General features: G+C 47.7%; 1 protein-coding gene across 2 annotated transcripts; it reads left to right on the top strand.

The window, feature by feature from the left end:
- The first annotated feature begins 42,645 nt into the window (after positions 1-42,645).
- Positions 42,646-135,475, top strand: LOC126523643 (neprilysin-1-like). 2 transcript variants are annotated; one of them, XM_050172241.3, is made up of 6 exons: positions 42,646-43,068; positions 102,503-102,599; positions 102,741-102,869; positions 126,951-127,019; positions 128,772-128,834; positions 130,111-135,475. In XM_050172241.3, exons 3-6 carry the CDS (start codon positions 102,852-102,854, stop codon positions 132,247-132,249), a joined length of 2,289 nt encoding a protein of 762 aa, XP_050028198.1. In that variant the 5' UTR covers positions 42,646-43,068; positions 102,503-102,599; positions 102,741-102,851; the 3' UTR covers positions 132,250-135,475. The 2 variants fall into 2 exon arrangements, with proteins under 2 accessions (XP_050028198.1, XP_054922922.1); XM_055066947.2 differs by having other exon boundaries at positions 102,503-102,869.
- The last annotated feature ends 8,704 nt before the right edge of the window (positions 135,476-144,179 follow it).

Here is a 144,179-nt window from a genome sequence, read left to right as displayed (position 1 = left end):
TCGGCTTCGAGTTGCGGTTTCGAATCGGTTACGTCAGGGCGCCACTCAGCGCCAAACGCTGTAAGTACATCTGCTGCGTTTCCCCTCGCTGGAATAAAGTAATTCTTTGTCTGGTCCCCGACTCGAGCAGCCTGGTCCCTTTGTCCAATCCCCGACTCGAGCTTCTTTGCGGCGCTCCGCGCCCCGGCCGTTAGGCCTCATGCTATAGGTCCCGCATCTGGCCGCCCCGTCGAAGTTACTACAGTGCCCTCTATCCCCACTGCTCTTTGCGCTCTGCCTTGAGCCATTTCTGCGCTCGGCACTGAGAGACTCTTACGTGTGCGGTCTCCCACGGCCTGGTAGCGGGGATGTAAAAAGATGACATCACATTGTACCTTAGGTATGAAGATATCTTATCCAGTTGCCTTCTAATTTTCACTGAGTACGGAAACTGTGCTGCGCTAAATTTTTTGAAAAATGTCGTTATTTGTTCATTGGTTCACCACAGACACGCCCAAGTACCCTTTTCCGTCTTCAAAAGAGCGATTCTCTTCGTAATTTAGGCTTTTATTACATCTACGATGGCACATCAGACTGTGGGTCTCAATTCTTGAAGATGTAAGGCGAAATATTCAGGATGTTCAAGGGCATGATTTAGCCCTATGAGATAAAAAGGCACTTAGCGCAGCCTCTATTTTGCGGCCGAGTGTGGTACGTTTGTCGCATTGTACAGCCATCATTACGAGTTACTAGGTCCTTGCAGTCCCTTCTTGGTTCCTTTTTCTGGCCCGGCAGTACAGAATTTGTCTGCAGCACGGCGCTTGGGCAACCACGCTCTCGCGGTGGGTTCGCGTTCCCATCCGTGTCTGTCCGCTGCCGGCTGCTTGCTCTGCGATTTCTGGTCCGCCTGTTACAGCGTGGTCAGTGTCCTGCGCGTGAACTCGCCTGCTATTTCCTTGGCACGAAAATTCGTTACATGTTACCGGACGTGCACTTAAATCGCGTACCACAAGTGTTAAACGCACCTCCATTTTACTCTACGGCCGTGGCATATTATCGCCACATACAACAGGTGCATCCTGATGTAGACGTTCTCGAAAACCATGTTATATATCCAACGTCAGCCTGACTGCTTCCTATAGTTCCCCAGCGCGCCGCGCACTTTCCAATAATGCGTCGTGGGCTGCGATAATGCGATAACGGCGTCATTTCTACCTGGCCACTTACGTGACTTAATGTGGCGTCTAGGGTGGCAAGTGCTCTCAACGAGTGACAGGCTAGAGCGGTGGGGCATAGTCCCATCTTCACTGTGTCCCAATTGCCCCCTTCAAGAATCCAATAAACATGTGCTGCTGCAATGCATCATTGATAGGGTATTTTGGAGGGCTGTGAGTGCTGGTTTCCACGGCCTTGCAGTTAACCGCTTTATTACATCTAATCGCTGCTCACGTAGCTGCTTCGCGCGACTTTAATTGCTGTGGGGGCCTTTTGTCTGTGGCGTAACCGGTGCGAGGCAGTTGCCGCGGGACATCATTGCCGGGCTCTTTTTTCACTTCTGGAGTGGTTCTACTCTGAGCTATATACTGTCGCTTCTGTCAGAGGAATTAGTTGCGTAGAAGAGATAGTTAGAAATAATAATTCCTTCGACAGTGGTCATGCCGTTTCCTGTAGGTGGCTGATGGACGCGCAAGGCTTAATTTTCGACCAGCCTTGTTGTAGCCAGGTCATCAAAGGTATTCATTGAATGTGCATGGAAAGTAGATGCCCGCGATTTTTGTGTGTGAGTGCTCTCGCATACATGACCATTTTTGTATATACACATCTCATAGCGTCACTACAAAATTATGTAAGGTGTCTCTGCCACATAATCATTGTACAGAACCATTGTGTACACTGTATATACGGAACATCATTTTATAAGTGTGACAATTAGTTTATGTGTAACTGTGTGTTTCCGTGGGTCTATCTGGTTATATGTTAGTGAGCGAGGAGTCGGACACTATGTTTAAAATGTGCTGTGTATACAATGCTCCATACTTTGTATATGTTATCGCCCTGGTGGAATTGTGCCGTGATTGTGACTCAGTGTTCGTATCGTCTCTTGTTGAAATAAACTTTTTCTAAACATGATTTCGTTTTGATCTCGCAACTTGCCTTGGTGTTCTCGTTTTAGTGCCCGTATAACGACTCTGGCTTTTGGCTCAAGGTACCCGAAGGTCGCCGACAAGAGCTAAAAGCGTTTCATGCTTTAAAAAATTTGGAGGACGCTTAAGCTTCGCCTTTAAGAGGAAGCTTTAGCTCGGGTGCTCCTATCTAAATACATGTAAAAGCAGAATTCGTTTTTCTCGGCAACCACTGCACCAAATTTGACGAGGTTTGTTGCATTTAAAAGACAAACCTAAAATCTAGTGACTGTTTGTTTCGAATTTTTAAGTTAGGTCGTCAATTTTTTATTAAAAATTGGCAAAAATCGAAAATTTTCAAAAAACGAAACTATTAACTCCGTAACTCAGCAAGAAAACATAATATCGCAATTCTGTGAATTGTACCTGATAGCACATCTAAAGCGGACAAAATTGATATGTTACACATGAACCTCAAAAAATTGAGTAATGTGTAATTACAACTTTTGCAGAACCTTCGTAAGCAACGTAACAAATTCACGTAAGATGTAAACTAACATAACGAATTTGTCCGCTTTGAATGGTCTAATGGATGCCGTTTACAGAATCGCGATATCTGTTCTTGATGCAGAGCTATTAGCTTGTAAACTTCGTGCTTCTATTTTTTTCAAACGTCTGAATTTTTGAAAATCTTTTTAACAAAATTCAAGCCCTAAATCAAAATTCCGCTTCCAACAGTCACTAGAATTTAACTTTCTCTCTCAAATGCAACAAATTTCATTAAAATCGGTCCAGGGGTTATCTCAGAAAAACGTTTTTGCGTTTTTACATGTATTTGAATAGGCCGCGTCGGAGTTGTGCCCGAGCTAAAGCTTCCTCTTAAGAGTGGAACGCGACAGCATTCAAAGATCCCTCAGTGCTTCTCACGCTTACCTGCAACTGCAGCTTATGTAACCGTAATGTTTACCGGGAAGCGCTGGCGGCGAACGCTATGCACGAAGGCGAGCTTTGTGGTTTCTTTTTTCGATGGTGTGCAAGGAACCGAGGGGCCCGCGCTGCTCCCACTAAGGGAGACCTCAAACGGCAGCTCGAAAACGCTATCCCGTTAAAAGGGGTTTGTGTTTCAATTTCCCTGTAACATAATTATGTTTTCTCATGTATTCAAATTACAGTCCGACGCTATGATGTCTGTAGGTTGCGCGTAAGTCGTACTTTATGATTTTTCTAGGTATTTTACCTTGAAAAACTCAATTAGTTCAGCAATTTCCTTGTGCCACACGGAGGGCTTGCGTGGTTGGGTATGCGTGGTTCGAAATTTTTTTTTGCCGGAGCAACATCCGACGCCGGACGCGGGACACCTGACGCCGACGCCTGATTTGCTGCGACACGGGGTCCTTAATGCGATCGCGTTAAAATTCATTTGCCTTCCACTCTGTGAAGAATGATGACTAGCGAAGCTGTGGATTTGGGCGCTTGATGATGAACTGTACCTCCACCGCGGGTCTGCCCGGTTTTGCACTATGCCCGGGATCGGCCCACATATCGGGAGTGGTTAATGCCTCCTTCGCCTCCACCGCGGGTCGGCCCAGCATTTCACTATCTTCGGTATCGGCCCACATTTGGGGAGTGCTTAACGCCTGCTTCACCTCCGCTGCGGGTAGGCCCGACATTGCACTATCTTAGGGATCAGCCCACGTATGAAAAATTGTTGGTGTATGTCCATGGAGACGAGATACACCAGAACCTAGCCATAAGCAGCTTCGCTGTAAAAACTATTGCTCCTGTCAAGTGTATTTAGAGAGGAGCTCCTGAATCAGCCTTCTCCTGAAATGCATAATTTTGTGTTGGAGGCTTGCTTGCAAATATATTATTAAACGGAAGACTTCTTTTTTACAAATTTCGACTTGTGACAGTTTCCTCGGGCAAATGCGGACGATTTCTTCAAAATGACGACGGCTTTTGTGCACGCTCAAAGGCGGCGGGGCGGAGGGGGAGCCGACATGGTGGAGGCAGTTAAAGTCATTGTATATGATATTTACGATGAACAAAACGAGAAGGTGAAAACAGGAGCCAACGTTTCGACAACTGGGCTTGTCTTGGTCAAGGTGACATGTGCTCTTCTAGGCACTGTATATATAGGTACGGCTCTTCTAAACGGGCGAGAGGGTGAGGCGGGCGGGCGAGGCAATGATCGAGGATGTGTTAGCGGCGAGGGTGTAGAACTTAAAGGAAAGGTATGCTGTTGAAGCCGGTGGAGGAATGTGAGGTAGCACCGTGTGTCAGCCGGTGGATGTGCCACTTTAGGTTCCTCTTTCTGTGGCAGGGGCCTGGACGACGAGGGGGGGGGGGGGGATTATCTGCTCTGCTGGAGATCAGTGAACTATAGTCTCTGAAAGAGAATAAAAGTAACAGCAGAAAATGGTGCTCGTGGAAAGAAAAAAAGGAGTAAATACATAAATAAAGAACGAAAGGAATGAGTGAAAGTAGAGAGAGGTTGGAATGTTACTTGACAACCCAATAACGAAAAAAAAACGAAACTACGCAGCCCAATGAAAAACAACAAAGTGCTGTTGTCTATAGTTAGAAATTGAACATAGCGAATAGATTCTAAAGCTCCCTTTTAAACGTTTATGCCTATTGGTTGCAATGTCTTGAATGAGGTATGATTCTTTATATTTTCTTTGTCGCACAGAAGGGAAATTTGACTGTAGTATATAGAGTTTAAGTTCATCAATGTTATGACCTGGTTGGTTGAAAGGCCTGGCGAAGGCTTTGGGACAATTTTTAGCTGTGTCCGCGTGATGTACGTTTAACCTGACCTCCATTGATTGTTCTCTTTCCACGATGTATTGTTTCTTACCGAACGAAGATAAAAGCATGCAGAATTACATCGGAAATATTGCAAGTAAAGCTAGTTTTTAATTCTTGTGTATAGGTATTTACGGTGCTTCTAATCTTAACGTCACTTTGATGGTATTTGCAGGTTTTGCACCTGTGGCGTGAACATGCTTTTATTAGGGGGATAGATGTTGACTGACTTTTGAATGCACTAACATGTCTTTAAAGTTTCTGTTGTAGCGATAGGTAACCCTTGGTACATCCGTGAACGCTTTTCTCAGGCGCTGGTTACTTGACAATATTGGGTGGTGTTTTCATAAGATTTTGTTTATGCTTGGGAGGGCATTAGAATATTTTGTTGTACAGGCTGGTGGTCTCTCACATTCTGGTGTAGGTTCTCTCTTAGCTGATTTGGACTGGCTCCCTAATCTTGACGCGACGTCATAAGCCCAGCCGAAAGGAATTTGTGGATAGGTTCTTTCTGCTAGTGCTACTTTAAAGTCATTTAGGTGGGGGATATAATAATTGTTTTCACTGCAGATTCTTCTTATTCGTTTCGCCTGTCAGATTAACATTCCTCACTTGCAGTGTCGCGGATGATGACTGGTGTAGTCTAAATAATGCTGGCTATCCGTAGGCTTCCGGTAAAGTGTCGTTCTCAGTTTTCCATTTTTTATGTAAACCGCCGTGTTGAGGAAGTTATTTTAACTAGGAGAGTGGTGAACCGTAAACTTAATACTCTGGTGAAAGCGGTTGAAATCGATAATTAGGTCGGTTAAAGCGTTCGTGCCGTGTTCCCATACTATGAATATGTCGTCAATGTAACGCAGGTAGGTGTGAGGTTTTGAAAGAAATGATCCTATCAGGTTTGCTTCAAGCTGTCCCACGAAAATGTTGGCATATACGTGGGAGCGAATGGTGTCCCGTGCTTGTGCTGAAAGTGTGTAGGCAGAGAATGGAATCGAAATAATTGAGCGTGACAACTAACTCAAGAAGTGACAGGTAATCTTCAGGACCATGCGCTTGAGGAATGACTGCGAGGGACTTCGACACAGCTTCAATTCCTTCGCTCATGAGTACGTTAGTGTGAAGAGCATGCAGGGACATCTAAAGTTACTAGAATAGTGCGGTCGGAGAGGATTTGGTTGGAGTTAGTTCAGTGGATAATTCTGAGGAAGTTGTCGGATAACGTCGGCAGCGTCGCTTTCTAACGGCCGCAACTGCTTCCCGACGAGACGAACGGTCTCTCGCCAACTGTTTCAAGACCACCTTTTTCTTCTTCATTTGGGACAGTCCTTCGAGGAAGCATCATGGGACCCAAGACAATTGGTGCATTTCAGAACCGTGGCTGTACAAGAATCCGCAGCGTGGGTAGAGTACACTCTAGCGTGGGACTCGCTGCAGCGTGAGCAAACTCTTGTGTTCTCGCACACGGCGTTCACGCGTCCCAGCGTCATACAATTGCGGCATTGGAGTGGTCTTGGGATAACCGATCGCCCAGGGTGCCGAAAGTTGCCCACCTTGGCGTGCGAAGTGCGAGACTCGCCCTTGAAAATTATTTTCACACAGTGGGATGTGCCGACGAGACACATGAGTTATGGCGACGGCATCAACGGCTGGCTTCACTAGAATCGGCAAGTCAGTGCTTGAGGTGGAGACGTCGACGTCGTTGGTGACGCGAGTAGCGGTGTCACTGTCCGGAGTTACTGTCCAGACGAGCGGACCTTCATGCCTCCAAGATCTGCAAGTTTAGCCAACACATTTTTACGCGGGTTGACTCTAGCGTCCGTGACTTGCTTTCGCTCCAACGCTTCAAGGTGCACCGAGGCAGACTGTCTGTTGAGTCACCTCAGGCTGTCGGTAGCGAGTTCTGGTACAAACAGAATGGTACTAACTGCGGTATTCTGAGTTGGTCCTACCATTGGCGCCCTGGCGATGTGTCTTTGTTTCGCCTTGCGGCTGCGCACAAGCTCGAAGGCGTCATACTCACTGCTGAGCGAGTAGACACTGGTGTCGCCGCCGTCGGTGTCGTTCTGGGGGCCGGTCCGCTTCCTCGACGCAGCCGCCGCTGAAGTCGCCATCCCCAGCAGCGGCACAGGAACGTCAACTTGCCTCCGCGCCACGAACCATAGCGCTTGTCCAAATCAGAACAGCTGAGCTTGCGTTTATTGAATGTCCGCCCAAAATGACGCGGAAAGCTTTTTTTTTTTTTTTTTTATTGAAGTGAATGTTAGGAGAGGTTGGCGCCTTTATGTGGTGGCACCGGCTACTCCTTGTCACTTGGCAGACGAAACAAATTTGCGCAAAAAGGGAGATAGCGACACTAAATATAACACTCAGTAGAACACCGGATCAGTAAAAAATATACAGTCCAACAGTACATGAGTCGCAAAGTTCTGTGCATGAGTTCAGTCCACGTACGCATATATGAAGTCCGATGTTTTGAACAGCCAAAACACACAACAACACTTGTAATACACTCCAAGTGCAGGACAGAATTATACGTATTGCGTAAAAGTTGCGATCACCACATAAACCAACTATGCACCACGAACAACGTTTATGTAACTCATTTGGCGTATTCGGATCATCTAATACTTAATATTTTCCCAAAATGTTGGTCTCCTCTAAAAACTTTTTCAGAGCAAGAAGCGCTCTTTTTTGAAGGCTTGCAGTTGGCCATGGGCCAAGTATCTTTTTTAGAGCGAATGGTCTTCTGTCTAATATAAACAAATTAGCTTGCAGTTCCGCTCTTTGTGTATCGTATTTCGAGCACTCGAGAAGAAGATGATGCACATCTTCGTCTGGATGGCCACAAGAACACTGCGGACTAGAGACACGTTTTATTCTGTACAAGAAGTGTCTCGTAAATGCAGTACCAAGACGCAGCCGGTGTACCAAAGTTTCAAATTTTCTGTTGTCTCTTAGAGTTTCCGGCATTGATAAGTTTATATATGGGTCTATTGAGTATAACTCCGAGTTCTTAGTTTGCTGGTCAAACCACGTAGTTTTGCTGAGACGACAAGAAATCTGTCTCAGGATCAGACGGACTTCACTACGCAATAGGGGAAGATTGGTTGTCTCTGCGTTATTGTGCGCTCGATTCGCAGCTGCGTCCGCTGCAGTATTACCAGGAATATTGCAGTGCCCAGGAATCCACTGAAATGCAATTACGTGGTTCATTGCGCTTGCTTTTGTAAGTTCTTTGAGCGTCTCATACAATATCGAAGTGTTCAAAGAATTTTTCTTATTGCTCTGTAGTAATGTGAGAGCGGCTTGCGAATCGCTAAAGATAACCCATTTTTGCGAATGTTTTTCTAAAGTTATGAAACGCAAAGCACACAGGATTGCAAATAGTTCTGCCATGGTGGAAGATGTCTCCCGGGATAATTTAAATGTTTGCTCTAGCGCTAAATGTGGAATAACGAATGCTGAAGTCGAGGAATTTTTATGACACGAACCATCTGTATAAACGTGGATGTACTGGGGATATAATGAGTAAATTTGGTAGAGTGCCAGTTGCTGTGCGGCTACTATGAACATGTCTCTCTTAGATATAATCCCGTCAACCGATAACACTATTTTAGGGTATGCTAACATCCAGGGAGGGTAACTAACATCCACTTTGCATAATTCAAATCTTGGTAATAATGTTTTATGTTCTCGAACAACATCGTGAATTTTGCTTTTGTTTCTTTCGGTGAGCGCGAGGTTTAATGGATGCTTCTCGTGTTGGGTTAAGATGCGATAAATATGTCGGCTTATTCAGGCATTGTAGAGATGGTAATGCGATGCCTCCGCCGTTGCCGCGAATGCGCGAAGGCGAGCTTTCTGGTTCTTTTTTTAGAGCGATAGCTTTAAGGACCCTGTTACGAAAAAAATCCGGGGCGTCGATATTGTTCGTGCGTTGACCGTGCGTTGACCGTGCGTTGGACGTGAGGAAAAACTCCCAACGCAAGTAAAAAAAAATAATAACAGGTCAAAGAATGTTCCCATTGACGCCGAATTCCTCGGGGAGGTTCCTGTAACCAAAGGAAAGTAATTGAGCTGAAAAGAAAATTGTGGTTTTGGCGGAAATCGAACTTGTTTGTCGAAACGTTGGCTACTGCTTTCACCTTGTTCACGGTTTGCTCGTCGTCTTGTATTTCCATCTCCCGCGCGATAACAGCAGCGAGAGAGCGGCCTCTAGAAACTTCCGGTCGTGGGCCTCAAGAGTCCGTTGCGCCGGAACACAAAGCGTGTTTTTAAGTTCTTCCACTGGGCGGAAAGTCTATTTTTAAGTTTTTAGATAAAATGCATGCGCTTTACGCCTTAAGATTAACACCTAGAATTTCTAATGTAACGTACGGAAACGTTTACTGTTAAAATTGTCGTTACGTATAGAGGAAAAGTGCTGAAAATCTGTGGGCTTAGACTTTAAGGCACTCCTGCTACCCGATATAGAGGCTAATGATTTTCTTGCTCGCTAGATTTAGCGGGCTACGTCAGTAAGCAGCTCGCGCGCGGCGCCGTCGGGCGGAAGTGTGCCGCACCGCAAAAGAGCGAGGCGAAAAAAGATAAAAGTCGCAGCCCGTGACGTATGAGTCACGCGATCCTCGAGGTCCAGTATGGAGAGGGCTGGCTGGAGAGGTATGGAGAGGGCGCCTCGCTTGGCAGTGGAGCTCGCCTCCTGAAATTATGGGTTCGCGACACTGAAATATTTCTATCTCGGCTATTAACGAGCCTATTTGAATTTTCTTTTGCGGCAGAACGCTCCCTAGAGGACACGTAGCAACTTCCAGCGTATAATCAAAATTTGCTATTGGGCCTGGTGAGGGGCCCTTTAAAGCGAGAGCTTTAAGGGTCCCGTTACGCGGAAAATCCGGCGGCGCTGGCCGGGTTCGTGAGCTGGCCGTGCGTTGGACGTGAACGAAAACTCCCGATGGAATTAAAGAATTAATAACAAGTCAAACAACGTTCGCATTGACAGCGAATTTCTCAAGGAGGTTCTTGTAATCAAAGGAAAGCAATTGAGCTGAAAAGACAATTGGTTTAGGTGGAAATCGAACCCAGCACCTTCTGAATGTGAAACGCCCACGAAGGCTCTTTGATTCAAGAGTGTTATAGGGGATCGTATAGCGAATGCCTCGCGTTTTTTGACTTAGTAAAGTGTCTTAGAGAAATTTGCTGTTGCGTGCATGGTAATTATGAGACCGGTAATTAAAAATAGGCGAATTAGACTTAAGGTAATGCGATTGTTGGGATGCTTCATTGTACTTAAACAAATGAAAGTGTGTGTATGCGCGATGCATCGATAAGCAGGTTGTGTGCTGACTTGGTAAAGTCTCAGCAAAACGCACTGACGCGCGCATGGCACTTGTGAGTATGCTAATAAGAATTGGGCAATTAGATTGAAGTAAAGGCGTGTGGTGGTTCACCGAGCTTAAACGACTGGATACACGTGTATGTGTGATGTATCTATGAGAAGGTTGCGGTTTGAGTATCTGGTATCGTTAATGAGTGTGTATGGTAATCAGTAAGTTAATTACAGGTGCTGAGTGGAATGTTAATTGAAGTTCGATTGATGTGATTGGAAATATAGTGAAGCGTGTAAAATTTCTGAACATACATGAGTGTCGCAATAATTAGTGATTGATTTTCGATTGGTGATTAGTGATCGATAGCGATTAGTCCTTTGTGATAAAGAAATTGAGATGCGATGAAAAGCAGGTCGTTGTTTGCGCCGATAACATGAGAAGCACGTAGTGGTGAGAAACGAGAATATGAGGAGAAGTCAGGGACCCTTGAATGCTATGGCGTTCTACTCTTAATGGCGAAGCTGAAGCGTCTGCCAAGTTCTTTATGCTCTCATTCTCTCAATTTTTTCACTTTTTTCCCGTTGCTTCTTTTTAAAATTTTATGTTCAATGAAGACGTGTAAGCACTCATTCACTTCGCGACAAATGGCATGAGCGAATTTTGGAAGTCCACCTATATATAGTTCGTTACATTCTGCAAGTGAATTGCAAATGACATTACAAATGGCAAAATTTCATCTCTGGCAAGTGAGCGTACCATATTTTCTTGCTATGGTCCTGCTTGCCAGGTGGACAAGCCAGACTTCGCTCTCGAGGAGCTGCGCCACTCGCTCAGTCTCTCCAAGCGCCGCAATGCCCCAGGTGAAGACGGTATTACCTACCAAGCATTACGAATATTGATAAGGTTTTTCATGAACGCATACTAGACGAATATAATGAAGTGTGGCGAACCTTGATCCCCGATTATTGGAAAACATCCGTTGTTATACCGATTTTAAAGCCTGGGCGCTCTGCAAAACAAATCAAGTACCACCGTCCAATACCATTACCATCAAATATTATCAAGCCGATGGAACGAATGGTACTGTGTCGTCGAGATGTCAGGCTGCAGGAGCTGAAGTTCTTTGCTAATGTCATGAACGTCTTTGTCGCCGTCGCTCAGCCCTGAACATCATTACCGACCTTTAATCATCTCTTGAATTTGCTCGAGAAAACAAGAATTCCGCATATATTCTATTTTTGGACATACAGCAAGCTTTCGACTCGGTTAGAGATAAGGAAATTATTTTCGCACTTAGGATCACCGGTATTTCCCGTCGTCTTTGTATTCGTTCTCAATTTTCTACCGGGGCGCAGAATGAGAGTGCCCGTTGGAGGAGCCATAAGTGAATCTCGCTATGCGATGCGTGGTGTCCCGCAAGGCAGCGTTTTATCGCCTCTCTCTTTTCTTTAAGACTGCGTTTTAGCTGGGCTTCCGTTTGCGCCAGGAATGTGACTTGAAAAGAGGAGTAGCTGTCTATGCTGATGACATAGCTCTGTGGATCAGTCGCCATTGGGACCTGGGCCCACGCCTTCGTGCAAGCTTGCAAAGAGCGCTGAATACCACTGCAGAGCACTTGGATGAAGCAGGGTTGAAAATTTCACCTGCCAAGTGGGCTGCAATTGCATACCACCCCGGACGACGTGCTCGTCGAAGGATGAGCCGAGCACGTCGTACGCATTTTTTTTTTATTTCAGCCGTTCCGTACGTTGGCGAGACACCAATACGATGGGTACGACAACGCCATTACATGGGCGTAATTATTGATGATCGCTTCTCGTGGCGCCTATATGGTTAAATATGCAGGGCACAAATCACAGTCCCACCTCAACGTGTGGCCACCTTGACTACTAGGGGTGCCGGTTGCGACAAAGCGACCTGAATGTGCCGTCTAGTTTGATGGCCCAACTAGAACGTGACCATCGGTTTACCCTTCGAGGGATGCTTGGCTTACCTCGCGAGGCACAATCTTTTCCATTACTATACTGATGCCCACGAATTGCCTCTGAGAGTGCAAGCAGACCGCATAGCTCTACGTCACATCGAACGCCTGCACCTCGTATAGTATGGCCAAGCACTCCTTAGTGGGCTCTTTCAGCGCCCGCTCTCTCGCATAGGGAAAATGGCGGCATTGTTCAAGAACCATTGCTGCCAGTCATGAAGGTGCTACCTGAGTTACAACTCTGGAATATTCCGGTAAATGTCTATTCCCAGTTTATCTTGCAATTCCAGAAATGCACAAAAGAGTGCACTGCCTGTTCCGGTGATATTCCAATTGGCCCAGTCACACCTATTCGAAAGATTTGGAGATTATGTCAAGGTATTTACGGACGCACTTGTACATAGCAATGATCAAGGCGCCTCTGAAGCTTTCTTCTGCCCTTCGCCTGACATCCGACGGGGTTTCGCATACCCCATCCAGCCTCATCAACAACTGCGGAGCTGGCCGCGATTGATGCTGCTCCGAAGTACGTGCGAGAGAAGTTAGGGACACTAAAGGTCGTCCATTTCTGCGTAGCATCTTTGAGTGCGGCAACATAATTACATCTCATACAGTATTCCTCGTTGGCCAGTGGATGCCCTCGCACGTAGGTATAGCCGGTAACAAATAGGCCAATCGACTCACTTCGTCTTGTGCTCACAATAAATTTGAGGACTGTCCGGAAATCTTGTGGAGGTTTCCGTTGCTCGTCTGTTTATTCGAAGATACCTGTTCAATCAGCAGCCAGACCAGTGTGTTACTGCTTCCCTGTGCTGGTGGCCCACCCCGTGTTCGTGGTCGAGGCTCCCCTCGCTGGGCTAGAGATCTATTGATCAAGTTAAGGGTTGGCTGCGTGTTGGTGCCTGAACGTTTATACTGGAAAGGACGTGTAGACAGCCCGTCGTGGGCTTTTTGCGGTTCCTGCGATACGCTTGAGCACCTTATTATGGAGTGCCCTGCTTTACTTTTGCTGCGTACGTCGCCATTAAGGGACTATGGCCTATTTGGCTTGCAGTGTACGACCCTTGATCATTGTCTACATCCGCGTGGCTGTGTTTCTTGGCGCGACCAGGCTCATCGCACCTTACTTACTTTTCTTCAGGAAACTGGCTTGAGTTCCCGCTTGGGAAAGACTTTGCAAGGGACGAGATATATTTTTGCTAACTTTGTTCTTTGATCGCTGAGGCTCAGGAAAGAGCGCAGATGATACGACTTACGACGACCAAGACCGGCTGTCACATCTTGCGCGAGCTCGGCCACTTCCCGCCGAACACCCAGGATCCACCGGAGTTTACGGCGGTTCCCCGCGAGCTCCGCGACCTGATCCCGATCGCACCCATTTCGCGAAACGTACATCCGGAACACAATCGAGGCAGGCGCCTAGCCCGGGCGACCGCATTCCTCAAACGCATGGACAAGGAAGTGGACGACGTCGCTTTCGTGGACGCCGCCGCCTACCGATGCAACTGAGCCTTCGCCGCGGTAGCGGTCTCGTCCTCTCAGCGGGCCCTAAACGCCGCCACGGTACTCACACGTGACCCCGAGGTGGCGGAGCAAGTGGCCATATATCCCTGGCAATGCTCGACAACGAGCGAGAGAGAATATTCAGCGACTCGAGACCGGCCATCAAAGCGTTCGAGAGAGGAGTCGTCTCCGACCAGGCGTTACGCGTCCTCCGCGGCGCTGATTCGAGCACCCTCATCACCACACGGTCATCTGGTTTCCCGCCCACCCGGGTCGGATCCGGGGCGCCCAGCCCAACCTCAACGAGGCAGCCCACGACGCTGCGCGCGCGCTTACCGACCGCGCCGTCACCCCCGGGCAACCGCGTCTCGATGAGCTGGAGGCGAACAGGGAAGCCCCAGCAACGTACAACGAAATCACTAAACACTTTTACTTGGGAAGAAGTCTCTTCCCGCCCCCACACCCCAAACTAAACAGGCCGCAGGAGCTAACGCTACGCTTGTTAGAGACACATATCTATCCCCAACCCCGCCACGTTACGCATCATCTACCCAGACGTCTACCTCGACGATGCGTGCACCTCGTGTGGGGTCTCGGTGACCCTCACACACGTGCTCTCGGAGTGTAGAAATGCTTCGCCCGACTCTGCTTCGTACAAGTGGGAGACGACCCTACGAAGCCCGCTCCTACAAGACCAGTAATGGGCCGTCAAGCAGGCTCGCGCAGCGGCCGCCAGGCACTCCCTGTCGGTCCCTGCGTGGGAGACGCCCACTACGCGCTGATGTGCGTCCTGCAGGACCTTTATTAAAGTTTGTCCAATCCAACTTGTTCTTTTTTGTATTTTTACATCCTTCTCTATTTAGTGCAACGGGCGGGCTTTTTTTCTCATCCTGCGTGTATGTTCTGTTCTTACTTGCTCACTGTAAGCCTTGCTTTAATTTCGTCATTGTGGCCTGTCATCTTGCTGTTCCTTTCTTCTTTACTTTCCTTCTCCTTATCTTCAACTTCCTTTTCTGTCCTTTCCTTCCTAAAGAGTGAGCAGGCCGTGTGCCTCTCTCTGTAGCAGTTGCCAGCCCGCTCCTTCCCTATTTCCCTGTCTGTGTGTGTACGTGATTTTTAATATCAAATAATAATAATAATAATAATAATAATACACTACTACTACTACTACTACTACTACTACTACTACTACTACTACTAATAATAATAATAATAATCCCTGTATATACCAGGAATCTCTTCTTTAGAATATACACAAATGAGTAATATTTCCTGTAGCAGATAGCAGAATTGGGATCATTGAAGTAGATAGTGCAAAGAGGCGGGTATTAGTTACACAATAAATCAATATGCATGCTTGACCGATTAGCATAATATTGAATTACGTTTTAACTAATTACCTTAAGGCACATATTGAAATTTACGAATTGGAGCCGATGAGTTTGCAAGGCATATCTTGTAGCGAATAATGAGGTTGGCGTCAGTTTTGATACCGGCTTGCGGCAAAGCTGCACTGCTGTTCCGCTTACTTTTCAACGAAACGCCGTTGTATGCATTGAAGCTCAAGAATAACGGGAACGCTATAATGTATTTCTTCACACGCTGTGGGAATGAATATTTCGAAAGTCACGTCGCCATGTAAATTAGTTTCAAGTCGATAGGCTTTGCGAAAGCATCGGCTACAATCCGTAACTTGCAGTGTGCTTACTAACGTCTCACACCGCGCACACACACTCTCACGCACGCACAGAGAGGGAGGGAGAGAGAGAGGGTGAGGAAAAAAGAGAAAGAGAGCGAGATACTCGGCATTAAAAGAGCGTCGCTTGAATGTGCCAGATCAAGGTGAGGCGGCGGTTTTTCCCGGCGAAGACTGACCGCATCGCATGTCGAAATTTAAATCCGCCACACTAACGATTCGTATTCACACCGCAAGCCACATACTTATGACGCTCTTTTTTTTTTAATTTCGCCATTCTGTTTTCATTTCTGGCTGACGGTTATTCCTCGTCCTCACGCATTCGTCCCCCTCAATGCGACGACCTTGCGACAGCGACAGCGGCGATGCTTCACGGATGACGAGTTCGGATGAAGCGACGTCGTCGAGACCCGGAGCGCATAGCTGCGTGGCACGCAGCATGCGCCACGGGAAACAGGCACGAGCAGACCGCCGACCATGGCGGCCCGGTGATTGCACGCCGTTCGCGGAAACAAATAAAACATTATACGAGAAGGCAGACACATTTTCTTCTCCGCGGTTCCTCGGAGATGTGGCGCAATAACTTATTTCGAGAATGCGCCCCTTTTTGGAAGTACAGGCCGAGTCCTTCGGGAGCGAATGCACGGGCGCAATGTTGCCTTTCTCGACTCGGTGTAGGCAGGCCGGCACGTTCGAAAAAGCCATGGCTGCGTGGTAGCTCCCGCGCATGCTCGTACGTACGTGCCATAGGAAAATCTTCGGTTACGAGCGTCAGCTGCACAACGTATGTACTTGAGAGATAGCGGCATGTAAACGCTTCGGTCGGTTACGCTCTACGGATGGGACAAGACATGTTTTAAGCATGAAATGCTTTTGGCTCCCGTTGTCGGCGTCCTTCGAGAGACCTTGAGCCAAAATCCTGAGCCGCTATCCGAGCGCTCAAAACGAGAATGGAACGAGATCATCCGGACATCATTGCGAGAACGAAACGAGATCATCCGGGCAACTAGTCAAAACATTAAAAAATGCGGTCTTTGGCCCCCCGATCCTGCGTACAGGACCGGATTACATACGCTGGTTACTGCCCAAAGAAGTTAGAAAAAGATATTGCTTCCGAGTTCTTCCATATGTTTGCTCATAATATCACTCTAGCGGTAACTTGTAGTACTCTCTAGTTTTATTTATTTCCAACAGCGACGTTTAAAGGCCACATACAGGTCACTATATACACTTAATTGTCCCCTTTTGGCTCTGAGACAGGGTTGCCTGTGCTCCTTGCAACGCCAGTGGTCCGTGAGTTCGCGCCGCGAATGGCTGTTTGGCCGAGACGACACTTGCAATGAGGTTCTATCTGCGACAGGAAACTATTGCGTCCATATAGACCAGTGCGCAGTATGGCGTGGTGCGATGTGGGGCGGTGGAGTGTGCCGTTGCGAGCAGGCACTACACCTATTTTAAGATTGTTGCTAGTATCATCTCCAACCAATCTCCTCTGTGGGTAGCTATTTCATGCTCACATCTACTCTCGATTATGGGAGAGCCAGCATTTTTTTTTATTGCGTTATATGGCCACACTCCAGGTGAATTTTCACCGTTATGTTCCGTATATATGCTATACGTTTGCCTGAACAGCATATACGCGCAAGGTAGATGCTATATCATTTAGCCGACATAGTTGCTGAAACCAGGTATTATCTTCTTTACAGAGTTCTGCCTTGTAATTTTTGTTTAGAATAGCAGCATGGCAACAAAATTTACGGTACATTCCGTTCGCAGCGCATGCCTTTTATCCCTGCTCATCTCAGGCTGGTAAAAAGTGCAAGAACCATATCTGTGCTCGCGATCTGAAAGTGACCTAAGGCACCGCTCTCTAAGGGCAGCGCAGTGGCGCCTGTGCGAAGCTCTTGCGGACACCACACAACTTCTCAAAGTTTTTACGAGTGCCAGAAATTTTGGCCCAACTATATATGTCGCACCCGCGTATCCTTACAGTAGGAGTTCAAGCGCAAGGATAAGCCTTGCTATCGCTGTAAGTGCTTCGACCTGAGGGCGAAACTGCCAATTTTTCAAACTTCGTCGTTCTACTTTACCTGTAGGTAAAGGGACACTACAGATAAACAATAAATATGCTTAGGCTGATTAGTTATTCTCTCAGAAGTTAATCTTTGTTAATTGCGCTTTATAGATATAGTAATTGAAGAAAAACAAAGGCCAAAGGTCAATTAAAAAAATATTTGTGCCGGAACCTGAGCGCGTGTATGTCAGTGGCAGGTCACGGATTTCAAAGTAAACCAAGACCGCCTAAATGGAATTGCCGTTTAAACAGAACCACAGGCTGTCGATCCGTTGGTTTCGTACTTGAACGATGTAAAAAAAAAAAGTTTTTTTCTTTTGTGAATAGGAGCAGAAATGTTCGCAATGCCCTGTAAACGGAGTTAGAAATTCAACCTTTCAAGTATTTTTTTGTTTTTGTTTCAGGGAATCAGAATCCCACTTTCGTTTTCAGCACTTGTTTCCTGCGGCGAAAGTCTTGCTTGCTCAACGCGCCCCATCTGCTGTGCATGCAGCGTTTTCGTTTGCGTCTTAAACAGTGACAATTTCTTTGGCTGCTGTTACACATTTTTGTCGCTCAGAATCAAGCAGCTTCATGCAGGGCGAATTGTTGGTCCATGTTGGTCCCAACGAAGGTGGCAGTGAAACGAGCGAAGTGCTGGAAAATAACTGTTGCGAGGAAAGAAAGAAACCCTCTATTATTCGGCTATTGGAACACAGCCGACTTCTGTTCAAGTTAACGGTGGATGCATTTTTGGTGCATGTATACTTCTTTTAACGAATGCTTTTTCGAGAATGCATGTCCAGATTTGTAGGAATTCAGAAAGAACAAGATTGTGTACCTGCGTGGCTGTCAAGGGTGGAACCCTTGACCGCACTCAAAGAATTCTAATATAGTCAGCCCAGTAAGGCTGACACTTGGTGCTGAAAACTTACTAACCTACCTTGTTTTCTCAAATGCCTTTTGTTATTTGATATAGTAGTACAAAACAGGCAATAAATAAAACAAAATATATTTTAAAAAGGTGCATGTATACAAGGGTCGCTTCCAGGTGTTTAAGCTGAAGTGATCGTGATCGGACGTAGGTGTATACATAATCGCATAACCTGCGTAAGTCAATTCTGCTCTAATCGCTTCAGTGCAAATATTTCATTGAAGCACTATATTTGCTTTACATATCAGGAACAATCTGTGCTATCCCCTCTACCCGTGTTAGACACGCATTTTTGGCTTCTCATCTCATCTCATCTCATCTCGTCTCATCAAGCCCTCTATGTTTTACAAATGTATGTTTATTGTGTAATTTATTTTCATACAGCATGCGTTTATCTAAGGTGTTTTGTTTGTTTCTACGCGTGGTATGCTTAGAAGTGTTCCACGGCTCGCTTGCTGTCATACTCTAGGTATGTAACCGCAGCCTCGTCTAGCTACATACTGCAGCTTTTTTCTACGCTGTTTCAATTTCTCTCATGTAGAAATAAAAGCTGATTTAATTGATTGATTGATTGATTGATTGATTATTTATTGATTTATGCATAATGCATGTTGACACGTGGATGTCCCTCCTAACAGGACAGTACCGAGAACGCAGCTTTATCGAAATAAAATAAACGCAGGATCGACGACGATGGTTATGTGTGTGGAACAATTCTACTTCCCTAAAGGTTGTGACGGTGTTAACGCGGGCTAGTTCAAGTTTCAGGCGACAACACAAGCAACCATGTTGCCCACTACGTTGGATTCATTGGTGAACGTAATTAGCGGCACGGTGAACAGAACTGGTGCCAAAAGCGAAACTGCGAGGCGCGCGTTTGCGTTCACCTTCACCGCAAAACATCGAACTCGCTTGGCCGCCGCTTGTGCAAGTAGTGTCTTATCGCGGATGCGATTTTTGCCCGGCGATGCGGTTTTGCTTGGAAAGCTATGATAGAAATGAAAGCTCGTTCTTTGAGTAACTGCGTGAGTATACTCGCGTTATTTCTGTTTCTCCTTTTAACGGCCACGTATTGCGGGAAAGCCGTCAACGGAAGCCGCCAGCATTTCCAATGCCACCAGTCAAGTCAGTTCACTGGTTTTCTCGCTCCACCGGAAGACCAGTGGAAAGCTACGTTTCGAGTCGGGCTCGTTGGTGGGTGTTCATTGTTACACGGTAGCGCCCACTGATTTTGTATGATGCGCATATTCGGACTGGTCCTATACCTGTGCGGGAGGTGGGGGGGGGGGGGGTAAATGACGCAATGACTCGACGCAGTAAACGCGCTGTTTTCCGACCTGCACCGAATAAATGCTTGATGATTCTTTTTTGTCATTGAAGAATTGCGAATACCTAGTGGTACATATCCACTATCCACACCACCTAGTGGTACATAGTGACGCAAGTCGTTGTCAAACAGGTTCGCCGAAGAGCCCGGACACATACCCAGTGGCCAGTGACGTGGCCAGAAATTTCGTTCGGGGGGGGGGGGACCTCACGTTGCAGCTCGGCCTCCTCCTTATAGAATTTGTCGAGGGATCCAATACGTCAATAATAACTGCACTGCCATTGCCAAAGATGCTGCAAACGAATTTTTGAACGCTACGCACTGTCAAGACAAGTGAAATATGTATTCTTTAATAAAAGAATATATTCGGATGTACCAAAAATTGTGCAAGAAATAACTGATATCAATGCTTCCATGTTTTTTGTCCGGTTAATAAGTAAAGAAAATATCACACGAACTTTAGAACTATATCAGTTCGAAACCAGCAAAGCAGTGTATGCTGTTGATATAGAAAACGTAAAGGCCATGAAATGAACGAGTTGAGGACAAATATTTCAATAAACTTTCTCATTCAAGAACCTTGTTTACAGTTTTGTACATATGCAACGGCCAGGGAAAAATCTCAGTGACGCTGTCCTTCGTTCCAGTGGCGTAGCTGCGTGAATATATACTCACGTTATTTCTGCTTCTCCTTTTAACAGCCAAATGTTGCGGAAAGCCGGCAACGGAAGCCGTCAGCATCTTCGATGCCACCAGTCAAGTCAGTTCACTGGTTTTTTGGCCCCAATGGCATGACATGGTTTCTGGCGCCGCCGGTATTCTCACAGCGCCAGGAGCAACTGTCACTGGTCGTGTATTGTGAGTAATTGCACCGAAGTCATAGTAACAACTGGGAACACATATAAACAGCAGGAGTTCTTCAACATATACATAAGAAATGCAAAGATACAATGCAATATACAAATGCGAAGATTCAGCTTGATAAAGGGCAAAAAAGTGTAACTGAAACAAATTTCCCTGCATGTATGTACAAAACCTCGCAACAAGATATTTAAATGTACGTATAAGTCTCTAATAAATCTACGTATATAAGCAAAAGTCGCTGAATATAATGCGTCAAACAAGGCAAATAAACATGTTGGGCAATCGCAGATTCGCAGATCACAGAATCCTAAGGCCTGCCTCCACTCCCTCCACTCCCCGCGATGCATAGCGCGCGACGGAAGGCAGCGCGCTTCCTCGCCGATTTTCTCCCTTGCGCACAGGAGACTGAGACACCATCATCGGCTCAACCATTCCCTCTGCCCCCCCCCCCCCTCCCCCCACACCCACGATTTCACTCGCACATACAGCATGCGGCGCGCAGTGACGACGTTATCGGCCTTGGACGTTATGCTGAATATGAGGGCGATGGCGACGGCAGGAATGCGCCTCGAGTGTCCCTATAATTGCTATCGCAATAATGTAATAATATCCGGCAACTGGAGAGCCCTGTGGCCCATCATTTTCCTCAAGATAAGTAACAAAATCAAACTTTCACCATGCGACAATTGGCTGCGCCGCAACAATATCTTTTTTTCTTTTGTGGGGTGGGTAACCGAAATGAACAAAAAAAAAAAAGAAACGCAAAGGAAAGCATACTACTTTGGCCCCCTAATGTGGTTACTGAAGTAATATTGAAGAAAACGTGAGACGCTTGGTCCGCAAAGAACATTACGCATACCACTCGGTATCCTTCACCGGCGACACAAAAGACTATCCGGAGAGTTTGCGATAACATCGATGTGAAGCTGATGCGCTCAAGCGAACGCGTTGCAATCCGTCGAGTCCCCACAGTGATGGCGGCGAGCGACCATTGTTTCCTTTTCTCGTTTGGTTGCCAGAAAGCGTCCAAAACACTGCAAGGCCAAAATCCACTCGGCCAGAGAAAAACGAACGCGCACCCGAGTGCGCCGTGCGGTGGTCGGGGCCACGCGAGAAAAACGCATGCGTTGTGGCTGGATCTGGCAGCCCACGGGTAGCAAGAACAAGAAAATTGAAGAGGCTCAATTTGGTTTCGTGAATAGAAGTCAAGGTAGAAAAAATAAATAACAACATAGTTACCTTTGCTGGCTATAGTGTCTTGAGATGGATGTTTTGGCGCAGGTGAAAAAAAAAATGTTGATATTCTTTTCTGTGACATGACGGCACAAATAAACCACCACATCGGATCTCGCTGCGTGCTTTGTCAGCTTGTTTTATTTTTGTCAAGTGAACATGTTTGTAGTTATTATAAATGTTTAATTAGATTGATTTGAATTTACAGTCTATGTATATTGCTGTATGTGAATCGTTGTAGTCTTCCTGTAAGAATTTGTTTGTACTTCATAACTCACTATGTCGAAACTGTGCCTGCGTGAACGCAGGGTGTCTAGGGCCTAGTCAGGTGACCACGTGTGTCACCTTTAGCCCTCTTCACCTGGACAACTGTATACTGTCTAAATTTCAATAAAGTCAAAGCCAAAGTCTGCTAGTGTGTTGATTTGGCTTGTCTCGTTGTATGGTCCGATGTAAGACTTTAGAAAAGATAATGCACCTTTGGCGTCAAATGTTAATAAGAACATCAAACTCACAACCTTCCGGAATTGAAAATCTAAAGCACGACTTCGGAAATGTTAATGCACCTTTCGCATCAAAAGGTTATGAGAACTTTATACCCACGAAGTTTCGGAGCTGAAATCCCTGCGCTTCGTATATTCCACGGCCTACGCGAGATGCCGCGACCAGCCCGCTCACCATCAAAACGCCTTTGAAGCTTCGTGCTCGTACGGGGCTCCTTGCGTCATATGACTCCAGGTGCATGTGCGTTGCCGCGAAATCCGGCCTGAGTCTGCAGTGTTCGCGTTGAAATGTCTTTTGGGGCGCGAAAAAGACATTCTGTACAAAGTCCAGAATGATTTCCTGCGCCGAGGGTTGTTTTGGTGGGCTGTAGAACAAACGGGTAGAACAAACCTACGTTACCTACGTCCCGTCTGTAACGCGTTTTTGGTAGTTTACTATCGATTACAAACTCACCCAAGTTCCCAACGGGCGCTGCAAAGCTTTAAAAAAAAAGCGGATGCAAATGGAAGCTGCCTGAATTCGCGCCCTCTCCGCCCTCCCACTTCCCCGTCCCTTCGCACAACGTAAACGTGAGGACGCCTCTTGCGCCTCGTTGAGAAAGCAAAGGTCGCGGTGTGCAGCGAGGCGTCAAGTTGGGCTTCGCCGTAATGGAGCGATTATCATACGGTGTCGCCTAGCGGGTCTTTGACGATGCCGCGCCCACCCGATATAGAAGCTCGCTAGACGCTCTCTCGACCTCCTGAGCGCGCAGACAGAACGCGTCACGTATCACGCGCGCATCATGTTTTCAGGCGCTGGGGCATTTCGTTGAGACTATACTGAGAACGCGGTGCGTAATAATGGTGATCTCCTTCCCTTCATCCGTTCCCAACGATTATCTTTCGGCATGACCGTAAAATATCTACGAATCTTGCAGGCTAATTACATATAAGACAACTTCAATCAGTTGTGTTACACAACCATGGTCTCGAATCCGGCAACATTGATGCCTTCAAGTAACACGTGTTGGCTTATTGACCAGTTGCCTTCACCCCAAAAGATCACGTACTCGTGACGCCTGCGGCAGAAAGGGTGTTCCACATCCGCCGCCAAGGTTTGTGAGTGGTGACGCTGCCTAACACTCCAAGATTATCTATAGCAGAAAAAACATAAATACCCAAGAAAGTGGATGGAGAAACTGCGCCGCAGTGGTTCCGTTGGTTAGAGCATCACACGCGTAATGCGAAGACCTGAGGTCGTTCCCCACCTGCGCCAAGTTGCTTTTTCATCCACTTTCAATTCCATTAATTCATAATTTCTTTATTTGAATTAGTAGGTACAAGTAAAGTAATTTCCCTATGTTGTCCTTGCTGTCTTGGTATGTTGGCGTCTTAAGATATGAGTAATAAATATCGGGCCCCTTGGTTAACCTCCTTTCTCCTGGTTCATATGTATATATATATATATATATATATATATATATATATATATATATATATATATATATATATATATATATATATATATATATATATATATATATATAAAGGAGAAGAAAGGGGGTTAACCGAGGGATGAGGGGTTTGTTGGCTTCTTATGATATGACTATATATATATGCAGGGTGTCCCAGTTAACTTGGACCAAGATTTTAAAAATACCCAAGAGCTCTAGAGAAATCGTACCCACTGCATGGTAGCCGTAGTCGTATGTACTTACGGCCATCATTTTTTTCATCACGAAGCATCACTTAACTAATTGCTTTTAATTAGTGGACTTTCTAATTATTGCTGTAATCGCTAGCATATCAATTACAAGGTTGTAGGTCACCTTAAATAACCTCCGAATCAAGCATTTATTCCGTGCTGCAGTGGTCCTGGTTGTTTTTTCCAAGAAAAAGCAAAAGCCCGCGAAATTCGCGAAATACGAAATAGATGCGCACTCGCACGCAGCTGCTAAAGCGCCTAGACGCAACCATTGAAAGATATACGGCTGCATTCTCTTATCGCCGCATCGTACAAGCCTCCGCAACGCTTATTAATGCGTCAGCGGTGTGTTCTCTTGATGTCGCGACCATCACATAACGTGAAGGCCTGTATCGAGCTGCCGCCGCTAGTAAAGCCGTGCATCTGTGGCTATTCGCTTGGGAGCGCTTGAGTAGCGGCGTGCGAGCGCCTATCTATTTCGTATTTTGGGTGTTTCGGGCGCTTTTGCTTTTCCTCGGAAAAACCAACGAGGCAAAGCTGAGCACTAAACAAGGGTTTGATTCGGAGGTTATTTGAGGTGCCCAACAACTTTGTGATTGATATGTTTGCGATTCAAGGAATAATTAAAGAGTTCACTAATTAATAGTAATTAATTAGGTAATACTTCGCGATGAAAAATATACTCCCTGTAAGCCTTGGGAGATATGCAAAGGGGGAAGGCAGCTGGGGAGGATCAGGTAACAGCATATTTGTTGAAGGGTGGTGGGCAGATTGTTCTAGCAAAACTAACCACCCTGTATACGCAATGCCTCATGACCTCGAGCGTACCGGAATCCTGGAAGAACGCCAACATAATCCTAATGCATAAGAAAGGGGACGCCAAAGACTTGAAAAATTATAGACCGATCCGCTTACTGTCCGTTGCCTACAAAGTATTTACTAAGGTAATCGCAAATAGAATCAGGAACGCCTTAGACTTCTGTCAACCAAAGGACCAGGCAGGATTTCGTAAAGGGTACTCAACAATAGACCATATTCACACTATCAATCAGGTGATAGAGAAATGTGCGGAATATATACCCTTATATATAGCGTTCACTGATTACGAGAAATCGTTCGATTCAGTGGAAACCACAGCAGTCATGCAGGCATTACGGAATCAGGGTGTAGACGAGACGTATGTAAAAATACTGAATGATATCTATAGCAGCTTCACAGCCACCGTAGTCCTCCATAAAGAAAGCAACTAAATCCCAATAAAGAAGGGCGCCAGGAAGGGAGATACGATCTCTGCAATGCTGTTCATAGTGTGTTTACAGGAGGTATTAGAGACTTGGATTGGGAAGAATTGGGGATAATAGTTAACGGAGAATACCTTAGTAACTTGCAATTATGATGATGATGATGATGATGATGATGATGCCTTGTTCTGTAGCTTGATCCGGAATTCCTCTATTTTCCCTCTTACTGCTAACTCATTGGTCGGCTTCTTATGTACCAGTTTTTTTCCGTTCCCTCCTCAAGCCCAGGCTAATTCGTGATCTTACCATCCTATGGTCAGTGCAGGGCACCTTGCCGAGCACGTCCACGTCTTGTATGATGCCAGGGTTAGCGCAGAGTATGAAGTCTACTTCATTTCTAGTCTCGCCCTTCCGGCTCCTCCACGTCCACTTACGGTTATCCCGCTTGCGGAAGGAGGTATTAATTATCCGCAAATTATTCAATTATTCCGTTCTGCAAACTCTACTAATAACTCTCCCCTGCTATTCCTAGTGCTCCTGCCATATTCCCCCACTGCCTTGTCTCCAGCCTGCTTCTTGCCTACCCTGGCATTGAAGTCGCCCGTCAGTATAGTGTATTTTGTTTTGACTTTATTCATCGCCGATTCCACGTTTTCATAGAAGCTTTCGACTTACTGGTCATCATGAGTGGATGTGGGCGCGTAGACCTGTACGACCTTCAATTTGTACATCTTATTAAGTTTCACAACAAGACTTCCCAGCCTCTCATTAATGCCACAGAATTCCTGTATGTTACCAGCTCTATCCTTATAAATCAGGAATCCGACTCTTAGTTCTCGTCTCTCCCCTCAGCCCCGGTAGCACATGACGTGCCCGCTTTTTAGCACTGTATACGCTTCATTTGTCCTCCTAACCACACTGAGCCCTATTATATCCTATTTAATGCCCGCTAATTCCTCCAATAGCACTGCTAGACTCGCCTCACTTGATAACGTTCTAGCGTTAAACGTTGCCGGTGGGTCTATTTTTCGCCTCTTTGTAAACAGTTTTCTGCGTGCCACGTAGAAAAGGTGCCAGCCCCTAACTCGCGCTGTAGGCCTAGGTCTCGCGCGCAACGGGGTGTAGGCATGGCCTCCGGCTTAGCTGTTGAAGGCATGGAGATCACCTCGGAGGAAGATATCGGATGGATGACGGGTGTAGGCATGGCCTCCGGCTTAGCTGTTGAAGGCATGGAGATCCCCTCGGAGGAACATATCGGATGGATGACAGCCATCACTCGCCGAAGGATACGTGCATTAGCCGCTGGCGGGAAATACGTGGCTATTAAGGATACCAACCATGGCGGGAAAGATACTCGCCGTACGGCCACCTCGCAGAACGTGCTTAAGCGCGTCGCTACCGCCTCTAGGATCCCGATGCTACCGAGGGATCACATCAAGATAATTGTCCGCCCCCGTGGCGGCCTCGACGTTAAAAAGTTCAGTCTGGTACATCTCTCCAGAGCGCTGGCCATGGCGGCAGCCTTAGCGCCGGAAGACACGACGGAGGACACGTACGGTCCGAACGGTTGTCAAAACATTTTGGTGGTATCGACTCCGCGGGAAGAAAACGCGAGAGCTTACGCCAAGGTACGCAAGATCCATACGAGGGATGGACCCTTCGAAGTGGCGGCCTACACCGCAGCAGGAGAAGATACATGCAAGGGTGTTGTTCGCGGTATCGACCTGGACATTAGCGACGCGGAACTGAAAACCCTTTTCGTCAATCACCGAAATCCGGGCCTCGTCGAGGTACGTCGTATCAAGCAAACTACGACGGTGGTGGTACTTTTTGAAGGACAAAGAGTGTCAAACGCCGTTATTTGGGGTAATGTACTCATGCCCTGTAATCTCTACCGACGACAGATAGATGTGTGCTATGGCTGTGGTGAAATCGGACACAGATCCGACGTGTGTCTCAATCCAGCAAGTGTGAGAAAGTGTAGGGGCTGTGGAATCACTTCCCCACCTGAAGATCGTCATTGTGATCCCAAGTGCGCTATTTGCGGTGGCGCACACCCAACTGGGGACCGAAAATGCAGTAGAAGATTCCAGATCCCTTATATTGTGAGACAAAGGCGTCGAAGGCGCCAACGACAGCAAGCACGCTATACACAGGTGGCCGACGACATTGATGACAGCGACGATTCCCAGCGCAAAGGGGTCATGCAAGAAAATGACGCCAACTTGCGCTCTCGCACGAGAGGACGCTCCAGCTCACGAGGGCGCTCCGCTCCAGGGGGCGTTCTCGATCCAGAGGACAACCCAGCTCTGGAGAATCTTCTGGTGTCGACCCGCAACCCCGAGGACCTGGGGCAAGATCGAGGTCCCGTTCACAGTCGACCTGGGCCGATCGAGTCAAGAACGGAGGCCTTGGGAAACCAGGACAACCGACAAGGGCAAGGTCTAGGAGTACTAATGGTAGGGCACAGCCGGAACGTGAGTCAAATTCCCGAAGATTGGCACTAGAATCAGAAAACCGGAAATTAAGGCAAGAACTGTCTGAGCTCAGGGAGGCTTTCAAATCCTTTAAAGAAGGGTCCGAACCACCCCGCAGTCAGATGGAGACAACGGCTCCAAAACCCTTGGCCGGCAAACCTAAACGTAAAGCCCCCCACCCTGTTCCCATTAGCGAAACAGAGGAGGAAGATTTAGAAACCTCTGAGGCAGAGGAGATGGGAAAGAGTGAGGCACCTCCCAAACACAAAAAAGTCACAATAGCCGCAAGGTTAGCAACAATAGGCAGGACTCTGGCGAAAATCATGGAGCTCATCACTAATCTAGATGCTCGAGTGGGTCAACTAGAAAGGCCCAAAGTTAAGGCAAAGGCAAGCGCAGCGGCTGCATCGGCAGTCCACGGAGGCACAAACGGTAGCCCGAGCGCGGACTCTAGGGGTTCGGGTAGTCAACCAATGGCATCATAATGGCTTCAAATGACAACAATAACATTAAAATATGGCAGTGGAATTGTGCGAGTTTCCGAAGGCGCAAGGCTCCCCTGCAGCAGCTCATTAGATCGACCAAAGTTAAGCCGCACGTTATTCTCTTACAGGAAACACTAGCTAAGGAGGTTATCTCTCTACCGGGTTACAACTCCAAAACCTTGATCATATCAGGGGGTCAGGGAATAGCGACTTTGGTTCGAAAGGGTACCTCCTATGAAACTCACGAGCTTCCCAAGTACAAGGTTGGTCTAGAAGCACAAATGATCGAACTCATCCTGAAGAACAAAAAAGCAGCTAACGTATATATAGCTAACGTTTATAGCTCTACGCAAGATAAGAAAAGGGATTGTAAGACCCTCTTGAGCCGCATTTCCAGTAAGGCAGATACAGCTCCACTCGTAGTGGCTGGGGACTTCAACGCTCCCAACAAAGAATGGGGCTATGGTCATCAGAGCGTCAAGGGTACTAATTTAGCAACCACGGCCAGTGAGTTAAAATTTGCTCTTATTACAGATGCTAACCTCCCCACGAGAACTGGTGCCTCCTCTACCAGAGATACAACCCCGAATCTAACATTCCTTCGGGGAATTTAAGGCTCGTGGGACAATCTGCAGGAGAATTTAGGAAGTAATCGTTACATAATTGAGGTCATCTTACAGACGCAACCACCACCACTAAGGAAATATGAGTACGTCGACTGGGATCTCTTTCGTAAGTTGCGTAAGGAAACCAGCATAGATGGCGAAATTTATGAGGAGTTTTTAGATCAACTGAGAAGAAGAAGAAGACCACACAAGGCGGACGTGCTTCGTGTCGGCTCCGCTACTTTCCTATGTTTTTGGCGGATTACCGAACTTCTCGTGGAAATTCTTCTTGCCAGCGACAGGCGGAAGCTTCAGGACTCCTTCAACATCAAGTTCTGCCAGGTGGGCCCATATTCTGGCCGATACGCAGCGCCTTTTGTCCGCCACGCAAGCGGGGCAAGCTAAGCCTAGCATTTCCACGTACGTCACCATTGCCTGGCCGCCACGGCGGCGGGGCTTGCAAAGCCTAACTTGTCGCCGGAGCTCATTGGGGCTCCCAGTCGCCGACGGCAACGTGCCAGGCCTTTCCCGGCGTTAAATGGAAGTTGTCCAGGTAGAAGGAACAGAGATCAGGCCGGAAGATTTCGGCGAGGGAGCGGGGTGGTGCGATGTTAAGAGGAAGAAACAGGCCGATGGAGTGACCGAGTCGGCGGATAACCAGCAGGAGCACATGCAGCGACGGACGGTAGCCACGTCGAATACGGGAACCACCACAGCGCAGTACAAAAGGAAGTACGCCCGGCAAGTACATCAGATTGCCATGGCAAGCCGAATGCCAGAGTTACCGCCGGACGATTACAAAATCGTCGTACGCCCCCGAGGCGGCTTCAACGTACGCGATTACGGGACGGATCGCATTTACTGCTGCCTACGTAACGCGGCGGGTGTAGGCAGAGAAGCGGCCGGGGAAGATAGCATCTGCCTCAACGTTAAACAGAACGTTGTGGTGCTCAGCACGCCGTCTGAAGACAGAGCTAAACGTTACGGAGCTATTAGCAAGCTTTGCATCGGAGACCGAGAGTTCGAGGCGAACGCCTATCAAGCCGCCCCGGAGAACACTTCCAAGGGCCTGATCAGGAACATTACAAAGACCGAGAGCCCGGCCGACGTCATCGCTAATCTAGTGACGCAGCGCAACCCCGGTGTGCTGCACGCCAAGCGCATGGGCAACACAGACAACATAATCGTTTTGTTCGACGGATTCCACGTACCGAGATACGTATATTACGGACCTATGCTCGTCAGATGCTCCCTCTACAGGAAGCAAATTGACGTATGCTACGAGTGCGGCAGGATGGGACACCGCGCCGACGTGTGCCCCAACCCCAACGACAAGATTTGCCGTGGATGCGGACTCAACAATCCGTCGCCTGACCATCGATGCGACCCGCGTTGTCGACTATGCGGCAAGGGACACTTCACGGGAGACCGCAGCTGCAAGGCGCGATACAAGACCCCGTACATAGTCAAGCGCCGCCAACTAGAGCGAAAAAGACAAGAAGAGGAAGAAGCGGCCGCAGAGTACGGCAGCTGTTACAACAGCAGCACCGACTGTAATGGCAACGGATGCTACTACCTGAATTACCCAGAGATAGACCGCCATTTAGTCACCGACAACCGAAGAGGACGCTCGGCTAGCCGCGGCGGGAAGGGCGCCGTGGGAAAATCCCGATCCCGATCCCGCTCTCGCAACCGGCCACAGCGGCCGAGAAGCACGTCGATGGCGCGCGGTGGTGCCGGTCCGGGCATCGCAGCTGTCGGCCACATCAATCAACAAAGTCAGGAGCAGCAGCCGTGGCAGCGGCAACAAGGTCACAGGAACACTGGGCAACAGGTGAGCTGGGCGGCTGTCGCCGCTTCTCCCGGCGGCGGAGGCGCTCCGGTGGGACGCCCTGGCGGGCCCGCCGTCGGAGGCGGCGGTGGGAACGAGCTCGAGCGAGCGATAGAGCGAGTACTACGACAACGCCTAGAACCATTAGAATCGATGATTGCCGAGCTTAAACGCGAAAACGCGCTCCTTAGAGAGGAAAATTTCAAATTGAAAAGCGAGCCTCCACAATCGCAGCAACCACAGCAACGTAACACGACGATGCCGCCATCCTCGGTGCCTCGATCACCGACTCCATCTCGGCCTGAGCCGGCCGGGTTGGACACGGATGACGAGGGTAGCTCGATGGAGACGGCGGATGAACGGGTTAATCGTCCAGTTACCGCGAAAAGGATCGCACTAGATCCCGCAAGACCCGACACCAAACAGCCATGCGGCCGTTACGAGAAATTAGAGAAACGAGTAGACAGCATCGAGAAGAGCCTCGAGGAACGTTTTGCAAAACAGACGGCACATATGAACGAAATGTTTAATAACGCGGTGGCTAAGCTCTCTGAGCAAATAACACAAATGCTCGCCGCGCACTTGACGCGCATAGACGACATAGAAGCGAGGCTGCCGCCAGCTACGGGTAGACCAATAAGAACGATGAGCAAGCCGTACTCTAGACAACAACAACACAATCAGCCGCAGCAAAGCACGCTCACAGACGTAGAGACACAACCGCAGCAGCAACCAAGTCGCCTCGATGGCGACGGGTTAAATTAAACACAGGCATCATCATGGCTACACACGCAACGAACCACACTAACACTCGGAAACAACAACAATACACCATCTGGCAGTGGAACTGCCGGGGCTACAGGAGGAAGCGCGCTAATCTCCAGCAATTCATACGCAGCCGCGAGACGAAACCGGACATAATTCTTTTACAAGAGACAAACTATCCGGTCAAACTAGCTGGCTACAAAGCCATAGATGCGACCGCGACGGACAACAGGCAAAGAAGGAAACGGTCTACACCCCACGTGGCAGATGGCGCTGGGCCAGGGGTGGTGGTGTCGCGCCGGCCGTCGCCCCCGCCCCGCCCGTTGCCGGTCGCCGCCGTGCTCGTTCGGCGTAACGTCACTGTAGCGCAGCGCGAACTTCGCTCCGTAAAGATACCTCACGTATTCGTAGAAATAATTCCTAAGAGTGGCCGCGGACTCTTCGTCCTTAACGTGTACAGTAAACCCACGCTGCAGCACCGCTTCGGGGACCTGCTCCGGGGCGCGCGCGCGGCTTCCGGCGGCGAGCCTCTAGTTGTTGCGGGCGACTTTAATGCGCCCCACGGAGCCTGGGGCTACGCCCGAGAAACACCCAAAGGCAAACACCTTTGGGAAGACTCGCAAGACCAGGGGCTTGAACTGATCGCGAATCCCGCCGATCCTACACGCAGAGGGAACAGCGTGAGTGTCGACACGCTACCTGACCTCGCGTTCGTTTCGAATGTAACCACAGCGCACTGGCAAAACACGCAAGAAGATTTAGGAAGTGACCACATGCTGATCGAGATGACGATAGGCACGGGCCCGAGCGGTCGTGAGACTAACCCTGTAAGCAAAGGCCGTAAACTCAAACTTGTGAAGTGGGACACGTTCCGCAAGAAACGAGAAGAAGCGGGGCGAGGCGACGAGCCGATTACGGACATAGACAAGTGGACCGAGACGCTCAGAAGGGATGTAGACGCGGCAACGAGCGAAGTTCCGCCCGAGGCGAACCTTGAGATAATTGACAGCAGGCTGCTACACATGTGGGAAGCAAAGCGAGCAATTCTAAAGAGATGGAAATGTCAAAGACACAATAAGGCTTTGCGCAAACGCATAGCACAATTAGACAGAGAGATCGAAGAACACGCACTCCAGGTATCCAGGGCACAGTGGGAAGACACGTGCAACGGCCTCGAGAGGCAGATGGCCGGGGCGAGCGCTTGGCGCCTCTTTCGGCACCTATTAGATCCGGAGGAAACTAGGGCCGCTCAAGGCCACAAGACTCGTAGACTAGTAAGAGATTACAAAGGTGATAACTTCTTCGACGCAATACGTGATCGTTACTTTAAGAAGGCCGAAAGCATCCAACATGCTGAATACGACGGCGTCGCAAACGAGAAATTGGACGCGGAATTTAGCGAAGCAGAAATTCGGATAGCCCTGTTCGAACTAAACACCCGATCGGCGCCCGGCCCGGACCGGGTTACCAACAAGACTCTCCGTAACCTAGACGACGAGTCGATCTCCCGCCTCGCGACCTACGTCAACGAGTGCTGGCGAGGGGGCTCCCTTCCCGAAGCGTGGAAACGGGCCCGCGTTATCATGATTCCAAAACCCGGCAAGCAAGTTACCCTCGATAATCTAAGACCGATTTCGCTAACGTCTTGCGTTGGAAAAGTCATGGAACACGCAGTTCTCACCCGCGTGACCGACTTTCTCGAAGATCGTGACGCGTTCCCGCACACCATGCTAGGATTCCGCCGCAACCTCTCCTCACAGGACGTATTGCTTCAGCTTAAACACCAGATCGTAGACGACACTACCAGCTCCACTAAGGCAATCCTCGGCCTAGATATTAAAAAGGCCTTCGATAACGTTAAACACGAAGCAATCTTAAAAACAATTATAACGTTAGGACTTGGGCAAAGAACGTATAATTACGTTAGAGATTTCCTCGCGTGCAGGCGTGCATGCATCGTCGTTGGCGACGAGGAATCGCCGGAATTTGAGACGGGTCCGTCCGGCACGCCGCAAGGATCCGTCATATCCCCATTACTCTTTAATTTAGTTCTACTCGGTCTACCCGAGAAATTAACAGAAGTAGAAGGATTGCATCATAGTCTATACGCGGATGATATCACCCTCTGGGTTCCCGGGGGAGGATGTGATGGTCACGTCGAGCGAACGCTACAGGCAGGGGTAGATGCGGTCCAGAATTACTTGCGTGGAACGGGCCTCGAGTGCTCGGCTACCAAGTCCGAACTGTTAATCTACAAACCCACAAGGAGAGGTCGTAAAACCCTGAGCGACGAAGAACGGGAATACTCCAAAATACGTATTATATTGGCAGATGGTACTCCCGTACCGCACGTAGACAAAATTAGAATCCTGGGGTTACACCTGCAGGCAAATGGCCATAACGGAGAGACGGTGCGAAGACTTCGTCGTTCGGTAGATGACACGATCCGACTCTTGCGTCGCATCACGAATAGACGCAATGGTATGCGTGAAGACTGCGTGATCCGTCTCGTGCAGGCGTACGCGATAAGCCGCATAACGTATGTTGCCCCCTACCTTAAGTGGATAGGGTGCGAAAAAAACAAGGTCGAATGCATGATACGAAAGGTTTTTAAGAGGGCGGTCGGCGTTCCACTCAACGCGAGCACCGACAAGTTTCTGGAGCTCGGGCTTCACAACTCACTTGACGAGTTAATCGAGGCGCACGACATTGCGCAGTACGAACGATTATCTCATTCAAAGACAGGTCGATGCATCCTCGAGGCACTCGGCATCGCGTACCACACTCAGCATGGAGAAAAGATGGCGGTTCAGGCCTCGGTCCGCGACCGCCTGATCATCCCGCCGCTTCCCAAAAACATGCACCCGACGCACCACGCCGCGAGACGCAACAAACGAGCAAGAGACCTTCAGAAGAAGTTTGGCAACAGCAACGAGGCGGTGTACGTAGACGCTGCGCGATATGAAGGAGAGAAAAACGCACACGCGATCGCGGTTGTAGACCGCACGGGAAAGTGCCTCGCGAGCGCTACAGTGACCACGGGACACACGGAGGCGGCCGAAGAAGCCGCAATAGCCCTAGCACTGGCCACGGTGCCTAGTGCTGCGATCGTGATCAGCGACTCGCAGGCAGCAATCCGCGGCTTCGCGCGCGGTCGCGTCTCGCGGGAAGCGGTCCGCATACTCCAAATTTATGACGACGGCGACTCGTCATCGCCCTCGCAACCCCAAAATTCTACAGTCTTCCTCCTCTGGACCCCGGCACACACCGATGTCCCGCTCGCGGGCAACGAGGCGGCCCACGCCACGGCTCGAGGTCTCACACGCCGAGCCGCCGCAGATTATGTGGCCGCCGCCCCCGCCCCCGAGAGCGGGGCATCGGATCTGCCTGATCGGGACACTACAACAGAAATGCGGCAACAAGAATCACAATGGGCGTGGGGCGATCGCCTGACCACGTTCAGAGATCTCACCCAACACTACAGACTCCAAAGACGCACATTCCCGCCACCACACGACAGGTTAAATAGGAATGAGGCCGTAACATTACGCTTGCTCCAGACAGGCAGCTACCCTAGCCCCGCGGTCCTACATCACATCTACCCAGGTTTATATCCAACAGATGCCTGTAAAGCTTGCGGACAGCGAGCAACGCTGCGACATATGCTGTGGGAATGTGCCGGCAACCACGGTAATGGGACCACATCCGTTCGCGACGCGTCCGTAATCGCGGCCGTTACCACAGTACGGGAAGCCTCGAGCTCGCTTCTCCCCGACGCCGCCCCAGCTGCGGGGCCCGCCGGGGACCTTCTCCATCGGCGTCGCCACCGCTGGGAGGCGGCTCTGAAAAGTTCAGAGTTGGCAGACCAGCTCTGGGCCGTCCGGCAAGCCAAAGATGCCGCCCGAGTCCAAGGACTTGGAGCCGCCACCTGAGGCCACCACAACGAAACTGCCGGCCATTCATTAATAAAGTTTCTTCTCTCTCTTTAGATCAACTAAAGGCAACGATTAAGAAAGCTACTAAAGCAGTCTCAACAGAAATCGAAGTCCCACAAATGGACTCCAAGCTAGCTCACATGCTGGAAGCTAAAAATTCCCTTCTAACCAGATGGAAGAGTCACAGACTTAATAGAAGACTTAGAGCCAAGATCGCCCAAGTTAATCGTGATATCGAAACCTACGCGGCTCAACTTTCACGTCAACAATGGGATGAAGGTTACTCAGAAGCAGACGGCAGATTGCGCAGAGGAGGAAAACGGAATCTATTGAAGAGCCTACTTAATGACAAGCTCTCCAGAGGTACTACAAACCTCGCCATAAACAGACTCGTCAATAAGCAGGTAACTATAGGGCGGACAGCAAGAGAGGTCGCAAACGACCTCGCACACATGTACCTGCCACTTAAAAATGAATATGAAAACGAAGAAGAAATAAGCGAACCTTACTCCGGAATAGCGCAACCGGACTTTGACAGTGACTTCACTGCAGCTGAGATAAGGCATGTACTCTTTAATTTAAAGGGGAGATCTGCCCCGGGTCCGGAGGGCATCACAAATAAACTTTTGCGAAACCTGGACGATGATGCCATAGACATAATCACGGTCAAAATTAATAGTCACTGGAGATCCGGCATTGTCCCACCGAAATGGAGGGAGGCCAAGGTGACGTTTATACCGAAACCCGGCAAACCACTAACAAAGAGGAACCTCAGGCCCATATCACTTAAATCCTGTATTTACAAAGTAGCCGAACATGCTATTCATAATAGGACAATAGAACACATAGAAAACCAGGAGCTTTTCATGCACAATCTCATAGGCTTTCGGAAGGCATTATCCACACAGGACGCCTTGCTCATGATCAAACGGGCTATTATTGACGACCGTAGCAGGGACGTAAAGGGCCTCCTGGGTCTGGATCTTATCAAAGCATTTGATACGGTGGCACATAAACATATCCTACATGAAATCTCAATCTTGAACCTGGGAAGCAATTTTTACAATTATGTGAGGTCCTTTCTAGCTAATCGGACAGCTCAGGTCAAACTCGGTATAGTCACAGGCGGTCCATACACTTTAGGCAACAATGGCACACCACAAGGTTCAGTATTGTCCCCACTCCTCTTTAACATTGACATGCACAGGCTCTAGGAGGAATTGTCCAAAATCCCAAGCTTGGGGCACGTCATATACGCTGACGATATCACAGTGTGGATCCCCAGGGGGTCACTCGCAGCACTAGAGCAGACACTACAGGCAGCGGTAGACACCACAGAATTCTTCCTTAAGGGCACCGGACTCGGGCTATCACCTAGTAAATCTGAGCTGCTGCTCTTTAGACAGGGGAGACAAGGTGTTAGAAACCTTGCACCTTTAGAAACTCTGCCAATTAAAATCACAGACAACACAGGACGGGTCATACCCAGAGTAGAGACAATCAAAATTCTGGGTCTTCTCATTGACGCCAGGAGCTGTAATGCTACGGCCCTGAACCGTCTCACAGGTCAGGCCAACAGTACTTTAAAGCTCCTGGGCAGGGTCTCAAATTGAAATGCAGGCCTCAAGGAGGACAATCTCATCAGAGCATATCATGCATTTTTCATCAGTCATGTGACGTACATTGCATCATACCTGAACTGGGCGAAAGGAGAGAAGGGTAAGCTAAACGCACTTATACGCTCAGGACTCAAAAGGGCTCTGGGACTCCCGCACGGAACGAGTACCGAACTCCTCAAGTTAGGACTTCATAACACTACAGATGAGCTCATTGAGGCACATTCGATGTCACAAATTTCAAGACTCTCCAACACTAAGCCAGAGTGGAAAATTCTAGATGAAGTCGGAATACTGCCTCGAGGAGGAGACGTTTCTAAGTCCAAAATACCGAAGGAGGTCGAGACACAATTAGTTGTAGACCCCATACCTTGAAATATTCATCCTGTCCACAACAAGGGCAGAAGGGACGCCAGGGCCAAATGCATTCTGGGTAAACTGCACCAACAACAAAGCTCAGCTCTTTTTGTCGATGCAACTAGTTATGGATCGGGCAACCGCTACGCTATTGCCGTGGTCGATGAGAGCGGTAAATTAATAAGCGCGGCGTCACTAAGAACGAGCTCCATTCATGCCGCCGAAGAAGCAAGCATAGCACTTGCAATTACAATGAGGAGAGGCTCCACGATTTTCTCCGATTCCCGTACAGCTATTAGGAATTACTCAGCCGGCTTCGTCTCAATGAAAGCACACAAGTTACTTATACACAGTATTAATACTCATAATTAGGAGCAACTGGATAGCTCACACCTAGTCTGGTTTCCGGCTCATCAGGGCCACTCGGTCAGCCCCAATGGCTGACCGAGTGGCTCACGAGCAAGCTCACTCTGCTGTGCGAGATCTCACATGCCGCGCATCAGATCAGGAACTGCTCCAGGATGGCTGCGGCTCCTACAAAGACCCACTTACTACTTTTCACGAGATCACCTCATACTATAGGGACGGCAGGAGGTTTTTTCCTCCCCTCCATCAGAAGCTCAACCGAGCTCAGGCAGTCACATTAAGAATGATTCAAACTAAATCTTATCCCACACCTTATGTGCTTAACAAAATTGACCAGGATTTCCCAGCGGAATGTAAAAGTTGTGGACACACTCCGTGTCTATTTGATCATATGTTCTGGCTGTGCCCCAACCAAAGGGCTTCGGATCTCAACAATGAGGAGGACTGGAGTCGGCGCATTTCCAGCGAAGTCCTCCAAGATCAACTCGTGGCCGTCCGGAGAGCTCACGACATCGGGAAAGCCTCTGGCCTACCGGTGCCTACGTGGGCGGAGCCACCGACTTAGCCTGGGGGCTTGTGCCCTCGGGCCCTAGTTTCTCTGGACCAAAATAAAGTTTTTGTCATGCCATGCCAAACGTTGGCAGGTTCAGATTCCAATGGCGGCCTGTCCGGATCCAGAGATTCTTAGCACCCTCTGCTGCGTCACAGGTCTGACCGCTGCCGTGGTCAGTTGCTTCGTAGCTGCTAGCTGGGGACTGAGGGCCGGGGTTTGATTGTTGTCTTCATATAGGAGGCGGTTCATGCGCTCATAAGAACATACCACCAACTATAATCACGTAACCGCAGTATCTCCGCGCAACGGTTATATAAATCTGCGGTTGTGTAGCTGCTTCCTCCTCGCTCTTTATACTTTCACACTCCACTGTGGTATAGCAGCGGCGGAACTGAACATACGCATCGTGAAGCAACGCACTATGGGAGATGACGTAGTGGCGGTGGTCTAGAATAATTTCGAGCACCTGGGGTTACTTAACGTGGACCTAGATCTAACTACCCGACTGTTTTATACCGCCCCCCCCCCCCCCCCCCCTTGTAAAGGGCCTGCTCACAGTAAGCAGTCTTGTTTTGTATTGATACCTCTTAGAAGTATGTCCTCAAAGCCAAGAGAGAGAGAGAGAATGAGAGAGTGAGAGAGATAAAATAATCGGGAATGGTATTTCAACGCCGCACACGGGGTAAGAGGGACACAACGGTGGACGGGCTCCGGATAAACTTCGAGACCACCGGGGCTTGTTTAACGTGCACCTAAATCTATGCGCGTGAGCGTTTTCAAAGGCCGTCCCCTCCTGAACGCGACTGCCGTGACTGGGAATCGACCCCTTGGCCTCGTGTTCAGCAGAACGTCATAGCCGGCCACTGCGGTTGGCATTAGAAGCGAGAACACCGTTGCCCGGTGCTTTCTTTCTTTCTTTTTATCTTTTTTTTGGCCTGGTTGGGTTGTATTTAGGATGAACCTTTCCGGGCACCGTGTTAAGGGGGAAGTCTATGTCTCTGTGGTCTCGAAGGCTGCGAAGTTCTTTTCACGGTTCTGTGGGCGCATAGCAAAGTCCATGACAATGACTGAAGAACTGGGAATAAGCAGCAACATGGCTACAACCCCTACTACGGGTGGCTTGCTAAGCTGAACTTGCGGCACAGTCAGTGCCGTATGCTATCATTGAAGAAGACAAACAAGTGCGGCATGAAAGGCTGCCAGCGTGTCAACGAGGGCACGAACAGACATTGAAGAGGATGGGTTTCAGTGAAATGCAAGTTGGCGTCGTTTCTCTGTGAACTGCTCAATACAACGCGTGCCTTTTCGGGAGCACCGGTCGTTCGATCTAGATGGTGACATGCTAATACTTGAAAGCTGCTCATTCCTGTAAGAACTGACTTCAGAACTAAATATAGCTTCTGTGAACCAAGTGAAGCAACGATTTTCCGTCGACTGCAAACCAAACTTGCAGTTGCCGTCGATCGCCATATACGATGAACTCAGCGATGCCCAGAACGGACGCAGTGTGCTTCCGGTCTGCTTGCCGAACCGTGCACCTGTCTTCCTCATTGGAATTTAGCCTTTTTTTTCGGTGAGAGCACTTGAAAGCTTGACTCCGCAATGCATGCAATACTCCGCTACCCATTCAAGGCTACGTCTGGGCGCCAAATAAAATAAACGATGTCGCACCTCCGCTATACATAGTATGCACGTGACGTCACATCCGCTGCTTCCGCTACCTTCCGCCATGTTGGGGTACCTTATCAACAGGCGCGCGCATAGGCCTATAGGTTCCCCAAGATGGCGCTGCCGTAAACCGGAAGTCACGGAGTATCATTGAATGACGTACGTGTATACTATGTATAGGTTTCCTCTCTTCGTTTCTCGTCGCGCATGCATTTGCCTTGAAAGTATTCACGCGATGGCGTTAAGGGCCCCGTGTCGCAGAGAAAACCTGAGTTGGCGTTCCGTGAGCGAAAGTTACCACATGTATTCTATATATGGTACCAAAGTTCTATTATTAAAGTTTCTCATACCTTGTCGAACATTCTTTACAAAGTGATTCCACGGAATTTTGAGAATGACAGCCCACAAAGAATTGTCGTGAAACAAAATACTGACAGCGCATGCCTTTTATGTTAAATCTTAGACTGAAATTTTAAAAGTGCAAAACAATAACAGAAGGTTGGCGCACGCAGGAGGCCGCGTTTCTACCAGAAAGCTCAACTTCCTGCATAGCGTTCGCCGCCAGCGTTTCCCGGCAAACGACAAATTTCCCGGCAAATTTCCTTTCCCTTTGCCCTCTGGTAGTTTCAACGCTAGTTAAGGAGGGAAGGTGTTGAAGGTCCGAAGCCGGTGCCCTTCGATGATTCGAGTGCACGGTGGCAGCGCGAAGGAAGAGCCGTTGTCCGATGAAGTGACACTTTATTCGAACGCCTAGGCGTCTGTCCGAGTCCAAGCCCGAAGCTTCGCCGTTTTTACAGGCATTCTCAGAAGGCGCACGCGGATGCCAAACATCAAACCGGCTGGGCAGCGTCGCGTCCCCCAATTTCCGTGACCGAGACGGTCGACGGGACATTTGGGAAGCGCATGAGCATTAGCGGTGGCGGTAACTTCTGACCCTTTCGGTAACTTCTGGTGGCGGTAACTTCTGAAAAACAACGATCTGATTACGAAGCACGCAGTAGCGGGAGACTCCAGATGAATTCGGACCACCACAATCTGACCATCTTTACCGCGCGCCTAAATATAAGTACAAGGTCGTTCTTTTTTTTATAGGCAAAATCCATAAATCTCTCTGTTTCAAGGTCGCGTTGTGAGGTACAGAAAACATCACGTGACGCAAGGAAGGCCAGAAGCGAACCAAAGCATGTCCTGCCGTGTATAAGAGAAGATTAATGATTGGCAAAGTTAATTCATGAATAATCCGTGACTGGATTAAGGCTGGTTAAGGTGGGATAAGGTCGATTAAGGTGGTTTAGGGTGATTAAAGGTAGATTAAGAAGGATTAAGGTGGATTAAGGCAAATTACAGTAGGATTTACTTGGCTTTTGCCTTCGCGTCTCTTAGGTGATAGCTAAGGGCACATGGCATTTTTTTTCTAACTTTAGTTGCCATCTAAACGCGGGCGCCGCGGCTGGGGTAGAACTCTATCTCGAGACCAGCAGGTCTCCATATATGCTGACGACATCGCCCTTTGGTCTTGCGCTCCTCCTGGAGAAGCGATTCGAGTGAGATACTTCCTTCAGGGGCCTCTTGGCGCCATTGATGTTCGCCTGGACACTCTCGGATCGCGGCTCTCCGCAGAGAAGCCCTTTGCCATGTTGTGTGACACAATCAAGCGCCCCTCACCGGCCACATTCAAGCTTGCTGGTAGGAATCTGCCCCAACTACACTGGAAAAACTTTGTGCGATGCCTTGGACTCGCCATATACAGTGGCGCCACTTTCCGGACCACAGCGAATAAATCATTCAGCGCGCATCCCCACTTCCTTTGCGGAAGCTCACGGCTCGTGGCAGCAGCGAGTCGCCATACACTCTTAGACAAATGTACACACTTCGGCGCTCACTCTTAAAACGGGCGCAAGCTTTGGGGTGCATATTTGCCACGCAAGAATAATCGCCATCTGCCTTGCTTGCGTAATTCCTTTCTTGAAAACCGCTGCGCTCGCTACTTTTCCGCCGAGAAAGCTCTGTCACGCTGATAACGCGAATGTCGTTCGTGATTTGGAAGTACCGGGCTCGCAGCGTTGAAGAAAGGAAATGCGGACAAGGCAGATGACGATTATCGTTGTGTGGCAAGATAATCACTCTTAAAAAGATTTCCTCCCTTTGGGGCGTATCTTGTCCCACAACAATAATCGTCATCTGCCTTGTTTGCGCTTCCTTTCTTTAACGCTGCCAGCACGGTACTTCCAAGTCACGAACGGCATGCGCGTTATCAGCATGACAGAGCATTCTCGGCAGGAAAGTAGCGAGCGCAGCGTTTTCAAGACAGGAAACGCAAGCAAGGCAGATGGCGATTATCGTTCTGGGACAAATATACATCCTAAAGCGTGCAACCGTTTTAAGAGTGAGCCCCGAAGGGGGTACATTTGTTTAAGAGTGCAGTGCGCCGGGTCCTCTCGGCTGCAGCTCAGCTGAGACAAGCCGTCGCGCAACACGCTCGCCACGTGACATCGCAATCCGTCGCCACGCTTATCATTCACTCGCTCACTCGAATCTGTGCGTAGCTCCGGCGCAACCATGTTTAACGGGGGCAAGTGGGAGCGCGCACGCGCCATTGCACATCTCCGGCTCGACAGACTCGGCTTTCCGCTTTTATTTATTCTTTTCGCGCTTTTTTCGCGCAGCAGCAGCAGCAGCAGTGCAACAGGCGCGCGCACATGCGTTCGCTGTGCCGGAAGCAGCTTTCGCGCATGGCGCAGGAAGCGCGCTCTGCGCTACGCAGGTGCGAGCGGCGAAGACCGACGACGCACGCCGTTTCGCCCGTCCCTGCCGCAGCAGCAGCATGCGCGAAATGGGCGTCAGCTGTCATGCAGAACAGAACAGTGATGTCACCAGCAGCGGCGGCGGCGGTGGGGGAAACACAGCTTCGTCGCCTGCCCTCGCCGAAGTCGCGCCGCAGGCTAGCATGCGCTCTTCGACGGCGCGACCACCGGCGACGAGACCACAGGCCGAGGACTAGCACAGGCGCCGTCTCTTCTGGAGACCGGCGCAGACCGCTTGCCCCGCGTCGGAACACTTGTGCGTCCTGGCGGCCCGCAGGTGGACGTAAGAGACCCGGGGTCGACGCACCACGGGTTCAGCAGGCCAGGTGCGCGATGCGGTCGCCGCAGACGTGAGTGTCCTCTCTCTCTCTTTCGCGGGGACCCGAGTTGCTGGTCAGCCTTGTGTCACGTTGTCTCCTTTATGTATAGTCCGCATGTTTAGGCTGTATACGCTTCATGGGGTCCGATGAAACTGTTGTGGATGTGCAGGAGCCTGGGCTGAGTGTCTGACCAGTCGTCCTTTCAGTCTAGTGGAAAGTTCCACGGATCGTCTTGACGAAGTATAGGCTTCTCGCCCTTTGGTTGCGAAAGGGTGCGTGGGTCACTGCTTATACGCGAGCGTCGAGTCCACGCCACGCTACGCACATGCCATGGACACAGGTCAGACAAATACTCACTCGCGAGCACCCCTTCCCCTCTCTCCTGAGACATTCTCGCTCCACACTCTTTTCGCAAGCGTGAGCTAGAGCGAGAGTGAGTGAGGAACGGCGTGAGTAGATGTGAGTGTAAAAGAGAGTGATCATGAGCATGAGTGAATCCCAGTTGACGTGAGCACGAACGAAAGTCACCGTTGGCGATTTTAAGTCGACGTCAGTGTATGAATGCCAGTTACTGTCGGAGAGTGTGAGCACGTATGTGAGTGTTGGTCAGTATGAATGGGTGTGAGCGCGAACGTCAGGGAGTACCGACGAGTGCGAGTACACGTTATTGTGGGTGAGTAAAGAGCCTGCGAAAATACTGGTGAGTGAAGACGAGTGAGTATCCGCCTACTGTGCCGACCTATAGTCATAGGTGCCTCGACTGCACAGCGTAGTTTTGTGTTGTGCTGTGGACCTTCTGTTTTTAATTCACGTATAGGAGCGTGTCAGAGGCACAGTTCAAGTACGGCGCTGTTTCTTCACTGGCATTTTAAGCAAACATGAAACCCACAGAACTTTTTAATAGCTTAACATCACGACGGAATCCTTCTGGTAGGTTTGGAAGAGGTTCTATTTGCTGTCAGCATCAGCATGCTGGGCTTTCGCGTATACCAGTTTTTTTGTGATATTATGTTTCAAGGATGTATTTTAAGAAAGTCGCTCGGCATTCGCGATCGAAATTTGTTACCTTATGGCGCTGCCAAAAATGACGTAGCAGTTAGGTAACACCGTCGGTATAGACAACGTTTGGTTGCCCGCCTGGTGCCACCGCAGCAAGAACGCCTGTTTGGAGACATGTGGGCGTTGTCTTCCACCAACAAGCATCGATGACTGGCATACGCTCGAATTCTTTGAAGGCACGTTTTGTTGTCGCAATACATTTCCGCTGTATGAATGAACCTGTACGCCGAGCAAATCGTATAAACATGCTCGGTCAACCATATAACAAGAGAACGGCATACCTATTGTGTTTCGGCATTATTGAGCCGTGATATTCCAGCGTACTATTCAATTATTGTCCTTCTTACGTTTAATTCTTCGGTTGTCCGAGCTGCGTTCCGTCTGTGATATTACAAGGAGCCCTTCCTGTTCGTCTAGTTGGTGAAAGACAACTATTATAAGAGGGACGCAAATTAACGTAGAGTAGAGCGAAGGAAATATTACCGGCCCTTCTCTCCGATTCTTCGTTTTCAGTATTCTGTTTTGTTTTTTTTAGCAAGAAACCGACTTTCGCGACTTGTAGATTCTCGAAGTTGTAGCGCTCACTGTCTATAGGAGCTTTTGTCCAAGGTTTTCTTGCACATGTCCGTGGTGCCGAACCTATTGCGGATCCTCTGTAGAACTCATGGTGCTCGAGAGGCCCAGAAGCTTGGAGACGCCGTGCACTGTCGCTAGCTTCGGAGCATTGTCCCAGCTGCAAGAGACACGTAGCAAGGCCCTTGCGAAAGGCCTAGCAACTCAAGCAGTTGCTCTGGAACTTTTGTCAGTTTGTACAAACGTCCACACAGCAGCCTAGATTGCTCGAACTCTCAAACTTCGAGGCTCCAAATTGTACAAGCGGCCTGTATTTACCGTCGGCCTCTGGTTTAGAGGTAGCATTGTACGGGACATCCGCGGCTACAATTCAGCATAGACACGGGCTACGTTTCTGTTTAGATTCTTTGCTCGCTTGTTGCTGTGGGCTGCATTTGACTGTCGCGAACAGTCGTAGGGCGCACGGACGGTGGCGCAATTGCGGCGGTACGCCTCAGTTATGTTGCCTAAGAGGCTTAGGGACGATCATACAGAATCGCGCGTGTCCCTCGGCGGACCACTACTGGCGTAGCCCTTCTCGCAGAACGGGTCAACGATGTAACGTGTATGCTCCTCCGTTTCGAAGCCGCTATTCCATAAAACATGCTCCCGACGGCGAATGCGGCCGACTGCATGAGCAATATAGATACTCCATGCAAAACTGCGCCATGCTTATCCAGGCCACGCATGTCCAGTAGCTACCTCCGTACCGTGGGCCAACGGTGGACGTCGCTTACCAGTTCGGAGCGCAACGTTCGAGTGATCCACTCAGCTGTGCGGGACGTCCGTACTCCTCGCACCGGCACGAGAGACTATGGTGGTAAGGGTGAAGCCACTTGGCGTCGCTTGAGCAGCTCCTTTCTCGGCGCTGGGACGGAGTCCTTGAGCGATCCGCCACGACGGCGCGGCCGAAAGTTCGCTTCCTTGAGCTCGCACGCGACTGAAGCGTGCAAATCGGCTGAGGCACACTGAAGAAAGGCGTCGCGCGGCTTCTAACGGAGTGCTCGGGGAGCCCTCGTACACGCTGCTTCAAATGCAGACTGCGAAGGGGTTCCGGCTGGGTGCCTCCGTATTTGGCCCGCCTCGGCGAGGAGCCCATCTGAGCGTAGCAGACCGCTCACCACATGCGGCTCTACGGCCGAAGGTATCGTGCCTGCGTGCCTCCGGTGTCATTGAGGAGTTTTTGGGCTTCTCGACGCTACTCATTGTGAGGGCAGCGGGAGCTGTGAAATTTGAGACGTTGCGTATGAGCAGGCCGAAAGTGTGTCGCCGCTTTTGCGAAGAGGATGGCATGATAAGAGACTGACGTGCCACAGTTGCCCTGTGTCTCTTGGTCACGCATGCAATCGACGCGCCGCGTCTCAATTGAATCAGCTCATATTGGGCGTGACCTTCAATAGCAGATAATGTGCACCTCTTCACTAGTGCTAATAAAACAATACAGTAATCGTTCCTCCACAAGCTGAGCATGTATTAAACGCTTTTCTCTGCTTTCGTTGTTCGCTGTAAGCTTCTTCAGCACTTCTCCCTCGGATGTTGCCGGAGCTTATATTTACGTGCATTACTGCGACGTTTCACTAACACAACAGTTGAATGTCCGGGCCTTGAATTTTCTACAGCGAGAAAGTCATACATTAAAAAAATCCTCATTGTCCCACGAGGATTTGAACTCCGGATCAGCGGATTGCCAGCCGAAGATTCTGCCTTTCAGCCACATTGCCTTATTTCTCTTTCATGGTATTATCGCGCCTCTTCGGCGTGTGCGATTGTGTAAGTGTGATTGGGCGCGCCATTCTAAATATACACATACCTAGTTAACGTGGTACTGTGTCTGGCCCGTTGGTGGAAATAACTTGCTTATGAGGAGCGGTTACTTTTACAAGCTACTCTCAGCCACTTCGCCGGTGCCGCAGTAGAGATTACCGTATCTGGAGAGTGCGCTTGTGCCAGCAGCTGCCATGACTGTCTGACGTCCGTTCGACTTCTGTAGAGGTCCACTCGATAAAGCTGGCGTCAACGCGTCCTTCGTGTTCTATAGCATATCGGCTTCCTAGTTGCGGGGGCCGTCCAGAATTTTCTTCTACATGAAATGACAGCGATCGCTGCATGTCTGCTTCATATTAGTCTTCTAGCACTGGGCTTCTCATGTTTTCTCGACGGTGCTGACGTCGCCTATTTGTTTCGTGGATAGAGTGAGGCATATACCATAGAGAAAGACATCCAACAAGAGTGGACACTCCCATAGAGCCCAGCGGCCGAACTGACTATAGCGCACCAAGCCGCCGGCATTAATGTGTGAACCCAACTTCCGATTTCGGCGCGCGCGTTTTTAATGCTAGCTGGCAGGCGTTACGCCGGACACGCTGATCGGCCGGCATTTTTTTTTTTTTTTGCTTCTGCCTTTCAGTCGCGCGCGGTCTTAGTGCGGAATCGTTTATTTAATTAAAATGATTGCGAACAATCTTTACATGCCTCCATCCAATCTTTGCCGCGTGAAATTTCGTAACGTTGACGCAAAACGCCTTGTAAATGAAGAAATGTCTATTTCGCTCTATATACGTTCTCTTTCCGGGCTTTTTGTGCGTTCATCCAATGCTGTGACACAAGGTAAGCAGTAGTAGTTCCCGTACGAAGCTCTATACCGGACGGAATCAGCGGAAAAAAGTAAATTACAAGCATGTGTAATTTTGGTGTTTAGACATTATAGGAATACTGCGTGTAGAAGCGAAACGTGCGGAAGTGGTGAATGGGCGCGCCATTGCAAACAAAGGAAATTCGCTTTTACATGCACGGCGTAGAAAATACCCGACCCATGCTGAACAATACCAAGATATATGAAGAAAAACATCTGATTACGGAGCATTACCCCATTCCCGGGCATTATTTGCTGCACTTTAAGAACACAAATACACGTGCGACCGCGCATTTGCAAAACAACTTAACCTGAGCCGACGTGATGGTACGTTACGTAGAGACAGGCGGCCACAACAAAGGCTCCTAGCCAGACCATGCTCCACGCTCGCAAAATGCCTTCTACTCTCACTCAAGATAAATGCGTGGGTGTGAAGCCCGTTTTCAGTCGTTGGAAGACAGAATTTTCGAGCTACGAATGCCTTGTTTTTGAGCTTCGTGGTCTTTTCTTTTGCACGCGCTGCCGGAGCAAGCAACACACTCCCGTGTTATTACTTTTGACAATCGTTTGTAGCGTTTTCGACAAGCGTGAGTACTGAAAGAAGGTATCTGTTGCTGCGGCGCCATAAAAAAGCTTCGCAGACTTCTCCCACTAAGATTCAGTACACGCGAAACTAACTGCGTCACATGGCCGAGATGATTTTTGCTAACTGCGTCCCAACGCCAGGCGTGGCAAGCGTGCCTCAAAAGTATTCTGAAGATGTAACGAAATTAATTACAATACTGCAGGGGTTCAGAGAAAGCGTCACAAGCTTGTCCCAGCAAGATTCAGTGCACGCGGCACTAACTGCGTCACGCAGCCGAGCTGCTTTTCGCTAACTGCGTCACAAAGCCCAAGAATTCGCCCGAAAACTACCGAAATAAGTTACGATAATGTTGAGGCCCATAGAAAGCGTCGCAAACATTTACCAGTACGAGCCATTAACTCATATTAACTGCGCCAGGACGGGCTTCTTCCGAACTGTGTCGCAAGACACAATTCCGTGCGTTAGCCTACATTGTTTGAAATGCGTAGGAGACTGTCAAACAAAATTTCTTCCTTTGCCGTAGGCCAATAGTAGTCCAATAGTGCAGTGGTGCCATGTGGAAGTGCAAAAAGAACGCAAGAATACATCGGGAACCCCCCCCCCCCCCCCCAACAAACTACGCTACATAAAAAAAAAAAAGAAATAGACCGGACGGCGAAAGGGCGAACGTCGCATGCGCAGCCGGCCTCGCTCGCTTCGGTGGCATGTCTGATGCATGACGCATGCATCTGGCGCGTCTGGCATGCCGTTAGCTTGTTGCTAGGTGACGCAAGAAAAATAGGTCGCAAGGTATAGGTTCATTTATACGATAAACTATTTAGTTTTAAGGGGAAAGAATCAAAATATAACATAAAACAATGTCTGTTAACTTCATCTCACATTCTTTTTTTCCGATGCTCGTGTCAACTAACGGACGTCATAAAGACTATTACGTTTAGCTGATGCACAAAGCTATTTACAATATACTTACATGGAAACCAACAGTGGCCAAAATGGCGACCCTATATTAATCGGGAACACGTCGTCTTCCTCCTCTTCAGTACAGCCACACTGTGGCTGTACTAAGGGGGGCGTTTAGCCTCTCTAGAGCGTTATAGTCTCTCTACGTGAACGATGTCACTTGCTGCTGACGACGATGAGGGGTCGGCGGGGATGGTTTCATATGTGGCATCGGTTACTTGTCGCACCACACGGTATGGACCAGTGTAGCGCGACAGCAGCTTTTCGGAAAGGCCCGCACGTCGAATGGGTGACCAGAGAAGCACCAGAGAACGCGGAGAAAAGTGCACGTCGCGATGGTGGCAATCACAGAGGCGTCTCTGATGCTCCTGTGAGGCCTCGAGACGGGTGCGGGCGAGCTGGCGTGCCTGGTCGGCGTGTGCGATCGCGTCGCGGGCGTATTCAGTGGCTGAACGTGTGGCCGAGGGCAGCAAAGTGTCCAAGGCCAACGTGGGTTCTCGGCCATATAGGAGATAGAATGGTGAATAGTCGGCGGTGTCGTGACGCGATGAATTATACGCGAAGGTCATATATCGTAAATGAAGGTACCAGTCGTGGTGATCGGCCACAACCTACTTCAAAAGCGTGTCGGTGATGCTCCGATTGAGGCGCTCCGTGAGGCCGTTGGTCTGTCGGGGGTGCTGTGGGGGGTGCTGAAGACGTGCTGAATTCGTGCTTTGCCGAGCGGGAGCGGAAGATGTCTTCGATGACTGCCGAGAGAATGCTACGGCCACGGTCAGTTAACAATTGGCGCGGAGCACCGTGCACTAAAATGATTTCGTAGAGAAGAAAGTCAGCGACGTCAATAGCGCAACTTGTTGGGAGGGCTTTTGTGATGGCGTACTGCGCAGCGTAATCGGTAGCGTCGGCTACCCTTATTTTGGGAGCACGAGAGACGAAACGGCCCAAGAAAGCCAAGACTAACTAGGAAAAAAGGTTCGGACGGGACATCGATTGGCTGCAGACATCCATCTGGGAGTGCGGAGGGCTTCTTCCGGCGCCGACGGGCTCACAAGCGGCAACGTAACGCCGCACGGAGCGGGCGAGACCCAGCCAAAGAAGCAACGGCGTACACGGTCGTATGTGCGTGAGATGCCCAAGTGTCCAGCCAAGGGAGCATCATGAAGTTGGCGGAGGACAGTCGAACGCAGGTGGGATGGGATGACGAGCAGAAAGTCGGGACCGTGAGGATCAAAATTACGGTGGTTTAATGTCCGCTCCTTGAGGAGAAACATCCGGAGAGAGGCATCCCCAGGCGTGAACTCCAGCCGGTCGATGAGGGCTCGTAAAGAAGGATCGCGGCGTTGCTCACTGCCGATTTGAAGCAACTGCGACACAGAGAAAACGAAGCGATGGGATCCGCATCTCCCGGTTCTTCCACGAGGTAGTGGGACTAATAATCGCCGTCCTGGTGCAAGCGTCCCATCTTATATTTGATCGAGAAGGTATACTCTTGCAGGCGTAAAGCTCACCGAGCGAGTCGTCCAGTGGGGTCCGTGAGCGAGGATAGCCAGCAGATAGCTTGGAGATCAGTGATGACACAGAATGGACGTCCATACAAGTATATGGACTAAAGTTCACAACTGCCCACACAAGAGCGAGGCACTCGCGCTCTGAGACTGAATAATTGCGCTCGGCAGGTGATAGAAGTCTGCTGGCGTAGGCTCTAACGCGATCATGTCCATGCTGGCGTTGCTCTAACACTGATCCTATGCCGTGACCACTGGCATCAGTTCGAACTTCTGGTGAGGCATACGGGTCAAAGTGGGCCAGGATTGGAGGTGGGGTAAGGAGAGTAGTGAGATGAGGAAAATATCCGGCATGATCAGGATGCCAAGAAAATGGGACGTCTTTCTTCTAGAGGTTGATAAGGTGACGTGCAATGGTCGCTTAATCCTGTACAAAGCATCAGAAATAGGATCACAGCCCTACGAAACTACGAACGTCCTTTGTAGACTTCGGGACAGGGCTGTTCGCAACGGCACGAATTTTGCCTGGAGAAAACGATAACGTAGTCCAGATAGCACAAGCAGGTAGACCACTTGGACCTCCGAAGCACAGAGTCTCTCATTCGTTCGAAGGCGGCCGGCGCGTTGCAGACAACGAAATGCATCACTTTGAACTGATAAAGACCATCAGGGATAACAAATGGTCTTTTTCGGTCCATGTCTTCGACGGTAATCTGCCGGTAGGTCGATAGAAGCAGGTCGATAGAATGCAGGTCGATAGAAGAAAATTAGGCGGCATCGTACTGGAAGTACAGAGCGTCATCAATACGTGTGAAAGGGTAAACGTCCTTTTTAGGGATCTTGTTCAGGTGGCGATAATCTGCACAAAAGCGCCATGTTCCTTTCTTCTTTTTGACAAGGACGACGGGTGAAACCCACGGAATACAGGAAGACTCGATAATGCCCTTCGTTCCGACGCGGAAACGAGATATGAACTTCGGTGAATAGAGCTCGCACCGCCAGTATTTATGCGATGGAACACGACAGACATTTGGGCCTAAGGGTTGATTGTCAAAGTAAAACAAAAATTTCGCAATAGCCTTCAAGAAGGCGGCAGAGGGCTTCAGCGTGAGCAGGCGGAAGGTCAGAGGAAACCATCTCACTGTCGACGCCACTGCCGTGGGAAGACGTCGAGGTGTAGGCTGAGCTGCAACAGTCTTGGACTGTAACGGGCTCGACCTGATCATCCTGCAGAGCGGTAATGACATGCAACGGGATCCCTTTTGGGAGTACCTGCGCTGTTAGCGAGAAATTGTCAAGGGGAAGACAGGTGCGGTTGCCAGTAATTCTCAGCAGAGTGTGCGGAATGGTAACGCCATGTGTAAGTATAACGGTCGGAATTGGTACGACCATATAATTGCCGTCAGGTACAGCTGGTGTGACACACGTCAACTTGTGTCACAGATTTAGGTGGGAGGCGAATAAAACCGATGCAGCTGAAACTTATTTGAGGCGGGTCCACAGCGTCGGCAAGAAGGGGCAAGTCAAGGAGAAGTGAGCCGGCCGAACAGTCAATGAGAGTAGAATGAGTGCATGGTGAGAAAATGCAGACTGAGAATAAGTTGGTGAGGGCAATGCCCGATGACCGTGAAGAGAACGACGGTGTTACTCGCAGCGACAGTGATTCGGGTAGAGCACATGCCAACAATAGCGACAGTCCCTCCGTCGGCGACTTGTATGGCTCGGTTTGAGGCAGGCGTAAGAACTTTCTTCAGCCGACGGCGAAGAGCAGCACTTATAGTAATGTGCCGCGGTGTCAATCAACGTGCACACAGGAACACTGTCAACAAGAATGTCCAAACGATTCTGGTTCGTGGGTATGGTCAAGCGAGGATATTGTGCCAATGTCGCCAATGCAGCTCCACCTCCTCTTTGAAGCGCATACATACACACATACATACGTACGTACATACATACATACATACATACATACATACATACATACATACATACATACATACATACATACATACATACATACATACATACATACATACATACGTCACATAAAGGAGTACGACTCACATTAATTTTTTCTCAAATGGATAATGCTTGCGCGCCTTTGGGAATGTTTGCTCAAACAGTGCAAGACTTACTGCGCACTGTATACTTCTCCAACTATCGCATCAGCGCTTGGCATTACGGTCGAAGCCGCATTCTTTTTTTTTTTTTTTTTGCCAGGCAGCCAAAACAAGGCCAAGGGCTTTAAGCTTTCGCTCTGAGAACGAATACATTTCGAGCGCTTCAAAAGAGCACCGTGTTTACAGCGCCTATTTCGAGTAATTCTTCCCCCACCTTCTATCCCGTTGCCCTCTTCCTTTTAATGAGGGATAAATAAAGTTTTTCATTCGTTCATTTATTCCAGCGGCGAACATGAATGGTTCCCCGGTGCGGCACATTGACCCTTTTCTGCGTCACGTGCCGGGCTAGCACGGGAGCCCCAGCGACAGTTGACAAATGCCTTCAGTGCGGCGGCGAGACCGCTGCCAGTCAAGACATGACTGAGTGCACGTGCTTCGGCCGATGCTTCTTTCCCTCACGCGCACGGGTGGAGCAGCCTTCGGCATTTCGCTCTCGAACAACTTTCTCAAGCTGACCGCTCTGTATGCAGTGATGTAAATAGACTTGGTTTTGTACTACGTCGTGGTGCTTAGACTTTGTGGACTCTAAATTCGCTCTTTCTTTGCTCGTCTTTTACTTATCTTCTTCCTACGGATCTTCAACTTTTCTATTACCTCCTTCCTAAACAGTACGCAGGCGTTGTGCCTCTCTGGGTGGCAGTTGTCCGCCTTCATCGCTATTTCCCTCTCTGGCCATTGTTGATGTGTGCTTTCATATAAAAATAGTAAGTGTACTATGCCCCCTCATTTGCCTGGGCCCACTCCGCTGATCAACCTAACTGGTCGAGCGCTCCTGGCCGCTGGTACTGAGGAGACCGTTGTAACACCGTGTGCTGCCGTCTCACGCGCTAGTTTTCAGATGAAAAACTTACTTTTTTACTTCTTTGCTGTGGTCGTTAGGCATCCTGTCATCGATTATAATTTCAGAAAATACAGCCCTGCTTAGGTTTCTTTGCGACGAGTGAACGAGATTTTCTGGCAACGATAATGACAATACTTAGCCATCGGAAATGATCGAACTAAGGTTGGACTAGCCGACGCCAATTTAATAGAGCTCGACTACGACATACAGTTTAGTTGTAGCGTGTTAAGCAACTACAGCTGCTTGGATATAAACATTTCTGGTTGTCAGCTTAATTTTCGCAATTTCTGGGCAGCTGTCGAGCTGAAACCAAATAAAGAGGAGCGACTCGAGGACTCGTAAAAGCTATGTAATGTACGTAATCTCCGCAAATGTAATATTGTTAATGATGTGCTCTGTTATATGCTATGACGTATGCTGGAACCCGCGCGTAAGCAAGGAAACAGAAGCCTTTTATTGCGCTTTTCGAAGGCAACCTGCAACAAATTCCATGCCGCGTAAGACGCATAGTTTCACGTGGTGTAGATAGAGCAACATTTGTGCGAAATTTTACGCAATGAAGTACGAATGGATATTCCGAGAAAAGCTCGCAAGAAATAGACGTCCTTGATACCAAAACTTAAAAAAGGAAAGCGCTGTCACAACTGCTCTCCAGAAATGACGACTCACCCAGAAGTTAGAGTGCCCCCGCGGCTTTTCGGCATGACCTCAAAGATTTGGCGGCATCCACGGCTGCCCGTGGCGCCCTCGAAAAAAGGAAGGTGATTTCGGCGGTGACGTGCTTGTATTTATGTCATATCTGCCAACCATTAGGTGCATCTATCGTCTATAATTAGGTGCATTAGGTATCATTAGGTGCATCTATCTCGCCATCTATCATTCCCGATGATGGCGGGAAAGTGCGCACGTGGTAGTTGTGGTTATGCAAATTGTCTATGCACTACACTCGTTTATAGCCAATCTAGCCGAAGCGAAATTTTGTTGCAGTTGTCCTTCAATAAAACTCTTGCTCGCGTTCATGTTGGCAGCACAAATTGTGAGCAACGCACGCAGGAAAAAAAAATGGAATCGTGTAGTGAATTCTCTGTGACGTTGATATGTCATTTATTCAGACATTGGTCCCTATGGACGCTTTCGCCCTCGCTTGCGCACAATGTTCGCGCCTGCGCGGAAATAGGTTAGAGTTGGTTAGACATGTACGCTGTCAAAAAATATTTGGCAGACTCAAGTTCCCGGTTACGTAGAGATTCTATGATGTAGTGTTTATGTCATAATAAGGAAAACGCAACGTTTATGATATCGACATTGAAAGCAAACTAAAACCCTGTAGGCCGTACGTAGTGGCACACACACACACACACACAATCGCGTATACCTATTGGCAGCAGTGCACGTACCCAATCGTCCCTGTGGCGTAATTTTAGGCTGCACTGTCCCCGGGATCGGCCCACCCGAACGGCCGAAACACTCCACCCACCCGCCCGCCTGCGAAAAAGGTGGCTGCACTCGGCGAATAATGCTTACAACTGTGCGCAATCTCGTTGGATAGCTTCGCGGTGTAAATCTGGGGACGTGCCGGGCCGTGTGTGATGCGTGCTTGTGTGTGCACGGCGACAATGGTACACGGCGTTGACGACTACGGCATGACGTCGCTTCTCGGCTTCTCTAATTTTTTTTGTTCTCCTCTGTTCCAACGGTGCTTTTATTTCGCCGCTATACAAATGCTCACGTCCCATACGAGTCTCGCACGCTCCTCATCGCGTCACTCCTCGTGAACTCTGGCGGCACCTCGAGGCAAGATACCTCAACCGCGAATACCTGGGTAACTAGGCAAACACGGATATCGCTTTTATCGTAGACCTATCAACGAGGTTTTCACAGGAGCTAGTTGTTAAAGCATCATTTTGACTTACTGCACTACTTTCATGGGGCACAACCATGAAATGAGGGGGGTTCAACTGTCAACTGTTTGTTTGCTTGTTGGCGTCAGATATATCGAGTTTACTTTTTGTTGTTGTTGTGAATAATGTTTCTTTAATCGCCTGTGGGAGATGGCACAATTCACATACCTCGTTTTGGATTACTCGGATAGCGGACACTACTTCTATTAGAAATGGAACTGCTTAACTGAAAAAAATTGTGGGGCCGCAGCATTCCTACGCGCACGGATTACCAGCGAAGCTGTTTAGGCTGCATACAAGTTCTCGGCTTTTGCACGGTCCCGGTGTCAATGGTTGTGTTTCTGCTGTAGAGGCCCCTCCGCTCGTTCCTCCGGCGTGCGCCACCACACTACGCCGACACGAGCGCCGCCACGGTCACCGCACCACCCCTGCATCTGCCGCAACCGCTGCTGCAGCCGGGCCGGCACCCCCGACGCGCGTGACGTCATAATCACAGAGAGAGAGTGAGAAGTGGTTCTTGTGGGGAAGAGAAAAGGCTGGCGCTATTTTCTGCAACCCATGCGGGAGCACGACTCAGCGCCAGCAGGGTGGAGGATATGGGGTTAAAAGAGAAAGAGGGTAGGAGGGAGAAAGGTAGAGGGTCGTAGAGATGGAAGCGAAGTAGTGGCCGATCAGGAAGCCCGAGGTGGTGGCATGGCCGTTAGGCCATCCGTCTTTGTAGAAATGTCCTATGGTTTCGCCGAGAGCCCCGACGAGTCGAGGTACTCGCATGCCACATGCAAAAGCGCCATCGCCACACTCTTTCCCGCTCTCCCCCTATCTGTCTTTTTTCCTCTCCGCGCGTCATGTCCCCGATACGCACGTAAGTCGCCCAGGTTATCCCCCCCGACCCCTTGGAACGCATGTGGGTGATGCATAAGGGGGGTAGAGGTAAACAGCTTCGCTGTAAAAGAGCAAGATTTTGGTATTAAGATTTCAACTAATCGCTTTCGGACACACTGCATTTTACGATTTGCAGTCTGTGAACTGGCAAGGCATATCCCATTAGAATGAATTCCAAGGCCGGCAGTTGTTTCGATGTGTCTGTTCTCAAAATGTTTGATGAATCGCATTGCTCGTGCGGATAATTTTTTTTTCCTGCGCGCTTTAAATAACGCGCATTGTTCCAAATTTGCGTGGTCTGCAAACTCGCCGGCATCGATCAATTGCAACATGCCGTTTCAAGTGATCTATTGCGATCAACCCATCATTTATTGTAATTTATCATGTAACTAAAGCCCGCCTTCTCAAGTAATATTAAGGCACAGTTTTGCTATCTGGAGAAAATGTTCAAAAAATTTTAGAGAAAGAAATAGAAATTGCTATAAGACAAGGTCGGAATACAAATAGTGTGATGCGGTGCCGTCTCATGCAAGACTCCATTCACTTCACGTAAATCATACTTAGGATAAACGATCCGTTTTGTCGGTAGCGGAATAAGAATAGGAACCTGCAACGCGAATGCCCGAGGCTCCGAAGAATTTAGTTGCGGACAACACATTCCGCAACGCTAACTTTGACTTGTTGTCCTTCAAGGAAGGCGAGAAAGATCTCATGCAAAGTAGTAGCAGCCAAGGGCACCTCAAAGTGACATCTTTATTGCGAAGGAAACAACAGTTTGTGAACATATCAAGAAGCGAAGAAAGCTACGGTTATTACAGTGGTACTGAGACCACCAATTCACCGCGGTTTCCTCTGAGCTTTTTTTGGTTCCTGATTACCGCATACCGTAAAGTATAAATTTGCAGACATGACAAAGTAGTAACGCTACACATGACCTGATGTGTCGCGTTGCCTCTTCGCCTTGCCTTTAAATCGACACTGTGCGCTAAGGTAACCATTAGTTAGTGTTTTTTTTTCTTTGCGAAGTTACGTTTTTTTCTTCGCTTACAAGCCGACGCGTCCACGCGGATAACAAGCACTTGACGGTCGCGCAGTTGTGTCCTCGTCAATTTTATTTACGCGTTCTCCTTGTGAACGTCCACGCGGTAAAGCAAAACGATGGCAACCGCCACCGTGTTGGTTTACCGCCACAAAAGGCACAATGAGGGACCGTCGCAAACTGCTTCCTCCCAGTCCCTTCGCGTTTATTTGTTGTTGTTGTTATTGACGTGAGTCACGAGAATTGATGGGGGAGACAACGTGTTTGGCTTCGGTGGTTTACAGGTGCGACGGGCGAGACGTTAAAGGACGGTTAAAGCGAACAAGGAGCGGGGAAGAACGTTTTGTCACGGTGCCCATCACGGACGCAGGACGCTAGTTGCTTCCTTCATGTACAATGGACAATTGTGAGCGCCGAGAGCAGGTTGAACCACAAAGCGGGTGGGCTTCTTACCGACAGGAACACCGTATGGACTCGCCCTGTAAGGGCCGCACCCCCAACTTGGTAGCCCAAAATTTGGAACAAAGAAGGCTTCCACCGGAGAACTAGTAATCGCGTTCGATGCCCCAATGCCGCGCGCGCGCATCGGCGAATTTTCGCGCGCTGCGTGCTTCCGTCTGCCGCTGCCTGATGGCGAGAGCCCGGGTGTGCACAGAATCCGGCGGGCGACACCACTTTGACCAAAAGGTTCGGTCCCGTGTAAGTGCCACAACTCGTCAAACTTATGGAAAAAAGAAAGTGCCACCCCTACACAAGTATATACAATATGTAGGCAGGAAGAAAAGTAAAAAAAAAAAAAAAAGCTGTTGCTTGAGCGAGTTGGTGATACAGATGCGGGGATGCGATAGACGACTCTTAGTGGGGACGCAGTATGTTCTAGAAGAAAGACACTTCGCTGAAGGGGACATGCGTCCAGCTTCTGTAAAAAAGAAACGGGCGAAAAATAAAAATAAAGATGGGCAACCACCAGTTTGACGCTCGTGGTCTCCACTTAGCGCCTTGTTTACTTCGCTGTTGCCTTTTCTTTTGCTTGTGGCGTGTGCCGCACTGTTCTCGGCGTCCGCCGCACTTCTGGCCATTGTCCTGCTTGACGGCAGCGCTTTCTCGTCGCTTGCTCTCGCGTGTGCAGGGAAAGGTCAGGTCGGGTTCATCGACTCTCCCAAATGACCGATGCATCTTCTCGAAGGGAACGCGACGACATCTGCGCCGATGTTTCGGCGGCTACACTGCGAAGGGCGGAGAACGAAAAGAAAAGAAGACGTCTTCTCTTCTTGTTTGCTTTTGGTTGGAACGCTCTCGCATCGCATCGATTATCTACAGGCTTCTAGGGAAGTAGAACCACCTGCGCTGTCCGGATGACAGTGGAACTTCTAAGGAAAGCAGTAGCTAAACTTGTCGGGCGAGTTAACGCTTTGGTGTCGTTGTAGATCGTGCCGTCATAGAGGGGCTCGTACCTTTTTGAGTGTCCGTTGTGTTCTGTGCCGTGCCTTATTGACGCATTTAGCCATAAGTTTAGTTTCGGAGGTGGGGTTACCAAAAATGTATGTGTGTGTGGGCAAGGACAGGGAGAGAGAGAAGTATGTTTATTATGCACTCCTTCCTCATTTGCGCATTACTGCCGTCACCCGTATGTCTTTCTTCTATCAACATCGTGGGCTGTGAAGTAGCGATGGCTATGAGTCTCTCTCTCTCTCTTTGTATATATATATATATATATATATATATATATATATATATATATATATATATATATATATATATATATATATATATATATATATATATAATTTGAGCGCCGAAATCCAGCGATTCTATTTGCTTTCTACGCAGATCTCTCTTTGTTGGCTGCAAAATATCGCCAATCTATCGCGGTTATAATAGCCTAGTCATTTCAGTCCATTTGTGCTACGAGCTCAAGTTTATAGCAGAAGGGTTGAAATGTATTCAGAACAACGTGTCTAAGCTGAAAAACTGCTCGGCGTGTTTTCTTTCAGCGTTTACACATATTCGAGGTTTAAGTCATAAAAGAAGTAGCATCGGCTCCGGCTTCGCGCTGTTATCTTTTATTTCTTTTTTGCTTTCTTCCTTGGAATTAGATGCGCCATACGCAACGCAGGAGAAAGTCACCTGATCATCATCATCATCATCATCATCATCATTATCATAATCAGAAAGTCACCTACTGTAGAAGCTTCTTCTTCTCTAGCGTTGTTTCATGCTTACGGATGAAGGACTATTCGCAGCACAAAAAATAAAAAAATAAAACTTGGGCCAGACGTGTCTCGTTAAATACTTACCCACCTGGTCTGCTGGGCGCATGAGGGGCCGCACGGCCGTTCGCGCTGGCTACTTGGTCGCTGCTTTAGCATGTCGCGTTTTTTGTTACGACAATTCTAACACTGGTCATTTGCCCTTTCACACGTGCCGAGTGAACACACGTGTACGTCTTCGCTACAAACAAACGAACGAACAAGCGAAGTAACAAATAAATAAATAAATAAATAAATAAACGATACATCAAGAGAACTCAGATGAGTTAATGGCTGAATGTGGACGAGAAAGTGAGAGCACTGTCGTCGCACAAGCTGGAGGCATAAAAAAAAAAAGAAAGAGTAATGCTCGCGCACTTCTTTTTTTTTTGTTCAAATCTTGCCGATCATAACTATAGCTCTTTGGAAAGCGACCATGCCCCTCCTTTTGTCGCCGCGAGTGTCCACTGAAATCTACCGAAAAATTATGGTGAAGTCACGTGCCCTTTTCGGAGACCATACGACTAGATGTCGGCTTCCCTTCCCGTCTACGAGAGAGGATAAGAGGCACAACTCGCTGCATGACTGCCCCTGTGGAAGTCTGTCCGGAAAACGTACTTATTTCCATGGACTTGGCACCCAGTGGGTGCTCTCCGATGCTGGTGCTTTTGGGAGCTGCCCGCTTCTTAAGATACCGGACCTTCAGCACTGTCATTAACGCCTTCTAAGCGCCGCAACACTCGCTGGTTGCTGCCAGGGCTTGCAGAGGCCCCTTGGCATTCGAAGGGGTTTGTTTGTCCACGCAAAGTATTTATTTACGGCCGCTATACCGGCCGCCCGCCCCGGAGCCCGTCTCTTAACTAACAGAGTTACTATAACCCACCAGTCTCGATCAAGATAGCTCATTTCTGCAGAGTGAATTCTTGCCGCGGGGAAAGTAGAGTAAGAAAGGAGGACAAGGGGAGAGGTCAGGTTGAAGACAAATGCGAAAAGGCGAAGTATTTAGAGGAACAGCAAAGGGCGACTGCCTGTTTCCCCTGGTCGAGTCAGTCCGCGGAGGGCCGTTTACGTGGAGCGGACCAAAATTGTGCGTTGCCTTCGAAGCAACAAGGCACTCAGCGTCGGCTCAATCGCCAGGATTCATTGTCGCCGCGGACGCGACTAAGCCGCGCACGGCTAAGCGCGAGAGAGTCGGACACCTCATGTGTTCGGGTCCGCGGTGTCTCAGCACACCAAAGGCCTGCTGACGCATACGCTCTCTCACGCATAACAGATGCACTTTACAGAACTTCGACATCTGTTTCTGGTGCAGAGCTACGGATTTGCAGAAATTTGATTCAAAATTATTTGCAAGGTATTCGTACCATTCTAATTTGCTGGGCAACTTAAGAACACAACGCTTGCCCGCCGGACGGGCAGGTGGTGTAACGCAACTTAAGAGTAACTGGTATCGATACAAATATTTTTGCAATATTCAAACCGTACAATAATGCTTCAAAGTTCTGCGAAACTCCTTCCCAGCAGAAATACAAAATAAAAATAATAATGAAAAAAAACCTACATGTGATTACAACATACACATAATAGGCCATGGCGTTAAACATATTATATACAATATTCATAATAACGCACAATTGCTCGTACAATAGAAAAAATGCGAGTAATGTAGCAGCGTAAGTAAGATAAATCTTTAAAGAGAGCCGTCATGAAGCAATTTGTCATTCCATTCATGACTTTCCTTTTTGTATTGGTAGTATGCAAATTCTTTCCCAGTTGATCAAAAATTTCTGGGATGTAATATTTTCGCGTTCTTCTGCCATAATTAGTGTACGTCAGCTTTCCGCTTCATCTTTTTTAGAACTTACCGGTTTTTCGGAAATATTTGTAGAAGCGTCCAAACCATAAGTCGAAATTCAGCTTAATAGTCACTGGAGTTTAACTTTATCTCTTAAATACAACAAAATTCATTTAAATCGGTCCAGCAGTTGTCTCAAAAAAAGCATTTGTGAGTTTTGCGCGCATCGGAATAGGGAAGTTAGAGTTGGCCCCGACCTAACACTTCCTTCCTCTTTATCCTCTTCTGTATTGCAGTGTGTAAGAAAGGCCTAGTAGCACAACGGAGCCTCTACATTCAGAGGGACAAGCGATCGCATGCCTACAGCACTCTCTTGCGCCCCTCCCCCCTCTTCAACTGGCCTTGCCTCCTCTCTCGTCTCTTTTTTTTCTTTTCTTTTTTTTACGTCGTCGCTTGTTTAGCAGTGGTTTTAGGCGTGTCGAAGCTTGTATACCGCATCAAACGCGCCCCTTCCCCTCTCGGCCCCGCGCCTCAGCGTGAGTTAACCATCGCCCTTGGAGTGCGCTGTTTGGGTGATATGCTCGACTGTGATATGGACGAGTTGACGGAGCGACGCTGCTTGCATTTGTGTCAAATCGATAATATATATTCGTCATATTGTCACCGGCATAGCGAAGCTGCAGTCACTGACCGAAGGCGAGTGGACGTTGTCGTCGCAAACCATGCAGTAAGATGTACATTTTTCTTTTTATAGTCGCTCATTCTTGAAATACCAGATTCTGATGCTAAACATTTCGCATGTCTGCTGGTTTTTGATAGGATATATTAGATGCAGTGCAATTCGTGTGAAGAATAGAACATGAAAATAGAGTGCCAGAACCCTTTCCACAGTACGCTGCTTTAACTGTGCATTTTAGTGCAACAGCCTATTTATCGAGTCTAGCGAGACCTATGCCCTCGGCGTATGTACGGTGGCTTACGTTGCTTTATTACATGTAACGCTCTGTAACGCTTTCGTGACAGTTTTCGATTGGAGTCGGAGCTATTCCTGTACATATGTGTTGCTTCACTAATTATTGCGTTGTCTTTCTCGGAAGCAACAGAACGTCGGTGCACTTGCCCGCTTGCTGCTTGATTAAATAGTGACGTGCTGTGCCATGTGTTGGGCGGGGGGTAGGGGCAGGGATTTTAGCAGTTTGTTTTTGTTGCTCCAGTTAGCAGTATTTGCGCTGTCCGTGTACTCCGTTTTGGTGCACTAAATTTGTTTTTTTTTTCTCGCTGTCACGTGATGCACCTGCGTGACGTACATATGTTGTGCAGAAGAATATAAGACTGTGGACCCATTGGTATACGACAGATAGACTAAACACAGTCACATACCTATGGAACCATACCAACTACGCCAGCTTTCAACCTTGCTGAAGTCAGTGGAGTTGAATGATTCACAATTTGGCATGTAAGGTAGCACGCTGCGTCATATCGTGTCTGCCTGCAGAGTGTAAATGGCTCACGCATATGCGGTAAAAAAAAGAAATTGTGTTGCACGTGGTGAATAACGGCTCCTTTCTTGGCTAACCGCTATTTAGGGCACATTAAATGCGCAAGTCAGTGGATAAATTTTGGTTGAATTAGTTTTTTCGCCACGCATGTTGTAGTTGGTAACTGAGTACACGAGGCTGCTATATGACAGCCCTACAGCGTAAAACTATTCCAATGGGTTTTTATGCCAACGTACTGACGTCAAATTTACGTAACCGCTAACGCAAGCACCATGCGGTGATCCGCCGCGTTGTTTGAACAGGCCAATGAAATGCTCTCCTCGCTTTTACGCGCTCACTTGTTTGCTTTCAAAGCGAATAACATTACCTGCCTTGACAGACTTTGTCCCGTTGCTCCTTGCTTGGCTATTGATGGCTGATAGAAAATTGCGGCGGCGTGCAACGGAAGTACGAAAATGGCGCTAAAACGGATCCTCAGCGAAGAACAGTTGGCAGAGCGATGTCGTATACCTGCCGAAATGTCTCGATGACGTTATGCTGTCACGCAAAAATGTTTGTTATACGCGAATAAATCCATATTTCCCGGTACATTCGAGTAGCTAGTGCCAGAGCGATCGGAGGACAGCCAACCTCTATCCTTTTCCGAAGGCGGGAGCCTCCGGCTATTCTGAAGAAAAAGAAAAAGAAAAGCTGTTTTGTTGGGCATATTAATGCATCTTTCATGCGTATACATGTCACTTTGACGTGGTGAGCTTTCGAGGGCTTGTGAGATCGCGTGACAGACAGAAGAAATGGGTGCAGCTCGAAATCTTTTGACCAATAGCTGAGATAATGGCACGAAAGGCGTAGAATCGAAATTTTTTATTCTTTTGTTCAGTTTAATCATGCATAATCAGTGGTTTATTAGATGAGGATGGTATCGCGCTTTTTTCTGACGTCACTAACAGACAAGTGAAGTGGGCGTGGCCACAGAATATTTTCACCAACGGTGGAGTGCTGATTGTAGAAATGGAATATAAAAGTTTGCAATCGCTTTACGTTAATGCGCCTTGCATTATAAACGGAAATAGTGAGAGAGCGCCAAAAGCGTCGTTCACTTCTTCGAGCATGCGATTATACGGACGTGATATTCGTTCAAGTTTCGGTATGACTCATCTGTAGTCGGAAATACAACTATTCGTGTTCACGCGGGTTTCTCTGGACACAATACATACACAAGAAGAGCTCATATAGAGCAGCATTTGCTCGCACGACTTACAATGCGCGCGACACGTGACCACGCTTCGCTCAGGTTTCGCTTATATCTGTGCTTATTTCGTCGCGCGTTTTCTCCCAAGCGCAGCGCAGCGTCCTGGCACCAAGATTAGATGGGAGCAGCTTCACGCTCGAAACTTATCTCAAGTGGTATACATATCCTGCATTTCACTTCACCGGGAAACACCTGAACAATTAGTCACTGTGGCCCTGAAGGCCTCGCCTTCATCAACACAGGAGGCAGCTTAGAACAGAACTTTACAAAATAACTGCCAGGGGATTTTTTTTCGTTCTCGTATTTATTTTTTTTTTTTAATGAAAGCGCTGTACCGACTGCGTTCCACTGGAACGCAAGGTCATTGAGCGCGCGTGCTCCCGTTCTGTGTGATTCTCTCTGTCACCTGTCACTGTGGCGGTTTCTGTTTTGGAATGTTACACGCTCTGAACAACGGGAGCAGCATCTGTCTAGACAGGGCCACGTCATCAGCGTCGTACTAGGCTACGCGCACCCGCCGTATTAGCGAGAGCACGCCATGTCCTATAGCTGCAGCTCTTGGCGGCGTTACTCTACGTACTTCCATTGCCTGAAATCTTGCATGGATATATATATATATATATATATATATATATATATATACTATACAGGGTGAGCCAATTACCTATCATGCACCAGGATTTAAAAATGTGCAAAATGCCACGTATCTGGGCCTAACCAAGGTGATGTTGTTTGCCGTCGCTTTGAGATACCCAAATAATTTTTTTCGCTCCGCCTAATTAGATAATTAGCCTTAATTAATTATAAGACATCTCAAATATGTAAAATTAAATGAAAAGTGTCATTGAGAAAATTGCAGAGTGACGTGAGAAACTCCCGATGCCGCTTTCTGTTGCTCAATACGTGCTACATAAAAGTGTTTTTCCGAGCGTGAAACGAGCCCACGAATACACGTAAAATCGCCGCGCTACTGGCTGCTCGAGGCACTTTGCGTGTATTCGCGGGCTTCTTTGTGAAAAGTGGCGGCCAGCCGGTCACAGGGACCATTCTTCAGGCAACAGGTGTGACTTCGGAAGAGTGTGTAAACGACATCCTGTGCCCAAACACCTATAAGAATATTGTAATCATCAGCGCACCCCAAAGGAAAAGTGCGGACGAGTTCATCAGGATACAGCAAATACAAGTCATGAACAAGACTTTTACCTTCGAAGCATACGAAACGGCCTCCGACCACACGGCGAAATTTGTGATCAGGGGGACCCCCTCACTGAAGGACCAAGGGACATTGACAGGAACGTGGTGAACCACAGAAATCCACAGCGGCCGCGTCGGCTGAAAATGAAGGTTTAAAGTCCTGCCTTAGCGGCGGTTCCGGTTAAATGGGGAGGTTTTCCCGCTATGCGTGTCTGTCTGGTCGACAGCACTTGGAAGCCCTGTATTAAGTAGTGGCTGCCTTCGAAGGCGTCCAACATGGTAGGCTATACTGCTCGGTGCCGCAGTGCCGGACGTCCGCAACGGAGCCCGGTGTTAGCCTTCGCACGTACCCGCAGGACAGGAAGCTGCGTGAAGCTTGGATCGCGAATCTTAGAACCGGCAAGCATCCATCGGCTAGCGCTTGGGCGTGCAGCAAGCACTTCCGCGGGGAAGATCTCTGATAAGGTGTCGGGAGTGCGATGGTCGGTGAAAGCGCGCGCACTGAGACGCTCGCTCGCTCGCCCGCCCACGCCGCCCGGTTAATGTCATGAAAGTCTGGTCTATGAACTTGATGATGCTAGATACTGGCATTCACTGGAACGGAAAGGGAATGGTAGAAAACACATTAAATAAAGGCCTAGCATATGCTCATGTTTGTGTTAGCACCAAAGGATCAATGTACTTGATCAAGGAAAGAAATACAGCAGCGGGAAATTGCTCGCCAAGAAGACCGATAAACGAACAGTGCGATTCAACTTACGAAATAATGATATTGAAATGTCCAAGAATTTACAAGGGAAAAAAATATTGAGTCATCCCGACGCCATACCAAAAGTCGCCGTGGGCATCGAAGCGCCTAGTTATAACTAAATTTTTGAACAGCTCTCATAGCGTCCACGCAACAATGGTTGCTTTCGTACTGCCAAATGCTCATATTCTGCGGCCTAAAGCTCACGGCGGGGCGCGAAAACGCGCTCGCAAAGAAAGCGAAACATTGTGCGCGGACAGGCATGGCAGACGCGCAGTCGGTCGTTGCGAACCCGTGCGATCGGTCCATCGAGGCTTCCTTCTGTTATGCCCGATTTGGTTATACAGACAGCCCACTCTAAGAACATATTTCACATAGTTTTCTCTCAACGTTTACCTACCTTTTACTCAAGAAGCCGGTTCGGGGTACTCCATCGCGGTGACCGCGCGCAGTGGGAATGTGCCTATTCTACCCATATACGTAGTGGAGTGTACCTACTGTACCTATTCGGTAAAGATATGGTGTCTGTAAAGCATTCTGTGCTGTCTGTCTGCCCAAGATTATTGTTTTGAAAGTAAAATAAATTGTATGTAGAATCTCCTCCTGAATCTCCTGAATGCCGCGCAAGCATATCGTAGTAACGGCGTGGTGTTGAGTAGTTTTGGGCTGGTGTGTTTGATGTCATAACGAGAACGAGCGTGAAAGAGTCGTGGAACAGAGAAGCGCTGTTTCGACATCGAACTGTCAAGTGTGACCTGCACATGCTCACGCTTGTTGCACAGAGCCCGCATGTGGAGGAGGACGTGGGGTGAAACGACGAGGGAGATTATGAAGGAAATTTGTACAGCCTCCCCTGGAACGTCATGCATCGGGCGGCGTCGGCACGGCGTCGTTCCTCTTGTCTGTTGCGCCCGGCAGCGTGTTGAATTTCCCCCCTCTGCGCAGCGTCATTCATTTGGTTCTGGAGTAATCTGTATATTCACGCTGATTCTCTGCATTCCTACGTTTGCGTTCTTCTTCACTAAGCGGCTGCGGTCGTCTTGGCGCCATTACGGCAAATGCGACAGCGCTGCGGCGACACGAACTGCTGCGGAAGGCGGCCCAACGCGCACTGTTGAGGCAAGCAGGCTACTGCAGGTAGCGGCGCCAGTTGCGCCGATGACGTTCCGATCTCAAGCCACGGCTGGGGAGGTATTCTGTAAGAGTCCACCTAGTGGACTGTCCATTTTGGCCGTTCCGGATTGGCCAGGGCCGCTCGTCTCCTCCTCGCTCGTACAGCTGCATCCAATCAGCAGCGGCTGAAATGGACAGTTCACTAGGTTGACTCTTACAGAATACCTCCCCAGGTGCCCGGCAGTTCCGGTGCGTGCCTGATTGCACACGCCACGTGTTCACAGAGACGCGCTCACGCCACTACGCGCGCGATCGTCGTCGTCTTCTTCCCCAGCTGGCTGCCTCAATCTTGAAAGCGATCGTCTTAGGTGCAGGAGGGACGGGCGAACAGTTTTCTCGTTGGGTAACCGTGGAAATGCTCACGCATTTAAAACTCCCTTCGTCTTGGGAGTACTTACAGAGACGTCCAGGAGGGCTCCCGCGTGGGTTTTTTTTTTTTTTTTTTTCATTGAGCGCCGCGAGCAAAATATATAAGGAGCTCGTCGCGTTATTATTCCTCATACTACGCAAGCGAGGCGCATCCGACAGATGGCCACTCCCTAAGTCCTCGCCGCCAATGGGATATCGAATCGGATAACGAATAGACAAACGCAGACGCACATATTTTAAGCAGGAATATTCATTCCGGTATGATTAGGAACACGCTTGTACTGAATAGAAGGTGGACTATGACGGACACTTAGCATCGTTTTAAACGCAAGATCAGTACAACTGTCACGGAAATAACTGCATGATTGAATAGCCGCTTGGATACCTCTGGAGCCTGGTGGCAAATAAGCTTTTCGACATGCTGACAGGCTCCTGTATGGCCAACTTTCCAAGAACGCAAAATAAATAATTATTGAAAAAAATTTAGAAGTTACGGAAAAGAGGGGGAAAAAACTCATAAGGTATTTGTTTGCCCTAAACACTATAAAGGGCCAGTTACAATGAAAACATCACTGGTTGTAACATAAGAGATAGAAATGCTGCATGATCAGACTGCGAGAAGGACTAACTAGCAGGCCAGAAGCAAAAATAGCCGGTTGTCACGTATTAGACAAAAATAAGGAGAACCGAGGGGCCCAGTTTTGCACAAGGGCATCGTTTTTTGTAACAACGCTCGCACATATTTCTTATTCAGAATCATATACACAAGTCAAAGGCGGAAATTACATGCTGGTTTACAGTACTGCAGGTTCCGTAGTCGGCGTGGTGTCAGTGCCGACATGGTAGCGGTGGCAGAGCGTGGTACGCGCAATGCGAAGACGTGGGTTCGTGTTCCTCCTGCGGCTAGTTGTCTTTTCACCCATTTTCATTTCCATTAATATATAGTTTGTTTAATTCAGCTCTAGAGCATCGCATGCGTGAAGCCCAAACCCCATGAGAGCGGTTTTATGCGCGACGGCTCTGAGCGACGAAACGGGCGCGAACAGATCACTCGGTTCTGGAAATCTAGAATTCGACGCTAGTGCTAAGAGCGACTAGCCAATAGCGACTAGCCCTCTGATATATATATATATATATAGATATATATACTCGGTTTTGGAAATCTAGAATTCGACGCTAGTGCTAGTCGCTATTGGCTAGTCGCTCTTAGCACTAGCGTCGAATTCTAGATTTCCAGAACCGAGTGATCTGTTCGCGCACGTTTCGTCGCGACGGCTCTGAGTGACGAAACGGGCGCGAACAGAGATATATATATATATATATATATATATATATATATATATATATATATATATATAATAGGGCCTCGACAGTGTCGTCGACCGGCGGAAGCGCGTGCGCCCATTAGCAGCTCAGGGGTTGCTGTCGCAGTGCATTGAAAAGCACTGCACCGCAGTATACCGCAGTAGCAGGTGTCCCCCCCCCCCCCCCCTCCGAGGGCCTCCAGAGACGAACCCGACTCTTGCCATCGATCACGCGTACGGTGGCGTGGTGAGGTTCGGCATGTTCTGTCGTGTTGGCCGTACGTGCTCGAAAGGTTCGTCTCTGCCGACTCTTATACACAAAGCGCCATTGTCGCGGGTGCTGAAAGCGAGTTGTCGGCGAAGGCGGACAGAGCGCTTCAGAAAAATAAAAAATAAGATATAAATAAAAAGGGTTGAGTGGGTGGAGGGACCGTCTTCGTGGCGGACTGAGGAAACGAAAACCGAGTGAACAGAAAGCACAATTATAGACACTCGGCTTGTCGTGTGGACCATCGCGCGTGGTTCGCACTTCCCCCCGGCCTACGTTGGTGACGTGTCGGAGGAAAGGTCACGGTGGGTTCAATGATTTCCCCAGCTGACCCCCAACTGACCTTTTGGAAGCGGCACCGTAAATCGACCAGGTTGAGTCGCTACGAGGGTTGTTTCGGTTGCGCTGCAATGCTGCTGGTTTCGGTAACGAGCTCATCAGCTTTTACTGGATGGTTTCTTTTGTTTACCCGCAACGTCTCCCTAACCCCCGCAACCTAGTTGAGTAACAGGAACTACGCACGAGGATATAGAGCTCTGCTTGTTTACGTGTTGTTTGTTCAGCTCCTTGTTCGCGTGGCGCCCATACTGGGTCGTCGACCTTCGGTGCCAACGAGTAGCCGAGACTGCTCACAAGGCGCGTGCTCTGGCAATGGAGACTCGTCATAGATGACGGCTTGTCAGACCATCGGTCACACTTAATATCCGCAATTAATTATCTTCAAAACGCGCGCTTAGGCCATGTTTATATAGGCATTCACTCATGTTACTAGTATTTGTCGCTCCCTGCATAAATGATGGCGTGCGTAACGCTTACAAACCAGCCTTCAGTGAGCGTCTACTTTCACGTAATGCCTGCTAGTGATTGTTTTTCACGCGCTTTTTGTTCTGTCGCGGCTGAGCTCCACGTTGTTCACGCTTGTTTATTGCTTTATGAATTCGGGTAATGAGCTTGTCGGCATGAAAATCTTATTATGCGGAAATACTTCGCAAAGAAAAAGAAACTCACTTTCTTATACCTTCTTGGCACTCGCCGAGTGGTGCCGCCAGTGCATGAGGTGCGTAAAAATTGAAAGAATCAAATAGAATGTCGTTGTACCAAGAAGCCTGACTAAGCACCTGTTTCAAATAGAATTTTTATCCGCTTATAAAACGGTAATAGGAATTCCGCTATTGCTTTCTCTTGTCCGCAAGCTGACGCTGTGGGCACGGAGACCCTGTCTGTAACGTGCACATACGTATACACGCAAACGAGCACAGGCATCGATTTTAATTAGGAAAAAAAAACCTTATTAGATGACCATCGCTGTCTGTGTTTGCAATGATCAGAATACTTCACCGAACCTCGTCCTCTCCCGTCCCCGGCCGCGTTTGTTCTCTTTCGTGCGCGCCATTTTGCAATTGAGTAGGCTACCGGTTATCTACTGTGCTACACGATAGGGGTAGTTCAGCAGATTTCATAGTAAACATCAAGAAAGCTTCACTTATCAGACAGGGGCCGAATTCACAATTCGCTTTTCGTTCGTAAGTGCTCTTTTTCATTGGCTGATCGCCTCCGCTAATAATATGTCCTACATCACTATTGGCTGGCACGAACGCTTTTAGCGTAAAAACGTTTTGTGAATACGGGGCCAGAACACCACATTATAGCGTCGGGTCCGTAGATTGCTTTCTCATACAATCGATTTTGTTCATACTTCTGGAAGTAAATGCTCTGTCAACTCGCTGAAGGTTAAATAAAAACGCTAAACACTTCCGGTATTCTGCCAATATGAACCTATGGGGGCCGAGATATGAAGAACAACACAGAAACTTGAGGAGAAATTAGGATGTGAGCAACGAAAGCTGGATCACAAAATTAAAGAGAAATTATGGGTTTTACGTGCCAAAACCACTGTCTGATTATGAAGCACGCCGTAGTAGAAGACTCCGGAAATTTTGACCATCTGGGGTTCTTTAACGTGCACCTAAATCTAAGTACACGGGCGTTTTCACATTTCTCCCCCATCGAAAGGCGGCCACCGTGGCCGGGATTCGATCCCGCGGCCTCGTGCTCAGCAGCCCAACACCACAGCCACTGAGCAACCACGGCGGGTGGATCACAAAATTATGAGCGTAGGATTAAATTATGAGCAGCGATTGTCGGCTGCTAGAGTGTGCTCGTTGTCGTTGCTAGAAATGTACTAGTGAGCTGAGTGCTCGTTGTCATGCTCGAGATGTACTAGTGAGCTGCGTGCTCGTTGTCGTGCTAGAAATGTACTAGTGAGCTGCGTGCTCGTTGTCGTGCTAGAAACGTACTAGTGAGCTGGGTGCTCGTTGTCGTTGCTCGAAATGTACTCGTGAGCTGTGTGCTCGTAAGCTGTTTGCTGTATGTTAGTCTTGCGGACTCCATATGGGAGTCACGCTAGACTCTCGATGTATGTCTTGTTTTAAATGTTAATATGAAATTAAATCCTGCTCGCCTAGTCCTGTCGCCTCAAGGTCCTCCCAACGACTACGACCGCTCCAATCCCAATAACTGAATGGCAGCGGTGAGATCAGCCTACGGCTCTTAATCGGCCTACGGCTCCTAGATCGGCCTACGGCTTCTAGATCGGCCTACGACTCGGGAGCCAGCAACGGCAGCTGACGGACGTTGGCACATGGTGACCGACCGGCATCCTGATCAAGTTGCAGGCGACTTGGGATTGACCACCTCTTGCAACTGACTGGGTACGGCGGGGAAGGACTGGTGATATGGTGCTGCTTCAGTGGGTAAGCGTTTGGTTTTGGCTGTAAGATTTACCAGGCTTCAATTTCTCTGTGTTTTTGGATTTGATTCGCTGGGGATCTTTTACTTTTATTTTGATTTGCCTGGGTATCGCAGCAAGTATTGTGTGACAGCAGAGCCAAAGCTTAATGTAGCGACCATGGTCCTAATGTGTTTGACGGGAGCTGACCTGTTGTGGTTGTGTGAAGAGCTCGAGGTTGACGTAGAGAAGGACTTGACGTAATCAGAAATTCATAAGGCCATTCAGCAAAGTGGCAGTGATTTGAAATTAATCGAACATCTAGGTAAACGAATTCGAAACAAAAGAGAGGAACAGGAATCAATTTGGCAAGAGCGCGACCGAAAACGCCAAGAGCGTGAGCAAAAACGGCAACAGGTGGAAAAAGAAATTGCAGCAGTGAAGGAACAGATACAAAATTTACAGCAGTGAAACGCACGAAGTCAACAGCGGCTTCAGAAATCTGTAGGCTGGACGCAGCGAAAGTGGGAAATAGATAGCAGATTTCAGTCGAAAGCCGACAAAAGTAGTAGTACCTGTGAGAGTAGCAGCACGTTCACAGGTGAACTCAAAGTGCTAGCAGCTAACGATGCCTTAGTGGCAACAGAGGACGTTAAAGGCCAGAGTGAGAGCGACGAGGTGCTGTGCCAACAGAGGACTGTAGAGACAGCTAGGCCAGCTGCGAACAAATTGGCAAAGTTACCGCGCGTGTGCGTCGCATCTCATGGTAGCGAGGTCGTTAGCGAGGTACAGAATACTACGGACTTGACAGACGCGAGCACCCATGTCGAGTCAGATCTCCGTGCCGAAGAGAAGTGCCAGCTGGGCGATGCAGTTGAGAGTAGTTCTCGGGATGGCGAGCTCCGTAGCTCACGAGAGAACAACTGCATTGTTCAGGGATCGGTGCGGCTGTCCGCCAGTCTAGTTAGCCAAGAAAGGGGTGATGTAGTTATTAATCACTCAGACTGTGCGGGTAAGAGACCGATCCGGGCCGACAAAATGTGTAACGGCCAGCACGAGGCGCCAGAAGACGGCATGAAAGGAAATGCAAAGAGAAAGCGCCGTAAAAAGAAGCGCGGTAAAGACCGAAAGACGGTGACTAATGTAGCGCCGCCAAAGACGGCGAGATACCCAAAAGGGCAGGGCGCGAGGGAAAAGGTGCGGTCGTCGACGATGTTGACGCACCCAACACGTTCGAGCCACCGGTCAAAAGGAGACCGAGAAGCATGTTCTGCACGGACGTGGACAAAGGGCACGGGGCAGTTAAATTCCTCGTCGTTCCGTCGTTCTTTTCAAAGCTCAGCGTGTAGGGCGAGGGAGCGCAAGGTGGCAAGACGAGACCAGGTGGGGAGTCGCGACGCGGTCAATCTAGTTCGTGAGGAAAAAGGGGCGCCAGGACGCAAATTGGCAGGAGACTGTAACGTCTAGGGTACAGTGAACTAGAAGTATTGGGTAGTGGAAAGAGCGGAGGGCTGGGCGCACAGGCAGCGTGAAGCCAAGAGCGAAGACTCCCGCTAGGGGCGCTGGTGTGCTCTTCCCGAGGAGACCGTGCCGGTTGGAGCTCGCGTTGCCCACGTGCGCTTTACCGTGTCATTCTTAGTGCTACGAGCCAGCGTGCTTTTCGCATTTTTGCTAGTGAAGCTACTGAGAGTGCCGAGCGTGACTGTTGCTCAATTCGATGCAGCCCTGTTGTTGCTTTTTGGATAATGGAAGAGAAGAAGAAAAAAAGCGATACGCATTGTTATGCGCCCGGATGCAAGAGCGGCAGGGTATCCTGGTTTTCGGAAGGTAAATGGGCGCACGTTCTCTCTTTTTGGAGTGCCTAAAGACAATGGGCGAGGAATCTTCACCGCAAAGATAAGCCACTCTCCGAGACTTCAAGTGTGTGTGAGAGGCACTTTGAAGCGCATTTTATTTTGCGCGACAATGCTCATTTCATCAACGGTAAGGAAGTACAGATTCCTCGAGGTAAACCGGCGCTGACCGACGACGCGGTGCCCACGCTCCTGCCCGATTGGCCATCCTACCTCTCAAAGGAAATGCGTCAGAGAAGACCAGAGAGAAAACGCGTTGCTGTGTGCCGAGCTGCACGTACGAAGAAGGTGCGTTTGTCTCATTGCGACGTTCATGATTCATCATCCCTAGATCATGGTGCGGATGGCAACGACAGCCTGGATGTGACAGTGCCTCAGCATGATCTTCAAACGCTCGTAAACAGTGTGACCGTACCAAAGAGGTGGACACGACTTGATGCGGTAGACTTCGATGGAGTCGTTTTCCACGATAAGTGTGAGAAAAAATCCATTTGCTGTTTTTCACAAAAGAGTGCTGATGTTTACGACTGACTGCGCAAACACAGTTACCGCCAAGCCGTGCGGTAATTTCCAAGCCAAGCCGTGCGGCCAGAATCTGCTTCTGGGAAAAACTTCTTTCGTTTTTGACGTACCTAACTGACATGGGAGCTGCATGCAGGTGGTCGAGGTGGATTCCTGTCCGCATCTACTGCTGTTGGCCTGAGAGTGACAGTTGCAAGTGTTCTGTTGTTGCTGACCTACCTGACAAAGAATTTTAGCTACAAATACTTAATGACCTCAAAGCTGAGTCAGGACCCAGTTGAAAATCACTTCGGTATAGCACGACAGTCAAGCGGTTGCAATACCCATCCAACATGCCAACAGTTTCTCATTACTGTGTCTTGCCTCAGTTTTTATGGGCTTGCCAGATCTGTTGCTAATGGGAATGCTGAGCCTGGTGTTCTTACATCCCTACTTGAGCCAGACATGATGGAAGGCCCAAAACCTGGCAAAAGGGACCTAATCCAAAGCTTTCTTGATGATGATGACATTCCCACTGCAGAGCATCAAAAGCAGAGTCCTGTACCAGACCATGTCTCATGTGCTCAAGCGAAAAGTGACGACCGGCTCATTTTTTACATTTGTGGTTATGTTGCCAGGAAGTTTCTGTTGAAATTGGAGTGTGATGAATGCCACAAATTGCTTCTCACAAAGGAGGATGTTCATCGTCTTGCTGCCGCTCAGTACACCAGGCTGCGAGACAGTGGTGGCCTACTGTACCCAACCGGATGGCTTTTCAGGTTTATTCAAAGATCAGAAAATCTTTTCACAGCCACATTCAGCACACAGGAGCTGCATCACGGGAGTGTTATGGATGTTATTGCTCTTAATTGTTAAGAGAAACCGCCAAGACCGGATAGGGTGCGCCAGCCATTCAGAATCATTGACGGTGAAGGTTGTAGCTTTGTATTTTACCACACGGCTGCACTTTTTTGTGAAGTCCTTAAACCGTTCCAGAGGTAAGAGTCGGGAGACCTCAAGATATCTGAAGTTGAGCCGCTATACATAAGTATGTGAAATGGTATTGTGTACTCCCTACCGTGGAACTCTTCTGTTGCAGTATGTTTCTTGAAAATGCCTCCCCCTACCCACCGATACTGCGACTGAAATAAACCGTCTTCAGGAGGCTCATGCTTCTGAAATGCGCATGTTCATCGCTTGCTTAAATCATCATGATAAAATGCAGCAGTATGCATGCATTCAGCACAAATAGATTTTCTATGTTATGAACGGGACTTGTTACTGCTGCAGCTGGGTAAAAAAAAAGAAGTTAAATTTTAATTCTAGAAGTGCACTCTGCCGCTGCAGGGGGAGAGGGGGGCATGAAGTGCGTGTATCGCGATAACAGGCATTGCAGGTACGTGCCGTGCCCTACCATCCCATGCTACAGATCTTGTGGTTGCTTACATAAAACCATATTTACATATTTGGCTTGAGGAAAAATGAACGCAGCATTCTGAAACTCTGTGCCGCCGCACTCGCTTGCTGCTTTCTGCCGCATACTCCTTCAGCCGGTGCTCGGGATGTGAGCGCGCGCGCCATCTGGTGAGCTTCTACGCAACATGCCTCGCGCCCGGGCCGCCGCTTCTTCCACTACCCAACATTTTCTAGTGCACTGTAGTCTAGGGGGAGCTGACAGTGAGTCAGCCCTTTTGTTGTTCCTCGGTAGCCAGAGTAGCTTGCGGACCGCGACCGCCTCGGGTGCCGCTCAAAAGCATGAGTCAGATGTAACCGTTTTAAACGTTTGAAAAGAGAGGCCAGGAGAGCTTCCGTAGAAGGAAAACATGTTGTTATGCTTTATTTTTGAACATTTGCAAATTTTGGCGATTTGAGACTAGGATTTCTTTCAGTATGTAAAAGTATGAGCTTAGTTTTGTTTGAGAAGCTCGGAGGTTTGAAAGATGCGTTTTATGTAAACCCGTAGTCTCGCGAGTTAGTTAATGAGTAGATTGGCTTTCTTTCTTTGTGTGTGCGTGAGTAACCTGAAGGTCAAGGTTATCGGTGAGAGGCCTATGGAAGCGCGCGTGTGTTTTAGTTAACCTTCTTTTTTTTATAAGCTTTTTTTTATTTTCTAAGGTTAACCGCGTGTGTTTTCAGTAAGTGTGTGATTTGCACTAAGTTCGTAGGTCCATTAGCGCATGTCCTGTGTGGACGGAGTGAAGCAGATCGTTTATGACTGGGTTGCTCGTGTGTGTTTAGGGCAGCCGTATTCTGACTTTAGTGAGCGTTCGTGGAACGAGTTAGTAGCAGACGCATTTTTTTAAGGGTTCTGCGGTGTGCGTAAGTTACGCAGGTTTGGTTGTTTGTTTAAGGAACGTGTCCTGTGTGGATTAAAGGAACAAATGTGAGTAAGCGTCGCAAGTGCGCTTTTTGAATAGAGACCACAAAGCTAGCGCGATTGTAATTACGTACCTGTGGAGTTGGCCAGACGGTTCAATGGCAGCAGTACATGAGATAAGTACGCCACTGTGATAGGATATGAACAGGCTGTTCGCGAAGTTAGGCTGCTTAAGTTATGTTCGGGTATTGGTGGTTAAGAGCCTTCAGTTGATTCTGCGCAAACCTTTACTCTTGTGCAACACGACAGTCAGATCTGGTTAAACTCAGGGGGAACGTGAACGCTCGCTTTGGCGGCACGAAATTTTGGGGCAAAATTTGGGGTTTACCAGTTGAGTGACTTGCATTGAAATTTTGATAGGAAGCCTGGTGGGTTAACAGCTGATTCCGGGCGTTTGCACGCTGAGTGGTATTGTGTTGCCGGGTCGACTCTTCTGTGCCAGTTGTTGTGAGTTGGTTGAAGGCATTCCAAGTACGCAGGAGTTGCAGAGAGCAAAGCCATCGTCTTGCTCGCCAGCCATTCTCTTCCTGCCCAGCGGTTGCCAGCACTGGCCAGGCGAGATTTTCCGGGCCATGGAGGAGCTGTTAGGAATGGCCGTACGGGGTGACAACGTGCCAGCTATTTCAGCCCGCTGCACGTGTTCCCAACCAACCAGACGGGGCGCACTTCAGAGAACTGCGAATAACCGGCAACCACGTGGCGCGGGGTCAGCTCAGGAATGTGCTACCCGCCTACGCCACCCTTGACGGAGCAGAGTTCTACGAAGCCCTCTGACATCGGCTCCGGACCTTTACACCTGTGTGTGTGTGCAGCACGAGTATGTGAGCCCGCCTCCTCCAAAAGGGCGGGTTATCTTCGGTGACGTCGAACGGTGACGTCGAACGATGACTGGACGAACGTTTCCGTTCGCTTGGAATCAAGGGGGGGACGAGAGCTTATAAGCAGTGATTGTCGGCTGCTAGAGCGTGCTCGTCGTTGTGCTCGTTGTCGTGCTCGTCGTAGTGAGCTGTGTGCTCGTTGCCGTGCTCGAAATGTACTAGTGAGCTGTGTGCTCGTAAGGTGTTTGCTGTATGCGTCGTCTCGCGTGCACCACTTGGGAGTCACGCTAGACTGTCGATGTATGTCTTGTTTTAAATGTAAATCCTGTAACTAAATCCTGTTCACCGAGTTCCTCTCTACGACCGTCAACTCCTTCAAATGGTGGCAGCGGCGAGATCGTCCGACGACTCCTACATCTGTTTGACAGCGGTGGGATCGTCCGACAATCCTAATAACGTGCAAATGTCGCAGGAGCCTTGCATAGGCCAAAGGGCATGACCTTCAACTGATATAAGCCATCCGGCGGTATGAAGGCCGTCTTTTCGCGATCTATTTCGTCAACTGAAGGCTGCCGGTAGCCGGATCGAAAATCGATGGACGAGAAGTATTTTACTCCATCCAAGCAGTCCAAGGCGTCATCGATGCGTGGTAGTGGGCCGACGTCTTTTCGCGTGATCTTGTTTAAGGGGCGATAATCGACGCAAAAACGCCAGGTACCATCTTTATGTTTCACAAGGACGACAGGCGAAGCCCAATGGCTGGCTGATGGCTCGATGACCCTTTGCGGAGCATTTTGTCGACTTCTAATTGGATGACTTGACGTTCAGCATGCGATACACGATAGGGACGAGGACGAATAGGATTCGTATCTCCAGTGTTTATACGATGGTGAACAACAGATGTTTCCTGTCGCCGAAATCAAAGATGTCACTCTACGATTGAAGCAGGAGTCCGTGGCCTGTGCAGAGATGAGGTCAGGTGCAATCATTTTCGCGAAGTCATTCGTTAAGGAACCAGAGCTGTCAGCTGCAATTGGCGCTAATGAGCCACTCTCGACATTCAGGCTCTCAATGTCAAATTCGGAGCCACTAGAAATGCTGGCCAAGAACATGCCTACCGGAAGCATTTGAGGGCACAGGTTGAAATTCAGAAGCGGTAGAACGACGTCGTTATTAGTAACCGTGACCAACGTATGCGGAAGAGCAACGTTCCGGTTCAAAAGCACGTCGATGATGGGGCGAAGCACATATTCACAGTCAGGAACATGTGGCTGAGCGGTGAAAGTGACGTAAGTAACTGCCTCGGGTGACATACGCACATCGTGAAGCGAGCACAAGTGCGGTGAGTCGGTACTCGGAGCATCGGCGAGTTGAGGCAGTTCTAACTGAAGAACGCCGGTTGCGCAGTCGATGAGAGCAGAATGAGTGGATAAAAAGTCCAATCCAAGGAGGGCATTTGTCGATCACAGCAAAGAGAACAGAAGTAGGGCAGCCGGCTATACTTTCGAGCGCAGTACACATTCCAAGTACAACCAGCACGCCGCCGTCGGCCACACGAAGCACTCAGGCAGCTGCTTGGGTGAGGATTTTCTTTAAATGTCTGTAGGCTAGCACTCATCACAGATACGTGGGCTCCAGTATCGACGAGTGCTTGGACAGGTACGTCGTCTGTTTTAGTGTTTATTAAGCTTCTCCTTGTGGGCACAGACAGAGGATTTGCTGCGGTAGTAGGCAATGCAGCACCTCCTCCGAGGGCTCCATTTCTTAGTTTTCCGAAAGGGTGCTGCCAAACGCCACAGGGGACGAAAGGCGACGTGGCTGCGGCGAACGGGAAGATGGGCGACGAGTTTGAGGTGTACCACGTGTTCCGAGCAGAGTTGTCGGCGCAGTTAAACTCGGCGGTGGGCGAAATGTTGCGGGTAACATATTGCGGGTAAGAATATGTGAACATAGATAGGGAAGAACTCGACCATAAATTAAATGGAATAGTGTGCAATGCGTACTAGTCAGGTTTTCTGTTAACAGGATGGAACAAAAGAAAGTCCCATTCTTTTTCTCATTTCGCTCTCCATATAGATCAAAGTTTTTCGTTCAACGCATGCTCTGGGCCAATTTGGAGGGAATACGAAAAGAAAGCTTCGCTGTATACTACAAATGAGGTGGAAATTTATCACGAAATTTCAGTGGGTTTCTAGATGCAGTGACATTTCGGGCAACACAGTCGCTGACAATTTAGTCCACGCGGCGCACACTGGAATTTAGGCACGTCTGTAATGTACACTTTCACGAAGTGATGCACGCGACAGTGTACACGCCAAATGGCCGCTCGAATATCGAGAGACGCGTGGTTTCGAAAACATGCAGTGCTCGAAAGTGTGTTACATTTCCAGTTGATCCAAAAGTGTAATTCATTATTCGCATGTAAAGGTCAGTCGTTCTAGATATCGGAACAGCAATACATAAACTACAACCACCGTGTTCGGCGTTTTATTCGCAGAATATGGTCGAGGCGAAGGCGCGATGTGCTGTTGCTCGGAAGCACAAGATATTGTTACGAGCCACTTCCTTGGGCTAACGAATAAAACGACGACGGCCGGTTCGTTGCGCGTGCCCAGCCGTCTTGGTCAGCCCTGTAAATAGTATCCGTTTGTAAATCGTGCTTCGCTTTCATCTGTTGGACGCCCCGTCACAATATTGTAACGCGCGTTTTGGTGAAGGTACGTTAATTTATGGTTGACGTTGGGCGAACCTGTGCCCGACAAAGTGCCAAGCGATAGCCTCACTCCAACGTTCGCAGTCTTTTCTCAAGAGTTGCGCACCCGTCCTTCGTTTTCCCCCCCGTATACCGCGCGCTGATGACACGTTGCCGCGATCCGCACGCGCCTTATGTGAGCTCCTTGTCACCCGCTTGACTGCCGCTTATCTTTGTCGCACGTGACCACGAACAACTGGACGGGTGCAGGAGGGCGCGTGCGATTTGGAGGCCCCTTGTGTCAACAATGCGCACATTTTCCTGCACTAATCGTGCTGCACACAGGAAATTAGAAATGAATTAAGTCATAAATTCTGTACTCTCGGAAGAGGTCGCGCTCACTGAGAAAAAGAAAAAAAGGAAAACGAGACAGATGAATGGGCTATATCCACCAATAGAACTGGAAACGTGCGCGATTAGCGCTTTTAAAAGATTTACGGAAGCCTCAAAGACTGCCAACTGCTGCAGCGATGTATTACGTGTTTCGGATTTTCGTAAAATACAATTCGTGCATTATATTTTGCGAAAACACTTGTGTGCAGAAGTTTAAGCGTTGTGCGATATCTGCCTCAGATATTGTTCCTTTCTTTGTTACAGTTTACGGTGTAACAGCGCTTCATGAACTAGACGTGAACTGCAAGTGACTGCGTTTATTTGTTCCACTTTTTACGAGCTGGCGTCACTTTTGTTCAAATTGGATGTGTTGGGCATATTGTGCCCTAACTGGAACTTGCCGTGAGCGATGCGTTAGCTCGTTTTGACGTTCTACATTTTATTTCGATATTCTCTGTTGAATGTTTGAGCCAGCCCATCTTTGACGTGCACTCTTTGGGTAAGCGAGCTGAGGGGCCGCCATGACCCACGACGCCAACCTCTCCTTTACGCACACGCTTAATAACGCAACGTTCTCAGGTGTTTAGCACTCCATCTGCGTTACGAAAATACGCAACGTATAGAAAGCCGCCACCCTCAGTTGCTCAGTGGCTATATGGTGTTGGGCTGCTGAGAACGAGGTCGCGGGATCGAATCCCGGCCACGGCGGCCGCATTTCGATGGGGGGGGGGGGGGGGAATGCGAAAACTCTCGTGTACTTAAGTTTAGGTGCACGTTAAAGAACCCCAGGTAGTCCAAATTTCCGGACTCCTCCACTACGGCGTGCCTCAAAATCAGAAAGTGGTTCTGGCACGTAATATCCCATAATTTAATTTTTATAGAAAGCCGCAGCAACTCACCTTATAACGTAATAGTAAGCAGGTTATACGGGGTTGGCCTTTAATTCACTTATGGAATTTATTAAGTGTCTGCTTCTTTTTACTTCGAACAACTTTCTTAAATCCCATAAAATTTATTCCAATCATGTCCCTGCGGAGGAATTATCTGCCCAGGTGGACATAACTTGTAGAAGAATTCATAGCAATCGATTCAGTAATTAACTAATTACGTAACTGAACCTCCCGATTAAAAATTTTACGGCACGTATGTCCATTTTGTAAAGTTTAAGAGAATCGCTGTAGGTCCAGTTGCGGCTGTTTTGCACATGCGAACAGCCGCGCGTGCCAAAATCACTGGAGTAAAAAAAAATCGTTCAATCTGCCTGATTACACATGCAGCACTGCGAGGCATTGCTCTCAGTTCAATTCATGTGTGACGTATGCGTGCTCCAAAATCAAGGTGTCGCCACAGTTCCCTCTTCCCTACGAGGTTATTGCGATTGGCGCGTTGTCCAGCTGCCGATTGGACGCATACAGTCACTTCAGCTGTTTCAGCTCAATTGAGGACAAAGCCATTCGTTGCAAAACGCACGAACAACTTTTATTGCAACTAGTGCGGAGTGAAACACGTAATATGAACACTGAACGAAACGTTCACGATAGGAAGTAATGTAAACAGAACTATGGAAGTACCAATGTCACTTCAGTCAGGGGCAAACTGTGAACCTACGGAATAGTTCGACGGGGAGCGGTGGAGACGAGGCGGCGGAACAAGGGGCGTTAGCCTGAACACATTGTCCAAGTAGTTCACCGATGAGCCAGTGACCGGAGCGTAGCAGCTCCGGCTTGGAGAGGGGACGCGGGAGGCTCGGCGGCACTCGCAGGTGGTAGTGGCGTTCTGACCAGGCAGCGGGGGGAAAACTCGGGCCCGTAGACCGACTGCTCGCACTCTGCCTGCGGGCGCAGAAGTTCGCCCCGGTCTCGGGCAGCAGTCCGTGCTCGAGAAAAGCAGCGACGCCTGGAGACGAGTTGGCAGGATGCCCCGGTCGGGTGGTTCCTTGGAGGCCCCGCTCCGGAACCCGACGGCCCGTCTTCAGCTCCAGGTCCGGCGGCCGATCTTCACCCTTGCGTCGCTTCCTCGAACTGTGCTCCTCTTCTGCCGGCGCGCGTCGCTTTTCTGGCGCGCTGGCCGATTTGTCTTTGCCTGATTGGCCTATGGGAACTCCGTGGACTCTCCCGATCGGGTTACTTTGATTTTGTTCTATATTAAAATTGCGCCGCACGTTCCCGTTCTGGACGCTCCTCGATGTCGCCGTCTTCCGTTCAGCACGGTATTCGCTTCCGCACGTGAACTCTTTGTCGTTCTCCTCTTTTCTCCTCCTACCACGGCGCTGTATTCACGCGCTTAACATATCACACCCTTTATGTATAATGTCTCTTTGATGGGACCCTTTGAGGTATTATATAAATTCTGATAACGTTTTTGTTACCATGCGAGTGTCCCGATTGACAGCCCCTAGGCAAGGAGTGATTTGCACAGTTATGTGCGTCATTAACAAATTTACTCTAATTAACCTTTCTTATTATTGATTTTGGCTGTCTAAACCCAATAAGCAGTTTTGGAACCCTTCCTAGAAACTTCTAGCTGAATGAAGACATTTTTTGTTAAATGAAGGTGCTCTTGTAAAAGTTTTTGTGATCGGATCTTTTGTTTTATTACGTATCATTTAAGAAGACTTGCACCCACGCGCATTTATTTGAGGATGGTCCCTAGCGCTGTGCCCATTTCAGCGTGGGCCATACTCTTGCGCGATTGAGATAACTTGGTCGTAGTGGGAGCGTAACTTAGAAGACGACCTGGCCGAGCAGGTCATGCTAGAAACGGGCTCTTCTTGAAACAGCCCAAAAGGCGCAGTGACTCACGCATGGGGACCACACTCCAAACCCGCCGTTGTCAAAAGGTCAGAAAAGAAAAGAGCAGAAGAAAGTTGGGAGGGAGGGGGCATCACGAGTTGTGAGCACTGAAACCTGTTTGTCGAAACCCTCACTAACATGCTGTTGACGTGGGGCCCGGAAGCTCGAGCAACCTATTCAAGGTGCCAAGGCACCGCCGTTCGACTGTTTCTACCCCACGCTTTCCAACCAATGACAGTGAACCACCCACTCTTTCGCTGCTAAAGGTATACGTGTGGGCGGTCCCGTTCACCGCGCAGGAGGCAGGCGGCCGGGGAAACTGCATAAAGGTTCCCCATGCGCGGTCGCGATCGGGAGTCCTCGAATGATTTACGGGCCGGACGGTATACACTCCGCCAATTTTTCCCTAGCTTCCCTTTCGGTTTTATTTTGAGTGCACCGATGGTGCATCTAAGCGCTCCTAAGATTGTGCGATACCAGCTGGTGCGAGTAGAGCATAATATTTGGAACGCATTTCTCGGTTCTCTGGGGAGGAAAATTTTCTCGTACCGTCACTAAGGACAACTTCGCCGCAAAGCGGTGGCCTTTCGGACATTTGTTCTGCCTAAGTCATCACCGTTGGCCGCGAGGCTCCAGTCGTTCTGCGAGGTGAAGGACCGTCGATCTCGATTACCATGCGGTAAGATCATTTTCCCGTGTTTTCTTTATAGGAGTTTATATTAGTGAAAACTGTGCTTTAATATTCTTGCCGCCTCGTGGGCTGACGTGACCCGTGCCAAGTAATTATTTCGGGCCGGACACCTGCCGCAATTTTCTACCACTTCGCGTTGATTGCACGCTAGCTACGCAGGTTGCTTCGCGTAGAGCCTGTCCTTAATGCTTCAAGGAAGATTTGCATATCCGATACAATTTAAACGCAGCTGCTTTTTGGGTCGCAATGTGGTTCTGATGATACAAACAGGCCGTTGTTCCGCGTAACTCACAGACATGACAGGGACCACGACAGTGACGGCAGACCTTGCCAGCGTAATCAAAAAAAGAATTTCGGAGAACAGCCTTCTTGAATTACCGGACCACTGATGTGTACGCTTGCGAGCAGAAGTATGCTTGTATACACCGTGGGCTGGCACAACTGAAAACCGGTGAGCGCCAGAACTTACTATAGCTCTGGGGGAACTACGCGTGCCTCACATTTTCTTTAATCTAATATTCCCAGGGATTGGGAAACAGCGCGAATCGTGCCAGTATTCAATACAGGGGATAAATCTTTGTTATGAAATTATTGTCGCATATCTCTTACTTTCTGTTGCAAAATTCTTGAGCATGTCATAGCCAACTATATCGCTGACTTTCTAAACAATACGAATGCGTTAATCCCCTTTACAACATGGTGTCAGAAAAGGTTTTTCCACTTTTACTCTATTGGTCTCAGTCGTGCACACTTTCGCATCTATTCTTGATAAATCCGGGCAAATTGTTGTTACGTTTTTTCTTTACTTCAAGAATGCTTTCGATTTAGTTACTCACGCTGAACTTATTTTCAAACATAAAAATACAAGCCTTCCAAATTTTATTGTAAATTGGGTGTCGGCGTACTCACCTAATCGTACACATCTAGTAAATATATACGGTTACTGTTCTTTCAAACTTCCGGTTCCATCAGGTGTTCCTGAGGGAAGTGTTCTAGGAGCCTTGCTTTGCTGTAGAAACCTGTCGAAATAAGGCTATTCGCTGACTGATTATGGTATGTTTAAGGAAACTGCTATAGCGTAGATGATCAGCTGCTTCTAAATACTTGCCTTAGTAATGTTTATCAATCGTGCAACCAATGGGGTACGAAACTAAACTCTGACAAAAGAGTGTACATGAATGTAACCGGAAACAAACAATTTCTCTTTTCCATATGCGCTATCATCTCACCTACTGAAAGAACTCGGCGAATATGTATACCCTGGCGTAAAAATAACGAATAATCTCAGTTGGATTAAATACGTATCTTACATATGCGCATCTGCCTTCCGCAGGTTATGCCTCCTCAGATATGAATTCCGGCAAGGTCCTCCATCCTCCAAGTTGTTGGCCTATAATTCAATCATTAGAACTACCCTCGAATACGCGTGCACTATTTGGGACCCACACACTATACGAAAAACATTGATGCTCTAGAAATGATTCAACGTAAATCGATTCGGTTTTTCGTTTCTAAATACAGCATGCCAGACTACCCAACTTTTCTGATGCAACAAAATAAAATTCAGAAACTTAAGCTACATCGCGACATTCTGAGATTGAAGTTTCTTTTTTTCACTTGAAAAGCAACGATCTCACATTAGACCATGCTCCGTGCACCCGGCCTGTGACATCACGACTCACTCGAAATCGTCATGCTGAATCTATGACACCGTTTACAGCACGTAGTAGCCCATTTTCCACAAACGATTACGACTGGAACGCTTTGCCGCTATGTATGCTTCAGAACGGTGACTCATTCGACGCATTAACGTCATAATGGATATGTGCCTTCTACAGCATTACCCCATGTGTCGCTTCGTGTAGTGGGCTTTTCTTTAGGCAAATGTAGTTCTTTTGAATATTTACATTGTTTACGCGAGTTGAAAAAAGTGCTATTAAAGCTATTTGTATAATTTAGAGCGTATTATATATAAATTTTGGCCACTTTAGATGTCCCACTGCGCGAAGTTCAGTGTCCTCATGCTTCAAGTTGTCAAATAATCTGCCCTAGCGCTGCCATCTGCTAGCCTCCTGGTTAGCTCAGATGTTAGAGCGACCACCTCGGAAAGGTGTTTGTCCCGTTTTCAAATCGCGGACCAGGACGAATTTTTCTACGAAGAGTTGTTTCTGAGAAACCCGAAGGGTTTTCCTTTGTAGCTTCGTGCTACACACGAATGGATAGTCATCATTTAATGAATACTCTTCTTTAAACTTGCACCTTAATACAAAACAAAAACTAATAGATCAATTAGCGTATTTTTTGCCATATGGTTATAGTAGTTAAGGCTGAGTGTCTTCGCAAGCGACCGCGGTAGAAAGGAAATAGTCAAATTTGGTGAATTGTATACTGAGGAAGGCATGCAATTTCACGATTCCGATTAATTTATTGAGGAGTACTAAGTTCAGACTCCATATGAAATATGCGACATGGGGATTTGTCAGCATCCGGTAACGAACAAGTCTTTTGTAACGGCGATATGGCAAGCTGGCCTGAACCAAGCTCATTCAAATGCAAAAATTTCTCGGGAAAAGACCCCGAATACGCATGAGGATTGAGGAAATGTTGTTTGAAGGGGCCCTACAGAAAGTACAGACTGCGCTTTCTGCAGATTAAATGCGAAACTCTACAAATCCGACTGGGGCTGCTTCACTCATACTGTTCGCATATTAAGGCGTTATAAGGAATGAAAGTGTGACAGCCGACGATTTACAAGGTTATATGCACACTGTCCAACTAAATAAAAGCTTGCACAGATGCGCCAGTCAATTAGAATCGCTTATTTACCAGACGTCAAGCGGTATCGCGCGCTTGCAGCAACAATTTTCTCCGTACAGACCGGTCGGTCTGTTCCTGGTTTCATGATGAAACCTGAACGTCGAGACATATTTTATAGGGCATCCTGGTGTAGTCCTCAATCAAAGATAATATTTTAGCTTGAAACAACTAACTATTAATTTTTAATTAGCCTAGCATATGCAATGGTCGATCAAAGTCATTAAGCTGTGAGTCAATTGCAGCTTGTTCGGATATCTTTGAGAGGTGAAGAGCAGGTGCACTAGGTTGTTGTGGGTGGAGATTCTTTGTAATTCTTTGGTCGTCACCGACTACAGGTGCTCGAAGCTTTTTTTTTTAAATGCAAACTTCAATGGTAGTGCTACTAGCGATCGCTTTCTCTTGCAGTTGCACATTGAAGCTTCGCAACCTATTTTCAGCCGAATGGGCTCCGTTGCTTCTAATGCCAGATACGAAGTCAGGAACTGAAACAAACCGCGCATTTACAGCGCTGTATACCATCTTCGCGTCACCCTGCCCGCTTCGGTGGCTCAGGGTTTATAGTGTTGTGTTGCTGAGCATTTGGTGAGAGGGTTCGATTGTCACATTCAGACGTGGGCGCAACGCGAAAACGCCCGTGCACTACGCTTTGGGCGCATGGTCTAAAGAACCCAAGGTGTTCTAAATTAATGCGAAGTCCTCCACTACGGCGTTCCCTATAACCCACTGAGCAGTTTCGGGACGTTAAACCCCACAATTTAATTTTAGTGCCGCCCCCTACGTGCGTAAGAAAAAAAACGACGTGAAAGTGAAACAAAGGCGGTCGTGCCACTTTCCATTTTCGAAGCGCTCCCACTGACGTGATTGCCATAACACCGCATGACCGCGAGGGGCTTGAATTCGTGCGCGTGTTTCGAAGATTCATTTAGTTAAGGAATATTGGTTCCATATCGAGCAGGCATTTCTTCTGAAAACTTTCCCACGCGTGAAACGTTGAGAAATATCCGACGTGTGCAGCAGATGCGCACGTCCGCGAAGTGCGCAGCTCATCGAGAAACGCCGCGAAAGGGGCGCGCTGAAAAACAAGCGCGACCGTTGAGCCTGCGTGAAATGCCGAGCCAGCGTTCGGGCGGGCACTCGTTGAGCGCGATCCCGTTTCCCGACAGCCTGTTGATCATTCGCGGAAACGGCGCGTGCTGTAGTGCAACGTGTCCCAGAGTATATCATGCGTACCGGAACACCTTATTGGGCCGAATCACTTGAGCCACTACTGGGTTGCTCTGCATTGACAACGTGAGTTTTCTTTTTTTTTTCTTGTAGAGTTATTGCGCATGCGCCGCCTACCTTACGTTGAGGTTACACGCAAATGCATACTGTCTTTCCAGCTTGGGTACTCTTCCAGTCACTCAATTCGTTATAGCCGGGTAGCTTTGATGGCTATAGCTGTTATGTTCTCTCGTAATGAAATATTTTGTCATCTGCCACATACAGGTATACGTAAACACAATGAGGAGCCATTCGGCCTCTTTTAGCACTATATTCTCGTACCATAGCTCTCGCGAGATATAGCTGGAAGGGCGTTATGTGTTATTTCCCTGTTTGGTGCACCCCAGCCCCAAAGAAGTGACATCGTATGTGTTTGACATTTATTATATACGTTTAATCTCGCGCTTAAGCTTGGCAACGCCTCATCCACCATTTATTTCTTCTCAATTTCGTTCCATGTCTATCGGCATCTTTTTTTTCCCCCGAGTAATTCGTTCTCGTGGTGCCTTAGCCTAAACAGATGCGAAATTAGGAAGCGCAACCTTCTGACTTTTCCACCCGATCCTCCATCTAAATTCATACCTATGTTCATTAACTTCCTGTCTGCTTAATACACAGGAAAAAAAAAAAAGTCGTTTGCTCGATGTGATGGTTCATGGTACAACGTTGGCGATATTACTGTACGTTAAATTATATTTAGCTGGAGGATCGGCTGGAAGGGTGTGCTTCCTGATAATTAATTTGATATCTCTTAGTTATCCAGCTGCGACTGGAGGGAAAAAAAATGCGGTCTAGTAGCGCGCGTCGTAGTGCGATTTCCAGAGGACCCATTTCACATGATTGCTATTTCAACAATGGGGCTAGTGCAACGCCCAGGGTTGCTTGCTGCCAGGTCTTGCGGCACACGCCGCATAATTTTTGAAATACGTTGAAAAGGACCCGTCAATTGCTCCGTACGCACAAGACTTAATCGTAACACATGTGACCGTAAAGGTGTACCGCGCTAAACCTGAGGCATTTACGTATATTGGAATTAGCACGTGCGCGACAAACCACAAAATAGGGGCGACATCCGAAGGCTATGTTTTTTCGCCAGGGACACCTCGTAGTATGTACAGCTCGCTTACGAATAACCTAAATCCACGCAAAAGTACGTACTATCAGCAGCCGAAGCCGAAGGAAGGAACAAAGTCGCTTGACGTACTACCAACGTAGCGTGTCAACAAACGCATACAAATCCCAGAACCGAATCTGAACTATGAGTATTTTAGCCGCTTTATTCGCGTGTCGGTATGGTACGTGCCACCTGCGGAATCCGCGGCTCCAGTCAATTAGTCGCAGTTTTCTGGATTTCTTGAACGGCGGACACTTCCCACCAGCTTCCATAGCCAAAACGAACCGCGAAAAAGTTCTAGGCGGAATTTCGATGTACCTTGAGTTATATCAGAAACCTCCGAGCGTCCTGCTTCGAGCCACTTTAAGCTCGTTGGAAGAATGACGCAGCGGAGTCAGCAGCACCTCGCAAGTGCACATCCCACGAACAGGAGCCATGCTCCGGGGCAGCGGAGACACTTGTACCTTTGTACCCGTTGGTTTCCGGCAGGTACAAGCGGGTACCAGCCTCCTCCCGAAGCCAAGGCTGATGCCCTAACCACTACGCCACGATGTCGGTTTTCGATGTATCTTCTCCCTTCCTATTTTCTTTCTTTTTAACGCTTTCTATATATAGGCATGGTGAAGTTTGTGTCAGCAGACCTGACCGCCGGAGTGTCCACCGAAGAGTCATCACGCCATATGAAGACAGATTAAAGAAAGAAAAATGACTGATGGTGATAGTTAGTGAATGATAACGTTATAATAGAGATTGGTAGAGGTTAATAATGAGAGTAAATGATTAATAATGACTTGTAATGACTACGAAATCACCAATATGTCTAACGAGAAGAAAGGGGGTTAACCGAGGGGCCCGATTTTTATTAATCATATCGCGAGAAGCCAAGAAACAAAGACCCTAAGGGAAACACAGGGGAAATTACTTGTACTTACGAAATGAATTAAAGAAATGATGAATCAATGGCAATGAAAGTTGACGAAAAAACAACTTGCTGCAAGTGGGGAACGATCCCACGTCTTCGCATTACGCGTGCGATGTTCTAACCAATTGAGCTACCGCCGGCGCGGTTTCCCCATCCACTTTCTTGGGTATTTATGTTTCACTACTATAGAACTAACCTTGGGAGTGTTAGCCACCGCCGCCACTCACAAACCGTGGCAGTGGATGTGGAACATCCTTTCTGCCGCAGGCGTCACGAGTGACGTGAACGTGAATGGTGGTTTGTGAAGTTTTGTGGAGTGAAGGTTTGTGAGTGATGGCGTTGGCTAACACTCCCCGATACCTGCGGAGCGGCAACGCGGTTATCACGCGATAATAGAGAGCTTTAGTTTAGGGGACGCAACCGGATTACGTACGCAAGCCGCTGCGCACGCGCAGTACCGTTGCCCCTAGTTCTTGCGCATGCAAGCCGCTTGCGTCCCCTAAACTAAAGCTCTCTAATCACCTGCTCGCTCGCGAAGGGTGGCGGGGAGAGAGTTCGCCGCTCCCGCTGTTCTTCGCGCTCGGCCGCGACGCCGCAGCCATGACACCCCGCTCCCTCCTTTCCCTTTCTTGGAACCGGGAGGGGCTGAGGAGTTCGCGACTGACCGCATCTCAATTCAGCCGCAGAGACCGCCGCGTGCCGTCACCCTGCAGCACTCGGACTTCGTGAGCGACCGGCTGCTCCAGAACCCGAGCGCGGATCCACTCTGCGTGAGCTGAACCCTTATCAGCCTCCTTTGTGGTTTCCAGCATTGTGCGGTTTTCTTTCGCCTCAGAAGTGCGCAACGCTCCGCCGCTGTGGTATTGTTTTGTATTTGTGTTTGCTGTTGTTGTTCTGTTGGCACTTATTTATTTTATTTATTTCACGCACTTTGAAGACCCGAAGGTGTTACAGAAAGGAGTAGAGTCGAAAACAAAAGTAATGCAGTAAAAATATAAACAACAGTATTAAAAAATATTAACAAAATGCATACTGAACAGCGGTCTTGAAGTTGGTAGAGTCGGTGATGAGTGCGAATGATGCGGGAAGGCGATTCCAGTCCGTGCTTGTCCTAGGGGTGAAGAGTCACTGTACGGCACAATGGCACCCCGACATTAAGGCTATGGTCAGTGCGGGCCGAAATATAAGACGGAGGGGCATGAAGGGTTTCTTTTAAAAGGGGGTCAATAACCACCTTAAGTCAAGGCTCGCCCTGTCCCCCTGGCCTGAACCCACCGTGGTCGCAACTCACTGCGAACCGCAGGTTAGGGGTCACAGCTGTGACTGTTAGGGCTGCTGCGAAAGTGCTAGCGAGCGACTGCCGCTCCGCCGGCGCTGTGCGACCCAGAAAAGGGTCAGGTGCGCATGCGCGAATTTGAGTCATACCGCTATAAGGTTAGTTATAGTACGTGGATGGGGAAACCGCGCCGCGGTAGCTCGATTGGTTAGAGCATGGCACGCGTAATGCGAAGACGTGGGATCGTTCCCCTCCTGCGGCAAGTTGTTTTTTCGTCCACTTCCATTGACATTAATTCATCATTTCTTTAATTCAACTACAACTACAAGTAATTTCCCCTGTGTTTTCCTTGGTGTCTTTGTTTGTTGGCTTCTGATGATACAGTATCTCTAACGACGGCTTGTAATGACCACAATTGATTACAAATGACTAAAAATGCTTACTAGTGGGCATTAATGACTAATAATGACTGAAATAACTTGTAATTACTAGTAATGACTATGAAATGACCAATATGTCTAACGACAATTTGGAACGGCTAAAATTGATTAGAGATGACTAAATATGCTTAGTAATGAGCAGTAATGGATGAAATGACTTGTAAAGACTGCTAATGACAACGAAATGACCAATATGTCTAACGACGAATTGCAATGACTACAATTGATTAGAAATCACTAAAGATAATTACTAATGACCAGTAATGACTAATAATGACTGAAATGACTTGTAATGACTACTAATGACTATGATATGACCAAAATGTCTAACGACGGCTTGTAATGACCACAATTGATTACGAATGGCTAACTATGTTTAGTAGTGAGCAGTAATGACTAAAAGAAAGAAGAGAAAGAGAAGAGGCAAAGAGAAAAAGGCGAATAATAAGAGGAGGAAGAGTAGGCTTTCGCCGTTCACCTCTTAAGAGAGATCTTAAGAGATCCTGCAATTTTGTTTATGTTGGCGTCTAAAAATGGCACCTATTGCCGCGGTCGGTGCGACCGATCGGTTGGTCGCACTCGTAGAGGGTGGGAGGGGGGGGGGGGGGGTGGACGTCCGCGACCGCGATTTCCGTCCCGTGCGACGGAAATCGCGCACCGGTGTGAGGAAAATCGCCCCATGTGAGACAGGCTTAAGGCGCAAGTGAGTGCAAATTACTCGAAAGAAGAAAGGCTGACAGTTATCAAAAAAAAAAATAACTAGTAGATCACGTAATGTAACCCTACTTTAAACATCGTATAAGTCTCGTAAAGTTGCACATTTCCACATTGTGCGATAACATCTCATCACAAGCGGTTATGTATATTAGGCATGCTGCAACATGACAACTGGTGCCACCGTTACGTTTTGTTGGCATAGCTGTAAATTTTACTCTGATCAATCTAATACCCCTGTCGCACGGGCACTCGAAAGTCTTTTGAGAAGAAATGACTTCTCCCGAAAAATAGTTCCGCTCGCAGCGGCATTCGTCGACCTCTTTTGCGGCTGAAAAGGGGTAGCCTCGACACCAGTGGACCAGGGTTATTATGCCAGTGAAACCAGAGGATGGCAGATCACAGCGCGAATGCGAATTCATGGACAAGCTCCTGCTCGGCGCCTTCAACATCACGGTATATCTTTTTAGCGAATAAACATTGAAGTGTGATGTCCTCCACCTAGGTTTAATCCCTCGCAACGCACTGAGAAAATACGCACGCAGATTCCCGGATGGCGGTTATTTTCGGGAGAAGACAGAAGCAGAGTCGATGTGCACGTATCGAGTGTCGTTCGGAAACGCACTTTGCGTCAGTCCACGTCCTCAAACGAGTGAAAGACGTGCAGCTACGTCCGCGTAAAGCAACGCGCCAAGGAAAGCACGCCAATGAGGCCCGTAGACAAAGCGGGCACCTTCGGCGCCATTTAACGCGGAAGCAGCGACGATGACTTCACTGCGCCGAGGCACAGCGCTCGCTCGAATTCCTGCGCTTATCGCGGATTGTCGCCGCTCAACGCCAGCAGTTCAAACGCTCCTTCGCGCATCCTCCCCGCGCAGCGCGCCGCCTTCGACGACGACGGGCGTGTCGGCGTCGCGTCAACGAGCGGCGTATCGAGTGTCGCCCGCCCGCGCACATTCCACACATCGCGCCGGCATGCCGCCGCTGCTTATCGGCGGACCGCGTTCTGAGAGGGGCGCACTTGTGGGAACTGGGCTATCGATATATGCCGGGCCACTCGGGCTTGCGAGCGCCCTGTTGCGATTTTTAGGTATACACACGCATCACCAATGTGAGACGAAACAGTGTGTGCGGCAAATCAGTTTTGTGGAGGCCCGTGCGATTGAGGGATGTTCGCGCAAAAATTGTCGTGCACGCTATATATATACTGTAGCGCGAAGCTAAGAAGGAAACCCTTGTGGGTTTCTTCGGAAAGCTTCGCAGTTGAAGGAAAGCTCGTCTTGGTCCGGGGATCGAACCGGAGACCGAATCGCCTTTCCGTGGCTGTCGCTCTAGGCACGTATCCAGGGGGGCGGGGGGTGGTATAAACAAAGAAGGTTTAACTAACAAAGCAACAGCGATGCGCGTGATCGTTGAATAGATGGCGACAACTGAACTCATCTCGAGTTAATCGCGCGGGCACCAAATCAATGAGAAAACTCGCCTTCACAGATGCCGATAACTATCGCCATCCAAAAGGAGTGAAAAAATTGACAACCATTCCACTCTGTGAAGATGGAACGGCAGCGAGAGCAGACAACAGTCAAGGCTCTCAGACGAAAAGCAAAGTACTTCACCTCCACTGCGGGTCGGCCCGACGGTATGCTCGTCGAACGAGTTGCGGCCGGAGAAAACGCCACTTGCGTTAAGTATAAACCCCATGCACGCGATTTCTTGCGCGACAGCGACAACGAACGCGATGGAGATGGCTGTCGCGTTCGCTCGTCGCCCAGAAGTCAAACTCCAAGCGAGCGATCGCTTCGCACGACGGCTCTCTAGTGTTGCCGGTATTAGGGGATCGAGTTAGCGCCAAGCCTGGCGTGGCACTTGCTATAATTATTTAAGTTGATTTGTTTGGCTGTACAAAGCAACATAAAATATTTCTGAAGGGTCTTGCAGTAAGTTTCTTTTCGTTTACATATCAAAATTCGCTAGTTCGCTCGTTCCGTTTGTATACTGAGAAGCGCGCACCTGAGCAAACCGGTAGTACGTCACTAATGTACATCCCGTTCCGGCTGCCTACTATTGGCTAGTCGTTCATAGCACTTCCGGGCGACGAGCGAAGAATTCTAGATTTGCAGAACCGAGTGATCGCGCGACAAGACCGAGCGATCTGTTCGCGCGACGGCCCGATCCATCGCTCGAAGCCGTCTCTCGTCGCTGTCGCGCACAATATCGCGCTCATGGGGTTTAGCCTTTAAACTTGTCCTATTGCTTCATTTTTTTTTCTCGAGTGACGGCTCGCCACGACGCGGGCAGATACGCGGAAGCATATACCCGCGATATGGGTTAGGTAAGGTGGAAAATAAAATAATGCGAAACAGCGTCCATCATCAGACCCTGCAATAACCGTTAAAACCATAAACAATGTGATTGTCATCCGCTGCCTAGTCTGGATTTTCCCTAATTGTACATCACTTTTCGTGCAAAATTGGCAACCGGAAAGAAGTGTCGCAAAGAGTTGAGAAATTAAGTGATCTACTAAGGGAGAGAGCCAAGGCAACAGCCAAACAGGAAGGAAAAGCGAAAATTAACAAATTTAACCGTTGTTTGTGAAAATATTTATGGATCAATAGCTCTTTATTTAAGAAGGGAGTAGAGAAAACGCTGCCAGAAGTGGAGAATAATTCGGTGTGTTTTGATTCACACTTCTACAGTTATCAGTGGAGCCACCTGACTTAGCCACTTCTCTGCTGTACTAATGTGAGTGTTTTTCTAACCTTCCGCGGTGGGCGCCATACGTCGAGAACCCCAGCGCCCTGCGCTCTACGCGGTTGTACGGGACTGTGACCACGCTTCATTACGCATCGTCCCAAATAGCAACACAGGTCGGTTTTGGCACTTAAATTGGTAGAGCAGTAAACGAGGGATCCAAAAGAACTGTGATTGTTCAGCAAACTTTTATATTTCTCTATAATTTTTCCAGGGCTAAATAAAAAAAAAAAAAACGCTACAAGAAATCTTTAGAAATTTTTTACTTTCGCTTGTTTACTTGTTCTTGGCAGTGTTCTTTCTGCACTTCTGTCATGCGCGAGTCCATTTGATGTGGTTCCTTGTTTGCCGAGTGAAGGAGAGGTGTATCTCACAGGCGTATCTCTGAGGTACACCTTATTTCAATTCGCTTTTGCGGGTTTACGCGACCTTATGGCGAATGGTGGGCATTATTCACAACTGCACTAGTAAATAACACCCCCCCCTAATTTGCATAGAAAGAGATACTTTGGATTGCCCCCCCCCCCCTCCCCCGAAAAAAAATCCTGGGTACGTGCCTGCTCTACGATCTAACGAGGAGGCTAGCACATCGCAGCGGGAGGGTAAATAAACCGGCAACTCGAAGCGCAGGGAGGCTGAATATGGCAAAGGTGTTTTGCGGGAGCCTGCGAGGTGGAGAAAAGGTCACGACAGGAAAAATCGCTTGTGGTTTCACGATACAGTCGGACGGATGACATTTTTCTCTCTCCCTCCATGCGTATACGCTCAAACTTGTTTTATCTGTAGTAAAATTGAGCGAGAATATTAGAAGGAGCCGAGCCTCTCGGCCTATTTAACAACACTGTGAAGCAAACAGACAATGAAGCCAGAGGAAACAGCGGGGATATTAAGGGTTACGCTTAATTCAAACGCAGAACTAATGCGGAAAAGAGAAAAGAATTAGTGGACCAATAGACAACATGCCGCCGGTGGGAGCCACACCTACATCTCTCGCATTGCGCGTGCTGTGGCTTTGACCATTTTGCTACAGCAATCACCGCCATCGTTCACTTTCTCGGGTAATTTTGCATGTGTGCAGGATTAGCCCAGATGATGATGCTAATTGGCAACCCGTCTTAAACGGGGTGTCAAAAAATAGTCACCAATAGCCTGCTTGATTTAATCAGGTTTTACAACACCTGTCGTCTTCTAGCCTTCTGCCTGTCTGATCTGGATCTCAATTTTCGTATTTAAAACCTCTATCGCCATATTACAACTTTACCTACGCTTGCAATGACCCCGGCGTTATTAATCTCTTAGTTGCTTTTTTTTTTCACAAATAATCTAAACGTCTTTAACTTATCTCGACTGCTAACCACTTAGTCATTACATCTTTGAATCGAAACGCTTCAGGGAGGTGGGCATTTCCTATGTCTCGCTGGATGAATATCTTGGCATTCTATTACAATGTGCCTAGTCGTATCTGTGCATTCTTTTGCAACACACGCATGCCTCATCATGTGGCGCATATTTAATTTATTTAATGCCTCATTCTGGCGGCGCCTCTTCTTAAGCCTAACCAGCCCCAGATGTGTTAGCGCGCGCCATTTACGGCAGTGGCAGCGGAAACGATGCATGCGGATGAAATGTTTCACACCGGTGAGTGACGGCGGCTGGTTAAATGTAACAATTAAACGTCACAGTTAATCTCTGCTGCACTCTTCTGTCTGCATTGTCTTGTACAACGTACGTATCTACAAATGCGCCGCAATGTTTCTTTTACACTGTAGAAAACATGGCGTCCATGACGTATTTCTGGTTTTTGCAGTTGCTTCCGGCGCATGAAGCCAGCAAAAGCATAACCTTCGAGATCTGTCTCTGTTGCTCAGATGGAGCCGTCGCTGGCGCGCAGATTTGGACACCACCATATACATGCTACGTCATAGATAGATGCGCTGTTGGCGAATTTCACCAGCGTATATAGATATAGTCAGCGTCTGCGTGCTGCCACATTATGATGTCGGATCAAACTGGTTTTTTGGAGTATGAGACTGGGCACCTAGGGGGGGGGGGGGGGGGGGGCTCAATAGGTCTGACCATATTGAGCTGACAAGCGCAGTGCATGCAGTGTGCGCTAACGACTGTGTCTGTTAAGTGTTACATCCACACTCGCCGCGGAGATAGCTTAAATTTCAATCCAAACAGCGTTTTCTCTTCTCCTCGCGTCCGCTGCGCTCCCAACCGGAGAGTCAGTGTATATCGTGCAAGTGCGCCTACGTGCATGTCTGTGCTGTGACGTCGCTCATGGAGGCACGTGACTTCGAGAATTACTCAAGGCAACATCAGTTATTTGTTTAATCTGTCGCTGCAGTAGACGAATTAAAATTTCGAGAAATAAGAAAACATACAAACCGAATGTCTGCGTGTTTTTAGCTGTACTTCGTACCGTAGCGAGGGCGACGTGCTTCCGTTTCGTCTGCTTGTTCCCACGTCGTGCAGTCGCGCGTTCAGAAAACGAAACTGTCATTTTATACCGTGTTCCAGCGCCCCGATCATGTTCGTTCGTCGTATCGCGCCTGCCTCACTGCTCGGGATTGTGGCACTGATTTATACCGCTAATCAGTTGTTCTTGTGCAGAGCGTGCAAAATAGAGCGCTGCGCTAAAACGAGGCAAAAGCAACAGCTCGCGCGCGAGACCGTCACCGAAAGCGTGCCACTCAACAAAAATGCGACAGAGGGGAAAGAAAAGGAAGGTAGGGACCATGGCCTGTACGTGACGCGATCCTTCGGCGCCTGTGTGGGAGAAAGCAGGGAAGGAATTTCACTTGCGGAGGCTAGCGGATGGCGGTGGCGCTCGCCTCTTGAAATCATGGGTTCGCGGCACTTCAAATGATTCGGTTCTTTGCTATTAATGAAATAATTAGAAATTTTGCTGATGTAGAACACTCTTTAGAGAGCACGTGACAACTTCAAGCGCAAAACCAAAATTTGCCATGTGGCCTGGTGAGGGGCCCTTTAAGCGACTTTCTTGTAGCTTTTGTCAGGCGTCCATTTCCTATCTTACTGGCACGAATAGAATTTCGTGGGCGCTATCTTCTATTTGTTCTCGTGTTGAATAATTCTCCTTCGTTGAACATTACTTCGTGGGATGAACAAGAAAAATGAATGGCTTTGGACAAAAATGTGGTCTTCCCTTTCCCACTCGCGCAACGTGTGCACAGGTTCGCGCCAGTATTGGTAAACTTTTTTTTTTTTCATAGATGAAATCTGGAGGCCGCCGCTCAAAACACTACTTTAAAAAGGTTGCCAAATGTTGACAATGACGAATATCGGAACTTTTTATTTTCTGTTTTAGTTGTTCTCAAACGTATCTTTCATTACTTTAAAACTATAGCTTGAAATAACAATCTGGGCTAGTTCGTCGGTGGTCGAAATGCGAAAAGCTAAAGCAACCGCGGATATTCTAAAACTATCATATTTCAAGGTTATAGGTTTCGCCTAGAAAAACAGTTTCGATGCATTGTGATGGCCCACTAAGAAGCTATTCGATATGCCTTTAGAAGAGGCAGAGACCGTTGGAGGCCCTTATCCCTCTGGGATAATAGGGGGCGAGGCATTCAAGTTAGCGAAGTCCACTGAGAAATTTTACTATAAGGAAGTTAACTGGCAATTTAGACTAGTAAAAAAAAAAGAGCAGCCTATAGACGCTAAGACTCGGAACAGGCACTACCGTTCCTGTGTCCTTGCTAGGTACTCGTGCAATGTGCCCCTTGTCCCGCTCCTCCCTTTGTTTAATGTATATATAACATTTTTTTTAAATATACGCCGTATAATACAGGAAAAAGCCCAGGTTAACATCCACAAGTTACACATGTTCCCGTGCTTTCTGCGCAATGTCTCTGGACCCCACGCTACGGCTACAACTGCCATCTAGCCTTCCCCGCGGCGAAGCAACCTTGTTGTGTCGCTTGTGGCTGGGATTGGCGTTCACGAACGCATACTCCTACCGTATGGGAATGGCCGAGAGCCCGATGTGCGACTCCTGTGGGTGCGAGGAGACCATCGAGCACCTATTGTGTACCTGCCCTCGCTACGATGTCCAACGCCTCTCTCTGCGGGCAACTTTACGCAGACTGGACTCGAGATCTTTCACCGAGTCAAAGATACTCGGACCGTGGCCACACCCGTCACTGGCTCGAAAAGCGATTCGTGCACTAGTGCGGTACTTGAAGTGCACGGGCTTAACAGACCGTTTATAGTGTCCTTGTGTATGGTGTCGCTCCCACACGTACTCAGTGCTTCCTCTCTCCCTTTCTTCCTCTTTCTATTCCCATTTCCCCCACCCCCAGTGTAGGGTAGCAAACCGGATGCTGTTCTGGTTGACCTCCCTGCCTTTCCTTCCCTTGTTTTCTCTCTCTCTCTCAAAGGCCAACCGAAAATGGATAAGGTTGCAGCCGTGTTCGTGCGCGTTGAAAGCTACGCAAATGAGTGTCGTTAGAACAGGTGCACTTTATTGGCAGGATGAGACTGCGGGTCTTTTATTCACCAAACTAGTGCCGCCACTACCAGCCACTGGGGCTGCGATGAAGATAAATACTTAAGCAAGAAAAGAGGTGCACTCCTGCTTCATCACTCGTCTGAGTGTTACACACGCCGAGCTTCAAGGCCACGCTCGGTGTTTTTCGTTCTGCCGGGTTCAAGAGCGAACGCGCCTTATCATCGCAACACGGCCAACGTAGTTAAACATTTGCCGATCTCGCACAACGACGCAAGCTTTCTGGTGCTCTCTGAGGGCGTCTACGAGTAATTGCCGCCTACGTACCCTGGGCCCTTTGTTACGGCTGTAAGTGCCAGCTAGCCACTCCCGCAGGAATTCAACACTGTTCTACCGCCTTTGGCTCGGTGTGTCACTTACGAATGCGTAGTCTTTTCGTCTTGCAATGGCTGATACACCAACACGCTATGCTTGCCGTTCTGAAAAAAAACAAAAAACAAACAACGAAAGAGCTTTCGACACCCATTGTGCACTGGTACTCAGTACAACGTCCAGCGCGTCTCTCTACAGACTGCACTTAGCGGACTATACTCCAGCAGAACATTTCGTGAAAAAAAAGTTATTGGACCCTGCCTACATACGCCGATAGCGCAGAAAGCCATTTGTGAGCTGCTGCATCTTTCGAGGAACACAGCTAAGTCTCGGTGACCGTTCGTAGCACTGCTATGCGTCATAGAGCAGTGGTCATTCTCTCCTTTTTTCCTTTTTCTATTCTCATTTTCCTTACTCCCGAGCAAACAGGACGCTCGTCTGGCTGACTTCCTTGCCTCTTCTTGTCCTTGGTCTCCCTCTCTTACCTAGCGGTAAGCGATCGAAAGTATCATCCCAAACATGAATCGCGTGCCTCCAATGTTGCTTCTTCCGCAACCTTGACTGTGTCTGGCGAAGCTGCCGTCAGCTGTGGCAAGCTGCAACGCAAGGTGCCTTACCCACGCTCATGCGGTGATGTTGAATGTCTCGTGAAAAATTTTAAGGTTTAAGGTTTAGAGAAAAAATTGCAAAAATTTGATTTTGATTTCCCTCTAGGAAAGACGACGTAGACGCTTGCCTTTATATGTTTAGAAGGTCTCGGCAGTTCTCAGTGTGTAGATAAGCCCATTAGGCGGCGCTGGTACGGAACGCTACCAATCGCACTTTTTTCTTTGTTTTTTGGGGTAGCGTACACACCGTAGACATAATGGCCGGCTGCGGGTTCCGTTGGCAAGAGATGTAGCCTCGGTACCTTGAAACAGCTTGTCTTGATGTTATTAACAATTTGAATCGGCTTGTCCTGATGACGTAATTATTTTCCACCAGCCACGTAACAGCGCAAGTTGCGTGAGTTACCGCAATACTGCACTGATTACGTTTCTTTTGGTCTCTGTTGGAAGGAGGACGCTATGACCACTACCTGCCTGGCATTTCTGGCAGCCTGTCAAGACTAATAAAAAAGTTAACACGTTGGTTCGAAGTGAATACGAAAAGCCGAAGCTATTCTTGTTTGTCTCTTGCATGTTTTTTCGCTTGCGCATCGCACAAGATTGGCAAGACGTAATGACATAAAATCTGACACAGTCTTATGTCTTGGCGAAACTTAAAACCACTTTTTTATTTGATCTCAATTGATGAAAATGAGAAGGTGCTACAGTGCAAGAAACTCGGCACGCAAAGCCGAACAAGAAAGGACGAGAAATAAGCCTGCTATGTTTTTTTAGATTCCTGCTCTGCTCCAAAAGCCAGAGCACCAGAGTGCCGACTAAAGGATGAAAAAATTCACTGACGATTATGATACTCCCTAATGCGAAATTTGAGTGCAGTTCTGTACGTGTTCTCACTTCGCTATACATTAGCTGGCGCGGACAATATGTCTTGTGCGGCAGATTGCAAACGGATCGAAGTGTGGCGCGACTGCCTCGCTAATCGAGAGATCGCGAGAGGCAACGCGTGGGTGACGCGCGGGCGCGATTCACAGCCGCCGCAGACAGACCTCAGCTCACGCAAGGCTTTGTTTCCATATATGACATCAGTCGACGCGCTCGCCGCACGCCATCGGTGAGCAGACGACGGCGTGCTATTCTGGCGCCATCTTGTAGCGGTCGTCTCCGCAGAGCCCGTCTTGCGTGGCACTATGCGTTTCTTCTCACGCTTTCGCCATACCCTCCATTGCAGCTATTCGCCTTATGACTCCGCTGCAGCATCCTTTACCGGTTCGTCCTCGCGCTCTCTTCGCTATCGTCGTCTTTCATCCCGCGCTGCACTCTACGGTCGCTCTTTCATCCTTCGCTGTGCTCGTTCGCCCGGTTATGCCGAGAGACATCGAAATGCAGGAGCAGACACCTAAGAGCTGCGCTTTAAAGCTAGTTCCACCGGTGTCTTCATGTCAATAATGAAGGCTTCCTTAAGTTTAATATGGCGTAAATACGACAGAAAGCGTAGTAAAGGACAAGCGAATCCAGTCAACGACGAATACCTCCTCTATACTCTCGTATGTATTGATCGTTATAGTCCGCCATGATATATGTGTCCGTGTAGGCTTATTTTTATTTGAAAAAAAATGCTTATATGCTAATTCCATGTACTCACACCACTTAATACAGGTACGTAAGGGTTATAAAACTTGGTTATATGTGATATAGAATGACAAAAATGATGCATATTCCATCTTTTAAATAAAGAGTGCTATGTTTCAACAGAAAACAAACAGGAGCTAAAGCGCAACGGCAACGGTTCAATAACAGTTCCTTTGTCCTCTGTATCGCAGTGTGACGCGGGCGACCACTGAGGAAGGGGGCCCGACCGGAGCCTGCGCAGAAGGTGCAACGCCGGTGGAGTTATCTAATCAGCGAGCCCTTGCGAAGGTAAGAGATAAGGACAGAATGGGAGGCTGACGTTCCCCCCGCTTCTTCGCACTGCATACGTGCACTCCGTACGTATCTGTCGCACCTCTACGCGGACATCTTTGGTTTGACTTTTTTTTTTTTTTTTTTACGATGCGGCAGGTGACCGTTCGCCCAGATGAGCCCAGTTCGCGCCCAGCGCTGGAGAGCGGCTGGATTATCGTCGCCGTCTGATTTACGCGGCTTCACAGAGGTCGCCCACGAGATCCGGTCATGGCGACAAGCAAACAGGTGAGTGCTTGTAAGTGTGCGCGGGAGATCCTAGCCGAGCATAACACGAACAGCACTGTGTGTGTGTGTCTCTTTATTATGTACTGTGTTTTAGAGCTGCGCTCGTTCTGTTTCGAAAGGTGCCGTGCCCACCAGCCTAAGTCACAACCCTCCGGAAACACGCCCGCGTTTTTTTTTTTTTTCTTGCATCCCGCTGTAGACATGCTACGGCGACGGTAGAAAGGGACGTCAGGGGCGAGGTTAGTTGTAAGTTCTCATCATCGTTATACACAAATCTTTAGAGGGCAGGTGCTTGTTCAGACGCTTGGGACCAAGGGTGCAGTGAGGATCGAGTCTCTGTTGGCAAAACAGAAATTGGGAGACGAAAGTCGCGGCTAGGGCTGTCTGGTTCGAAATTTTGAAAATAGAAGCTCCGAGGCGCGTAAACGCAGAGGGGGCGCATAAATGGCTTATGTTGGACACTCCGAGTGCGTACGACTCTATCCTGCACCTTTGTTCCCGCTTTTGTCGTTCGGCTTAAGCTCGTTCGGCTTAAGCCGAAGCGGGGCGACTTTAACACGACGAGACGAGAGAAACTTACGCCACAGGATCAGCCGTGGCTTGCAACTGTATGCGAGTGAGTAGTAACCCCTTTTGTGGGTGACTTTTGTTTGTCACCGTGGTTTATGTGGCACTGTTATTGCTTTATTTATAGAAATCACTGCTGATTTTTTTTTTTAATTTGTGAAGATCACTGTCTGATGTATAGAGACGCGCGTGTTTCACATCTGCATGAGGCTCGGTAATAGGTTTCGTCACCCAAATGTCGCGAGGGATCGTGAGTCGTGTTCTAACGCGAAAAGCAACGAAGTTCATTGATTTGCATTGTTGGCGTCATGCATGGTTGGGTCGTTCAGATGAATAACGCAAATAGTACTGGCATCTGTTCATAGTCCTGCAGTATTTGCAGTGACACGAATATCAGTGTACCATGTATCAGTGTACCATCATGATGATAGCGATAGTTTATAGTGACTACTAATTAGATTTTCGTTTGAAAACGTCTTTATTATGTTTGACTACTTTATGGATGTTTCAGTAAAAAAATGATGTGGACAGGTTGCTGAGAACCGAACAGGGCCCCCAAGCTAGTCTCTTACAATACTTGAAGAATCCCTTTATTTTCATTGTTTGTGTGCGCCAGTCGAGTCAGTGCACGCTATCAGGACAAAAAAAAATATCGGTAATCTGTCGACGTCCATATAAGGTGCCGTCAAATACGTCGAGGCGAAGCCTCTATCATGTTGGACAGTTGCGCAATGGGCCTGAAATCGTCGCTAGCGTGGCTGCGGAGAGCGCGATAAGCCTCCACCTCGATGCCTATGAAGTAGAGTGCGTATTGTTTGCGCTCACTCAGTGCCTGAGATGGACTCGGGAAATTGCAGGAAATTCCGGTTTGAAACGGTATCTCTTATGCAATTTTGAGAGAATGAGCTTACACTCAGATTGTGAATGGCCGTGTTACTCATCTAGTTTTCCTCAACGGGATGCTCTAATTAGTTCACTGATAACTGTATGTTGCGTGTCCGTGACGTGAGCTATGCTGATCGTTTCATTTCCCGCAGTTCCCATCTCGGTTCGCTACGCTGCCCGCCATACAAACATACGTAGTTTTTTTTATCTCTACACTGTTGCTCTATGTGTATTTAGAGTCGAATTCGCGGCCTTGCCGTTTTGCGATTGTCATTGTCCCATTCCTGAGATCGTCCGTTTGGGAAGTGATATTCGGTTGTGTATTGTGCGTTCACTCTCACGACTCTTATCATTGTGCCTCATTACGTCACCGGGCTGCGGCTTGAGCGAAGCGTATTGCTCACTCCTCGGTTTCATTTTTTTTTTGTATGCAAACAAATTTCCGCGCGGCATACGACAGCATCTAAATGTACGTGTTCAGCCCCGGCTCGGGCCGAAAACTGTGGCAGTGACCTGTAGAACTTGAATTCATAATCCATCGCGTATAACTGTCAATTTCATTTGTCGGCATGTTGGGGGATGTTTGAACTTTTTTTCAGTTTAGTTCAGACTCGCGAAAAGCAGACCTACAGCAGGCGGTTACACAAGTATGGTGAATGGCCCTGCAAAGATGGTACACACGAACGCCAAATCCTCAATTTGCTACGCAGCCACTTATGCTTTCTCGATTTGTAATTGGAAGGCAAAAATAGTACAGGACTTGTAAGGTACACAAGCCCAAGTTATTTATATTCTTGTCAGTGTGAATTTGGTTCGCGTCGACAAAAATATGCAAATCGTTTGTTCTTTAGACAACAGAGAACAAAAAGAACTTCCTGCGAGACGTACCGCAATTATACTCCGTCAAGGGGGTAATTCGAAGAAGCACACATTCAGGACAAGATAAATTGAATTGCATGATTGACTATATAGGTGTAATAAATAATTTATTATGAAAAACGAATCTATTGCGCTCCAATTCAGACAAATATAACATGGAAGATCTTGCTCACTTCCACGTGTTTGCTGAAAGCTTAAGAAAGGAATTGTGTACTCGCTAAATGGTCCATTTTAAATGGCTCACGCACGAACCTAAATTTCCTCTTGGCTTTATATAACTATCTGAGCGATGGTGTAGAGGCACTAAATTCCAGTTCAATATCTGTTAGCAATAATGCACAAGCGTTCTTTTCGAAATGCGAAACATGTCTCGCATTTTCCTGATGCTGTTGCCATTAGATTTCGCTGCATTAGATTTGTCTCCTTAGAACGGCGCACATTTGCAGCTCACGCAATGGGCGGCGATGTTTCCCGATACCTGTTGTAGTTGATAGAGGTACTGCCTGTGTGTTCACGTGCTCGTCACATCATCCTCCAAAATGCGACCAAGATTTGCGGACTCAAAGCTACAAAAAAAAAAAAAAAAAAAAAAGAAAACAGAAGAGAGACGTGTGCACGTACTCGCCGATTGTGCTATCACACACAGAAACGTAAGTTAAGGAACGACACTTATCGGATGCGAAGTTTCTTCCTGCAGTCGTTATCGTGTTTGTCGCTATATTCGTTGTCGTTATCGTGGGGTCGGCTACGGCCGTTCTAGGTACGGCATGATGGGTGCTCTCGTAATCGCCATATGCACGCCGGTTTTTTTTTTTAGGCTGTGGGTCGGTGCAGACTCAACTGAACGCTTGAATAATAAACTCCGCTACTTAGCAGCATTTCACGCCGATGAATCAGAGTTGTTTCTGTTGCCATGTGATTATTTTGCATCCCTAATTGTATTCGTACCAGTTCGCGTCTTGCTTTACATCTAGATGCCACAGAACGGTTTATCACGCACCTCGCATATCTTTCTAGACTTGTGTCTGCTTAGTGAGGTAGACGTCTTTGCATTACCTGTACATATACCTTTCTGAATTTAAAAATGTCATAAGCGCGGATTTTAGAAAAATCGCTCTAAAGCATATAGCCTGATTCCACTCGCTCAGGTGGCAGTATTTCGAGGTCTTTTTTTTTTAAGATCAAATATTCAGCCAATTGACTTTGGTCACAAGCTACAGGTGTTCAATTTCAGTGGGTATGCACTCATAGATTTTCCACATACCCGGACTCTTGAGTGCAGCACTAGTTCCCAAATATGCCTCCCCGAAATGTGTGCAGAGAGAATCTTACATTGACATTGATGCCGCATGCTGCTTCTTCCTTCCATACGGTAGGATTTCCGGTGAGACAACATTTTAAAAGCTACTGTTCTGACCCATTGAAGGTTGCGGACGGATAATGCTAAGCTGTTGCTCTTCTTTGGACTTTAATCAATGGACACAGTCCTAGCTGCGATTAACGTAAACACAAGAATTACACGTTCCACAAGTTGAGGAGTTAATCAGCGAATTTTTCGCAGTTTCCGGTTGCCGTTCTTTCACAAGTATAGTACCTGCACGTTGAAGCGACTGCAGCTGAAGCAGCGGCATTCAGCATCGTCCACAGGGGACCTAATTATAGCCGCGAACAACAACAACAACAACAACAACAACAACAACAACAACACATTATGCTTGTTGAGTGTGCGTGTTGTAATGCAAGTTAAGCGATCACTGAAATGCTATACAGCTAATGCGATGCCAGAAATTCTCATTTTTTTATTGCACATTATTAATAATTATTTTTTTTCTTTGCGCCACTCTCATTCTGTTTTTCTCTCCCCAATTCCCTTTCCCACGCAGAGCAGCATGCCAGCGATGTATACGCCGGTTGAAATATGTCTTTTATTAAAGAGCTCGCTCTCTCTCTCTCTCTCTCACTCTCATTATTTTCATCTAATGTAACGGCTAATAACATGCGATGTTTGTTCATGAAACCCGAATGGGTAAAACATTTTATGTCATGCAACGTTTAGGTTTATGCACGACACAGTTCAGAGCCTATGCCCAAATGCGCAGTGTGAACGTCTCTGCAGCGGTCTCACGAGGGCAAATGTGTTTTTGGATTTTTTTTTGCGAGGGATGAGTGATGATGACAAGTGTATGCATGAAGTATGACACTTGCATAAGTACATGCAAGCTTCTATACCTGTCGTGCCGCCGTAACCCATAGCGATTATGGGGTATTGATCAATAATGGGCACGTACCCAGTGACCCAAGTACGCGGTAGGCCAAATATGGGAAGCTTAAGTGGTTCAAGGAAGCCGTTGAATATCATGCGCTGCTCTATTAAGAAGTCTCTGCTTTAGACAAGCATACAATCCTATATTATACGTGCAGGTCTTGTGCATGATTTATTGGCTATACAGACAATGCTCTCACTGGTGCTAATATATTGGTCAAAATTCATTGCTAAACTGCTAAAACAGGCGGTTTGCTGGAACTAACATTCAGTCAGCTTACGTTTGTAAAAATATCCACAAGATTGTCTGATAAGATACCGACCGAAAAAAGTGAAACTGCGCTAAGCAAAGTGAAGACCGCTTTTCTTAAAAAACGAAAGAAAAAGCTAGAACGAGATGAATACTTTCTTGTAGTTGAGGCGGCGCGAGAGTCCGATATTCTCTCGTGGGAATTCTCGCAAACTTCTTGCACTTCACTACCCCAAGCGGGCGGTGAACGAGACAGCTGCTGAAAGGGTACTGAGAACGATGTTGTTCTTGTGCTAAATGAAAGTCACGGAACTCTAAACTATAGAAAAAAAAATGGTGGCAAATTTCAGAGCGCAGTAAAAAAATTAACACGGTAGCTTTCGTATAGCCAGCTTCGGTTTCGTTTCCCAAGAGGCTACTAAAGTGTGACACCTTTTGATTCCGGTGTTCAGAGGTCGCGGACCTTTACTTAAACCAAGGGTACTCGAAAATATCGACAGTAGCCCTACAAGCCCTCTAGAAGCAGTGAAGACTGACACCGATTTGTCTACCCAGCCCAATAATCAAGCGACGGCTTGATTATCGGGCTGGGTGGACGAATCGCGAGCCCGGGTCGTGTCATTGACTTTGCCGGCGGGGGTACATCTTAGAGGTACTTGTGTGCTCGCGCCTGTGATTCAAGTGGCTCATTATTTAAAAAAGAAAAGAGAACAACAAAAGTATGGGCTCTGATAACGCGCAGCGGGACGACAGCATAGGAGCAGCCTTCTGTTCGATAGGGCCAAAGCCTGCTGCCGCTAGGTTAATTGGAAAGTCATATCTGAAAGGCAGCGGACATCCAGCCCATTGTAACTCTTCATTGCAAGAAGTGCTTAAGGGAAAGCGCGAACAGGTTGAAAGTGGGGGAATAGTGTGGCGCCGTTGACATTAGAGAGCTTTATAAATGCGTGCTTTCGAGCGAAGATGTTTATGCGATTTTAGTTAGTCAGAAATGCCCCACGAGAAAGCAAGACAGAGAAAACGTGATCGCCAAACCTGTTAAAAAAAAGAAAAAGCAAAGACAAAACATTCCCGTATGTTTCCGTATGCCTATGTCATACGGGCTGTAGCATAAAGATTCGTATGCTCCGATATAAATCGATAGGGTCACATTTATTTAGCATGTAATAATGGTACGGGGAATATGGGTGTAGGAAGCGTTCGCAACCGATTGCTGGCGAAATAACTCAACTGCGGGGAGAGTGACAAGGGCGTTATGGGATATGTGCAGACAGCGTCACAGATGTTTGGATTATGTGGCTGTTATGAAGATTGTCAGTTCCTCGGCTGCTTGTTGTATCCATGAGTACGTTTTAATGAAAAACCGAAAGAATATTCAGCTCAGTCATAGGGCAGGTGACGATGACAAAAAAAAAAACCTTTCTTTCTCTGGACCAGAATGACGTCAGAAAGAGTTCTGAAGGGCGGCCAGTACAGTTATAATAACTGTAATGATAACGTAGGCAATTATAATGTTGGAATCATTGAGGAAGCAGTAAATATGGCCTCTGCATGAAGTCAGTGGGAAGAAAACTCGGCATAGGACAGGGCAGGATGTGTGCAATGAAAGATAAGCAGGGTAACGTCATCAGAAATTTCGATGATATAGTAAAAGCAGCGGAATAATTCTATACTCACCTGTGCAGTTCCTAGAGCAGCCACGCTACCTTAATTGGAAGTAGTGATGAACAGGACACAGACGCTCCTTATATAACTAGCGATGAAGTTAGAAGGGTCTTGCAAGACATGATCCAGGGGAAAATAGCAAGAGAATTAAGGAGGTGTAACAGTCGATTCAACCAAAGATGTAGGAAATATTATGCTTGAAAAGCTGCGGCATATTATACTCAATACCTCACGACTTCAAGTGTACCAGAGAGCTGGAAGAAAGCAAGCATTAGATTAATTCATGGTTCATCGAGTTTAACAATCAGGCAGCCATGACGAGTTTCATTAAAGCAAAAGAGGAGCTTAGGCTGAAAATTAACTGCGCTAAGGATTTCTTCTTCGGTGTGCAGCTGCAGGGCCTACTAAAAACCAACCCGCGTAAATTTTGGTCGTCTGTTTTGCCGCGTGATTCGACGGCTACTTCTATGGTGATTAACACTGATTCTACCAATGATCCATTTCATATATCAAACGCATTTACTGAGTATTTCAAGTCCGTTTTCACTCGTGACAACAACGTCATCCAACCAGACATCATTGCTCGTAGTGCCGTACCCATCAATGAAATTAACATTACCGAAGAAGGTGTGTTGAACTTAATATTGATACTCGATATTAAGAAGTCTGCTGGGCCAGATGGCATTCCTAACTTATTTTTGGTACGGTACTCATTATGGACCTGCCGCTACCTCACTGTCATATTTCGCAAGTCCCTGGCATCCTCTACAGTACCCTCATCCTGGAAAATGGCTCAAGTTCTTCATTTATTCAAGGCCGGTGACACACACGTCTTATCTAATTATCGACCAATTTCTATAACCTCTCATTCGTGTAAAATGTTAGAGCATATTATTTACAAACACATTATGGAATACCTTGAGTCACATAAATTACTAACTAATGTCCAGCACGGCTTCAGACGTGGGTTCAGCACATTAACACAGCTAAGTGAATTTACACATGACATTTGTATTAACCTCGACATGGGCAACCAAATTGACGCAATCTTCATTGACTTTTCAAAGGCATTTGATACAATGATTCATTCGAAATTAATGTGTAAACTTGACCCCACCCTAATAATCCCCACATTCTCAGCTGGATTTCTAGTTTTCTTTCCGATCGATCTCAATTTGTGTCCTTTAACAGAGCTAATTCCAGGGTGACAGAGGCGCCTTCAGGAGTACCAGAAGGTTCCGTGCTGGGGTCCGTTGCTTTTCTTGATCTTTATAAACGATTTGCCTCATCACATAACCTCAAATATACCTTTGTATGCTGATGACTGTGTATTGTATCATAAAATTTCCTCCTTTGATGACCATTTACAGCTCCAAAAATCATTTTCTAATTTTAGCTCTTGGTGCGATACCTGGCAAATGCCAATTAACATCCGTAAAACCGTTGTTATGACTTTCACTAATAAAACGACCCCTTCCGCTTTTACTTACAAAGTTAATAATACTCCAATTCAGAGCGTTAGTGAATATAAATACCTTGGTCTTGTTTTCACACCTAATATGTCTTGGTCGAAGCACACGGATTTAATAACCTCAAAAGCCCTGCGAAAGTTAGGCTATCTGCGCCCCACATTGACCACAGCCCCAAGGGATACTAAACTACTGATGTATAAATCACTAATCCGGCCTATACTCGATTATGCTTCTCCCGTCTGGAATCCACACAAACAGTGCCACATTAATCAAATTGAGGCCATTCAAAAGAAAGCGATCCGCTTCATATGCCGTAGGTACGATAGGGATTTTTCACCGTATACAGCGCTTTCATCCCTAGGCTTACAACCGCTCTCAGATCGCCGACGCACGGAATCACTGAAGTTTTTGCATTGCATTACTCTTCTTGCCGTATACCTTCGGATAACTACCTAACTCCTGCAAAACCATCTAATACTAGAAGTCACCATCACCTAAACATCGCACCTTATTTCGCCCGTACGGACACATTTAAATGCAGTTTATTTCCCCGTGTAATCGAGTACTGGAATTCTTTGCCTGGTCCTACTCGTTCTCTTCCTTTAAACTTATTCTTGGCGGCCATTGAATAGTATTGGTTTGTGTTTGTTTGTATTGTTCGTATTGCCTGTATTACTTACTGTTTTCATTTCTCTGCCTTTCACACCCACTCCTGCAATAGCCCGATCGGGCTGCAGTATGTACAAATAAAATAAAATAAAAAATAAGAAGGGAGACGTTTAGAAATTGAATAAAGATAGCCTCATTAGCTTTCTGGCAGTATTATATAAAATATTAGCCAATAACTTCTAATAGAATCAATTCAACACTTCACTTCAATCAGCCAAGAGAACAGAGTGGCTTCGGAAAGGAATATTCTACGATGGATCCCATCAATGTCCTCAATAAGATAATTGAGTAATCTGCAGAGTACAATCAATCTCTCTATATGGCTTTCATAGGGTATTGACACGCATTTGACTCAGCAAATATACCAGCAGTCATAGACGCATTGCGTAATCAAGGAGTACGGGAGGCATACGTGAATATTTTGCGAAATATCTACAAAGATTTCACTGCTACCTTGGTTCTCCAGAAGAGTAGAAAATTACGTACGAAGAAAGCTACCAGGCTAAGAGACACATTTGCTACGTTGTTATTCACTGCATGCTATAGAAGTATTCAAGCTATTAGGTTGAGAAGGCTCAAGAGTGAAGATCAACGGCGAATGTCTCAACAACCTTCGGCTTGCAGAAGACATTGTCCTGTTCAGGAACACTGTGGATGAATTGCAACAAATGATTGAGGACCTTAACAGAGAAAGTGTAAGAGGGGCTCAAGATTAATATGCAAAAGACAAAGGTAATGCTCAATAGCCTGGCTAGGAAACAAAATGTCATGCTCGCCAATCAGCCTCTAGAGTCTGCGCAGAAGTACGTTCATCTCGGTCAATTAATCACAAGGGACGCTCATCATGAGAAGGAAATGTATAGAAGAATAAAAATGGGTTGGAGTGCATACGGCAGGCGTCAACAAATCCTGACTCTAAACTTACCACTGTTGTGGAAAAGAAAAGTGTATAATCATTTCCTTGTACTGGCACTAACATATGGGCAGAAACAGGGAGGTTAACGCAGAATCTCGAGAACAAGGGTTGTGAAAAGAGCGGTGGCACAAAAAATGTTAGTCGTAATGTTAAGAGGCAGGAAGAGAGCGGTGTGGATCAGAGACCAAATTGGGATAGCCGATATTCTAGTTTACATAAAGAGAAAAAAATCAGCTGAGCAGGCCAGTACGTAGGGCAGATAACAGGTCGACAATTAAAGTTACAGAATGAGTGCCTAGAAAAGGCACGCGCAGCCGTGGACGTCCGAAAATTAGGTGGAGGGATGAAATTAGTAAATTTGAAGGAGCTAGTTGGACACAGCTACCGCAAGTTAGGGTAATTGGAGATCGCCTTTATCCTGCAGCGGACACAAAAATAGGTTGTTGATGATAATAATGATTACAGTTGTTAGAAGTCTCGGCGATCGTGCTGTGACCGGAGACTGTGCATACGCGCGCGCGTATAAGTAAGGAACACGTACTAATGTCCTGTTACAGTAGCTGCTTTTCGCTCTTAGTATGCTTCACTGTCCTACATTACTGCTGTGTGCCAAAGCTAGCCTAAAGGAGCTAAAACATATGCAATGCTTATTCGACTTTGCCTCATGGGCACTCCTTAAAGCATGTCTCGATCTGAAGAAAAGAGAGCTCGATCTACACTGCTTACACACAACTGGCTTGAATTTAAATCTGACTTGTGCTAACTACTAGCGCACAGTGAGAATTACGACGTGACAGTACTGGATCGCGCTTCTTTCTCTTTTATTTTGCGGTGGGCATGGGGTCGTTATTCGGGAAGTTTATGGCTGTGTCCATACAATCATGAGGGCTCAGAGGAATTCGGGAGACTCCTGTACCAATAGGGAGAGTTGGCAAGTATGTACTACCCAATTTGCTTCCGCATTGCTCGAAAACATTTGGCGTTGTTTCATTTCTGATAATTTGCAATATATGTTGTATAACAGACGAGGAACGCTAGCCACACTTTAACAGTCAGTCGTTGCGAAGCGTTTCATTAGTTTCGTAAATTTCAATATACGGAACAATTCTTTTATCGTTAATGCGTAGTATTTAAGTTAGTATTTGACACTTGGAATATCTGTTCGGCCCTTGTTGAAAAGAAACACGATTGCGCGCAAGGACGTAAACTGTGGAGCATCTGTTCAACCACTTCACATAAATTCCAACTTGTGCTTTGGGCTCGCATAATGTTTGCACTGATATTACAAGAATCTCGATCAGGCAACTCTTCACAGTGAAGCTGGTTATGGCTAGAGTTCCCTAAAATTATCATGTGTTCGAGCAGAAACTATCATCATCATCAGTGCCTCGTGCCACTACTCGTGCCTTCGTCGTCGTCGTCGGATTTCACAGCTGGCTCCGATGCCGCTAACCACGCCAGGGTTCCCGTACTGCCCCTCCCTCTGCGAATGCGCTGATGGAACAGGCCCACTGCCAATCGGTGCGGTGATGTAGGCCTCCAGTTCTTTGCTTCAATGTATCGAGTAATGAAAACACGAATGTGTATAACGAGTGTGCTTAACGAATGCATAACACGAATGAACGCGAATGTATAAAAATAAATGTGTGTGCGTACCTTTCGTCGCGATGACCAACGGTCAAGACAATAAAGGTGCTTTTCACAAGTTTATTCACAAGTTTTCCAGTTTGCTTACAGAAAACCAGAAGGGTCAGGACTAAAGTCGCTAGCATGCGCCTTACTGAAGCCCTGACCCCTGTACAATCTGCGTTCCAGCGAAGCAATCAGTACAGCGTAAGAATGAGGAGAAAAGAAAAAAGAAGAGGGGGGGATCTGTACCTTTGTTCAAAATTCTGTATCCTCTTTGTCATTTGCTAAACAGCTTCGCTGGTCATTCACACACTGGAATGGTCTATGATTTTTTTCTAAGACCAGTTTTAGGCAACGCAGCGGACGATGTGGACGTGTAGGATAGGCGCGAAGACTGCTTTTTATTGTGCAAAATTGAAACTGCGCCTAGGAAACTCGCTTGATAATGTTGAATTTGTTGGAGCAATAAAATTGAGTATAGGCATTAACGTATCTCACGCCCTGTGTATAAGCGCGATTACCATAACTTCGCTGTATGGGCTCGTGCACTCCTGCATGCTCTTCGTTGTAGCTGTGTTAAACATTGCCGATAGGCAATTTTTAACAACAGCTACAACGAAAGTGAAACAATGAGATAACCTATTAATCACAAGTTCGGAAGAGTGTCTGGATTTTTTAGATTCTTTCATGCACTATTAGTTCCCGTTCAGATCCCTTCCAGCAAAATGTTTCTTTTAAATTGCAGTAAACTGTACTAAGTTTGTCTACGAGCTGATAAATGGCTGAAATGTATCATTTCGCCAGTCCTCATCTGACATTCATTTAATTTATATCTGTGGAGAAGCCGGCGACATATTGTGCTTGTTGCCAGCATTTCCAATCAATCAATCAATCAATCAATCAATCAATCAATCAATCAATCAATCAATCAATCAATCAATCAATCAATCAATCAATCAATCAATCAATCAATCAATCAATCAATCAATCAATCAATCAATCAATCAATTGCTTGATTGATTATCCACATACTTAATAATTAAGTTATTATTATATAATGAGTTCATTTTCTCGAGCGGGGAGTGAACTCTCTGCCTTTCTTTGAATAGATATTGTCAGTTTCTTTTATCGTGTTCCGCGTTCAGCAATTACAGAACTAGAAAAAAGAAAAACTTATTGCTACGGACAAGGATTGCTTGATAACGGAAAGTATAAGACGACTCAAAGTACGGAACACCTCACCAGAACGCTCATGCAGATCTCGCACGGTTAAGCGCTCAGATGTGAGCGCGTTTCGAGATATTCGAGTGTTCCTCCTGCATTTTATTTTATCGGGAAAATTGTGATCCTAATTTTACAATAAGTATACCCGTTTCTAGGTGTGTTACTTTAAATGCCTAATGCAAGGAGGCAAACTCAACCATTCTAGCGAGCGAGCCTCCAGGATACAGCGGAAGTAGCTACATAAAGTAATCAATTCATACTTCTGCGCAGGTAATCATAATATTCGCTTCTTACTTCCGCCATCAGTATGCCTGCAAACACTGGCGCTTTTTTCCCAAATTGCTTGACCGGTAGCAATGATTTATCTCTAATTTCTGACAATGAAAGGAAACGCAGCTTACGGATAACAGATCGCCGCCACTCTTTGCAAGCAATATGTTGCTAACAGAGGGGACCAAGCAGATAACGTCGCTTTAGATAGGTTTATCGGCTCGTGCTTCGACAACGTCATTTGCGGCACTAGCGTCATTAGCGTGGAATGCCTCATTTCGCATAAAGAATTGCACCCAAGAGGGCGGACCGCGTGTAACCGTATAGGTGCGTGCTGTGCTTGGTCGGCGACCGCGGTTGCTTTTCACGTTTCGGCTGCTGCTGTGGTGGATACAGAAATCCAGGCAACGGACCACGCATCGGACGCTAACATTGCACACAGGATACTAGGTATGGATCTCTTCTATTTGAATTATGACTTTTTCCTCGCCACGTGCCGACATTTGACGGAACTACGTGGTGGCCGAATTTGAAACGTGAGCACTATAGAGTGGAACCCGCGGGAAACTGCCAGGAAATTATCGGGGCAACAATTTCGAACCTTTCTTGATAACTTCGTTAGCAGTTTTTTAAAGCTGCTAATTCCTCGGCTATTCTCTCATTTTGAATAGACGGCTGCCTCGCCGAGTAAACAGTGCAGATCCAGGTAATGCATTGTAATCAAAGCTGGTCACTTGGTGGGCCAATCGTGATGTCAGCGCACGATATGTTTTTCTCTATCTGGTTTTAATTTGTTTGCAACGTGGGCCGATTCTATACACAATGCGACGTGACAGCACATACATGTCTGATATAGTGTTATCCAATACGTCTAAGTGATACGGTGTCCCAGCAGCACACATGACAGGCCCTACAAATAAGCTATCGCTTGACTTTGACAATGATCCCGGATGGTTTCCGGACAATTTTTTTCGTAATCTTCTAAAGAAAACGCTCATGTTCGTATCTCGTTCTGTTCACTTTGCTGCATCATGTGCTGCGGAAAGGCGTCTGCCGTCACTTATTGAGTATTATCGGACATTGTGCTCCTGAGTACGAAGGCGTGGGTTGAGTTTTGAGCTGTGGCGGTCACATTCCTATGGCGGCCGAATGGAAAGGCGCTCGTTTATTTAGATTTAAGCGCAGAGTAAATAAGAAGAATCAAAGTGGTCAGCATTCACAGGGGGGCGTCTCTGATATGCTACTGTGCAGCTCGACGACTTGAATTGCCATCAATGATTCGCCTCTTTCGCTTGCTGACGCTGTTTAGCTCACCGTTAGTGCTTGGTCCCAGGCGGCACGTCAGGTCGGGCCAACGTTGGAAACGTATTGGCAGTTCCTGGCCCAATGACGGCCTAAGATTAACAGCGTGGTTACAATATTGGCAGTGCCATTCTGATTCCTGGCCCAATGATGGCCTAAGGTTAACACCGTGGCGCGAATATTGGCTGTGCCATTCTGATAGAGATCCAATGTTGGTCCACATTACACAGTCAGTAAACAATATTGGCTGTGCCATTCTGATAGAGATCCAATGTTGGCCCACATTACACAGTCAGTAAACAATATTGGCACTGCCATTCAACAGGGCGGGAATTATTGGACCGACTTTCGTACAGATTTGCCAATATGCGTTACTAGTTGGCTTTCTTTGGAGGACATTGGCCCGTAGTAAGCCAACTTTTGCTTTGTCGGTTTTTAGTACTCTACGACTTGCTGAGATTGAACAACGTGTTTTCAAAACTAACGAACTGATCACAGGCACACTGCGCAGGAACCAGAAATGTGTTTGCAAGCTGCGACCACTTGTGGAACAACCTGTGGTTCTCCAATGTCAACTCCATGCATGAAACACCGCCATTTTTGCACTTCGCCTTCACCGACATGCGCCCCCTAAAGAGAAAGGCCAGTGCACAACGTAGTCATCAGGGGAAGTCGCATAACGGGCAAATTAGCCGCTGCTTTATTGATCGTGCATGTAAACATGAGCTTTCCATAAGAAGCAATGGTATTGCGAATTTGCCTGCGCATTGTATATTTTGCATGTACACTCCGCGGCTTTGGAGGATCAGGATTCTGAGGAGAATCGAGAATAGCAGTGCCACAGGGCTGATGGAACCGTTTTATATTGCATCGAGATGGAGCGCATATGTATTAGTGAAACTTTTGTTTGTTTGTTTGTTTATTTAGCATGCATGGCATGTTGCAGTGACATCATCATCATGCTACAAAAAAAATTAAATTATGGGGTTTTACGTGCCAAAACCACTTTCTGATTTGAGGCACGCCGTAGTGGAGGACTCCGGAAATTTCGACCACCTGGGGTTCTTTAACGTGCACCTAAATCTAAGTACACGGGTGTTTTCGCATTTCGCCCCCATCGAAATGCGGCCGCCGGGGCCGGGATTCGATCCCGCGACCTCGTGCTCAGCAGACCAACACCATAGCCACTGAGCAACCACGGCGGGTCGATCATCATGCTACTATTCCAATATATTTGTTTGTTCGTGCAAGTGTAGTAAGCTCCTTGTATAAATGCCCCTGACAAAAAAAAAATTATTGCACGATTTGGCTTTTCCGTGTCAACAACCTCTCGTCTTTGCCTGTATTTGTCACGGCGCATTCCGCATTTCTTTTCGGCCTAATTTTCCGTCCTTTAGCCCCCACCTGCCTCTCCCCAACGCACCCACGTGAGCCTGGTCAATGCTATCAGTCAAGCGATCATCATCATCATCATCATCATCATCATCATCATCATCATCATCAGCCCGGTTACGCCCACTGCAGGGCAAAGGCCGCTCCCATACTTCTCCAACTACCCCAATCATGTACTAATTGTGGCCATGTTGTCCCTGCAAACTTCTTAATCGCGTCCGTCCACCTAACCATCTGCCGCCCCTCGCTACGCTTCGCTTCCCTTGGAATCCAGTCCGTAACCCTTAATGACCATCGGTTATCTTCCCTCCTCATTACATGTCCTGCCGATGCCCATTTCTTTTTCTTGATTTCAACTATGATGTCATTAACACGCGTTTGTTCCCTCACCCAATCTGCTCTTTTGTTATCCCTTAACGTTACACCCCTAATTCTTCTTTCTATAGCTCGTTGCGTCGTCCTCAATTTAAGTAGAACGCTTTTTGTAAGCCTCCAGGTTTCTGCCCCGCACGTGAGTACTAGTAAGACACAGCTGTTATATACGTTTATATACTTTTAAATCGCAAGTTACTAAGGTATTCTCCATTAACTCTCATCCCCAATTCTTCCCACTCCAGGTGTCTGAATACCTCCTGTAAACACGCTGTGAATAGCATTGGAGAGATCGTATCTCCCTGCCTGACGCCTTTCTTTATTGGGATTTTGTTGCTTTCTTTATGGAGGACTACGGTGGCTGTGGAGGCGCTATAGATATCTTTCAGCATTTTTACATATGGCTCGTCTACACCCTGATTCCGTAATGCCTGCATGACTGCTGAGGTTTCGACTGACTCAAACGCTTTTTCGTAATCAATGAAAGCTATATATAAGGGTTGGTTATATTCCGCACATTTCTCTATCACCTGATTGATAGTGTGAATATGGTCTATTGTTGAGTAGCCTTTACGGAATCCTGCCTGGTCCTTTGTTTGACAGAAGTCTAAGGTGTTCGTTATTCTATTTGCGACTACCTTAGTAAATACTTTGTAGGCAACGGACAGTAAGCTGATCGGTCTATAATTTTGCATAGCTCCCAAGGCGTTCTTTACTTCTTCCGGCGTCACTTGTGGGATTTCAAATTTCTCTAGACTATTCTCTCTCACATTATCTTCGTGGGTGCAACTGGTACTGTATAAATCTCTATAGAACGCCTCAGCCACTTGAACTATCTCATCCATATTAGTAATGATATTGCCGGCTTTGTCTCTTAACGCATACATCTGATTCTTACCTATTCGTAGTTTCTTCTTCACTGCTTTTAGGCTTCCTCCGTTCCTGAGAGCATGTTCAATTATATCCATATTATAGTTCCTTATGTCAGCTGTCTTACGCTTGTTTATTAACTTCGAAAGTTCTGCCAGTTCTATTCTAGCTGTAGGGTTAGAGGCTTTCATACATTGGCGTTTCTTGATCAGATCTTTCGTCTTCTGCAATAGCTTACTGGTATCCTGTCTAACGGAGTTACCACCGACTTCTATTGCACACTCCTTAATGATGCCCATAAGATTCTCGTTCATTGCTTCTACACTAAGGTCCTCTTCCTGAGTTAATGCCGAATACCTGTTCTGTAGCTTGATCCGGAATTCCTCTAGTTTCCCTCTTACCCCTAACTCATTTTGGCTTTATGTACCAGTTTATTCCGTTCCCTCCTCAAGTCTAGGCTAATTCGAGTTCTTGCCATCCTATGGTCACTGCAGCGCACCTTGCCGAGCACGTCCACGTCTTGTATGATGCCAGGGTTAGCGCAGAGTATGAAGTCTATTTCATTTCTGGTCTCGCCATTCGGCTATCCCGCTTGCGGAAGAAGGTATTCATTATCCGCATATTATTCTGTTCTGTAAACTCTACTAATAATTCTCCCCTGCTATTCCTAGAGCCTATGGCATATTCCCCCACTGACTTGTCTCCAGCTTGCTTCTTGCCTACCTTGGCATTGAAGTCGCCCATCAGTATAGTGTATTTTGTTTTGACTTTACCCAACGCTGATTCTACGTCTTCATAGAAGCTTTCGACTTCCTGGTCATCATGACTGGATGTAGGGGCGTAGACCTGTACAACCTTCATTTTGTACCTCTTATTAAGTTTCACAACAAGACCTGCCACTCTCTCGGTAATGCTATAGAGTTCCTGCATGTTACCAGCTATGTTCTTTATTAATAAGGAATCCGACTCCTAGTTCTCGTCTCTCCGCTAAGCCCCGGTAGCATAGGACGTGCCCGCTTTTTAGCACTGTTTATGCTTCTTTTGGCCTCCTAACTTCACTGAGCCCTATTATATCCCATTTACTGCCCTATAGTTGCTCCAATAGCACTGCTAGACTCGCCTCACTAGATAACGTTCTAGCGTTAAACGTTGCCAGGTTCAGATTCCAATGGCAGCCGGTCCAGAGCCGGGGATTCTTAGCACCCTCTGCTGCGTCGCAGGTCTGACCGCCGCCGTGGTCAGTTGCTTCGCAGCTGCTGGGGACTGAGGGCCGTGGTTTGATTGTTGTGTTCATATAGGAGGTTTTGGCCGAGTACTGCACCAGGGTGGCCAATCCTGCTCTGGTGAGGGAGTGCGTTACCGGTTCTGGTCACCGGGATCAGGCCGCACTCCAGGCCTGTTTATGCAGTTTTATCAACACTTTTTTTTTAATCTGGTGGAAAATTGCGCGGCACCGGGATTCGAACCACGGTCATCTTGCACACGAGGCGGATGTTCTACCTCTACGCTACCGCGGCACCCGTCAAAATAGTAGACTTGATATTATCATATTATTAATAATATTGATGCTGCCCATACTGGAAAATGCTGACAAGCGTCAGAGCACCCGAAATAACCTGCCATATTACTTTCTGCAAACTATATAATTCTGGTACCCAGGTTGTAAATGCGCCATGATAGATTGAATTTCTCCTTTGCGTGAATCACTGAAAAAAAAAAATCAATGAGAACTTGTGCCGCACTCTTTTTTTTTGTGCGCCATGCCGTCATACCTAGCCTTATTCTGAAAGGCGGACATAGAGATTGCTGTTTCGAGACGCCACAATAATTACGATGAGGCGAGGCTCAGCATTGCGAGTCCACTTTAAGTACGAAAAGAAAATGTCCTCCTATAAGTGTTTGTCAATCTCCATGTGCTAAGCGTCATTTTTTTATGTACGAAAAGTGTGCGGCAGTTAGTACAACTAAACTAGTTTCAAGGAACGCATATTAAACTTCTCAGTGATTAGCTGCGTTGCCGAACTTGTGGAGTACAAGTGGAGGGAGCTTTTTGTTTCCTGTTCATCTTGTCGCACCCATAAGGACCCAAAATAAATACTTCGGTGCATTTGTCCCTCCCTACTCCACGGCGCAGAAAACTGTAGCAAACCAGCAACGAGGTGAAATAAGTGCTACTCAAAGCTACTTGGAGCTTACGTGTACACCTACTAACAGTTGCACAGATCTGTCGATAATTTTTAATCATGACTATATTTTTTTTCATTTGCCCAGGCCTGTATCCCGAAGAGGCGTTGTCTAATAAAGTCTGCTTTTAGACGCGAACGCCCCAAGTCCTATAGAGGCCACACTGCAGCAATCGCTGCTTAATTGATAACGCAAGAACCGGCGACAGTCAACAGTGTTTGTGAAAGGATATACCGAAAATTCTGAGCCAAGTGCCGTTTCAGTCTTGAAGGATACAGCTGCGGTTATCGGTTGCTTACCGTATGTAGCAGACGCGTCTGTTACACAGTGCCTTCCCAAGTTTGTGGCCTCTTTCCTTGAACCCATGAATGGGATGGATTCTGGGAGCGTTGACTGTTGTGTTTTGGCCGTGGTCTACTTTTTGACCACAGCTCAACTCGAGGAATACTTCTGCGGCAATTGCGAGATTTTAACGAGATTGTGTAATGTGATAGAGGCAATGGAACTAGAGTGTAGGATAGAAAAAAACTCTTGGCACCGTATACGGATCTAATTAATAGTTCCTCCGCTGAGACGTGCGCAGTGTTTTTCAAGCTAGCGTTCTGTTTTTATTCCAGACAATTTTTTCATAAATTGAATGGCTGGAGGTGTATGGGCCGGCATGGTAACAGTGAAATCGCTCATTTAGACCCCAATCGCTTGCACGTGAGAAATGCGTACCCAGATCTCACGTGTTAGACTTCGCAAAAAACAAGGACGTCGTTTTAATTGAATAATCGTCGTCCCGATGAAGCTGTGAGAATATCCTTAAGACTCGACAAATCATGAAGCGAGGTTATAGAAACTGTGCATCTGTAAAACAAACCTTTTCGCCGAAACTGTCCGGTGGAATGGGTTCATCGCTAAATAAAATACATTTTTTTTTCCCTCGCCCAAAGTCTGCGTAGTAGAATAGTTACATTTTTGTTCCAGAGCACGGGCAGCAATGCGAAACAGCCTCGCGTTTCTACTCAAGTGAATATTGTGTGTTTGTACATTAACATCACCCTTTTTGTTTCTGCGCGCAGAAGAGAGTACGATTTCGACGGCCTGTGATTCACTACGCTGTTGATTTCCTTTTGCGCACTCGGGCTCACTTCAACCTGAGCCTCATGCACATGTGCCTTCATCCACACGCTTCCTTCTACACCATTGGCCTCGTTTTCGAATGCATCGGTACAGCATGCATTGAATGCATCGGTACAATTCCAACTCTCAGACAAGATGTTGGGCCTGTACCGACCAAACCATCAACCCCTCAGCTCACCATGTGCTCACAGCTTCAGTTGTTGGCGAAACGTGAGACATGTGACTCTGGATGGAGAAGTGTCTCTACGGCGGAGAGCAGAAAAAGAAAGTTCTGTATGAAAGTGAAGGAAGCAGAGTCCTTAGACGACTGGAAATGACGATGATGATCGTTAACCATTCGGTATGAGCTAGAAGAAAAACCCAACATATATAGCACGGGTATACAACTTTTTCCTGATATCGAAAGGAACGTAGTTTTCGCGCGAACGATATCGCGTACGCTCCATTGTTGTCAAACAACGTAGAGCTGAAGCGAGAAGGGCCTTATGGAAGCTTGAAAGGATATCCTACGATAACACGTAGGATACTTCAGCGCTCGTATGCGCAGGTGGCCCCTTACCTGGTATTCACTGTTGGTCATCGCCGCAACCCGCCGTGGTACCTCAATGGATACGTCGTTCCGCTGCTGAGCACGAGGTTGCGGGTTCGATCCCAGCCGCGACGGCCGCATTATGGTGAGGCCGAAGTGCAAAACGCCCGTGTACCGTTGCACTGGCTGCGCGTTACAGAGCCCCAGGTGGCCGAAACTGATCCCGAGTCTACCACTACGGTGTGCCTCCTAATCGTGGTTTTGGAACGTAGCTGAGGATATTTTTTGTCATCGCGGTAGTGCTCGTTTTGAACGAAACAGTGCCGAAGACGGGACAAGGCGATTGGTAAACGGACATCGAGCGTTGATTGCTTGCCGCTCATGTAGTCCCGTTTCTTTCTTTGCGCTGTTTCGTTCGAAGATGTTGCCTTGCCAACTACCCTGGATTCAGGACGTAGGGCCTGTTCCTTTATCGCGTCGATCGCTGTGATGAGTGGTGCGCACTAGAGAACGACAGCCAAAATGGGAACGCTCTTTCGTAAAAGAAAATAGAAAACATGGAAGTTTATATTTAGATAGTGGACGGAATGAGAAAGAAGCACCCGAACGCGTAGAATGACGCACACTGCACTCAAGCACGCATACGAATCCATAAACGCACGCCAAACACAGATGCGCTTCAATACATCCGCAAAAAAACACACATGACTCGGCTGCACAAGCAAAGCGCATATGGACAAGAGGGCACGCGCAAAGCACACATGAATATGTAAAACACAAACACTTTTTTAAAAACAAACACTCGAACCTCCGATATACTGTGGAGACGTTATATCTGACTGCAGTCTTGCGAACAGGGCAGCCGGCATTTGTGTCGTGCGAGTTCCTTCGATCAGGTTTTGTCGACGAGTCTTCAAAGCTCAGCGAGCTCCGCACTCCCTGCACTGCCGCTCTTGGACGCGTCTGTCTGCGTGAAGTGCTCGAGCAGCGTCGGCGGCTTATCCGTACTCGGATTGTTTGCACACAGGCAAGATAGGAGAATGAGGAGTGCGGGCTAACCTATGTTTCCCGGGCGGTCCTGCCGCATGGAAGGCACGCTCGAAGTAATGTCGTCCCCATTAGTGAAGTGTCGGACACAACAAGGCTGTCACATTATACCTTGGCGGGACAACGGCTGACTTGACACAGTAGTTGCGTATATGACAGTAACATGCTACTGCGTTGAAAGTGAGGAGACGGCCACGTCGGTTGGACCGTCTCTGTTTATTCGAGGGTTTCGAGGCAAACCACAGACTGTTATGAGATGAAGACGTTGATAGGGTTGCAGTGGCACTGTTACTGAGCTGGGCTCACTTGCCTCGTGTTCGCCAGAGGGGATCTGTAGTGGGGCTTCCACAAAGGCGTCAACTGCCAATTTCCGTTCACTTACGAGCCGATAGAGATCTTCAGAGTATTATCCCGAGGAGATATAATGCATTCTTTTACAGTGATATGCGAATGGCATGCTTCGTCGTTAAATTAAGAAGATTGCATGTGTAGGCGTAACAACAATGTTTAGGCAATATGTCGTCTTAAGTGACACGCTTGAGGTGCCGGTGACTCGTAAGGTCACGTCACGAAGAATGTAGTAGTAGTCTTCCTTGTATTGCCCGCATGTATACAAAGACCGGAAACAGAAAAGCGACGAACGTGAGAGGAACAGCTGTTCTGTTAACTTAAGAGAATTGGCGCCAAAGGAAACGCAACTGCCTTGTGTGCGTTTGTTTCTCCTTGACACACGTCCGCTCCAAAGATTACGTGAACAACCCAGTTGTACCTGTTGAGTTCATATAAAAGATGTAGCACTGGAGACCCTTTTAGTTCTAATCTACATGGTAGTTTTGTTTCTTTTTAACGTTACGGCTCTCATTTCCCTTTTTACCGCTGGCTGCACGAGCTCCCGCTTTCTTTTGAGTTTCCCTGCTATCCTAAATGTTTGTCTACTGTAATATTCTCCCAATCGTTATAACGTCTAGTATATTTTATACAACTATGAAGTGAACAGTATAGTCAACTTTTCAACGAAAATTTGTCCGGTAAGGTGACATGATGATGAATTCGTGGTCCCTGACCGAGTAAAGATAGAAAACAGAGATGTTTCGGGGCCTGCACGGGCTACTCGGCGACATTTAGAGTGTTATCAAAGAATTTGTATCATCACTATGCAGTGAATGGCTTGGTGGAGTAAATACAGTGAGAGTCTCTGTGTTGGAAGCGTCGAGCTTGAATTAGGATTTTCAGCACTCTTACTAGGACAAAGATGGTTGTGTCATCCATGTATACATCTTTCATTAGATTCGCGTACACCTTCTATGCGTATGGAATCATACAATGCCTACACGACTGCTTTTGTTTCCAGCGAGCCTCATATTTTACTGTAGAAATAATTTCACAGCCAGTGTGTTGCCTGCATGACTGGAGTGAAGTGTTGCGTTGAATTACCCACATTTACGTCCTGGTTTGTTTGTTTTTCCTTTCGGTAGTTCTTGTGATGCTGTCGGTCGTCAATGTGAAATTGAAATTGATTTACTGATAATAGATTACAGGTTATAAAGAACAATAATATACAGAAGTAGTGCTCATAGTTGATGACTGTATCGGGACATTTGCTTTGCTTTCCTGTAGTCTTTCGATCACAATCAGTTTCAGTAAGCTACTTCGTAAGCTCGTTTTCCCGCAATTTCTTGCGCCTGGGATATAAATGGTGCACAATTTTTTTTACTTTGTCGAACTCAGATTGAGGTATGAGTGCGAATTGTGCTTTTTTGTATTGAACGTGGGGCATAGCGATACTCGGGCATCAGGCGACAGTTGTAGGGAGCATTGAGTCGGTGCCTCGATGGATACAAAGCACGAGATATCGCAACATATTGCTCTCCGATATGACGTCAGCTCACCGACGCGTTTATCAGGCGCAGACTTTCCTATGCAACTGTATGCATAGCTTATGGGGTGATTGTCGCGGCGAACCTGCTTGCATGGGAATTCGGTGGTTTCCAGAACAATGCTCACATCCTGTGCGATTGTCTGGGCATCCGTATGAGTGAGCCTGGCGGACCCAATAATAATAATAGCCGGCGGACTTGTCCCATGATAACAAATGCAGACTTTGTGATAAGTACACCGACTATATAGTCCGTGCCCTCTCAATATATGTTGCTGCGCTGTGCGGTGTGGTTCCCGTGGCACTCCTCTCTAAAACTGCTGCTGCGCCAGTAGTACCACGTTAACGTTTCAGCACATTGAAATCGCTCCAACTGTCATAGGTTTCCTGGTGGAACGGTGCATGGAGAGTTTTAGGGAGGAAGCGGGAGGGGTGCCTTTCCTTTTCATAGCTTCTCTCTTAGTTAAACTGTAATGAATACGATGATGACGACACAGTGCAATGTAATTACGTGCGGTGGAGGTTGTTTACGGGCGCATTGTTTGCGGCTGCTGTTTTAATTAGGCTGTAATGAATGCGATAATGCGACACGCCGCAATGTAATTACGTGCTGTGGAGATTGGAACGCGCGCATTCGTTGTATTCTCGTTTTTTTTTTCTTCTTATGTTCTTCTATCTATCTATTCCCACAGACGCAACTGCAGCCGGGAACCCCCGTCAGCAACGGGGCGGGGGCCGTCTACATTTCCCGAGCGTATCAGGTGAGACCTATCAGCAGGCGTATCAGATGAACGTTGTTGACCACACGTTCCCTGCTGTGTGCGTAAGCACAGCTGCGCCGAGTGTTGCGACGGGCTGCAGGAATGCGCCTGCTGACGAATCCTGCGTCGTCGGGGGCGCGTGTGCCGGGAAAGTCCAAAATAAGGAGATAAGAGTGAGAAAAAAAAAAGTGGCCCCCAACAGGCGAGAGCCTCTGTGGCTCTGACATGACCGGTTAGCACGAACGCTGTGCAGCTGACCTGACGAGAGACCCCCCCATTAACCTCAATGCCGAAAAAAAAAATCGCGTCAAGTGCGGTCACAACGCGCCCAACATTGCCAGTAGAATGTGATCGTTGTCATGTTTGCGGTATTTAAGGTCACATAAGGAGGAAAAAGCGGTGTTAATCTCTCGGATATTGATGACTCGAAATATCGTTTACATGGCCGGCTCAAGGTGCTCCGGCGACGCTGAAAATAGCTGTGAGGCAGCACTCGTGCTTTATTTCCAAGATGAGCGAGTCTGAAAAAGCGACCGTAAATTGTGGTTGTCTATAACGTACGCCACTTACATTTGTAATGAAGTTTAGCAGCTGATTTTCACGACGTTTTTTTTTTTCTTGCTGTCAGAGCGCTCTCAAGTGGTCAGTTCCGGGCGGGTTTTAGTGTGCGAAAGAGACACAGAGACAACCCTGCGAAGTATAGTTAAGGCATCATGTAACAGGCGATGGAAAGGAACGTGATATTACCTCAAGCGACTGAAAGGCTGCAATGCGTGTAATAGCTAGAACGGTAGTGAATAATATATCGCTTGAGGTAAGAGAAATAAATGGAACTAGTGTATGCACCTAATGCGTAGTACAAAAAAGGGTCACGGAACCGGTGCAAGGAAGATGGGACGGAGGCGAAGCTGACATATAATGAAAAGGGGTGGCATAGACGAATTTCCGAAGAAATAAAACATATTTTTTTATAGCTATTTGAAATGCTTTATTCCCTGAATGTAGCTCGGCAATAGCATACGAACCGGGATAGAGGGCTTCTACTGTGTGTTCTTTTCTGTCCGTTCTTGTTCATGTCGTGCTGTATTAAAGTAACGATAATTTCAGGCATGAGGTGCATCTGATTCACTCCGAACGGAGGTGATATCACTTCTGCACGGGACACCTATAACATGCAGTGAGCGTATTAGGCTGATGATGACGAATAGGCGATAGAATGTCATAATTATGCTATATAGTACATGAACGCATTCTCCAATAGAAAAGAAAACTGGTAAAGAATATCTGTGGGGATCTCACGTTTCTCGCACCTACATTTTTGGTACATACTGCCATGAAAACGATAAAGGGAAATAGTGTGCTCAGTTAAATCTGGCTCAGCGATTTCTCTCGAAATAATAATAAAAGCCGAGAAACGTGGAAGACGTTGGACTAAAAAAATAATTCTTGAGCAGGGCTTATGACCTATGCAGTATACGTGGCATTTAATGATATCAGAAGGGGGGGGGGCGAATACTGTACCACTGCAGACTCATTATTGTCCTTTACGAACGTTTGTATTAAACTGCTCCCGATTTGTAAACGCTTCTTAGTTCCTTCGTTGCTGACAGCTGCTTTCGATACTCGCCACGTGCCTGCTTTAGACGAATTTAGACAGACGGTATTTTAGTACCCTTTTTTTTCGTGATTAGCTTGAAGCGCGGGGCACGTAACGTGACAGCTAAGACTTCATTTCCTCTGCTTCCGTTGCAGCCTGGAGATCACGTGACCAACGGCACTCGAGGAATCTTCACCGTCAGCGGTCAACTGGACCGAGTGAGTGTGCGATTCAAAGTGGAAGCTAGTACTCTTGTGAAACTCTTGTGCAACTCTGCATTGTTGTGCGCACTATACTTCTGCTTGTTCAAACGACTAAGCATCACGAGTCTTCGTTTTATGCACTATAGTGAAGCTCTTGTGTGCCCGAGGGTGGCACCGTAATCGTGCGAGCATCTGCGAGCATGAATGTCGTGAATAGAGAATAAAATAAACAGTAAGCAATGACTGCACTGCAGAGGAGACGATGCGTAATTTGTCGCATTTTTTAGCAGTGCTTGCAGGAGAGAGATTTTAGAGAACCTGCACGTCGCGATTACTCGTCACACAGGATAAATTTTAATATATTGTGGGTTATGTTAAGAGGCCAAATAGCTCGAACAGACGCCCTATTCCATGCGCAGTTATATCGTCCACGGTTACCGCTTTGCGTACACTTGATTTCTTTAAGCCCAATTCGTATTCTCCAGTTTTATTTAATGTTTAGCGACAGTACGCACTGGTAGTACAATCCGTGCGTGAAAAGGACCTCTATTAAAGACGCAAAGAGGAAAAAGCAAGCATGAGATAGAAAATGGAGAGCTGAGTATTCATTATTGCATGCTGTCGCTTTATTTTTCAGCGTTTGCCACTTGCGCTATCTTACGTACGTCTGCGTACTTCGTACAAAACTACAAAATGTGCTGCATCGCATACTGAAAGGCAACATGAAAGCAAGTCCTTCGCTCATCGCGTAATGAGTCTTTTTGCACTAAGTAGTACGAGCCAGCGCAGAATTGTGCAAATACCTTTAAATTGGAATGAAAATTAGAGTACCTGCTAAGTAACATCCATCCACAGGTGATTGAGAACCAACAAATGAAAGTCACACTTGGAGAAACTCCACCGTCAGACTACTGCGAGGCTATCGAAGAAAATGAACCGCTTTCGCGTGCACGTCTCAACGCTGAAACAGAAGAGTCAGAAAAGCACAGCGAATGCAGCTCTTTTCTTTTGTGGTAGCAGACCCCAGTGTGTGCACAGCTTTCTCTCATAGAGCGCCGGCTTCTCCTTTTGTTTCCTGCAACAGCTGCTTCGAGTGTGCAAAAAGCAGGGGGGGGAGGGGGGAGGGGAACGACGTAGTAGTATGCACTCGCGAGCTCACTCATAGCGCGCGGCTGACATCAGCAGCAAGCTCGGAAGTCCATAGTTTCATTAAGGGCGCGCTGAATAACATGTTGATTTTTTCGCTAGCTGCGCTTTTTTTCACATACGTGGCCCTCGTCTTTCAACGCAGGAATCGCAGCGTGTCAGCGGGTCCACAAAGAGGAAGTGCTGCGGAAAGAAGGCCATGGTCGCGGCAGGCGTCATCGCGACTCTCTTAGTGCTCACTGCAGCGGCCCTGGGCACAGTGTTCGGCCTGGACCTGGTGCCCGTGCGCAGCGATCATCACGCCGAACCTGCGACCGGGCCCGCTGTACTGCCGGGACCGCCGTGCGGCACCGCACAGTGCCAGGCCGTGTCGGACTTGTACAACCGGTCGCTGTCGCCCAAGTACGACGCTTGCCAGGACTTCCACAAACACGTGTGCACGCGATGGAAGCTGGCCCCGAGCTCGAGGTTGACCAGCGTGTTCGGTCAGCAGGCTCTGTGGATCAGGCGGTCGGTGATCGGCGCCCTGCGAAACACGTCGGTGCCCATGGACGGCCAGACGGCTGTGCAGAAGGCGGCCGGGCTGTTCCAGTCCTGCGTGGATCTCTTCGGCGACGAAGAGCACGCCCCTTCGGGTCAGGACCCCAGCGCGGATATCGTCGGCTTCCTTCGTGGCCGCAACGCGACGTTCGAGGTTCAGTCTGACGTGGACCCGGCGTACGTGATGCTCGATTTTCCGCTCACTTACGGCCTCCCGACGCTGTTCGACGTCAGGGTGGACACTATCCCGGGTAATGCGGAGCGTCTGCACGTAGTTCTCAGCATGCGGCGGTCTCTCTACGACGGGTACCGGGCAAGCGACAAGGCGATTGAGCAACATCTCCGGTGGCTCGGGCTCGGCGACGATCTGATCCGCGATCTTGCACCGACGATAGGAACAATCGAGGATTATCTTATAAAGCTCGGAAGGGACGCGTACGAGGACGAGGCGCCGGACGCGAGGGAAAGGCTGGTTTTGCTGCTACGCACAATGGAGAAGGCCATCTTGAGCAAGAAAGGTGACAACTGGAACTACTACATGGGGAACATCACAGGCGCACTGTTACCTGGCGAACATTACGTCGCATTCCAGACACGATACCTGGTAACGTTCCTTGCGAAGGTTTTTCAGAAAATTCCAGACCCGAATCACCTTCGCCTCTGGATGAGCTTTGACCTGTCCAGACAGTTGAGGCAAATGGTCCACGTCAGTCGTTCTGGTTCGTTTCAAATGAGCAGCCCCATTTCTCAGTGGGAGAACCGCTGCCTGAAGCACACGTCGAAAGTGATGCACACGGCGGCTTACGCCGCGTTCTACCACGCGTCGGTGACCACAGACACGGTATCGAAGGCCGAAGAAATGGTGTCCAGCATCGCGGAGGCACTCAGGTTGCGAATCGCTGAGTCATCGTGGATGGAAGACGGCACGAGGGAGATAGCTGTGAGAAAACTGGCGAGGATGAAGAAGATAGTCGGCTACCCGGAAGGCGCGCAGGACGACGACTCCCTCGATCGTTATTACGAAGCGTACGAGAACGCGGGACCCTCGTTCGTGAGCAACTGGCTTAGCGCCTCGCGGTCTACCAGCAGGAAGGCGTTGGAGAGCCTTTCGGAGCGTCCTGCCCCGGTGCGCTTAAACGATGACATGGCCCTGGTGAACGCCATATATAAGCCGCCTCTCAACACCATGGTTGTGGGCATGGGGCTTTTGCTGCCTCCTTTCTTTGGTACGGTACCGGCCGTCGACTACGCCTCGGCAGGCCACCTCGCCGCGCACGAGATGATGCACGCGTTCGATGTTTCCAACCGGCGTCGAGACGACAACAACGTCGAAAGAGAATGGTGGACGCCGGCGTCCAAGGCCGAGTACGAAAAGCGCGCTATCTGCATCCGGAACTCCTACATGCCGCTGGAGGAAGAGTTCAGCGAGCCGGACGACGTCACAGATTCTGAAATAATGGCGGACTTCATCGGGCTGTCGGGACTCTACGACGCCTACCTCAAGACAAAGGACGAGCCCGGCACATCGTTGGAGTTGCAGGGATTGCCGGGAGTGACCAGCGACCAGTTGTTCTTCATAGCGTTCTGCTACAAGTGGTGCTCCAATTCTCGCCCTAGCGACCGTTATCCGGACTTCAGCGTAAGGTGTAACATGCCGTTGATGAACATGCCCGAGTTCGCGGCCGCCTTCAACTGCAGTGCCGAGTCTCAAATGAACCCGAAAGAAAAGTGCAGCTTCTGGTGAACTAATCAGTGACTCCGGTTGCACAAAGGAAATGGGCCGGCGCTGTGTTCTGCAACTCCAGTAAATGGCACGGTTCAGCGCCATGTGGCGAACATTCGCGTTGTGTGAACGAGTGCGTGCTTTCTTTCCCAGCCATATCTGCGGACACTTCCCGATGACACAAGTGTTTTGGTGGGACGCTCAATGACGGACAACTTTTCCAGCCAAACCGTGTTTAGTGCTCACTCGTGCTCTCTTACGTCTGACTTGAACTCAGGTGCTCGTTTTACCGCGCCGCTCGCTGCGAGTGGTCTGCATGGTGAAAAAGACACTACCAGATATGGACACGCTATTCGCAACTGTGGTGGCATGGCAGTTCTCTCAGTCTTAGCGACGGACGCAGTTTTAGTTCGTTGGGAGGTGTCCTCCTGTACCTGTTGGTTTCGGTCTTCCGAACGTGTATTTACTGTTTTTTACATGAAAAGCCAGAGAGCTCAATTCTGTGGCTGTCCTATCCTGTGTACAAAAGATTACCACGTTTTATCATTTGTTTTGACGATGCTTATAACAGTCTTCAGTGACTTAGTTGTGACAAGCATACAAGCTGCTTTCACTTTTTTGTGTGAGCGCAATGGGCATTATTTATCGCATCAGCATTGCTAGTCAGCTGTACGCGCTTTACGCGCGCATTTTTAAGTCCAAGGATTCGCCGCTAGGACAAAGAAAGTAAACAAATGGCGCAGCATCGCTAATATTGCCTACAAATTCAATTCAGTTCAGGCTTGTTCAACATCTGTCAGATGTTTGGAGCACGGACAAAAAGCCTGAGAATTGCTTGACTGGGTCCGGCCACCGCAGCATGGCCATGCAGTGGTATCGATTCCATACATGTATAGGAGAAAATCAATATGCGAGAAATGCTGGAAAACTGCAGAAAACTACAAGATAATTCAAACAATAGGTAGATATACGCATTAAGAAAATCCATAAAATATTCAGAAGTATTGCGAAAAATTCACTCGATCACGATCGAAACAAATAGAGAAACACAGTCAGTATTTCAACAAATGATAAAACAATGAAGCAATGAAGACACAGATATCTGTTCAGTTTTTTTTGTCTGGTTGTCACAGAAACATTATAGAGGGCAAAGTGCAAAATAAGAAATGGCGAACCTGCACAACATCTCTCAATGCTATTTATTTCCTCATTGTTTTTAGCTGTTCGATGCCACTGCTTTAATTTTTTGGTCCCTGTCGAAGAGCGTGTCGTTATTATTGTCAAGAATTGTTCAGATATATGTAATACATGTAGTGCCATAGGTTACACGGGCATGCGGTGGTAAATGAATGCGACTATCCTGTGAGCACTTTCTTCAAGAAGTGGTTTTTATTGTATGTGACCAGTTGGCCATAATAATCTTTGTTGATATAGAAGTTATTAGCGGCTACAAATGTAAATGAGTGTAGTAACAACAGATTGACTGAGCACCTTATTGGTTATTTCACAGCATATGTTTAAGTATGGATAGAAACAGTCCGTACTCAAATCTTATAGTTTCAGCAAAAAAAAAAAAAAAAAAAGGAACGATAAAGAACGACTCTTATCACATTTAAGATGTTACTTTCGCGAATATCACTCAGTAATTTGATAGATACGCTTTGTAGTGCTGTGCACTAAGAGCGCGTTTTAATGCACTGCCAACTGGAGAGCAATCTCTCCACTTCTCTGGCGTAAGGATATCGCGAAACCGCTGCTCAACAGCATGGCTCAGCACGTCTGCTCAGTAGACATGACTAGAGCGCTTTTGCGCAATTTTAGAGCATTTGTGCAATTCCAACTTACGGTAATGAGTTTAGTCAATTTTATATGTTTAACTCATCAGTCATAATCCTACATTCACTCATGTATTTGGTCGCTGATAAATGCGTTGCCCCGAAAATAGGACTCTCCCTTCGGGCAGCGTTCTTTAGCGTAGTCGAGCGGGACTTTCTTTTCACAACACTGCTATGCACATTTCACAAGTCTCCGAATATTTCTTACGATGCACAGATACTCGGCGTTAGCTCAAACAAGGGAGTACGTGGGTTTTATCCTCAGGGTACTGCAAAGTTTCATCGCTACTCGTCCTCACGTGTGGGCATGGCGGCTGAGCTCTGGGGTTGCGTAACATTGAACCAAAGGCTCCGGGGCTGGGGGCAATGTACACATTTTCGCTCTCTTGGTTCCACTAAGTAGTTAAAAACTTTCGCACACTTCAAAGCACACGCTCATCAACAACCGACTAAAATCAGAACTTCGCGGAGTAGCGTTGCGTGGTGACGTGGCGATGACGTCGCGGACGCGCGACCAACGATAGCATACGTTTGTTTTTGCGTTATATCCGAAAGTGCGGTAAACGTGACGGGGAGATATAGGAGCTCTGTGAGAAGGATGTACAGTCTATATATAGATTTGCTAAACATATGACGGCGAATGTTCGTGACGCAATAGATGGGGTCGCGATGTTTAACTTTAATATTTATTTGCGCAGAGACAAGGTGATACAGGAGTGCACAATTTCAGAACATTGACGGAGTCGCAGTGCGTAGGACTCACTAGTCTGAAGGAAAAGGACGGAGCGTTAGCTTTAGATGTGCCGGGCTGAATGACTACAATGTATAAATGTGTGCAGTGCTCTGTCTTGCTTATTATTTCTTCATGCACTTGGGGCTAAGCAAACCTGTTCTAAAAAATTCCCTGGTCCTATTGCTTTTTGTGCACTATAAACTTTGGTTGGTAGTCAGCACTCCATCTGTTCTCTCTTGATTGTGCTGTGCCATGCGTTGTTACTCTATTTAGCTATAGCAAAGAACAACCACCATAGTTCGCACTCTTAACAAAATATACAGTATTGAGCAAGGCAGGTAGCTAAATTTGTTGCACGCAAACGTTCAAAAATGCAAGAAATATTATTCAGGTGTACTCTTACAACTCGTGTTTGTGTAAGGTGTGGTCTTTTTAGCCCGTGTACATTATTTATGCCCCATACACTGAGCTGAAAGTATTTCTTACACAAAAAATCTGTTGAGTGAACTGTGTTGTTTGTATTGATTCAACTGTTTCATTGTCTGACGACAATTTTATCGCGTAGCACTTGTTAACGTGTTGCCTGTGGCATACATGCCGTGAACTGTACATATATTCAAGTGTGGACGAACAAAGACTTAACCTAACCGAAATCTCTATAAAGCGTTGTTTCACCCTACTCTTCATGATGGTGTGATCATTTTCAGAAACACACCTACTAATCCATTTAGAGAACCTGTATGCTAGCTCACTTCATTGCATGCACGATGACATCTGGTGGACATTGAAACCTCCCTGGGTGGCACGAACAAGAGACATTAGGCAGATAGAAAAATGAAGTGGCATTACCTTGAAAACGGTCATTTCCACACAGTTACCATTTTTAAAATTTGCGAATTTATTGATAACGTACGAATCAAATTGGCACGCGCACAGGCAATCATTAATTCTGGAGATTCCCGTGCCAAAACCAAGGTATGATTATGCAGCACGCCGTAGTGGGGGACTCCGGATAATTCAGACCACCTGGGGCTCTTTAATGTGCCCCCCATGCACGGTACATGAGCGTTCTTGCATTTCACCCCCGTTGAAATGCAGTCGCCGCGGCTGCATTTCCCGAGGACGCGGGGTCGGATCCCGCGTCCTCAGGTTTACCAGCACAACGCCAAAGCCACTAGGCGATCACGACAGGGCCGGCAATTACGATTGTGCTTGATAATCACACACTGCTCCACACAGATCACGGTCGGCTATTGGGGCGTTTTTAAGTGTACACTCTTTGCCTGTTGCTCGGCCTAATCAGAATAAGATAATCAGAACAAAAAAAAAAGATATTCCTTCCTTTATCTTCTGAAGCCTCTGTCGGTGTCTTCTCGTTTATTTTAGTGAGCTTCAAGTAGTATTCCTCACGGTACCGCGTACCGCATTCAGCACAAACTGGGACGGTTCAATGCGCAGGAGACGCATGTGGGTGCGAAGAGAGGGTCAACCCATTATTGAGCCACTGTTCCTAATTTGATATGCGAAAGCGTACTACGTCCATTATATAGCGGTGACTGGACGATCGTCCACTGTTTGTGCAGACGCTACTGCAATACCACCAAAGCGATCATTGGTCCAGAAAGCAGTGACGGTACTTTTGCACTTTTGCAAAGCGACTTGCTTGTGCGAGTGCCCTTGACTGCGTTGTCCTATCCGTGCGTTCACACATTAGCTGCTTCTCATTCTGCTTTTGTTGACCTATTCCACTGGATAGGGCAGCCATGCTACGAGCCACTTCCCACGGCTAAGAACCCTGCCTTCTCTCTCTCTGTCTCTTTCCTTTACAGCGTCTGAAACGCGTCCAGAAGTTTTGATCCAAATGAAAGAACCATGTATTTTGTTGTATGACTTGAATGCAGAATTATATTCTTAATTTGGAATAGAAGTTACTGCAGAGATTACCTGACTTGTTTCACAGCAGGGAAATACTTAACCCGACAACGTGTCCCGTCTGCATGAGGCGAGCTAAATGTGTACGTACCATCATGAGATGGAACACCGAATCCTTCTCGACGCTAGAGCCAGACGTGTTAATACGCAACAAGTGCGTTTCCTATTGAAGACTTAGACGAAATGAATTTATGAGGGGTGCTTGGTTCTAGTTTCTCGCCGTTATGCTTCTAACAGTGGTTGTTCTGTACCGCATACGCATGCGGTACAAAACTCGCGCTATGCAGGTTTAGCTTAACGTATGTACATGCAACAAAGGCGATCGGGAACAAGTTAAGGACAACACAATGCGCGATGGAACGAAATTGTTCGGCGTAGCGTTAAGAGACAGGAGGAGAGCGGTGTGGATCAGTAAACACACGGGGATAGCCAATATTCTGACAATAAGTTGACAGCAAGAGAAAATAATGGAGCTGGCCAAGCCATGTAATGATACGTGGGGCGCAGATAACTTTGCACCATTAGAGTTACAGAATGGCGTCCAGGAATGGGAAGCGCATTCGAGGACGGCTTTAATTTGGTGTAGCGATGCAATTAGGTAATTTGCAGGCGCAAGTTGGAATCGCCTGGCGCAAGGAAGGAGTAATCGGAGATCGCTCGGAGATGCTTGCTTGCTTGCTCCTCACTTGTGGCGCTTACTCATTGCAGGTGATTGGGCAAGAAGCCGGCGGTAAATGTTAAAGGGAAGTGGAGAGAGAGAGAGTAAACTTTAATGAACACCAGCAGTTCTGTCGGCTGGGCCTAGGCCTCTCACGATGGGACGTCGAGGTCTTGCCTCTTCGCCGCTTCGTAGGCCTGCTGGGTCGCCCAGAGTTGGAGAGAGGAAAACATTTTGTCCTGCAGTGGACACAAAAAGATGACGATGATGATGACGACGACGACGATATACTTAAGTGATACGCGTTGTTAAAAAGCAAATGCATCGTTGTGTGCCTGAGTATTGTTCACGTGCAAATTTTGAAGTGTGCTTCGGAAAGCGCTCGCATTCGGTGAAAGCGTAAGAGTGTAATTGGAGCGTTTTAGATCTCGCGCACCCAAAGCACCACACCCTGCTTGCGTTCTTTTGCACCCCTTTTGTTTTCTTGTGCAAACCCGGCGATTTGTGTCCGCAGTGCACAAGATCTCAAGCTCCCTATTGTTAAGGTAGGCAATGCGAGTGATGGCCTTGACTCCGTCGCTTTCTTTTACTCGGGTATTTGCCGTAAGGTACATATTCGAAAAGTTGACGAACGGCATCAAATAAATGCCTGTAGCCCTGTTTGGTGAAGGTACTGCAGCAGTGAATTAGCGCTCTTGCATTCTACAGCAACGCATACCGAAAGGTGCAGCTAAAATCGTCTAACAAAGAAACTTAGTTGCACACCCAGCGTGCATGACTGTTGCGTACTCAGCAGTTGGGGATGCTAAGACATAACTGTCTCTTATAGCTAAGGACGATGCAAGAGAGTCCTCCTTGTCCTTGCGTCACTTGCATTACTTCGCGGTTCATTATGGCGAGCCTTGCTATGTCTAAGTAGGCTCACTTGTGGTGGCAGTGATGCTTTCCCACTGCACCATCTCCCGCTGGCTTCGCCACTTCGTCATGATTGGCGCTTGTCAAAGCAACGCCCTTTCCTCTCAGGAAGTGTTCGGTGCCTGTACAATATCATAAGTCTGGCAGTGACGCTCTTGAATGAACAATGGCTAAAGGAAAGCACGCAACCGTCCTTATCCTAATGTGGAGGTACACTTAATTCTATATTTTTGGCCTCAGTTGATGGCTTATACCTACTATGGGGGGGGGGGGGGATTGACCACGATGCTGATGGAATTAGAAGGCATTTAATACGAAGAAGAAAACAAGTGAGGCATTTCGGGAGGAATCCAGTGAACGGAAAATAACAAAGTAGTAGAAATGAGGCCAGTCAGTTGCCTTGAAACAATGATCAATTCTTCAACGGCTGATGAAGCATCCCTGTGACAGCGTCCAATAGAAGAGGCTCCCGAAGAAATAAGTTAAGCGAATGAAAACTTAATTATATTTTGTCTAAACGTTGCTTCTAAAATCTTTTTCATTTGCATTTGCGAACTGGCGAGAGAATCTACTGCCTACACTTCTTCCCCCTTTCTTTTGACAGTGAAGCTGTAGATGGGAACGGTTCTACAACGGTTTTCGTGCGGTGATGACGTGGCCGCTATCAGTGATTGACGGGCGCACTGTACGGAGCGGATCATGCGCAGCAGAGCTGGCGCAGCGTACAGGAACATCCATCAGATATAGAGAAGATAATAGAAATGCTAAGGCTAGGAATATATCAAAGGGTTTGGAAGGACTCGTGCATAGGAAAGGAATTGCACCGGATAAATTGATACGTTTAGAAAGGCTCGGGTAGATCTCGGGTACTGTCTTATTGTGCGCGCAAGACCGCGAGTGTAACGAAGGATTACGCTCCATACAGTGAAACCTAGAAGTCAGTTCCCCTCTTGCGTGGGGTCTTGATAATTTTTGTTTCCTTTTTCAACGCTCTCTTCTCTGGCACCACAGCAGAGGCGTTCATCATTGAGTGAGACAGATGTGTTCACGAGTGAACAGGACGCCGACCACAGAAGAAAAATGAAGGAAGAACGCCGCAGATTCCCCCTGACCGTAGCCTTATTAAATGTGCCTAGAATATGCTGGCCACTACAGCCTTGTTCTCAGTGATGTGTGATCAATGATAATTGTGAACTAGGGGCCGTCAGAGCAGCCGAAAGGCCTTTCATTTCCTGCTGTGATGGGTTCCTCTTTAATTATTGTCATGATCCTTCCTGACCAGACAGGTTTCCTTCCGTCCAAACCTCGACTTCAATGTGAACTCAGTGTGACCTGCAGTTTTCCTCTTCTAGTAGCCACGTCCTCCTTCTTCAATATTCTTACACCCGATCGCTCTTAACAACCCTATACCCTACAGCTCTCTCCGGCATTGCTTTGAATTGAAATCTTCGAAGAGAAAGTGAGTTTGTGATGCCATTTCTCTTGCTTTGAGACTGAGTAGCAGCCTTTATTAGGACGTCTTTGCTTGCCGGTTAAGTGTGTCACCGGCGATGCAAGTACGGCGTTTTAAGTTTCTAAGACATGTGGGTATAAAACGATTCCGTTTTAAAGGCTCTTGCATCATAACTATTTTCGAGTGCGTGTGAGAGCGATATGTACTTACTAACTTAAAAAGCGGGAAGGTGAGCCGGAACGCTGTGTTTTCGCCGGCTCTTCGGCATTCTGGTAAGGGTGAGTAGAAAAGGAATGAGAGAGAAGAGATGGATGGATGGATGGATGGATGGAAAAGCTTTATTGACAGTCCTGAAATACGCGGAGAGTCCTGAGTAACGACGATGAAATTTATCATTGTCAAGAGAGAGAACGAAAATGATAAATTTCGTCATCGTTCCGCCGGTTCGGGAGACTCCCTCGCGGCGACCGCGCGTAGTGGCGTCCACTCACAAACCACAACACGCGCATAATACGCAGGTGCTTTTTTCTGACGACGAAGATGAAGTTTGCACTTGCTAAGTTCTATCTTTTCTTTTTCTTGTGTTTTTTACATTAATGATTATTCATTCAACCTGACTTTACTGATTTTATTTTAATGCGTAATTTCACGTTCTACAGCGTTACTCGGAAATTAATTTTTCATTATAAATTTGAATAATCCATATATTTCTTGCATAATTTCCCACAGTGGGTAGTAGCTGCATACGTGATAGGAAACAACGACAACAACAAACCAAACCAAACCATCGACGGTGTGGAGCTTGCGGGCTTAACATGTAAGTCCTCGTAACTGCCAAGCTTCCTCCTGAAATCGAGGGATGACATCTCTACGTAGTGATGTCTATAAAGTTCCTGTCATTAAAGAGAAGCCAGAGACTAGGGCAGAGACGACGATAGCAGGAGGTGGTCCTTGCAGCGAATTTTTGGGAGTGCACGCATATATTGCTGGCAGCCGGCTTATTAACTCCGGAAAAGCGTTGCTGGCAGTTACCTATAATTGGCTAGCTCTTGTGATGCGACGAACGCCACCGCTTCTAGCTTATTTTTCACCGGGCAGCGGCGGCACCCTGTAGTCAGGACGGTGACCACATGGTGTCCGTGCTAGGTTAGGTCAGGTTAGGTTAGGTTACAAGACTTACGTGGCGGAGGAATGCACATTGTTACTTGTTACTTGTTATTGGTATTTGCCGATATCGCATGCGCAATGTTGGAGGTGAAATGCAATATATACCACTCATGTAGTGGCGGATTTTCAATGCCCTTCAAAGAAACTCACGTGCATGGTCTAAATCATATTTATTTTACACATACTGCAATCCACAAAAGAACTTTAGCAGGCTGGAAGTACAGTATATCAGTGTACAAATGCAGGCAACAAAAACCAAAGCAAGACGGAGTACATCGCTTATACAAACAATATCGGTTTTGAATAAAACACAGAAAGGAAAAAGCAAGCTAGGTAATGAATAAGATCCTATTTGAGCTTGTGAACTATTCAACAGAGGCAGAATTATCCGTTTCATTAATTTTCACAGTCAAAACAAAGTCGACTACCAAAATATCGTAAGCCAGTGATTTTCCCTTTATGAACGCACCTTCACATGAATGTTTGGATCAGCGGACACCTTTCATGAAGACGGAAAGGGAGATGGACAAAGGCCAACTTAAATAGAGCATACAAAGCACGAACAATAAGGTCAGAGACGTGCGCTGTACGCACCGCGCTCAACATTGCGTCATTCTGCAAGCTTTTATTACTTCGACTTTCCTAATTACCACAAAGATTTTTTAATTAGTGCTCCCCAGTTTTTTTCACAAACCGGGATATACCCTTATAGGTCAAATTATCGGCTTCGCTTAATCGGTAGCTCGATGGGACTGGTAAAATGGGAGCTGTGCTAAATTCCTGGGCTAGGGCGGAATTTCTTTCAGATGAGCCTATATGAATTTCCCCAGTACTTTTGTGTTACTTCTCGGTAGATGCCAACTTGCCCCATCGCCAAAATTTCATAACAGGGCCTGCTTAGACCCAGCTTCTATCTCTTGTATGTTGCGGACCGTGAATTCGCGTAACACTCACCGTGTACGGTTCCTGTGTTGCATTCGGCCCATAGACACGTGATGGGGTCGAAACAGAAGTACAAAGCTGAAATTCAAGTGTTTCACACCAAGATTCATATATTTCACTATAGTTTCTGCCTCAGTTATTTGGGAACATATGCGGTTGTGCCACGCCGTTGTGCCCGGGTTAACGGGCTTGTTCACCCCGGCGAGTGGCGGGGGTCGCGCGACGAAGTTGATTGCCGAGCGACAGTTGCAAGCGGTCCGACTGATGGAAGTGTGACGATTTCGGCTCAGTTTCTCGCGGCTAGATTTTTCAGCTCCAAGACCGGAGTCTCGAAGCAGCTGAACCAGTCAGCAGCGCAAGCAGTAGAACGTCGCGGTATGCTGCATGACGCCTATTTTACGAGTCGATAGCGACACGAGCAGAGACGAACGGCACCGATCACGAGACTTTTTCGTTGGGGCGACGGGCAGATCGCGATCGCCGATCTGAATGTCGGTCGCCGCGAGTCACACTATGGTCACTAGTTGCTGTCGTAAGAACGATCTCTGCCAATCGCGAATATGCATGAACAGTGCACCCGTATAGCGACATCGGCGACATGTACCCGCTACAAAATGCATAGAGCATTATCTTGCAAGTAACCATTAAAGCTATCATAAGAGAGAGAAAGAAACTTTTATTTGAAGTAGTGATTTGTCAGTCGAGGTGGGAGGGTCCCTTATTCCAGGAACCCACTGGCTTGGATCGCCCTCCGGGCCTGCGCGACGAGTTCGCGCTGGTCGACCAGGTCCGGCTTGGAGATCGCAAGCTCAAAAATTTTACGAAGTTATAATTGGTAGCTTGTGCTTGTCGAAATCATGCAACGTTTCTTCTGCGCAATGTATACCTGAATTAGTTGCTAAAGAAACCGCAAACTGAAGGAATTAGTTCTTTTGCGATTCAAACCGCCCCCTCTCGAGGGGTCACCTTCGCATAGCTGCGCCGGCTTTCTTTGAGGTTTTGCTCTGCCCGGCGCCCTTAGCTGCTTTACGTTAGGCACTTGCACAGAGGTGCGCTAAACTTTCTTAATATAAGGGCCGATTTAGTCACCTGTAGGAAGGTCGAACTACACAAGTCACAGAGAATGCCTAGAGGATTGAAATACTCCGTAATTAAGTGTTTGTTATCAATGGCTGTCAACAGTGTACAGTCGCGAGCAAAAGCTTGGAGACCACGGCATCAGAAAAAAATTAAGATATCTTCTAGAGTAGCTCCATGGCCTGGAATTTGTTTCACACATTGTATTAACCAAATACGCGCGTGGGCGGGCGCTTTTGATTTCATCCGGAAAGCACAGGCTGCGAAAAAAGAAAGAAAAAAGAAAGATTGCAGCACCTTTAGTACGCAAAGTTTTGCTCGCGACTGTACAGTTGTAAACGAATCCTGTCACGGGAGTTGGTGCAGTATTTCGATAGGCGTGGTGCCATTCTTGTCGTTAGTTAACATAATTTTCTCGGTTATAAGAGTGATGCTGTGGACAAAAAATATTTTTGTTTCTTTCTCAGCCTGCCGTATTGTGCTGCCTTTTAGCGACCCTCTAAGTTTCTTCCAGCATAGTAAGGTTTTATGTTGTGTTTTATCGCCTATTTTCTCGAATAATTATTGACTGAAGCGAATAATGTGTTGATTTGTACGCTTTGTTTTTCCTGATATGATTGTGCAAACATTTTTCTCTCGGCAAATTTCGAAGGCTAACTTTTTTGCTTCGTGCTCCATGAAACGCAAGCTTTAAGGGGGGCGCACAGATCTGGTTAGACATTTACCTACCTTATTATCCGCGCTCCTACACTCATCCTGCTGGTGCGCAATACTATTGGTGGGATTCATAACGTGGAATGGTCCATCGTAACTATTTTTACGTACTGCATACACAGAATTCTGGGCGACAAAAAGAAATCTTTTTGTTAGCAGTTATGACATTTCAATACGCACATACGCTGTAAAAACAGAGAGTGTTACGCTTGCGTGGTACGTGATAGGCGAGGCCCTGTGAGAATGCTCCGCCGTTGCAGAAAATCTCAGTTGACGTGCCGAGAAACCGTACTAGCATGCCGTCACGGCATACCGTGTCAGAGCGTAGAATCAAAACAACGACGCGGTGATGAATTAGTCTTTCAAAGTGTTCCGCAACGCTAAACAATCCCAACGGCTAATGCTGTAACACCATTATCTAGGTGGAAATGAAAATACTTTCCCGGTTCAGTACCGTCGCTCTAGCCTAGCTAGCGGCGTCAAAATGACCGGCGATATCTATAGCAACAATAAAACGTTGCTAGT

This window comes from Dermacentor andersoni, chromosome 6, assembly GCF_023375885.2.
Source record: "Dermacentor andersoni chromosome 6, qqDerAnde1_hic_scaffold, whole genome shotgun sequence".
Lineage (NCBI taxonomy): Eukaryota > Metazoa > Arthropoda > Arachnida > Ixodida > Ixodidae > Dermacentor > Dermacentor andersoni.
The sequence above is the reverse complement of the archived record's forward strand: the minus strand, read 5'-3'. Positions and strand labels throughout refer to the sequence as shown.

What these genes read in the sequence shown, in the direction of transcription:
- LOC126523643 (XM_050172241.3), top strand. An exon ending in ACATTTCCCGAGCGTATCAG is followed by an intron (nt 127,020 to 128,771) that starts GTGAGACCTATC and finishes CTTCCGTTGCAG; the next exon opens with CCTGGAGATCACGTGACCAA. An exon ending in TCAGCGGTCAACTGGACCGA is followed by an intron (nt 128,835 to 130,110) that starts GTGAGTGTGCGA and finishes CTTTCAACGCAG; the next exon opens with GAATCGCAGCGTGTCAGCGG.